This window comes from Eleutherodactylus coqui, chromosome 6 (assembly GCF_035609145.1).
Source record: "Eleutherodactylus coqui strain aEleCoq1 chromosome 6, aEleCoq1.hap1, whole genome shotgun sequence".
Classification (NCBI taxonomy): Eukaryota; Metazoa; Chordata; class Amphibia; order Anura; family Eleutherodactylidae; genus Eleutherodactylus; species Eleutherodactylus coqui.
This window is the reverse complement of record NC_089842.1, coordinates 176,532,529-176,651,978: the sequence shown is the minus strand read 5'-3', so window position 1 is coordinate 176,651,978 and position 119,450 is coordinate 176,532,529. Positions and strand designations below refer to the sequence as shown.

Here is a 119,450-nt window from a genome sequence, read left to right as displayed (position 1 = left end):
TATGTTAATTCTCGGGGCTGCACAAAAAGGCTTATGTGATGTGATCAACAACTTGCTGGATGGTCGGCCTGAATGTCCCTTTCTCTGATCAGATGCATCCTTTCTTAATGAAATTGTTATGCCACTTCAAAATGGTCTTGCTAGTAAGTGGATGAATATTTATAATGAAAGCACTCTGCACAGTCACAACACTGTTTAGCAAATTGCAATGTGCACCATCTTGGATTTCACTATCCTCCCGTTGAATCTCTGTGCACTCCCGCACAGAGATTCGACGGGAGAGAAAAAAGTTTTGCTAATGTATCTGCGGTTACCACATTTCTAAATATATATTCCAATCTGTTTTGATTTAAAACTACCTGAAATCAAGGACTGTTTATGTACGCCCCCTGTACAGTGGATATAAAAAGTCTACACCCCTCTATTCTAATGTCAGATAAATGATTTATCTTTGTCAGATTTTTTTTTAAAGATTTATATCAACCTTTAATAGGACCGCTTATCTGTACAATTCCATTAAAAAGCATACTGACATTTTTTTTTTTAATGAAAAATGTTAAATAATGTGGTTGCATAAATATGCACACCCTAAAACTAATACTACCCTTAGACACCTAACCAAAAATACTGAATAAAGTCAATCAGCATGGCACATCTTGACTTGGCAATGTTTGCCTGTGCACAAAATCTGTCAGACTGTGAGGGCATCTCGTGTGTAGCGCCCTCTGAAGGGCAACCAAAACAGATTTTCAATGGGATTCAGGTCTGTGCTCTGGCTGGGTTATTCCAAGGTTTTCATATTTTGGCAAAGCCATTCTTTTAGTGATTTGGAGGTATGCTTTGGGTCGTTGTGCTGAAAGGTGAAATTCCTCTTCATTTTCAGCTTTTTAGCAGAGGCCTGAAGGTTTTGTGCCAAAATGGTGTGATATTTAAAACTGTTCATAATTCCTTCCACCTTGACTAAAGCCCCAGTTCCAGCAGCAGAAAGACTGCCCCAAAGCATAATGCTGCCTCCGTCACCTTCACTGCAGTATGGGGGTCCAATTTTGGATTCAAGGTTTCCTAGGGGATTTTCTCTTTCTGCCATTATACAACGGTGCCATCTGCTGGCTAGAGCCAGTACTGTGGTATGTGACATACTGGAGAGGCCCCCGGTAACAGAGCGCCCAGTAATATACTCTGCCAGACGTCTTCCGACATCGGAGCTATACAGGTTTCAATCAGAATGTCTGAAGATGTCAGACAGTGGATTGTGGAAAGGGTTAAAGTGGAAGTATAACTTCCGCTATGCGACCCGGAGATCACGTGACTGTAAGTTGCAGGGTTCAAGCAGACCCTGATCAGCTCTGGGCAGTGACTATAGTTATTAGCTATTGTCACTACAGGGGGATGTTTTCCCCTGTAGCAGACAGCCATAGGAGCCCCAGTTACAGGGGAAAAGTGGCAAATAAATAATTTAAAAAAAAACCAAAAAACAATGTGACTCCCAGAGGTCCTATATGATGTCACGGGGTTCATAGATGGTTTTAAAAAAAAAAAATTGTTCTGAAAATATGTAAAAAAAAAAAATTACAAAATAAAATAAAGATATACCTAAAAAAGAAAATAACCTTAAAGGGGTTGTCTCGCGAAAGCAAGTGGGGTTAAGTACTTCTGTATGGCCATATTAATGCACTTTGTAATATACATCGTGCATTAATTATGAGCCATACAGAAGTTATTCACTTACCTGCTCCGTTGCTGGCGTCCCCGTCTCCATGGCTCCGTCTAATTTCGGTGTCGTCTTGTTTTTTTTAGACGCGCTTGCGCAGATGGGTCTTCTCCCTTCGGCTCGGCACCATCGGCGTTTTGGCTCTGCCCCCTTGTACGCGGCATCGCGTAGCTCCGCCCCGTCACATGTGCCAATTCCAGCTTCCTGATTGGCTGGAATCGGCACATGTGATGGGGGCGGAGCTACGCGATGACGCGTACAAGGGGGCGGAGCCAAAACGCCGATGGTGCCGAGCCGAAGGGAGAAGACCCATCTGAGCAAGCGCGTCTAAAAAAGCAAGAAGACACCGAAATTAGACGGAGCCGTGGAGACGGGGACGCCAGCAACGGAGCAGGTAAGTGAATAACTTCTGTATGGCTCATAATTAATGCACGATGTATATTACAAAGTGCATTAATATGGCCATACAGAAGTACTTAACCCCACTTGCTTTCGCGAGACAACCAAAACTGTTGCTGTGTGTGTGTGTGTGTGTGTGTGTGTGTGTGTGTGTGTGTGTGTGTGTGTGTGTGTGTGTGTGTGTGTGTGTGTGTGTGTGTGTGTGTGTGTGTGTGTGTGTGTGTGTGTGTGTGTGTGTGTGTGTGTGTATATATATATGTGTATATGTATATATGTATATGTATATATACACACACACGTCCAAAACAAAATGAGGAACCCATTCCCATACTTTATTTTAGTGTAAATTTACAAATACAAAAAAAAATCATTTTTACTTTTTTACCCTCTAACTGTAAAGAACGGAAATTAGGTCAGTAAAGAAAGATGTAAAAAACATAGTCCTATGTTATAGCCCTAGCAAAAATAAGTTTTTTGGTCACTGAAGGAAAAAATAATACGATAGTAAAACCACCACATGGGTAAAATCCCTAAAAAGTGTCTGGTCCTTAAAGGGGTTGTCTCGCGAAATCAAGTGGGGTTATACACTTCTGTATGGCCATATTAATGCACTTTGTAATATACATTGTGCATTAATTATGAGCCATACAGAAGTTATTCACTTACCTGCTCCGTTGCTAGCGTCCTCGTCTCCATGGTTCTGTCTAAATTCGCTGGCAGCTTGCTTTTTTAGACGCGCTTGCGCAGTCCGGTCTTCTCCTTTCAGCACGAGCCGCTTCAGGGTGTTCCCCGCTACAGCTCTTCTGCGCATGCGCAGACGAGCTGTCACTGCTCGGGAGCGCGCTGGAGCGGCCATTCTGTACCATCCTCTGTTAGAGGAAGGTGCAGAAACTGGAGCCGCCCAGCTGTCCCGAGAAGCCGCCCAGGTAAGTGATGGGTCGGGGGTGATGTGTCACTAACAGGTGAAGGTCCTGGGCCACAGCGCTAGGTTCCGGAGCCCAGCGCTAGGTTCCGGAGCCCAGCGCTAGGTTCCGGAGCCCAGCGCTGGGCCCCGGAGCCCAGCACTGGGCCGAGGGGCCTTCGTCTGTTGTCAGGGTCTAGCGCGGGGGGGCCGGGGCGTAGCGCCGGTTACCTGCTGCCTGGCGGTGGGTGACTGGTCGGCGGCGTTCAATCCCGGGGTCCGGTCGGCGGCTGCGGGGCGTCTGGTTGTCAGGGAGACACAGCTGGTAGCGTCTCGGGAGCGCGCACGTCGGGCTGCAGCAAGCGAAGGGAAAAGAGCCGGCGGCCATCTTGGGGAAACTTTTATAAGTTGCTGAAACGCGGGAACAGTAAGTAGAAACCAGCTAGAAAAGTCATTTACAGGGGGGCTTAGTAATGTATGGTTAATTAGGGGGGACTGGGCAAAAAAAAATTCACTGCTTCCTCGAGACAACCCCTTTAAGGTACAAAACAGTCTGGTCCTTAAGGGGTTAAATGGAATTGTACAGATAAAGGGCCACATTGAAGGCGGAAATAGATCTGAATGATACATCTTAACCGGATTTTAACATGGCATCTTCACAGGGGGTGCATAGACTTTTTTCATTCACTGTATTTCTATAACGTTCTTATTTTTTAATCTCTGGCAACCCTTCTTAAAGGGGTTGTCCCGCGCCGAAACGTTTTTTTTTTTTTTTCAACAGCCCCCCCGTTCGGCGCGAGACAACCCCGATGCAAGGGTTAAACAAGAATACCGGACAGCGCTTACCTGAATCCCCGCGCTCCGGTGACTTCTTACTTACCTGCTGAAGATGGCCACCGGGATCTTCTCCCTCGGTGGACCGCAGGGCTTCTGTGCGGTCCATTGCCGATTCCAGCCTCCTGATTGGCTGGAATCGGCACGTGACGGGGCGGAGCTACAACGGAGCCCCATTGAGAAAAGAAGAAGACCCGGACTGCGCAAGCGCGTCTAATTTGGCGATTAGACGCTGAAAATTAGACGGCTCCATGGAAACGAGGACGCTAGCAACGGAACAGGTAAGTGAAAAATTTCTGATAACTTCTGTATGGCTCATAATTAATGCACAATGTATATTACAAAGTGCATTAATATGGCCATACAGAAGTGTATAGACCCACTTTGTTTCGCGGGACAACCCCTAATGGGGTCCTAATCCATAGCACTTCCAGGTGCCTAGCGGAGGTACAGCCTCTGCTCTTCATGAAATACAACCTCCATGAGCTTGGCTGCATCCGCATAGGATTAATCTAGTAGAAGTCTGGTGTGTTACGTCAGCTCTGTCTGTAAAAGCAGGAATTGTTCTCAACATATATTACACATTGTTTCCTCGTTGGAAAAAAAAAAATCTAATATTGAACAAGAGCCGCGCTCTACAGGTGTATTATTAATCTCCATAAGCTGCAGGCGCTTACACCCTGAACTAATGAAGAACTTTGTATAATAAAAATGAGGTTAAGATGTCAGCATAACTACCTTTATATGCTATAGGCGTGGGGCGTGGTGTTGGAAAGTGACTGGAAAATGTAATTTGCTCATGTAATCTTTAAAGGGACCACTACAGTGACTTTATTTTTTTTTTTTATATAGATTTGTTCATCATGTAGCTATCCCCCCCCTCTCCCGTGTATACTGGTGTTGGATGTTGGTTAGTTATTTCTTTCTGAACCCCTTGCCTGGTTTTCATCAAGTGGTCATGTGATCTCCGTTCTGACCAACTCAGATCTGCTTGGGGTTATGTAATCATTTTTCTAGTCTGTGCTATGTTATTACATGATCTACCTCCTACAGAGGAAGATAGTCACTCCTATCACAGTTACTGATGAGGATCACAGTCATATTAGAGGAGATCACAGCTCATCCTCCTGACTAACTTATTTAGGTGAATATAGAAGGTAATGATAATTTAAACTGTTCAGTAGAATGGTATAACCCTAGCTAATGCTGGGCTCATTGCATCCTGGGCTAGATATGAAACTGAATGTAAAAAATCAAATGCTCAGCATGGTGTCTGACATGAGGCTGCACTGCATGGAAGTGACTAATACAAAAAAATGTGTTTTTGTTGTTTTTTTTTACCAGAGTTACATGCAGATTTTCTGTGTGTGGATGTAGTCTCTCATACACCTGCGTCCATACATGGGTGTCATATGTAATGGCCTTTCCTTTTTCTTTTTTAAGTAAGGCTTCTTTCATACGAGCGCATATCGGTCGGACAATTGCACAGCCAGCCGATATACGCTACGTTAAAAGTGAAAAATCTGGTTGCTATGGAAAGAGCAGCCCCCTGTCCACGAGCAGAGAATCATAGCAATTCTCCGCTCGCGGGACTCAAATCATGGCATGCTGGGATCTGTCAGATAGGCTCACTGCAGAGAACTGTCAGTTCTCTCCCCTGCGGCAGAATACCACTATCGATATTCCGCCTCAGCTGTAGACGGGGCCTTAGGCTGGGTACACACTTGCGTTTTTTGTTTTAACACTGCGATATCGCTGTGTTTTTTTTTAATGTGATAGTCAATGGGACTTTTTAATGTTAAAAACGCATTGCACAAAAAAATCGCAAAGCACAAACTTGCGATGCGTATTTAAAGGGGTTGTCCCGCGATGACAAGTTAAGTTAAACACTTCTGTATGACCATATTAATGCACTTTGTAATATACATCGTGCATGAAATATGTGCCATACAGAAGTTATATACTCACCTTCCCTGTGCTAGCGTCCCCCTCTCCATGGTGCCGTCTAATTTCAGCGTCTAATCGCCCGATTAGACGTGCTTGCGCAGAAGGGTCTTCTCCCTTCTGGTCGGTCCGGGCACGAGCGGCGTTCTGGCTCCGCCCCCTTCTACACGTCATCGCGTGGCTCCGCCCCGTGTGCCGATTCCAGCCAATCAGGAGGCTGGAATCGGCAATGGACCGCACAGAGCCCGCGGTGCATCGTGGGTGAAGATCCCGGCGGCCATCTTGGAGGAAAAGAAGGAAGAAGTTGCAGAGCGGGGATTCGGGTAAGTACAATTTTTTTTTTTGTAATTTCAACACATCCCTTGGGTTTGTCCTGTGCTGAACGGGGGGCCTATGCAAAAAAAAAAAAAAAAAAAACGTTTCGGCGCGGGACAACCCCTTTAACATTAGAAAGTCCCATTGACAGCTGCGTTCAAAAAATGCAACGATATTGCAGCGTTAAAAAAGCGCAAGTGGGTAAGAGCCCTTAGGCTGGGTTCTTTCACACCGGATCTCACGGTTTGGCCGCAGCGAAAATCAGTGAGATTTCCGCCCGGCATCCACTGCTTCAAGAAGCAGCCTGGCCTGGCTCCCGTACAGGAGAGCGTGGCCGCAGCAGAAGAAAAAAGAAGTGAAGATGCTGTGGCCGGCAAATGCGCACCACAGCTCTTGCTTCTGCCGGTTTTGCCGCGGCGGTTTCGCTGTTCCGTGTGGACGAGATTTGTGAGAAATCTCGTCCACATGACTGGCTAATCCAAGGATTAGCGGCCACAGGCGGATTAGCCGCAGCGAAATTCCGGACAGAATTTCCACGGCAAATCTGCCCAGTGTGAACCCAGCCTTAAGGCTAGGTACACACTAGCAGAAATGTGAGTTGCACCTGAGAGACCTGAATGCAATTAGCATAAGACACCCTTGCCTGTGCTATACACGGAACATTGACATGCATTGCTATGTACTATTTCTCATCCAGGAATTGAACAGGACATGCCGAGTGATTTTTTTTTTTTTTCTCTCTTCTATGTGGACAATGGGGTAGTTTGAAAAACAAAAAAAATTGCATAGCTTAAAATAAATATCCTCCGGATGTGTCATCAATAATTGATTGGCAGAGATCCTGAGCAGCAAACCCCTACCATCAGTTGACTGAAGTGACAGCGGTGATCAGGTGAGCACTGCAGTCTATACCAGGCACAATGCTGTACATTGTATACCAGCTCAATCCCATTCACTTGAACGGAACCAAGCGGCTTTGAAGCCATGTGACTGATGAACATGATGTCACTGGCCTCTTCAATCAGCTAACTGACAGCCTATCACCTATCGATGACCTACCGTAAGGATGTTATCAATAGTTTACCCCCAGAAAATCCCTTTAAACATCTCCCATGGAGTTCAATACCGATAAATCCATAAGCAGAAATCTTCCCTGGAGGCTGCATGCAATGAGAATTATACAAGTCAGGGTGCATTCACACGAACGTATATTGGCTCGGTTTTCACGCCGAGCCGATATACGTCCTCCTCGTGTGCAGGGGGGGGGGGGGAGGATGGAAGAGCCCAGGAGTAGGAACTGAGCTCCCGCCCCCTCTCCACTATTTGCAATGGGGAGAGGCGGGACGGGGGTGGGGCTAATTCGTGGCCCTTAGCCCCGCCTCCTCTCATTGCAAATAGTGCAGAGGGGGCGGGAGCCTCAGTTCCTGCCCCTGGCTCTTCCATCCTCCCCCCACCTGCACACGAGGAGGACGTATATCGGCTCAGCGTGAAAACCAAGCCAATATACATTCGTGTGAACGCACCCTCAAACCTGTGTTCCTCCGCACCTTTTAGATGAATATCTGTCCATAAAGTCTAATGCTCAACAAACTATATTTGACATGATAAGAAAGTAAATGTGCATTTAGTAAAATTGCTGTGACAAAAGTTACATAACTGTCAGAGGTTGATGAGTACAGTTTGGTAGAATGCAAAAAAATCCCTGAAATAAAAATTGTACATGGTAAGTTGTAGTATAATAGCATTTCTATCCACAGGGTGGTCTGGATCCACATTAGTCACTTGAGTCTCAGGACGACCGGCTTTATGCAGTCACAATATAAGACTCAACAATTCTGCTCATACCGCAAAGAGTGTCTCTGCTAGTGGTTACAGTCCACACACCTTCATCAATGGCTCCCACCTGCCCATGCTGTTACTGGGTGGGAGTACGCTAGCTGATTTAAAGCTGGGAGGCCTGGATACAGCCCCTATATTCAGAGCTCACCCTGACAATGGGGGTTAGGAAGCTTCTGTAGATAACTATTCATAGATGCTGCTCCATCACACAAACTTCTTCCGTGTTGCTGTGAACCGTTCCATGTACTAGAAAAACAAGAAAGGAAAAAAAAAAACGTACATTCAGGTAACGTGTTGTTCCCAAATCTGCAAATCAGTACTGAGTGCACTATTTGTTATTAATAGACATTTTAATAGGTATTGCACCAGTTTGCAGTTTTATGGGTGCGAAGGGTAATATTTTTAGTAATAGAATACAGTAATAATATTAATGACGTATTCCATCTGTAGAAAAATGCTAGATTAGTGGGGGCCCTACTGATGGAACTCCTTCAAGTGGTAGAATAGGCCACATGTCGATGGCTGTGGTGACATAGCATGTGCACTACTGCTCCATATAACTATGGGAACTACAAAAACAGCCAAGTGATCGTTGGGCATCCCGTTGGTTGGGCTACTCCACTTATCACCTATCCTTGTGGATGTATATCCAATATATAGTAGGTATCATTATGAAGGCAAAGGTGAAGTATGACCCATGAAGTGTTTAGATGCATACAAGGCTGTTCTATCCATACCCTGAAGGTAGAACAAAATGTGACTTCCCAAGTCTAATCATGGTACTTCCTTTCCTGATGGTGGCAGTTTTAAAAGGAGATTGTCCATGCTGGCCTTAATAGAGCCTCCTGTATTAAAATAATAAACAGAGCTATACTTACCCCTTTGCCACCACCGGGATCCAGCGCTGCAACCCTGGTCTTGTTCTGGCGTTTGTTGTGACAAATTATGGCACGGTAATCACGCGACTGTTGCAGCATCACCGCTTGTTCTCCTGGCATCGGTGCTCACATCCTGAAAGCCATGATGCCAGGAGTTCAAAAATGTGATCACCTGATTTCCTGTGACATCATCATCAACAACAACAAAAGCCACGCCCAGAGTGGGGCTGCAGCGCTAGATCCCGGTGGCGGCAGAGGAGTAAGTATAGCTCTGTTTATTATTTTAATACAGAGAGCTCTATTGAAGTGGGGTTATCCAGTAATTGGACAACCCCTTTAAGCACTACACAGTGCCCATTCAAATCAATGTGCTATCTGTGTAATGACCCCCAGTTGCGAGACACATTCTTTGCAGCTGCTCTCCACTCTGGCCAAAAAATGTGGATTGTGAAGAAGGGATCCTACCTCCTCCACTCCTCTGTTAACCCAGAATTCCCTAAAAGGGTCTATGTTTTAAAAAACTAGACAACCCCTTAAAAAGGTCATTTTGACAATCATGCAAAATTGCAAAGAAAAATAGCCTTCAACAATGGTGGTCCTCTTAGGAGGGCAATATGGGAACTGAAACGCTGCCACAGATAAGGGTTGCTCTTTAGGAGAAGCTTCACGGTATAAATATTCCCCAGTCATATTAGCCATACAACACACTTTCCCTAGTTCCACTGACCTTATCATAACCATCCAAGTCCCGGAGCTTTTTTATTTCAAAGAGGTTTCCTTCTACAGCCAACATGGAGATCTGCGAGTCACTCAGGATGCTCTGCGGCAACATACCGAGATCCAGACAGTTCTCTTCTAGCCGAAGGACCTTGAGACGTGGGCATCGAGAGACCTGCACCGAGATCTGTGATATCTTCAAGGGGGGAAAAAATTCAAATTATAACAGGGATCAAAAATAAAAATTAGTTGTGTAAAGATAAGTACAAAGCTTCAAGGAAGCAACACAAGAGACTAAAGCAGAGCTGGATAGATGCCAAGTGCACAGCTGGCCATTCACTGAACCCCGTATTATAATAGGAGGGCTACAAATCCCAGAGACACTACTACTGTATGATATATACTGTACTATATGTATGAGCATCATATTCATATAGGTACTTCTAGAAAGCTCAACTTCATAGCATCTGTGTATGAGTGTTACCAAGGGCCACAACAGTATGAGCACAACACTTCGAGTTACCAGTTTGGACACAAATGTACCATGACTGCAGACGTTACAGCAACCCTCCAGGCCTGGAGAAATAAAGATGGCCACACCAGCTTCTCTAAGTCTAAGGCCAGATTCATATAAGTGTATTTGCGTATGCAATATGCATAAAATAGAACCCGCTGATTTCAATGGGTTGGTTCACATGCGAGTATTTTGCGTGTACATTTTGGTCACGCCAAAAAATATGCAGCATGCTTTATTTTACTATGTATTTGTGCAGGGAAAGAGCACATATTGAACTAATTACAATAATTGCCCATTTCAAGGAATGGGAGCATGGTTGAGTTTTTTCTTTTGCTAGCGTGTGAGCACATTTGCTTTGATTGGCCAGTGCTGTCCACATGACCAGTGCTGGCCAGTAAGATCACCATGTACTGTCTTAGACTACCAATGTATACTAATACACAGTGTGCATCAAGTAGTCAGAGAAGCGGTTCGACCATCTTTGTTTTTCCAGGTCCAGAGGGTCGCTTTAACTTGATATACTATACCATTTCTGGGGGACACATATATAAAAGGTAATGCAATGTACTACTAAGGTAACCCTTTTTAGCCGAGCTCTCTAAGTGCAGCCCTGTCTCATTAGGTGCGGTGGGATTACTTACCTGGTTCTGGTTAAAGTTTATCTCTATGGCCTGCACCCCAGAAACTTCATCCGGAATTGCCTGGATTTTATTTTTTGACAGATCCACCACATCCAGGTGCCGTAAGTTGCAAAGCTGGGTCGGCATCGCACGCAACTGGTTACCAGAAAGATTTAGAGTCTTCAAGGTGGAGAGCTGACCAAACTCTGCAGGAAGGCGGGAAATCTGGTTGGCAGCGAGGTGCAGGGTCTCTAGCTTTTTTAGTTTGCACAACTCATCAGGAAGTCTGTCTGGAGAAAAAAAATAAAGATATACAAATTAAAAATTAAAGAGTGCGCCATCTAGTGCTCATATTTATGTGAAAGTATTATGCGAACTTCCATATAGAAAAAGGCACTTGTATAAAAATTATTTCCAGTTAACGGTTGAAGAACATGGTAGGTTCTTTTAAATCGGCTCTCTATTAAGGGTCCTTTTACATGGAACGATTAACCATTCAAAAAAATCGTTAGCTCGTGCGAAACTGAATGACAATTGTTGTGTAAACACGGCCAATAACTCAACAATGAATTAATTCACTTATCATTTGTCGTTTGTTTAGTTGTTCTCATTCTCTAGTACAGTCCAACGATCAGGTGAACGATCGAATGACGAAAACATTTAAACCATTTTCTGCGAGGGTAAACTGACTGCATTTTAAAGCCAACTCCTCTGTCATCGCTCGCTTGTTTCAACGATTTCTCGCTCTGTACAAAAGGACCCCAAGGCTGATGAAAATGCTTCAGAAATGTTGCACACAAAAGAAAATATCAATGTGTTGAGGTTAGAGATGAGCGAGCGTACTCGGAAAAGCACTACTCGCTCGAGTAATTTGCTTTATCCGAGTATCGCTGTGCTCGTCCCTGAAGATTCGGGTGCCGGCACGGAGCGGGGAGCTGCAGGGGAGAGCTGGGAGGAACGGAGGTAAGATCTTTCTCTCCCTCTCTCCCGCCCGCTCTCCGCTGCTCCCCGCTGCGACTCACCTGTCAGCCGCAGCGGCACCCGAATCTTCAGGGACGAGCACAGCGATACTCGGATAAAGCAAATTACTCGAGCGAGTAGTGCTTTTCCGAGTACGCTCGCTCATCTCTAGTTGAGGTACATTTAAACTGAAAGATAATCGCTCAAAAGACAGTTTTGGGAGATCATTTTTGCATAAATCTTAAGTAGCTAATTAGCTACTTAAAGAGTTAAATGCAGGTGGAGCGGGATACGGCTGACAACTCCAAGAACAGCAGCTGCTTTATATGCACACAGCTGCTTTGTTCTCAGAGCTTTCAGCTGGTATCCTGCTGAGAAGTCCCAGCGGGATACCAGCTGAAAGAATGCTGTCAGCGCTGCCTGCTGATAAAATCAGCATGCAGCGCTGATAACAGTCATCAGTGATTTCTAGCTTGCTAGAAATCAGCGATCGACGAATAGTGCAACGAATATCGCTGAAAAGATGGCTTTTGAGCAATAATCGTATCTAAATGGGCCTTTACACATATGTGGCTTCTGGCTTTGTTTTCAAAATGGGCAACTACTCTACAGCCCCCGGGCCAAGGGCTCTAAATGCTGCCTCTACAGTCCTTTTAAAAATAGATTCGGGGTACGAGTCTTTTCAAGCAGCTGCTATCACCAGTGTTGCCAAGTCCTTTTTCAAAAGTGTGCTCAAGTAAAATAAAAAAATCTAAAAAAATAAATAAAACATGGCAAAAACGCCATTCAGCACCCTCAAGCTCTAGTTTGGGAGGGCTGTACGGCCAATGATTCAACTCTTTAAATCATGGCATCCATTTGACAGCTATTCTCTCAATGCATTAGGAGGGAGCAAGAACCGGCTGAACTGTAACTGAACAACCAACGACCCCTCTCCATTTTCCTGGATATTTGGACACTCATGTAAACATTTAAGGGGAACAGTAACTGAACAAACCTGAAGAAGAGGGCAGACTTTTCAGTACATTGGAAAGTCAGTCACTTTATTTGTACTAAACTGGATATTTCTTGAGAAAAACAAAACCCACGTTAATCTCGAACTTGCCCATTATGGATGAAACATACTCACGGTTCTATCAACATTTGTCAAAAAGGGCTAAATCTGTGTTATGGGTTTCTGTCTCTCTGTTCCGTTTTTGTGGAAAAAAAAAGTTAAGAAATTAGAAGTTTCCGATATAATCAGTTGTGTGAGATTCAGGAGGCCCAGGTTTGGCCAACATTTCTTATGTGTAGGTGAGCTTTAATAATTGATTGCCATCATCAATTAGGTAAAAAGAAAAAAAGTTTGGTTTTGTCTTAGCCAGTAGAGCAAGGCTGCCTGTCCACGAGCGATGATCTGCTGGCGATAAATCGCCCGCAGATCACGCTCTGTAAAGCTGTCCATAGGATTACTATGGAAAGGGCTGGTGTCCATGAGCGGAGAATCATAACAATTCTCCGCTCGCAGGGTTTAAATCGTGGCATGCTGCGATTGCTGCGATAGGCTCATCTTGGAGACGTGTCAGTGCTCCCCACTCCTCCCCTGCGGTAGAATATCGCTAGCGATATTCTGCCTCGGCCGTGGACAGGGGGCCTAAGAGAAACCACGTAATCTTGTAAATATGATATCTTGTAATGGATAACAAAAATACATGATGTTATAGCGAGCTTTTTACTTCATCAGGCACAATAGGATAAATCTGAATTATATATTATACACACATACATAAAAAGGCACAGACATGGTGTGATTAACTTGCACTTAAAAATAATACCAGAACAGGATGAGCAGAAGAGTAAATATTTAATTAGTTCGTTAATAAGGAAGTGAAAGTTTTATGGTCTCTAAATTGGCGCTATTGGAGGGAAGGGGGGTGAATCATCAGGCCTGGTATTATCTCTGATCCAGATTACTCAGTCAGTTCTGCCAGGAAGCCTTTTGGAATGTTTAGGCCTTTATTAAGAGTGTCAAAGATGGGTATGAATTTGCACTCCCAAATTCCTCTATGATGTTGAGATTTTAGGTTGCCTTTTACTCGTAATACAGTACTCTTCATATGTTCTACGTTGTGTCCTTGGCTAGCAACATGTTCAGCCGCAGGTAATTCTGTCTCTTTAATTGTGGCAATGAGATCTCATCCTCACTTTAAGTTTTTGTCCTGTTTTTCCAACATAGAGCACCCCCCCCCCTTCCCCATTATCATATTTACTGCACCAGATCAGGTACACATCATCAGATGTGGAACATGTGAATGTCCTCGGGATCTTATAGTCTGCTGTGTATTGGGGATTTGTATTTTTTTCCATATTTTAAGAGCAAGTTAATCACACCATGCCTGTTCCCTATTATTATTTATATATAATCTGTGTGTATAATTAGATATTAGTAGAGATGAGCGAACGTACTCGTCCGAGCTTGATATTCGTGCGAATATTAGGGTGTTCGGGATGCTCGTTACTCGTAACGAGTACCACGCGGTGTTCCGGTTACTTTCAGTTTCCTCTCTGAGACGTTAGCGCGCTTTTCTGGCCAATTGAAAGACAGGGAAGGCATTACAACTTCCCCCTGTGACGTTCAAGCCCTATACCACCCCCCTGCTGTGAGTGGCTGGGGAGATCAGATGTCACCCGAGTATAAAAATCAGCCCCTCCCGCGGCTCGCCTCAGATGCCTTGTGAGTTAGCTGAGGGACAGTGGTATCGTGCTGGATCTGCTGTAGGGAGAGCGTTAGGAGTTAGTGTAGGCTTCAAGAACCCCAACGGTCCTTCTCAGGGCCACATCTAATAGTGTGCAGTACTGTGTTAGCACTGCATTTTTAATTTTTTTTTCCAAAATTGGATCTGCAGAGCATTGCGCCCTGCAATAGGGACAGAAGTGGTGGTTAGGCAGGGAGAGTGTTAGCAGTGAGTGTAGGCTTCAAGAACCCCAACGGTCCTTTCTAGGGCCACATCTATCCGTGTGCAGTACTGTCCAGGCTGCTGTTAGCAGTGTTGCATATTTTTTTTTCTCAAAACCGGCTGTGCAGACCATTGCACCCGGCATTAATACTACAGGGATAGAATTGTGTAGGCAGGGCCAGAAGACATACATTATTCATTGAATAGACGCAGTGTGGCTTGTCCTTTGAAAAACAAGGGAAAAAATTCTATTTCGCCTGCCTCTGACAGTCCTCAGGGCTCTGGGTACGTGTGTGCTGCGTGCAGAACGTTAAAAAAAATCAGACGCAGCCAGCTACGTTTTACTGCAGGCTTGCGCCAATTTTTTTCCTGCATGAGAAATCCCTGATCTGCTGGAGCGAATAACTTTGCATCACTGCAGTTCTCTGACACATTTGCAGGGCCACAACACAGTTATTAAACTTAGTAGTATTCATTGAATACACGCAGTGTGGCTTGTCCTTTGAAAAACAAGGGAAAAAATTCTATTTTGGCTGCAGGAAATCAAATCACTGAGAAATCAAATCACTGGGAAATCAAATCACTGGTAATACACCATGCTGAGGGGTAGGGGTAGGCCTATAGGACGTGGACGCGGGCGAGGACGCGGAGGCCCAAGTCAGGGTGTGGGCACAGGCCGAGCCAGTGCGGTGGCCAGGGGTAGAGGCAGGGCCAGACCGAATAATCCACCAACTGTTTCCCAAAGCGCCCCCTCGCGCCATGCCACCCTGCACAGGTCAAGGTGCTCTACGGTGTGGCAGTTTTTCACAGAGACGCCTGACGACCGACGAACAGTGGTGTGCAACCTTTGTCGCGCCAAGATCAGCCGGGGAGGCACCACCAACAGCATGCGCAGGCATATGATGGCCAAGCACCCCACAAGGTGGGACGATGCCCGTTCACCGCCTCCGGTTTGCACCACTGCCTCTCCCCCTGTGCCCCAACCTGCCACTGAGATCCAACCCCCCTCTGAGGACACAGGCACTACCGTCTCCTGGCCTGCACCCACACCCTCACCTCCGCTGTCCTCGGCCCCATCCAGCAATGTCTCTCAGCGTAGTGTCCAGACGTCGCTAGCGCCACAGTTTGAGCGCAAGCGCAAGTACGACGCCACGCACCCGCACGCTCAAGCGTTAAACGTGCACATTGCAAAATTGATCAGCCTAGAGATGCTGCCGTATAGGGTTGTGGAAACGGAGGCTTTCAAAAGCATGATGGCGGCGGCTGCCTCGCGCTACTTGGTTCCCAGTCGCCACTACTTTTCCCGATGTGCCGTCCCAGGCCTGCACGACCACATCTCCCGCAACATTGTACGCGCCCTCACCAACGCGGTTACTGCCAAGGTCCACTTAACAACAGACACGTGGACAAGCACAGGCGGGCAGGGCCACTATATCTCCCTGACGGCACATTGGGTGAATTTAGTGGAGGCTGGGACAGAGTCACAGCCTGGGACCGCTCACGTCCTATCCACCCCCAGAATTGCGGGCCACAGCTCGGTGGTGGTATCTGCGGCGGTGTATGCTTCCTCCACTAAACCACCTTCCTCCTCCTCCTCCTCCAACGCAACCTCTGTCTCGCAATCAAGATGTGTCAGCAGCACGTCGCCAGCAGTCGGTGTCACGCGGCGTGGCAGCACAGCGGTGGGCAAGCGTCAGCAGGCCGTGCTGAAACTACTCAGCTTAGGAGACAAGAGGCACACGGCCCACGAACTGCTGCAGGGTCTGACAGAGCAGACCGACCGCTGGCTTGCGCCGCTGAGCCTCCAACCGGGCATGGTCGTGTGTGACAACGGCCGTAAGCTGGTGGCGGCTCTGCAGCTCGGCAGCCTCACGCACGTGCCATGCCTGGCCCATGTCTTTAATTTGGTGGTTCAGCGCTTTCTGAAAAGCTACCCCCACTTGTCATACCTGCTCGGAAAGGTGCGCCAGCTCTGCGCACATTTCCGCAAATCCCACACGCACGCTGCCACCCTGCGGACACTGCAACATCGGTTTAATCTGCCAGTGCACCGACTGCTGTGCGACGTGCCCACACAGTGGAACTCTACGCTCCACATGTTGGCCAGACTCTATGAGCAGCGTAGAGCTATAGTGGAATACCAACTCCAACCTGCGTGGCGCAGTGTGAGTCAGCCTCCTCAATTATTTACAGAAGAGTGGCCCTGGTTGGCAGCCATCTGCCAGGTCCTTGGAAAATTTGAGGAGTCTACCCAGGTGGTGAGCGGCGATGCTGCAATCATTAGCGTCACCATTCCTCTGCTATGCATCTTGAGAAGTTCCCTGCAAAGCATAAAGGCAGACGCTTTGCGCTCGGAAACAGAGCCGGGGAAGACAGTATGTCGCTGGATAGTCAGAGCACCCTCCTGTCTATATCTCAGCGCGTTCAGGAGGAGGAGGAGGAGCATGAGGAGGATGAGGAGGGGGAAGAGACAGCTTGGCCCACTGCTGACGGTACCCATGCTGCTTGCCTGTCATCCTTTCAGCGTGTATGGCCTGAGGAGGAGGAAGAGGAGGAGGAGGAGGATCCTGAAAGTGATCTTCCTAGTGAAGACAGCCATGTGTTGCGTACAGGTACCCTGGCACACATGGCTGACTTCATGTTAGGATGCCTTTCTCGTGACCCTCGCGTTACACGCATTCTGGCCACTACGGATTACTGGGTGTACACACTGCTCGACCCACGGTATAAGGAGAGCCTTTGCACTCTCATTCCCGAAGAGGAAAGGGGTTCGAGAATGATGCTATACCACAGGGCGCTGGTGGACAAACTGATGGTAAACTTCCCATCCGACAGCGCTAGTGGCAGAAGGCGCAGTTCCGAGGGCCAGGTAGCAGGGGAGGCGCAGAGATCATGCAGCATGTACAGCGCAGGCAGGGGAACATTCTCCAAGGCCTTTGCCAGCTTTATGGCTCCCCAGCAAGACTGTCACCGCTCCCCAGTCAAGGCTGAGTCTGCGGGAGCACTGTAAAAGGATGGTGAGGGAGTACGTAGCCGATCGCACAACCGTCCTCCGTGACGCCTCTGCCACCTACAACTACTGGGTGTCGAAGCTGGACACGTGGCCTGAACTCGCGCTGTATGCTCTGGAGGTGCTTGCTTGTCCTGCGGCTAGCGTCTTGTCAGAGAGTGTGTTTAGTGTGGCTGGGGGAATCATCACGGATAAGCGTACCCACCTGTCAACCGACAGTGCCGACAGGCTTACACTCATCAAGATGAACAAAGCCTGGATTTCCCCAGACTTCTCTTCTGCACCAGCGGACAGCAGCGATACCTAAGCAATACGTATTATGCACCCGCGGATGGAAGCTACGTTCTCTCTCACCATCCAAAACGGGGACATTTCTGCTTCATCAATCTGTGTCTAATATTCCTCCTCCTGAAACCTCACGTAATCACGCTGAACGGGCAATTTTTCTTAGGGCCACAAGGCTCACTCATCTAATTTTTCTAAACAATTTTTATATGTTTCAATGCTCTTAAAAGCGTTGAAACTTTAACTTGAACCAATTTTTAGTTAAACTGGGCTGCCTCCAGGCCTAGTTACCACTTAAGCCACATTAACCAAAGCGATTAATGGGTTTCACCTGCCATCTTGGTTGGGCATGGCCAATTTTTACTGAGGTACATTAGTACTGTTGGTACACCAATGTTTTGGGGCCCTCACCTACAGTGTAATCATAGCAATTTGTATGTTCTTCGCCTGCACTCATGGTACAGAAGTGTGTGTGGGGTTGGCCTACACTTTAGCTACATAAATGTAACTTGGGCCTTGGCTATACTGCAGCTACTGAAATGGAACTAAGACTGCGCTCCCACTATACTGCTGCTTCGGAATTGTTCCTGGGGCCTGTGTAGGCTGCTACAATGACTTAAATGGAACTAAGACTATGCTCCTCCTATACTGCTGCTTCGGAATTGTTCCTGGGGCCTGTGTAGGCTGCTACTATTACTGAAATGGAACGAAGACTGCGCTCCCACTATACTGCTGCTTCGGAATTGTTACTGGGGCCTGTGTAGGCTGCTACTATTACTGAAATGGAACTAAGACTGTGCTCCCCCTATAATGCTGCTAGTGATATGTTAGTGGGGCCTGTCGCTAATGCTACGGCTGAAATGTTACTAATTCTGGGCTCTGCCTATACCGCTGCTAATGGTATGTCTCTGGGGTGTGGAAACAGAGGCTTCCCAAAGACATGATGGCGGCGAGGCCATTTCCCACCAACGCTGTTACTGTTAAGGTGCATATAACCACGGACACGTGGAGAGGACACGTAGTGCCTCCAAAACATCCCCCGCCACGGCCCACTTAATCCTGGCCACATTCCGAAAACCAACAAAATAAAACCGTGCTACTAGGTCCGCAGTCACCACCACATTACCACCAACGCGGTTACTGTTAAGGTACATATTACCAGTCTGACTGGGGCATGCAGTGTTGGCCGGAGCCCACCTGCATTAAGCATGACATTACTACCTCAGCTGTGTTGGCCAATGCAATGGGATATTTCTATGTACCGCCGGTGGCTTCCTGGCACCCACCCATGCTGTGGATCCACAGGCAATTATAAATGCATCTGTTTCCACTTGTAAAGAACCCCAGTCTGACTGGGGCATGCAGTGTGGGCCGAAGCCCACCTGCATTAAGCACGACATTACTACCTCAGCTGTGTTGGGCAATGCAATGGGATATTTTTGTGTATCGCCGGTGGGTTCCAGGGAGCCACCCATGCTGTAGGTGCACACAGAGTTTAACCTACATGTGTCCACTTGTAAAGAACCCCAGTCTGACTGGGGCATGCAGTGTGGGCCGAAGCCCACCTGCATTAAGCACGACATTATTACCTCAGCTGTGTTGGGCAATGCAATGGGATATTTTTGTGTATCGCCGGTGGGTTCCAGGGAGCCACCCATGCTGTCGGTCGACAGGGACTTCACAATAGGGAGTTGTACCTGCCTGTGTCTATGAATTAAAAAGCCCGGTCAGACTGGGGCATGCAGAGACACCTTGACAGAATGAATAGTGTGTGGCACATAGGTTCCCCATTGCTATGCCCACGTGTGCAGCTCCTGATGGCGGTGGCACAGGATTCTATTTCTCATTGCTTCTGTACAGCATTGTGGGCTATCGCCCCGCCCCTTTTAAAGAGGGTCGCTGCCTAGCCGTGCCAACCCTCTGCAGTGTGTGCCTGCGGTTCCTCCTCATGGCAGACGCACTTCTAAATAGACATGAGGGTGGTGTGGCATGAGGGCAGCTGAAGGCTGCGCAGGGACACTTTGGTGTGCGCTGTGGGGGGGAGGGGGGGGGCGGTTGGGCAGCATGTAACCCAGGAGAAGTGGCAGCGGAGTGTCATGTAGGCAGTGATTGTGCTTTGTTGGAGGTAGTGTGGTGCTTAGCAAAGGTATGCATTGCTAATGAGGGCTTTTCAGAAGTAAAAGTTTTTGGGAGGGGGGGGGCCCCACTCTTGCCGCTATTGTGGCTTAATAGTGGGACCTGTGAACTTGAGATGCAGCCCAACATGTAGCCCCTCGCCTGCCCTATCCGTTGCTGTGTCGTTCCCATCACTTTCTTGAATTGCCCAGATTTTCACACAAGGAAACCTTAGCGAGCATCGGCGAAATACAAAAATGCTCGGGTCGCCCATTGACTTCAATGGGGTTCGTTACTCGAAACGAACCCTCGAGCATCGCGAAAAGTTCGTCCCGAGTAACGAGCACCCGAGCATTTTGGTGCTCGCTCATCTCTAGATATTAGCTATGAGATTATACACACACACACGCACATATATATATAATACATATATAAAAAAATAAATACACACATACAAACACAGTGCTACCTGGCAGCAAACATGGGTGTAATTTCACCACACAGGGAAAGCCTATCAGGCCATCAGCCTAGTCCTCCATCTTGGATTTCAGCTACTACTAAAAGTTCAACTAGTTTGAGCCGTCAAAATTGTGGGATTATATTGAAACTAGATTTGAACCAAGATCTCAAACTAAAGTGTTGATGAAACATTTTTCAACTTGATCTTAGATCAACTGTTGTTAATCTCAGATTAAAACTTTGGTGCAACCGGCCCTAAATTGGCTATCCAAAATCCCTAATTCTTGATCAACATTTCTATTTCGCCTTCCATTGCAAAGACAGCAACGATTGGGGAGAAAGTCTGCAGCAGCCCATCTTTCCCAGGCAAATAGAGTACTGTGAGAAATAGGAGGGGAAACAGTCACCCAATAGCAGAGTTTCTCATGCCTTTCTTAGTTACGATTACAGTATAAGTAAGGCCCCCTGCACACGGGTGGAAATTCCGTGGCGGGATTTCCAGCAGAATTTCCGCCCGTGCCCGCCTACATAGGATTGCATTACAAAACGCTGCGACAAATCGTGGTATGTTCTATTTCTGTGCGGGTCTTGCAGAGGCCCACACAGAAATGTCTCTCCAGATGCGCTGGCTCCACTCTGCGCATGCGCCAACAGGGCAGCAGCCGGCACATCACCGAGAGTAGAAGACGCAGAAGCAGGTGAGCCGCACTGGTCACTGCAGGGGTGCGGGTCAGATCCCGCAGGTGGCCAAATAGATTGCTCTTAACTTTTTTGAGATGTGATGCTGCCATCAAAATTTCTAAATGAATTTATATTTTTAAATAAAATGGAAAATGTCTGATTTTCACCTTCTGCTATGTGTTCTACTGTGAATAAAATATGGAAATATACACTTTTCAAATGATCACATTTTTTTTCCCTTTACATCCATTTACTTTTTACACAGTGTTTCAACTTTTTTGAAGTTGGGGTTGTATTCCCAGTCATTGTTACAAGGCCTATTAAAAGATCAGACATTGACTTGCAGGAATGGTGGTGCTGTAGAGGCATTGTTTCCTCTTCCCATTTACTAGTTTGCAAAAAAAAAAAAAAAAAACACATATGGAACAACAGAGACATTTCTTAGGCTATCAGTTTTTGGCCTCTATTTGATGCATACATCAAGAAAAGCTCCTGACATCAATGTTAAAGGGAGGCTGTAATGGATGCCTAACATTAAGTTCCCCATGGCATCCGTTAAACCACGGGTCCAAGGGCCATATTGTCAGACTGAAATAAAAATCCCAAAGGCTGCAATTAAACATGAAGGAGTATTACCATCTAATCCATTTATGGCAAAATTGTCTGATAGGTACTGATTCCATTTCCTGGACCTTTACATGGAATATGGCTCTTCTCCACTGTTCGCAGTACAGAAAGGAGGAGACCCAGCATGCAGCTCCCTCCGAAGTAGCTTACATGAGATGCTGAAAGGACCGAGTATTTCACTACCCCAATACACTACATCGAAGATCTCTGGGGAGCTTTTCAACTCATCTATCCTTTCTGATGTGCCATTCAGTGGTCAGGGGACCCCTTTCCTCCAATACATGTACTTACTCCTACCTGCTCTGTCACTAAGAGTCAGGCCGGTCTCACACAGACGGGTTGGAGCCCACAGTAGAATCCGGGCCTGTCCCCAGCTGACAACCCTGCATGCCTTTGAATTTCTGTATTGCAGATAGCCACAGTGGCTCGGTCATGCGCAGTACAGATTTTATTTTTTTTATTAATTTTCTTATTCCCGCGCCGTCACTAGGTGATAAGGGGGCACCTGCGGCCTATCTGCAATGTCAATTGCAGAAGGGCCGCGAGTCACACGGCTTCCATTGACTTCAATGGAAGCCGTCCATGCGGAATCCGCACGAAAATAGAACATGCTGCAAGTTTATTTTCACAAGCGGAAATAGTGGATATGCGAATGTTCTATTTTTTAAATGAATGTGGAATTCCACGGATCGTCCGCGCAGGTGTCGATGGCGCATTCCGCAATTCAAATCCGGTTGTGTGAGACCAGCCTAACCCTTTTTCTCTCAGACAGGAAAAATACATGTGAGCAGCTACCAGACTCAAACATGTCTGTGACTAGTTGGTTGGGGCCACTCAAAACAGCCCCATTTCTCCAAAAGTATGTAAAATCAATATGCTCCCCGTGGCTTTGGACTAGAACTCCAGCACTGTGGTATTTGACGGGTGACGTCCCATAAACCCATCATGTGGGCTTCTAATATAGCAGCCCCTGGCAGGCGTACGGGATGTCACTGATGACGACCCTGTCAGGCCTTTTATTGGCTGCAGTGGTCATGTGTGGAAACAACCCACATAACAGCTACTCCTAAAGCATAGCGCCGCGGCAGCGTGAGGCCATTACTGTGGGTTTTTTAATATATTTATTTATTATGTGCCCCTCCCCCCACTGCCACCAATGAATCAGAACTAAGAAATGCCCTTTAACAAAAATTAGACATTTAAAGGGCCACTCCACTAAAAACACATTTGTCCATCTCTGCCCCCACAGCAGATTGCCTGTCACACGCTGGACGTCTCCTTTTATTGTAGTCACATGCAATACAGCCTCCTGACGGATACTTATCAGACACCATTTGGATTTTTAGATTTCTCCCTACTTTCTCTTCCTTTATGCTGTGCTAGCAATATTATGATGTATCAACATAGCATCAAACGACCATGCTAGAGCCAGTGCCATCTCTGCCTGCTTGGAGGACAATGCTATTACCACTACCCTGTATATTAACCTACATAAGCTAAAGACCCTAAGTATACAGTCATGTAAGATGAACCATCATTGCCTCTGTTATATCTGCATAACAGGAGCCTCTAATCATCATCAGTATCTGTAGTAAGAGTTTCTGTTCCCCCTGTAAAGAGCCTGTGTAGTACAGTCATTGCAGTTTCATCACACAGGAATTCTGGGGATTGAAAAACTGAATTCTTGAAAGAAGGCAAAGCTAAGTAATTCCCAGGTAGTCACAATGAGATCATATGACCACCTGAGAAGGACTCAGGACTAGTACTTTAGCAAGGTGCTGTATAATATATACAAATAACAATCCCCACATGTCTGAAATTCTCACAGCCAATATTCTTACTCAGCCTGTTATGATTCAGCGATAAGCTCTTCAAAACTCCAAATTTGCCCACTGACGGAGGGAGAACTTCTATCTTGTTGCTGGACAGATCTATTGTTCGCAGGTTAGAGGATAATCTTTGCAGCTCCTCGGGGAACTTTGGGAGGTAAAAGAAACAGAATAGTCTGTAACTCAGCAAAAATCACAGGAAAAAAATATCAGTATATGTCCATAGCCGATCCTTCCATCTCTCACCTCCACCAATCCTTTGTCAGTCAGCTGGAACACCCCAGTCTTCTGAGCCGTTTCTATGTGGGCCTTTAATGCACTGTTCCCCATGTTGTTAGTAGCGCTCACCCTCCGTAGTCGTAGTCAGCCAAGCTTCCCCTGTAGTCCTGATGATTACATGAACAGTGACGGATTAGTTATGGAGTTACAGTGTACAGGATCGAACAGGTTGGAAACGTAAAGAGAATGTGTCATTGGGCAATGATCTATTTTACAAATAAAAAAGGTTTTATCTAAAAAAATTGTTTCACATTTTTTGTGACTTTTTTTTTAATGCTCCACATTCCCATGCAAATTATAAAAATCCTAATATCCTGTGTATTAAACATTGTACATAGAGAAAATGTTTCAGCAGTCATCTTGCTATTATCACAGACAGCATTACAATGAAAGGTAACACCTATATATAAACTAGTAATTATTAGGAAATTATAGTACCAGTGTTTCTGGTGACGCAATGCGCCACACAGCTCTGCTGCCTGCACGTCACACCCACACAGCTCTGCTACATACATTCTTCATCCCATACAACAGGGATCACATGCAAGATTAACAGACTGCAGGTGGAGCTGGAAGCTCAAAGTGTAGAGTCCCAGAAGCTGCTGCAAAAGGAGACGCATCAGAGGCTTGGTCTTAGTGCACACCTGAAGAGAATGGAAAGTGAGAGAAATGTGTTCCTCAAGCAGTCAGAGGAAGATACAGAAACTAACAGGACTCTATCAGAGCAGATTGCAACACTTCAGGCTCAGGTGTCAGATATGGAAGAGAAAATGGAGAAGAATACTGCGTGCTTGGATTCTGTTGAAAAGCAGAAAAATACACAGAGAATTAGAAGCTACTAGCAATTATTAGGAACTATAGTACCAGTGTTTTTGGGGGCACGCTGTGCCACACAGCTCTGCTACATGCACATCACACACAGCTCTGCTACATACATTCTTCATCCCATACAACACGGATTAGAAGCAACACAGCACTGCATGTGACGCTCCACTCAAATAAATGACTTACATGCTCTGCCCTTATCACATGACGGTGATGTCATCACAGGTCCTTGATGCTTGTGCAGATTACAAATCCCTACAGTCTCAGTTGCTATGGAATACTGGAATACTAACAAACACCTAGCCAGACAGCAGCAGTGTCCTTACAGGACCTGTGATGTCACTGGCATGTGATTATAGGTGGAATATGTAACTCACTCCCTCGGGATGAATGAAGGACCTTTGATGACGTCACTGCCATGTGATCAGGGGTGGAGCATGCAACTCACTCCCTCGGGATGAATGAAGTACCTTTGATGACGTCACTGCCATGTGATCAGGGGCTGGGCATGTAAGTCACTCACAAACTCACTCACAATGCACGCACGCACGGATAGACAGGTTGTGCGACAACCCCTTTAAAAAAAACAAAAAAAACCTGTCAGATTCCCTGCCCTTAACGGCACCGTAACTTAGATTATAGTGCAGTAGGGAGGTGACTGGTTTCCTTTAACCCCTTAGTGACGGAGCTTTTTTGTTTTTTTGCTTTTTTGTTTTTTTCCATTTTTGTTTTTTCCTATTCCCTTTTAAAAAATCGTAGCTCCTTTATTTATCCATCGACGTCGCTGTATGTGGGCTTGTTTTTTGTGGGACGAGTTGTATTTTTCAATGGCACTATTTATTGTACCATATAATGTACTGAAAAACTTTTTAAAAATTCTTAGCGGAGAGAAATGGAAAAAAAAACGACATTCCACCATCTTTCGGTGCGTCCTGTTTCTACGGCGCACAAAATGCAACGAAAACGACCTGATATTTTTATTCTATGGGTCGGTACGATTGCTACGATACCAAACTTATATAGTTTTTTTTTTGCTGTAGTACTTGTATTTTTTTTTTAAGATATTTAATTTTTTAAAATTATTTTCTGCGGTCATTTTGTGCGCTCAATAACCTTTTTATTTTTCTGTCGACGTAGTTGAGCAAGGGCTCAATTTTTGCGGGATGTCCTGTAGTTTCCGATAGTATCAATTTGGAATACATATAACTTTTTGATCGCTTTTTATTGCATTTTTTCTGGAAGACAGGGTAACTAAAAAAGTGTATTTCTGGCATTCTTTCTTTTTTTTTTTTCGGACGACGTTCACCGTGCAGGAAAAATAATGCACTACTTTGATAGATCGGACTTTTACGGACGCGGCGATACCAAATACATATTTTTATTTTATGATTTAGATTTTCTAGTAATTGATATGGCAAAAGGGGGGTGATTTAAACTTTTTTTACAATTTAAAAAACTTTATTGATCTTTTTTCTTACTTTACTTTGAAGTCCCCCTGGGGGACTTTAACATGCAATGCTTTGATCGCTCCTGCAGTATGACGTAATGCTATAGCATTACGTCATACTGCTTTTTTACAGGCAGTCTATCAAGCCACCCTGTGTGGATGGCTTGATAGGCAGTCTGCTAAGGCAGCCCTGGGGTGATTCATTAGGCCCCCGGCTGCCATGACACCTGCACGACTCCCCCGATCTCACCGCGGGGGGGCCGTGCGGGACCCCCAAACAGCGTTCGGGGGATTTAAATGCCGCGGGCTATTGCCCGCGGGTGTCAGCTGTAAGAAACAGCTGACGCCCGCGCTGTATGGAGGGAGATAGCGGCGCTACCTCCCTCCATACACGTCCTGCAACAGCAGGACGTAGTTTTACGATAGCGCCGTCACTAAGGGGTTAATGCAGGCTTTACACATGCATAAATTTCCATTGATTTCAATGAGTGCTGTACCTGCAGTTACAAGCGCCGCCCACTACACGGAGGTCGGCGCGGAGACTTCCACTCCGACCTCTGTGTATTTGCGGTGCTGACAGCATGCCCCCGCTCAGCTGATCCGTCGGGGTCCTGAGCTGCAGACCCCAGACGATCAACTATTTGTGACCTATCCTATGCTCATGTGACCAAACCAATTGAAATCAATGGGTTACATTCACTACATATAACGCGTCCAAATTTCGTGTGCGCACTGCTCTGCGCAAATGCGTTTGTGTGAATAAGCCTGCATGTCTTACAGGGGTCTAAAGTCAGATTTAGACCGCTGCACCTAAGAGTTTCTTCTGAACCTGACTTAAATCACCATTGACCGCTATACGTCTTAGATTCTGGGGGTTGGAGGGGAAGATGGCGGTAAGAATGTAAGATAGTTGTGAACATGTAGCCATATAAAGCTGAGCTGATACTACTGCTGGGTGTGTGGAGCGAGGGCAGATTACAATCACACTACTAAGAAGATTTGTATCTGACAGCATCACGTGTCCTCGGATAGCCGCAGCGTTATGCGCTGATTACATTGTAGAGAGACTTGTATAGGGGGTCCTCCGGCTTCATGTCACTTCCCCTAGTAGGAGCGCTGTAGTCTATTCTATATAACACCGCCATCACACATCCTGGACAGCCGTGTTAGTGCATGGAATCCAGGCGATACAGGAACTACAACTCCCATCATCACGTACCGTTCCCAGCATGGAAGGGTTGGCACTGACTACTCTGCCAACACGCGGGGACTACTACACTGCCCATTTACAACACGCCACTCCTGTGCCGCCTACCAGGAGAGGGGTCTCAGAACTGCCGGACATGTGATTTCCAAGTCAAGAGCCAACTTAGGGCGCCGTTCATACAGTGTCATTTCACCACAAATTTGGGCCCAGATTCTGCGCCAAAGATCTGCCCTATTTCAGCATTTTCTTGAGCACTGTGCTGCATGAATTAGGCTACGGATTACCATAACGCTAAAAGGGTGCGGTTTCGGTTTGGAATGCATGTTGCCGAAAAAACAAACAAAAAAAAACTGTTCCTGACACAGAATCCGTGTTGGGCAGCGACACACAGATTTCCTGGGGCTAAATTGGCGCACAGATCTGCATGACAGTCTGCAGACCTCTGAGGGCTCATACACACGGCATATTTAGTTTTGCGTATTCACTGTGTTTTGAGCCTTCTTGCTGTTTTTTGGCGCAGGTTTTTTACGTGCGTAAAAAAAAACACAAGAAGGGTTACGTGATCTCACACGTAAATATGTACGCATCACGCATATTCACTGCGCACAATCCCATTGACTTTCAACTAGCTATTTCGGTCCGTAATACAGACTAAAATAGGTCACGCTGCGATCTTTTCTTACGTGAGTAAAAACGCAAGTCTGAATACGCCAATGTGAAACAACAGGGATTCGATTCTTCGTATAAACACTGGGGTAAATAAGCCCCGAGGTTCAGCTTACTGTCAGATACACTGGAAAATACAACGCTTCCAAGGGCCGCGCGAATGAGGCTTAAGGGCGCTTCACATGGGTGTGTTTTCTGTCCGTATTTTTTACTGACAGTGCATTAAAGTAAACTGGTGCGTTCAGACTTGCGTTTTTCACGTGGATCAATGTTGCGTATACAAATCGCAGCGTGTCCTATTTTGGTTCGTATTCTCGGCGCAAAATCGACCATGAAAATCTATAAGAGCGTTTAGAGAGACGCAGCGAACACGGACGTCACGTGTAAGTACACTGATCAATCAGCAACTATTTTTTGGTAGGTTGAAACAAAAACAACTAGTGACTTACCGCTTGTCACCATGTTGGCCGCCACATTTATACCGAACGACTAGCGTTTGAATTCGCCCTTTCGAGTGATTATTCAGCCAATGGCGATAAAGCTGCCATTACGCGGCCGATGTCTGTGTCTAGGGAGGAGCTTGTTTTCCGCTAAACTCTTCCACCCGCTGACAGCAAGCAGTGATATTGAGACTGGTGGTAATCGATACAAAGTATGTTAGAAAATGGCTGTTTTATCGTACAAGGAATAATGTTCTTCAACGGCAAACGTCCCGCTACAGATCCTGAAAGAAACACGATGAGCGTAGCTGAGGACGCGGATCGCAGGTACCTTCGCATGTAGCGCAGTAGTTATCTACCACTAGTGCCTGTGCAGCCATACTAGTACTAGTCGCTATGGTAACGGCCCTGCCCCATAGAAGTGTATGGGCCTATGGACAACTACTCCCATCACTGGGCAGCACAGGACCAACCAGCTCCTCACCTAAAAGTTGCACACATACAAAGCAGACAAGTGCAGGACTTCATACACATTACAGCTCTTACCCTCCGCACAGGCACAGCTCCTGGCACACAGGCGGCAAGAAACATGAACGGATTACGGTGCCCGGTGCCAGCTACTCCCCGCAATCCCAGACTAGGTTTTTCCGGAAACCGCGACTCCTCCCTCAACATCCCAGGAGTCTGCCAACCACAAGATGGCGCGAGAGAACACGGGATCCGCAACCAGAACTGATGTGCCAACCACAAGATGACGCGAGAGCGCACGCGATCACTAATCCGAACCAATGTGCCAACCAAAAGGTGGCGCCGCGACGGGTCGCTGGATGGGTCAGACTGAAGCGCGGATTGTAATTGGCTGTCCTCAAGTTTAGCGCTCTCTTTCAGTTTGCAGAGAAGCGGTTTGTTGTCATTTAGGTTATTGACAAGTAATGGCGGCTAATCCGTGGGATCCGGTAAAGCCGACAGCAGCCGCGTCCCTGCTAGAGAGGTGTGTGCAGGCCGGAGTCTTGTCACAGGTACGGCAGTAGGAGTGCAGCTGGCTGCACAGTATAGATGATAAATGTCAGATCCTGGCCTCAGTCATCGGATTGGGAGGCCTGGTATGGTTGCTGATTGGCTGGTAACTAAGGACCCCCCAAAAAATCACTTAGATTCCCATGTAATCACTTTGATTCTTTTGCGTCTTTGTCATTCAGTTTTTGCATGTATAAAACAGAATGGTGGATGGGCCCCTGTGAACAGGCAGATGTTGACTTATGAATTACGACCTGTTTATTGTAAACAGAGGCAGCCGGCCGTTACGATTCCTGTCCCGCTCCACCACCAGTCACAGAACGACTATCACTGGGACGACCGGCATCTGCACCCGACCGATCGTCCTGTGAATAAGGGCCCTTACTCTAGAGGCCGGTGCCAGTATCTGTTTTGTATCGGCCATATTAACAGCACTGTTACTATTGGGGGACATGATCACTACTGGGGCACTTACAGAAGTTGGGGGTGATATAACGTTGAAGTGTTTGCATCTACCACTACAGCCGATGGAGTGCCTCCTTAAAAACACAATAAAGCTCCATTTAGACGGGATGAATATCGGGCAAGCGATGCCTGGCACTTGTCCCTGTGTGCCCGCTCCTGTGCTGTCACAGGGGAGTTACTGGTGCAGGGGAGCGAGGAGTGAAATCTGCTGCAGCCGCCCCGTCCCCTGCTGTCCGCTCTGTGAGGGAGCTGGCATGGGAGCACAGAGACACAGGACGAGTGACGGGCATCGTTTGCCTAACATTCATCAATTGTAAATGGGCCTTAAGGCCAGTTTCACATCTGCATGGCTCCCTTACAGGCCTGGCTTAAAATAGAAAAAAAATGCGTTTCCCAAACGGAGCAGCAAAACGGAACCCCGAGCACAGATGGTAGACCACCCTAAGGCCTCATGTCCACGGGGAAAATCAGGCCCGCTACGGATTCTCCATGGAGAATCCGTAGCGGGTACCTCCTGCCCCGTGGACATTAGCGCTGAAAAGAAGAATAAACTTACCCGTGGCGGACTGGGCAGGTCTTCCCTTCTTCACGGCCGGATCTTCTTTCTTCAGCCGGCAGATGTACTCGGCACGCCGGTAGTGTGCCGCGCGCATGCGCCGGGCACATCCGCCGGGTTGAAGAAAGAAGATCCGGCCGTGAAGAAGAGAAGACCTGCCCAGTCTGCTACGGGTAAGTTATTCTTATTTTAGGTCTCCCGCGGATCCGGACGGCTTCCATAGGCTTCAATAGAAGCCTGCGGGAGCCGTCCCCGCGGGAGACCCGCACGAAAATGGAGCATGTCACGTTTTTTTTCATGCTCCATTTTTTTTAAAATTCATTTTTATTGACCACCCACAAGTATTTATCTACCCGCGGGTGGTCAATGCATCCCTATGGGGTGCGGATCCGCATGCGGGTGATCCGCTGCGGATTTAAAATCATATTTTGTCCGTGGACATGAGGCCTAAAAGTGATCAAAAAGAGTCCTACCGTATGTTTATACCTCAAAATGGTACCAATAAAAACTACATCTCATGAAAAAACAAGCCCATAATCTGCTCCGGCCACAGAAAACTAAGGGGAACTCTTTAGGCCGGGTGGTCGGGGTTTCATTGTAATGACAAAACCCCTTTAAGTTCCAAAATAGGTTGTGTCCTCAAGGGGTTAACAAGCTCTTGATGAAAATCTGTGGGACATATCAAGAAGATGCTCTTCTGCCCCACGGGAACCAACAGGGGCATCACAGGATGCATGGTGGCAGAGGACTGGTTCTCTTTTCTCCACATATAGAGCAGCCTATAATGATGTGTATAAGTAAACCAGCAGTGCAATCCCATGCCCTACAACCCATTCCACCTTTGGCATGATATGTTATAACCAACCTGCCTTGTTTTACCCAGAATGCCCTTGACCAGGCGAGTAAAGAAGCCCCGTGTTTTAGTCGTGTAGAAGAGTTGGAGAAGATCTCTACACTCAAGGATGAAGTCAACCAGGTGAGGATCTCGCTCTGTCATCTTAGTGCCTATTCCCATAAGGGGTGATGATGACTTGGGTTGCTTGAAAAGCCACATGGGTAAATGTGGTATCCAGAGAAGCTGAAAATTGGTCATGCACAGTGCAGATACTTTACCTAGAGCCACAATTTACACTGGACTCCTAATTATAAAGGGGTATTCCCCTAAAATGTAGCATCGTGTTAACGCTGCTATGCGTTATTTTAGGCCTGTTTCACACGGGCTACAAAATTGCACAATTTTGTAGTGCTGTGACATCGCCACAAACCACATGTATGTGAAGCTCATGGTTTCCAATGGGTTCTTTCACATGAGAGATGTTTTGTAGTCTTAAAGAACCCATTAGAAACCATGAGCTTCAGGCCGCATCCACACGGGCGACCTTCTCGCGAGATCTTGTCACAATGCGACAAATCGCATGTATGTGTAGCCCATGCTTTCCTATGGGTTCTTCCACACAAGTGCTGTTTTGTAGCCTGCGACAGTGCAAGACTACAAAATCTCTTCATGCTCTATAGAGCCATGATTTGCATTTTTTTTTGGGGGGGGGGGGGGGTTGTAGCCCATGTTTCCCTATGGAGCCTTCCTATGTGTTGCATCGCATTGCACGAAAACACTTGTTTTTATGCAGCTAGGGCCTTTATTTTTTTATCAAAGTCCTATTGTTTTTTATTAATAGGACTTTCTAAATGTTAAAATCGCATCACACAAAAATTGCAAGTTTGTGTGATGCGATAAAGAGAAGGCTCCATAGGAAACTTGGACGGAAAGCATTGCAAATCGTGGCTGTATAAAGCATGCCGCAATATTGTAGTCTCGCAATGTAGCAGCTGTGAGACGGTGACCGGCAAGGTGCTGGAGGGCAGGTATGTGTCGCCTAGGATGCTCTCCTATGAGGCCTTGGGGAGCGCTTGGGCAGATACGTGCCACCGAGCAGCCTGGGCTCGGTGGAGGAAGCCGGCAGTATGGTGTCAGTAACATTAAGTTACTGACACGGTGTAGTAAGTGGCTCCAAGCCGCATAATCCGGGCCGGCTTTTCCTGGAGTGACCAAAGCGAAGGGTGGGATGGTCACTCCCACGTACCAGGTGGGGCTGGTACCAGGCCATATAAAGCCTGGACCTACAGGGCCTGAGAGGGAGCTGAGACCTCTGCAGGTCTGAGAGGCCTGGCTGGCTGTGTGCAGGAGCCATTTGTGTTACCAGAGTGTAAACAGGGACGCTACCTGTTTAGTAAGTGCTCGGACGAGCAGGATTTCCTTTATGTTTGCCTGATGTTAAGGCCTGTATTTTCCTTTCTTTGCTTGGAAATAAACCCAGGCAAAGCCTGGACTAAAGACTTTATCGCAAGTGTCACTGTCTCTGACTGCTTATGCCCAGGTTGCTACCGATCCTAAACGCTAATCCCTCACACAGCCTACAAAACATCGCTCATGTGAAAGAACCTATTGGAAAGCACGGGCTTCACATACATGCGTTTTGTAGCAATGTCGCGGGCCGTGTGAAACGGGCCTAATGGGGATTTCCTAATTAATGAAGGGCTGGTTCCATTTTCAGGATCCTCCTTCGGCCTCTTTTGAGTGCAAAGCTGTTACAAAGAGCAACTCTGGCTTTGAAGGACCTGTCCTGCGTTTCACATACAGCTCATTGATTTCAATGCATGCAGTGTAATGCTTAACTTCCCCTGTGGTGGCGCTGCAGAGAAACTGAACCCTTACTGTAACGTTTCCTCAGCAGGAGGACACAGAATCTTATTGTCAAAGGATCTTTCTACCAAGTAGTTATTGTCCAAAGCAGAGAATCCCTTTAAAAGCTCCATAATCCCACATATGGTTTTGTTTTGCAGAAGAGCTTGGAGTTAGAAATGCTGCAGCTTGAGAAGGAATCAGCAGATATCGCGCATTCATTTTTCCTCAGTAAGTTTTTCGCACTCATCATGCCAATTAATTCTATCTCTGACATTTTTGGTTCTGCTGTCGGTGTAATAAATCTGACTTTACAAAGGATGGGGACAAGCACATTAGTGCACTTTGCTGTACTCGCACCTGCTGTGTGATTTTATATAGTACTGGAACTTGAGGTGCTTTTAGATGGGAACCTTCATCGTTCAAAAAATCGTGAAAGTGAATGATAATCCTTCAGTCTATATGCGACTGAACGACGAACGAGAAACGCTTGTTCAGTTGCGGCAGACATAAAAATCACTGTTGACTCATTTACTTGTCATTCCATTTAAACACTGATCGTTCCGTCTTTCACATAGCAAACATGAAACACTTAGGCCAAGTGTCCACGGGCGATTTGTCATGCCGTGATTCGCAGCGATAAATAGAACGAATGACACGCTTTCCATAGGATAACTATGGAAAGCGCAGCCCAATATACACGAGCGGAAAACCGTTTGAGATTTTTTGCTCACGTCTAGAAATCGCGGCATGCTACGATTCTCCACGATGAACCCATCATTAAAGGGGTTGTACCGTGAGCAGAAGTCAATGCATATACTTCTATATGGCCATATTCATGCACTTTGTAATATGCATTGTGCATAAAATATGTACCATACGGAAGTTATTCACTTACCTCTCGGGGTGCCCCCCCCCCCCCCTGTGTTGACGACTCCGTCGCCCTGGCGCCGACCAACGATCCACTTCTTGCTTCTTCTCCAGTCGCACCTGCGCAGAAGGAATCTTCTCGCTCGTGGACGAGCCTCTGAATCGATGTTCTCGTGTGCGGGGGGGGGGGGGGGGGGGAGGATGGAAGAGCCAGGAGCAGGAACTGAGCTCCCGCCCCCTCTCTGCCTCCTCTCCGCCCCCCTGCACTATTTGCAATGAGGAGAGGCGGGACGGGGGTGGGGCTAAGTGCCACGAATTAGCCCCGTTTCACCTCTCCTCATTGAAAAAAGTGCAGGGGGGTGGAGAAGAGGCAGAGAGGAGGCGGGAGCTCAGTTCCTGTTCCTGGCTCTTCCATCCTCCCTCCCCCTGCACACGAGGACAGTCCACTCACTCTGATGAGGGTCTTCAGCGCCGGACGGAGCGGTGCACCATGGGAGAAGACCCGCGGTGCACCATGGGAGAAGACCCGAGGCGCCATCTTTGAAAAGAAATTTATCAAAGTACAGAAAACGCTGCTGCAGGTAAGTGGCAAGAACTTTTGATAAAACTTTTAAAGTATATTCTATGCACTTTGATCGGCAGGGGGGACTGTGCGCAAAAAAATATATACTTTTCCGGCGGTACAACCCTTTTAAGATGGGTTCATCGTGGAAAATCGCGGTGACATTAGTGCTCCCCTGTGGCAGAATATCACTCACGATATTCCGTCCCGCCCGTGGACACTCTGCCTTAACAAGAAGTGAATGATTTGCATTGAACGAGTCAACGATAAATCGGCCTGTCTGGCCAGGCAGCATCCTACAGGCTTTACACTGACCCAGCCAGTAGCTCATCCGCTGCTGAGCCTGAGATCGCTGACCACTCAACCTGGGGCAGAGGCTGGCGGGTAGAGGTCACCGGTTACAGATTTGCAGCGGCTGCTGCCGGACCAGCGCTGTAGGCTGGGTGAGTAGAATTCCTGTTATTTTGATGCGGGCCATATAAAATCCGGCAGTGAGCCGAGTTTGGCTTGTGGGCCTTGTGTTTGACGTGTGTGGTGTGGGGGCTTGCTTTTTATGTGATGAGTTGTAGTTTTTATTGGCACCATTTTGCGATACATATGGCTAAGCAGGCATCACGGGAGCGAACAAGCTGGTGATGGCGTCACCGGCTGGTGCAAATGACAACTGTGCTCTGTAAAAGGAGCCTTGTTTAAATACGTTTTCTGGGATATTATAAAAGTTTCCAGGGGGCTGATAAGGAACAAGCTAAAGGAAAAAAAATGCATCTTTTTTTTAAATGCCTGTTCCAGAACCGCCTGTCTGGTCTTGGAAGCTCCTTCGACACTTAAGAGCTGTTCATGCAGAGGGCAGTGATTAGCCTCAGCAGTCACATGAACAACAAATGGCATATGGCCACTGCAGGGGCTTCCAGGATCAGACTGGACTAGCAGATGGACATTTCAAAAAGTGAAAAAAAAACAGTACTAATTTATCAGCCCCCTGTGAAAACCTCTTTAACTTCACCATTCTGAAACTGGGTTCCACTTGTAATTATCAGTTCTATTATACGTTATTTGTATTTATTTATGCATGTATAAATTATATATACACCATCCGCTATTAATGGCTTTGCAGTATATAACACCCGAGCATTGGAGAAATTTGAAACACTTTTCAGCTGTAGATCACATTACGTATCTTTTAAAAATTCCAGATCAGAAATATGACATCCTGCAAGCAATAAACAGCCACTTGGAGGCGGTACTGAGAGAGAAACGCAGTCTAAGGCAGAGGTTGGCTAAACCGTTGTGCCAAGAGAATTTACCTATTGAGGCATCCTACCACAGGTATGGCTGAAATGTTTTAAGTTGTACATTTGTGTTACTGCAATTTTGGCACTACTTCCAACATATGTATATCAATAGACCTTTACATTAGGCCTCGTGTCCAGAGGCGGGTCGGATTCCATATGTGGGAACCCACAGCGGAATCCGACCATGTCTACCTGTGTCTGCAGGCGGTGGCATCTGCGCGGATCTCTATTCTTCTGGGACATCTGTACTGCGGATGGTCCACACAGCTTGCCGTCGGACATGTGCAGTACAGATTTTTATTTTTTTAAATCTCCTGCTCTTCCTGCAGAATCCGCGGCACGTCCGCATTGTCAACTGTAGATGGACTGTGGATCGGACGGCTTCCATTGACTTAAATGAAAGCTATGCATGTGAAAACCGCAGTAAAAAGGAGCATGCTGCGATCTGTTTTCCACATCAAAAGATCCGCAAAACAAATCTGCATGCTCCAATTTAGGTGCGGACGCCGATGCTTCTCTATGCGGATCTTCCGCAAATCAAATCCGCCTGTGGACACTGGGCCTTAATCAGACTCTTGTAATACAATGTTCTTCATATATATCATAGCGCAATGAGCATATTCACAATGATATATAATATATGCACATTTTCCATATTGTAAATCCAAATTTTTATAAAATCCACAGAATCTGTGTAACTCAACCTAAAATTCTTGCATCCTTTTTTGTATGGACCTCCTATATACAGCCTCAGTTTTAATACATGCGGCTTCCTTCTGCTCAGGTTTGTCGCTGAACTTTTACCACTTGCTGTTAAATTTATCGAGAAGCTGGATTTCTACATCCAAACCATCCACACCATTCCCCAGATACCAGAATGTGCGAAAAATATGGTAAGAACAAGTTAACTTCGTCCATTGCAAGGAAGTGACGTCGAAAATTTTCAAATACTGTATTAATCTGCCATCTTTGTTTTCAGGATAACGCCTTGATCAGAATGGAGGCTCTTGAGGCGGATCTGGAGGAGGTGACGGAACAGATCTTAACATGGAGAGAGACACAAAATAAATTGCTGCAGAAAAGCTTACAGGTCAGCGCAGAAGAAAGTTCCAGCAGTATCAAAGCATCAACGTCTTACTTGTCCATTGAGAACCTACACCGCTAGTAATCAAGCAGTTAGGCCGCCTGCAGACAGGCGGAAATTCCGCGGCGGGATTCCTTGCAGAATTTCCGCCCCTGGACGCCTGCATAGGATTGTATTACAGCACGCAATCCTATGCAGACAGCCGCGGTTTGTCTACGCAAAATCACGCGCAGCAAACAAACCACGGCATGCTCTAATTCTGTGCGGGCCCCGCACAGAAACGTCACTCACCAGCCGCCGGCTCCGCTCTGCGCATGCGACTGCAGCCGGCACATGAAAGAGCCGGAGCTGCGGGAGCAGGTGAGTCCGCGGTGCTCTCTGCAGGCACTCGAGTCGGGTCCCGCTGCGAGAATTCTCGCAGCCGGATCCGACCCGGCCGTCTGCAGGCGGCCTTAGTCAGTGATACCACATTTCTGGACAGTAGATAAAGATTTCACTGGTTGCTCTGAGAGCTGCAGAGATTATTACACAACTCTTGCAGGGGTGGGAAACAGTCCATGCTCCAGTCAAAAACTTTTTTTCATTTCACTTAAAGTCCTTTTGCATGTAGAACTATTAGTAACAATGATGAAGCTTGCCTGTATAAATCAGCAATTTTGTTTTTGTTCCCAACTTGTATTCAAAGATATTAAAGAACCACATTTATATATAACATGTCATGTTTTGTATACTTGGCATTAAACATCTATATTTTTGCATATAAATTGATGGGTTGAAAAGCATATTGGTATTTCCTCACCGGGGTGCATAGCTCATTACACTGCAATTATCAGAGTTGGGTCCTGTAACGACCCGTGCATCTATATGTCCATCACATGACCGGGACAGATTTTTGTCCTCTAGAAATCAGCAATGAAGGTTTCCATTTAATGTCTACGAGCAGAAATCTTGAAAACTGCTAAGAATCTATATACTAGAAAAGTGTTAACTTTTCATCATACAATGAACTGATATTTCTGTTTTTTAGGTTAAAAATTCTGTATTTAATCATTTATAATATACAGTAGTCAGAATCTGTTTGTCACAATACCCTATTTGACCTCAAAGTTGAAGGAGTTGGCCACTGACTATATCATAGGTGTAACTTGTAGCTCCTGGGCCCCAATGCAAAACCTGTAACACGGCCCACAACTATAATGCTTTATTCATAGTACTAGGCTCACTATATGGAGAAGAGAGGCCTTATGGGCTCCCTAAGGCTCCTGGGCCCAGGTGCAACCGCATCCCCTATAGTTACGCCCCTGGACTACATTCTTTTTTTCTTAAAACAAAGTGACGGAAAAAGTAAACTAAACCAGCCTATACTAACTTGTCCCTTCAGTCCCCCCCATTCCTGCTCACTTTCAGGTAGTACAGGGTTATGCCATCTGGCTGGAGCAGTCATGCGCCTAATCACTGGCTTCAGTGTTGGTACATGCCAGAGACTGTCCGCAGTGGTCACACATATAACATGGCACATAATCACTGGGACCTGAAGGGCGGACGAAATGGGGAGTATAGGCTATTTTCTTTTGTCTAAAAATGTAGCCACCGGACAACCAATTTTATGTGATTAAATTCCACCTGACTCACTGAAACGTTCACTAAAGTTAAATTCACTATTGAGCTCAGTGGCTGCTGTATAACCCTATTTGCAGTGACTCCACCTGGTGGTGACTACTGGCAGGCAGAATTCTATCATTTAACTCTATGGCTGTTTTGAAGGGAAGCATGTAGATGGAAGTTCTGTAACAGAAAAATTAAGCTCCTGCAGCATGTGGATAGTATGTCCTTTTTTTGTCAAACCAAACTTCACTGAAATACAGTTAGCTTTTCTCTCCTTTTGGAGGGTATGTAATACTTGAATGTGGTATAAACCTCGTATGAAATACCCAATTCTATTTGGATACATCCCCAATTCCCGTGCCTCAATGCACACAGTTTATGGAACCACACTACTATCTGCACTCTGCGGAATCCCAAAGAACGCTATTGTCCGTCAGTCCCAGGTTCAATCCCGATAAATTCCCAGCACAGTTCGCTGTTAGCAATTGAGCCATGTCACAACCACACTGTCCACAAAGTGCTTGCCTCAGCAGGCCCACTAATTCCTGAAAGTCACTGTTAGCTGCTTGATTCGGCTTTTATTCAGGCCAACTTCACTGTTACGAAGCTGCAGTAATGTCCTCTGGTGGCCCAATTGGCCATCTATGCAGCATAGCTCCGATCCCTCTCTCATGTATGCCTGCCCTTTGACCCCTAGTAATCGGGGCCTTTTTGTCTCTGCTCCGTCTGCCCTTCAACTATGATTATCAGGTCCTTTCAATGGTCTTCGACCTCCAGGTCATCAGGGCACTTTTTAGCATCTATCTCCTCTCTTGCGCTGTTCCCCAGTGGGAGGACAGAGCTGCTTGCCTTGCTCTCCCTCACTAGGGGCTGCCACCATGTCGCCCACAGGCCTCCAGTGCCTACTAGCCTGCTCCACACAATGTTGCTGCGTTTGCTGTACTTCTGTAGCAGCTTCAGAAGCTGTGATGCAGCTCCTAAACTCTAGAATACAGTACTTTTGAGCCTCCTGGCTCATTCTTGAAGGATAGTCGGGGCCTAGCACTGTACTTTGTACTGTCTCTTCTATGGCGGCATTCTTCTGGGCGGTGATACACTAGTTGCATCACCTGCCACATTATCATGGGGGGGGCATGACCCCATTCACAGCGCTTCCGAGCACTAGATTCAATGACTGCTATGATCTTCAGAGCTCTGAGTGCTTTAACTCTTCTCTCCATGCTGCTCTTTAGCAAGGGAACATGGACTTTCTCTGGTGCCTCAGAGCCTATTGCAGTTCTCCATATCTGCCCGTTTCAAGCTCAAGTCGGAAAGGGGTGGAGCCTCCCACAGTCGCCAGCCACTGCTGTAAGCGGTGTAAAGGGATGTGTGGCAGTGCTATCCCCTTACACTTTCACCTCCTATAAACAAACATATTTTATGAAATTTAACTAGTACCGAAATATGGACCTTAAAGGGATAGTCTGGGGTGAAAACATTTTTAAAAACTTGTTCATAGATGTATAAAGACATTTGAAAAAAACAAAACAAAGCTCCCATTCTAACGGTGCTCAGTCCTCCGCTGCATTCTTCTCCAGTGATATCCTCCCATCCTAGGAACATGTGACCACTACAGCCAATAAGGAGCCAGTAGTTGGCTGTAGTGGTCACAGTCCCTACGACCACAGCTGCAGTTACAGTTCCCTGTGATGGAGTTGGAAAAAGAGTACAGTGGGGGCTAGTGCACTATTGGAACCGGAGCTGCAGAAGTTCAGGAGCATGTGACTTTGTTTTTCTACAGCCCTGAATAGATTTCAATGTTTTGTTTTTTTTCTCCCCAGACTACCCTCTAGGCCTGTTTCACACGGTTGACAGTGATATCACCGCGTTTTCTTGCAGCGATGGCATGATTTTTGCGGTACTACAAAGTCTGACAACTGCGTAGCACTCTTTTGCTTGGATTTTCAGGGGGGTGGGTAGGAGGGTGCTTGAAATATAAGCCATGCCGCAAAAATAAGCCCCAGCTACGTAAAAAATACCAATACATTTACCTAACAGGAGCTGTCCGCTCCGCCGCACTTCTCCTTCAGCAGTTCCGCGGCACTTTTTTTGGAGTCTTCAGCCACTGGCATCTGGTCAGGGGGTTCAAAAATTTCGCCTGCAGGAAGCGCTGACTCTGATTGGCTGAGCCGCGGTGCTAGAGAACCAATCAGAGCCAGCGCTTCCTGAAAGAGGGATTCTTGAACCCCCTGACCAGGAATCGGTGGCTGAAGACTACAAACAAGCGCCATGGAAATGCTGGAGGAAAAGTGCGGCGGAGCGGACACCACTTGTTAGGTAATGTTTTATTTTTTTTATGCAGCTAGGGCTTATTTTAGGGACAAACAGTAGGACTTCCTACTATAAAAGTTGCATCCCACCGTACGAAAACTGTGATTTCGTGCGATGTGATGCAACACAAAGGAAGGTACTATAGGGGAACATGGGCTACAACACATTGCAAATCGCAGTAATATTCAGCATCCCGTAATTTTTTTTCTCGCAATGTAGCAACCTACAAAAGATCGCTAATGTGAGGGAACCCATTGGAAAGCATGGGCTTCACATACATGCGATCTGTAGCATCGCAAGGAAATCGTGTGATTTTGTTGCCTATTTGAAAGCAGCCTTAAAATAATACTTCAACTTCCCCAATGTTTTTTGCTTTTTAGGGCTGACTTTAATTTTATAGAGTTTGATTTCAGAAAATGATTTCACTCTTGGAGCTAATTTTGTGTTGGAACAAAAACAGAGTTTTGTCTTGTCTGATTCCTGCAGAAATAATGGATAGCCCAAATGGGATAGCTGCAGTTTGTACTTCTTGATAAGATGCTGGTCTTCATTCATTCAGTATTAGAACCTGGAAGACATATTCACAGAATTTCTTACATTCATATATACTCTTATAATTAATTAGTACTGTATAAAGAACTTGCCATCAGACGTTAAACTCCTATCTAATTGAAACTACTAACGACCACTTGTCTGTGAGTATGTGTGTAAGTGCTTCTCATTTCCACTCCTGATCACATAACTGTGATGTCATCACAGTTTCTACAGCATATATAAAACACAGAGCCTGACTGGCAGAAGAACAACAACGTTAGGGCACCAACCCAAAGAGCTGGACAGCAGCAGCCAGGGCCTGGGATGAGGTCACCGTCATGTGATCACCTGTGTGGGTGGAGTCAGCGATCACATGACGAGGGGCTGATCACTGTATCCAGGAGTCTGCTGGTTGTCATCCCTGCTGGACAAGCGGAAGGGATCAGGATGTAGGAGAACTGTGTGTGTGATGCCTGGGATGTAGATGCAGCACAGCTATATGTGGGAATCAGGATGGATGTAGTAGAGCTGTGTGTGTGTGATGTGTGGGAATCAGGATGGATGTAGTAGAGCTGTGTGTGTGATGTGTGGGTATCAGCATGGATGTAGTAGAGCTGTGTGTGTGATGTTTGGGAATCAGGATGGATGCAGTAGAGCTGTGTGTGTGATGTGTGGGTATCAGCATGGATGTAGTAGAGCTGTGTGTGTAATGTGTGGGCATCAGGATGGATGTAGTGCCGCTGTGTGTATGATGTCTGGAAATCAGGGTGGATGTAGCAGAGCTGTGTGTGTGATGTCTGGAATCCAGAGCTGTGTGGTGATTGCGCCACCAGAAACACTGGTACTGTAATTTCCTAATAATTACTAGTTTTCCTATATCAGGCACTCATATATATACAATTGGAGTATAGGAAAAAAAATAATATAGTAATTTCTCTTCCCAATTAGGAGACATCTGCTTATTTAACTCAGTTCTGTATCACCTGCATATTTTGCAGTATTGTACATAGATCATCATCACTCATATTGGTACTTGTTCCCACAGGAGCTCACAATCTAAACTCCAAACTGACCTATCGGTATGTCTGTGTTTTAGGGCTATGGAAGGAAACGCAGGGCAGACATACAATCTTGAAACAATTGTTGTCCTTGGTCAGATTCAAACCCATGCCCTCAGCGCTGCAAGGCAACAGTGCTAACTACAGCTGTAGTTACTCACCAGATGCCAGCTCTCATCTCCCAGCCCAAAGACACACTACTTCACGGAATCAGGAAATGCTGCTTACACTTAATATGTGATTTTGACATGGATTTGAAGTGGCAAATTAACATTACAATCCAGATCCGCACAAAGTATTAGTCTATGTGAAAGCACTCTGCCTGGATTACATAGTAGACCTGGATCCAAAGTTTACGTCACTAATCCCAAAGTGAATGGCTGTATATGTACCTGGCAATGCCCTGCCCACAGTATCTCTGAAAGACCCTTGTTCTTGTGTCTTGTGTTTCGAGTCAGGGTTGTCATACAGTATTTGTTCCACCTCTGTTTGTCCTGAAGCTAGAACTTCATCCATCTTCAGTACTTTGGGAAATAATAGTTTCTTCTGGCACAGCTTTGATAACTGAGAGACCATTAAAACATAATGGATATTTTTACATATAAGACTGACAGCAGAAAATACTAAGTGGTCCATCCAGACTTACATTAGATTACTTCCTTTTATCTCTCACTAAGGATAGATCTATGCTTATCCCAGGCATGCAGGAATTCATTTATTATTGATTTTCCAACCACGACTGCTTGAAGTTTGTTGCAAGTATCTAGTACTCTTTCATTTTCTGACATTGCTAATCTCCCCCTCCAACTAACCTCAGATTGTGCCCACTTGTTCTTGTGTTTTGTTTCTTATTAAAAACTCTTACCTCCTGAACCTTCTTTAAAGTGCCCCACTGGTCCTGAGCTCAAAATCTGCCTCCGGAGGGGGAGAGTGTCGTTACCTGGCAATTTCCTTTCTTGCTGATCTGCTGGGGATCCACCAATTTCCAGGCCCCTCTTTGGTCTTCCGAGGTGTCCACAGCATTCCTCTGACTACACAATACACATTGTGCAATGGTAGTCTAAGGCACTACTCGCTGCTTTTGGATTGGCCAGTGCTGCGTGTAGTGTCTTAGACTTTAGATGTACTACCAATGCAAAGTGCATTGAGTAGTCTAAGAACCGCTGCGACTATCTTGGAACCCCAAAAAGTGGCCAGAAAGAGGCAGATTAACAAGAAAGGAGTAATATTACTCGCCTTTATAGGATTGCTTTAAACCTTTCCGATATATAAGGCCTCGTTCACACGAGCGCACAACGCATGCAAAAAAACACGTGTAGCTGCGCAAAACTAGCGTGAATGGATGTTTTTCTGTGAAGTTGCTTTGCGTAAAATTCATCCATTCACATGAGGGAATTTGCATGGCTAAAAGCATAGCAGCGCACAATGCAGGAAAACAGGCGCTGCTGCTCCAAGGGGGTGGGGGATAGAGAGAGATAAAGGAAAGCCCCACAAAAAAGGGGGTTCCCCCGTTGCTTTCCCTCATCTCTCTCCCCGCTGCAGAGAGAGAAAGGTTTCCCTGCAGAGGAATTCCTTCTCTCCCGGACAGCAGAACAGCACATTTTAAATGTCCTGCTGTAAACTCCTGTTAGTCCTCTCATCCCTGCAGGGACTAATAGGAGCTTACAGCAGGACATTAAAAATGTGTCTCTGTGTTTAGCGGCGCAGCAGCACTCCTTCCCCCCTTATCTCCCTATAGGCGCCTGCACACGAGCGGAAATTCCGCGGTGGGATTTCCCGTAGAATTTCCGCCGCTGGAAGCCTGCATAGGATTGCGTTAACAAATGCAATCCTATGCAGATGGCCGCAATTTGGCTGCGCGAAAACTTGCGCGGCAAACAAATCGCGACATGCTCTGAAATGTCACTTACCCGCCGCCGGCTCCGGTCTGCGCATGCGCCGGCTGCCCGGCAAGCCGGCACATCAAACAGCCGGAGCCGCGGGCGCGGGTGAGTACGTGCTGGTCCCTGCAGGCGCTCGGGTCGGGTCCGACCCACCCGTCTGCAGGCGGCCTTTATCTCCCATTCTGATTATTTAGCAGTTTACACTAATAATCGGAATATTTACCTAATCAACCTTCCCCTTGTTATCCAGCTCCCACAGAAGTCTATAGACACTCCTGCGCCTCATGCACCAAAGATAGGTCAGGTCCTTTCTTTTCACTCAGCAGGGAATTTCAGTTGTGCATGTCCTATCTTTTTAGGTGCGCTTCTTTTATGCGCTTTAAATTCTTTCATCTGAAAGTTTCCATTAGAAACCATTGGTTCTAAGAGCAGCGCTCTTTGTGCTCGGCTAACTTCGGCATGCATTGTGCGCTCGTGTGAACGAGGCCTAAAGATTTCCATCATACCCCCTCCTTTCTTTCTTCCAAGCTATACAAATTAAGTTTTCTGATAAGTTTTAGTTTTTTGCCTTTTTTTAAATTATTTTTGCAGCCTGTCTTTGGACTCATTCTATTTTATCAAGGTTTTTCTGTGGGTGGGGCCTCCAGAAGTGAGCCCAGTATTCCAGATGAGGTCTTAACGGAGCTCTATACAGTGGAATCACAATCTCTCTCTTTCTACTGGTTTGTTATAAAAGTAATACTCGGCATCAACAATACCAGACATTTACAATGTTCTCAGCAATACTACATTATATATATTATGCAAGAAAAATGTTTTAATTGCCCTAATTTACTACTCCATCCTTTCCTCCCATGCCTTGTCCCTTCCTTGATACTTTAGATTTTCCTATGATTCATACTGTTTTGTATTCTTTTATTTTACCCGTGGGTCTGCCTGAAATAACTGAAAATTGCTACTCAGACGGAACGTTGGACAGAAATATAGACATTAATTAGACAAACAGAGACCAAAGGTATCTCCATTTGACATGGTTTCTGTTCCTTCCCATTTATTTTGGAGCACAGAATAGCATAGTTAACCAGAAACTAGCACAGGCACAGTGTATTATAATGGAGGATGCAGAGTGACGTGTCTGGTCGCATGCTTCTCCATCTCTGGCCACACATTGGACGATGGTGGCATGCGATCAGAAGATACTGCTATCATTAAAAGGGGGCATGGCTACTCAACAGATAGCGCAGAACTAATGATAAAGCTATATTAGTAAATTTATTAACCCTTTCCAATCCACTGTCTGACATCTTAAGACATTATGATTTAAAGGGGTTGTCTCGCGAAAGCAAGTGGGGTTGTACACTTCTGTATGGCCATATTAATGCACTTTGTAATATACATCGTGCATTAAATATGAGTCATACAGAAGTTATTCACTTACCTGCTCCGTTGCTGGCGTCCCCGTCTCCATGGCTCCGTCTAATTTCGGTGTCTTCTTGCTTTTTTAGACGCGCTTGCGCAGATGGGTCTTCTCCCTTCGGCTCCGCTCGGCAGCAGCGGCGTTTTGGCTACGCCCCTTGTAGCGTCATCGCGTAGCTCCGCCCCCATCCCATGTGCCGATTCCAGCCCCCTGATTGGCTGGAATCGGCACATGGGATGGGGGCGGAGCTACGCGATGATGCGTACAAGGGGGCGGAGCCAAAACGCCGCTGCTGCCGAGCGGAGCCGAAGGGAGAAGACCCATCTGCACAAGCGCGTCTAAAAAAGCAAGAAGACACCGAAATTAGACGGAGCCATGGAGACGGGGACGCCAGCAACGGAGCAGATAAGTGAATAACTTCTGTATGGCTCATATTTAATGCACGATGTATATGACAAAGTGCATTAATATGGCCATACAGAAGTACTTAACCCCACTTGCTTTCGCGAGACAACCCCTTTAAGGCTGTACAACTCCGATGTTGGAAGACGTCCGTCTGGGTTCTCTTACTGTATACTGCCAGCCTCTCTTCTGTCGGAGCCTATCCAACGTGTCACCTCATGCAGTACTGGCTTTAGCCAGCAGATAGCGCTGTTGTATAATGGCAGAAAAGGAGTAAGCCCCCTAGGAAAACCAGGATACAAATTGGATTGGAAAGGGTTAAAATGTTTATTATGCATTTCTTAACATTTTACTACGGTGGCCAACACCTTTAACAGACATGGATTTTCCAGCATGCTATATATAATAGATTTAGACACACTGTAGTTTTCAGGGTATTACTTTGTCCAAATGCTCTGGGATTACATGAGATTATGAGTGTTACAATAGCAAATATGAGGAGAGAGATCTAATCTTCCTCTTTATAGAGATGGACACTGCTCTAGACAAGCTGAATAGTGACATTGAATGTTTGGCCGTTATTGGCATCTACACATCCTGTACAGTGAATACAGATTGTATAGCACGTACCTGATGCTTGACTTGTGACATCAGCTCCTGATTCCCATTATGTGTCATGTTTAATGCAGTCAATGTTTGTTTCAACTCCCTAAAAGTCAAAAAATTAGGAAAATAATATATTTTTACTAACTAGTAAAAGTATGGTAAGTTAGTAGGCATAGTTACTTCATTGTTTTTAAGAAAGCCATATTTCTCACCTACTGGCAAGCTCATGGGACTCCAGTATCAATCTATCTTGAAGTGCGTGTTGAACTTCGTAGTCAGACAAATTCAATGCTGCAATGCAGCGATAAGCTTCTATTCGCACTCCTGGTTCTTTGAACTGTACAGTCCACAACAAAAGTTCTTTCACACGCGATGTTATAAGTCCGATTTTACCTAAAGCTAGGAATAAAATAGCACACTGGATGACATTTACAGTACCTTATTTCATAAAAATGTGAAAGCTGTTTAATGCCTCAAAGGGGTTGTCCAGTTGTAAACTATTGATAGGTCATCATCAGTAGTACATCGGCGGGAATCAGTGCCCCAGGATCCCTGCTGATCAGCTGTTTTCTTGGCCAATGTGCTCATGCTTTCTGTAGAAAGCAGACAGGTCCATCCCCACTGCAGTGGCCAGCCTTGGTATTACAGACAGAGCACCCATTGAAGTGAATAAGAAATTTGCTTATAATACCCAGCCTAGCCACTACAGAGAGTTCAGCGCTATCTGCTTCCTGTAGAAATCAGCTCAGTGCACACACACACCAGGACAACGAATAACTGACCAGTGGGGGAAAGGTTGTGTTTTTAATACCAGCGAGGACTACTGGGAGATTTTCAGTTCTGGAAACCTACAGGTTGTGGACACAGTTCAGTTGTATAATGCAAAGTTACTCAAACTAGCTACTTCTACATTGAAAATGTCGATAGGCAAACATGCTTTAGGCATAGACAAAGTCCAGGAGGCTACAGTACATGTTGCCTTTAATACCATTCTGCGTGCCATGTGGTATAATGGACATACACAAAGCACACATGCATGTCTGGCATATTAATAGGATTGGTAAGATGAAGAAGGTTCGCAGAAACAGTGCGCAATAGTTATTCAGAGGGCCATACTGCAGCTGGCTTTGATCATGATCGAAGTGGTAATCTAAGTTCACTCCATTTAAACAGTAGAGGTGCGGGTCTTACTGCGTAATACAGACATTAAAAGCATCTGCAGTATAGCCTCCTGAATGGGGCCTAACACATGAAAGAGGTTAGTGCAATACAATACGGCACCATAAATATAATGGTGCTTTATAAAGTCATGGTTGTTTTGCAAAACTTTTGGCATGTCATAGTAGCTTATAAGAAGTTTTGATCAGTAGGGGCCCGGGCAATAAGATCCCCGTGAAAGGGCTGAAGTGGCTCCTCAGGTCAGACTGGCTTTTTTTGGGCTATCCTGGGAGAAATGTAGTTAACAGTGTAAGGGTGCATTCACACGAACGTATATCAGCTCGGGTTTTACGCCGAGCCGATATACGTTGTCCTCGTGTGCAGGGGAGGGAGGATGGAAGAGCCAGGGCCAGGAACTGTGCTCCCGCCCCCTCTCTGCCTCCTCTCCGCCCCTCTGCACTATTTGCAATGGGGAGAGGCGGGACGGGGGCAGGGCTAATTCCCGGCCTTTAGCCCCGCCCCCGTCCCGCCTCCTCTCATTGCAAATAGTGCAGAGGGGCGGAGAGGAGGCAGAGAGTGGGGCGGGAGCTCAGTTCCTGCACTTGGCTCTTCCATCCTCCCCCCCCCCCCCCGCACCCGAGGACAACGTATATTGGCTCGGCGTGAAAACCGAGCCGATATACGTTCGTGTAAATGCACCCTAAGGGCCATAGACTTCCAATGAGGCTATCGACCACTTAGCTTTGTTCTCCCTTTTTTTAAGTTTAGCGAAATGACAGGTAAACTTTAATGATGAGAGAAAATAATAGCATTACAATACTAATTAGAATATTTTATACATCAATAAGTACTAACAAACATTTAATGGCCCCAACAATAGCTATTTGCAACTGCAGCTTTAAGGCCCTTTTACACACAAAGATGATCTTTTGAGCGATTATTTTGCATATAATACTAATTGGTACTAATGCCAATTAGTAACTTATTAATGCGTGCGAGCCGCCTGGAGCTATATTCAGAGAACAGTGGGTGGTCTGTTCTCTTAATACATTCTCTTTGTTCTACCACAGGGCTGACAGCTGAGACAATGTTATCAGCGCTCCCCATGGAGAACACAGCGTGAAATCCCTGCTATCGGCTCTTCTGACAAACCATGGATTTTATGCCAAACATAAAATCATTGTTTGGCAGAAAAGTGAAAGATGGACACATTTACATGCAACGATTATCGCTCAAAAGATGGCTTTTGAGCGAATTTTGAGCGATAACTTATGTAAAAGGGCTCTTAGCTTTTGCTGTATCTGTTGCCAAAGCAAATTCATAGATAAGAAACATATAAATAGAACGCCATGTATGCTTCAGTGTCCACGGACGCTGCAGTCTCTAACATCTGCTCTCGGGGGCCAGATTGCTATATGCAGGCATGCCAAACTGTGAACAGCTTGTACTGCTAACCTTTGATTGCATGTGCTTTGATTTTCCATACTGGATCATTCTGAACTAGGTTATACAGGCAATTCATGACCTAGTGAAATACAGTGAAACATGTTAATAATGCAAACGTTTCTTAAAAAGTAACATTTTACTGCTTAGAAACCTATACATTCTATAACGTAGACCAATCATTATATATATAAGCAGTAATTATGTATGTCATTTTTGGTTCCCTATACTATAGCCATGCGTTCCGTAGTATAGTGGCCACTGTTTATGTGCTGAACTACTTCTTCATTTCCTTATATACTCACCATCTCATCTTTAATCCGAAGTAATCCAGCAGTCTGACAGGCCTGTCTACGAACAGCTAAAAAGTCATTATCAAAGCACTGCAAGAATCCCGGGAGCAGCTGAACAGTCATAATCTGTAGAAACCCAATAAGAGATAAAGCCTCGACCTTTGTTTTCCAGCTATCGCTCTCCAAGTGCTTTCTGGAAATAATATTCAGATTACAATTAGATATAATTTTATATATCTATGTTTCTATGTTTCAACTGCAACAATTGTATTAATTACAGTAATTAGTAATCTCACCAATAAGAATTGTTGTCTGTGGGGAAAAGGCAGCTGATACCCTGTTTCCCCGAAAATAAGACAGGGTCTAAAATTAATTTTTGCTCCAAAAGATTTTACTTTTTTACATGTATAGCTGCTTGGACACTATTTACATTGGCGTTTTTAACTAACTATAATTACGGCTTATTTTTGGAGTAGAGTTTATAGTTCAAGCATCCTCAAAAATCCTGAAAAATCATTCTGCATACTTAAAAATCCTAAAAAATCATGCTAGGGCTTATTTTTTGGGTAGGTCTTATTTTCAGGGATACAGTATACTTCCCAGTACTGTGTATATAGTCAGGTAACTGGCTATTTCACACACAGGGAGCCATTAAGCTGAAATATATGGAGCTTGAATTGAATCCTCATACTCACAAAGTATTATTGAAAATTATTAATTATTACTACCTGCAGCATCTCATCATGTCTGCCAGTGTCTGTAGAAAAGCAGCTCTTAAATTCTTCTTCCTGTCTCCTCTGTGAGCTTGTTTTTCCAGAGGCGCACCTAAAAGTTCAAGGGTCCCAGTGGGAATGTTTAGCTTGGGACCTCGACCCCGCAACTACTCTTAATGGCTGCCAGCCATGGTCCTTCCAAAACTTTCCACCGTCTCTTTGATGCAGCACGAGCAGCCAGAGGTGTTGTGAAGGTCTGAAAAGGTTAGAGGCACAGCCCCCATAATATGTTATATTCCTTCAGCACCCCACCCCCCATCCAAAAAAGGAAAAAATATATGTATATATAAGACAGCATATCTAGATGACAACTTTTATAACATGGCAGGCCCTTGTACAGCAGTTTAGCTGTAGTTTAAGTCTAAACAATGCAGTGACTTATAATGGTCAGATACCAGTTCTACACAGTAATAGTGATTACAGTGCAGTTACTGTCAGTGATAACAGCTGATGTCTCCTCTGATTGGTATCGTTCTCTTTACTCTTTCTGCTCTATCTGGACCCAGACTGCCATGAAAAATTCTTCCATCCATGAATCATCTCTGCATACTCTCCTCTTCCTGTCGCTATCCCAATAGCCATCTCAATGCTTCCAATAGTAGTAGTGTCATCTTTTGTGCCCCACAAAGTAATAATTCCCCACGCAATATGAGGCTGGGTTCACACGGGGCGTATTCCCATCGGAAATCTCGCACTTTGGCCACAGCAAAAACCGCGAGATTTCCGCCGGGAGAACCGCCGCGGTTTAAGCCGCGGCGGCTTTGAAGCGGCCCGGCCGCTCGCTTTTCCGTTGCGGCCGGCGCTCCATAGAGGAGAGCGCTGCCGCGATGAAAATAAACAAAAAAGAAAGGTAAATAGACATGCTGCATCTTCTGAAACCGCGGTGGTTTCAGCCGGACTTACCGCAGCGGATTGGCCGTCCCGTGTGGACGAGATTTCTGAGAAATCTCGTCCACATGGCTGGCTATTCCCGAGATTAGCGGCCGCGGGCGGATTTGCCACGGCGAAATTCCACACGGCAAATCCGCCCTGTGTGAACCCAGCCTTAATTCCTCTCTAGTGATCCTACAAATAATGCCTCCTTTGTGCCCCCCCCACCCTAAAATAATAATGCCCACTTTGTGCCCATTAGAGATGAGCGAGCACCGAAATGCTCAGGTGCTCGGTACTCGAGTCGAACTTTTCGTAATGCTCGAGAGCTCGTTTCGAGTTACGAACCCCATTGCAGTCAATGGGGGACTCGAGCATTTTTGTATGGGACCAATGCTCCGCATAGGTGATGACTTTGCGAAACACCACAAAACATCAGAAATTCATGGAAACACCACAGAAATGGATAGGGAAGGTCAGAGGCAACATGCATGGCTGCATCTGAGGCTCCCAGGTCCCACTATTAAGCCAAAATGGGGGAAAGAGCCTGGCGGTCACCCCCCTAACAATTTACTTGGGACAAACCCTCATTAGCAAGGCACACGCACTGGCACACCTTAGCTAAGCCCTACACTACCTGCAACCAAGGACAATCACTGCCTGCGGTTGACACTGCTGCCTCTTTTTCTTGGTTACATGCTGGCATTGCTGTCCAACCCTCCGCACGACCCTGTGTCCACAGCGCACACAAATTTTCCCTGCGCAGCGTTCAGCTGGCCTCATGCCAAACGCTCGCTTCATAGCCACACCACCCTCATGTCGATTTATAAGTGCGTACTGGATGAGGAGGAACCGGAGGCACGCACTGCAGAGGGTTGGCAGGGCCAGGCAGCGACCCTCTTTGAAAGTTTGGGCGATAGCTCACAATGCTGTTGAGAATTGATGATAAATTGACGTACGATCATCATTCCAATCCCGTGCCACCTCCGTCACAAAATTGTCAGGAGCCGCAAACGTGGGCATAAAGGGGACTCAGGTACCAGCACTTCTACACATCTCCACAATGCAGCAATACTCTGTGTGGGAAGCACGTGAGCGGGCCCAGGGTCAGGCTTGGTCCCAGCCTCCACCTTGTGTGACCCAAGGTGCCGCGAGTTACATAGCAATGGAAAATCCATGTGTCCCTACACAATTCATTCTGTGTAGGTGTCAGATAGCTCAACACCGCAATGGGAAGCCTTTGAGTTCCTTGGGCCCGCCTCTGCTGTCAGTGCACAAAGAGGGTATTACACAGGCAGAAATCAGAGTGCTCAAACATGACAAGGACTTCGGCCTCGGCCCACATTTCTGCCCCAGTCAGTGAGTGTATTTGTGCCAGACAGGTAAAACACTGCGATGGGAAGTTTTTGTGCACTCACAGCATAGGCAAGGCCAAGGAACTGAAAGATGGTATTAGACATGAGGAAAACAGAGTGGCCAAACATGGCAGAGTTTTACACCGCCAAGGGCCTCGGCCTCGGCCCACATTTCTGCCCTAGTCAGTCATTATATTTGTGCCAGACAGGTAAAACAACGCAATGGGAAGTCTTTGTTCACACACAGCATAGGTGAGCCCCTGGAACCCAAGGAAAGTATTACACATGAAGAAATCAGAGTGCCCCAAACATGGCAGAGTTTCACCCCACCAAGGACCTCTGCCTCAGCCCACATTTCTGCCCAATTCATTCTTTGTATGTGTCAGATAGCTGAACAATGCAATGGGGAGCCTTTGTGCACCCACAGTATAGACGAGCCCCTGGAACCCAGGGACAAAATTAAACAGGAAGAAAAGAGAGTGCCCAAACATGGCAGAGTTTCACCTCGCCCAGGAACTCAGCCCACACTTCTGCCCTAGTCATTCAGTGTATTTGTGCCAGATAGGTAAGACACTGCAATGGGAAAGCCGTCTGCACCCTAGCTAAGTCAGTCAATGTATTTCAGCCAGACAGGTAAAACACAATGGGATGTCTTTGTGCACCCATAGCATAGGCGAGTCCATGAAACTCAAAGACGGTATTCCACATAAAGAGATCAGAGGGCCCAAACAAGGCAGTTTCACCCCGCCAGCGACCTTGGCCTCGGCTCACACCCTCAGTAATCGTGGGCATAAAGCAGACTCGGATGCTAGTAAAGCTGTGAACGTCTCTTTAAAGCAGTTATGGTTGCTTTCATCGCTCCAAAGACTAGATGCAAAGATGGATGTAAAAGGCAGCATTCAGGTCCAGTGATTATAGTAAAAATGTACTCTTTATTGGACCCATGGTCCTAAGCGTCAGCGATGTGACGTATAATCCCTCAGCACGTTTTTTTTCAAGCTTAGGACCATGGGTCCAATAAAGAGTACATTTTTACTATAATCGCTGGACCTGAGTGCTGCGTTTTACATCCATCTTTGCATCTTGACTTTCTGGGATTTGGGATCCAGTCCCTTTAAAGGCGTGCACCATTCCTTTCCTGTTTGGAGTAGAAGCGTGGTGAGTGCTGCTGACCAACACCATTACTTCCTATTGCTCCAAAGACTGGATGAACCACAAAGAAGTTCCACAGGCCATACCTGGTGCAGTTGATTCTTCCCCCCCCAGGACCTTGGCCTCTGCCCACACCCTCAGTAATCGTGGGCCTCAAGCAGACTCGGATGCTAGTGCAGCTGTGAACATCTGATTAATGCAGTAATGCTACTTTTGTTTGGCCCAAACCACTGTGCCAGATAACTGTGGTAACACGAGAGAAAATACATGTTGCCCACCGCTGATCCCCAGACCCCAAGCAGGAGGAGGAGCTGGCATAATAAGGCCGCGAAACCATGACCAAGGTAGGACCTGCAATACTCTGTGGGGAAAGTACATGAGCGGGCCCTGGGTCAGGCTCGGTCCCAGCCTCCACCTTGTGTGACCCAAGGTGCCGTGAGTTAAATAGCTATGGGAAATCCATGTGTTCCCACACACTTCATTCTGTGTTTGTGTCAGGCAGCTGAACACTGTAATGGGAAGCCTTTGTGCACCCACAGTATAGGCGGACCCCAGTAACATTTCTGGAGCAAGAGTATAGGTGAACCCCTCAAACCTTTCAGTACCAAGTATATAGGTGGACCCCAGTAACATTTATGTAGCAAGAGTATAGGCAGACCCCTGTAACATGTCTGTAGCAAGATTATAGGCAGACCCCAGTAACATTTCTGTAACAAGAGTATAGGCGAACCCCTGTAACATTTCTGTAGTAAGAGTATAGGCGGACCCCAGTAACATTTCTGTAGCTAGAGTATAGGCGAACCCCTGTAACATTTCTGTAGAAAGAGTATAGACAGACCCCTGTAACATTTCTGTAGCAAGATTATAGGCGGACCCCAGTAACATTTATGTAGCAAGAGTATAGGCAGACCCAGTAACATTTCTGTAGCAAGAGTATAGGCGAACCCCTGTAACATTTCTGTAGCAAGCGTATAGGCCGACCCCTGTAACGTGTGTAGCAAGAGTATAGGTGGACCCCAGTAACATTTATGTAGCAAGAGTATAGGCGGACCCCAGTAACATTTCAGTAGCAGAAGTATAGGCAGACCCCTGTAACATTTGTGTAGCAGCAGTATAGGCAGACCCCTGTAACATTTCTGTAGCAACAGTATAGGTGAACCCCTCAAACCTTTCAGTACCAAGTGTATAGGCGGACCCCAGTAACATTTATGTAGCAAGAGTATAGGCAGACCCCTGTAACATTTATGTAGCAAGAGTATAGGCGGACCCCAATAACATGCATCGAGTATAGGCAGACCCTTGCAACATTTCTGTAGCAAGAGTATACACGGACCCCTGTAACATTTCTGTAGCAAGAGTATAGGCGGACCCCAGTAAAATTTATGTAGCAAGAGTATAGGTGGACCCCAGTAACATTTCTTTAGCAAGAGTATAGGCGAACCCCAATAACATTTCTGTAGCAAGAGTATAGGCAGACCCCTGTAACATTTCTGTAGCAAGAGTATAGGCAGACCCCAGTAACATTTATGTAGTAAGAGTATAGGCGGACCCCTGTAACATTTCTGTAGCAAGAGTATAGGCGGACCCCTGTAACATTTCTGTAGCAAGAGTATAGGCAGACCCCTGTAACATTTCTGTAGCAAGAGTATAGGCAGACCCCTGTAACATTTCTGTAGCAAGAGTATAGGCGGACCCCTTTAACATTTCTGTAGCAAGAGTATAGGCGGACCCCAGTAACATTTTTGTAGCGAAAGTATAGGCGGACCCCAGTAACATTTCTGTAGCAAGAGTATAGGCGAACCCTTGTAACAGTTCCTGGGAGTCTGCCTGCTCAGAATATGTCATTTTCATGGAGTGAGGAGGCTGGGAGGAAGGAGGAGCAGCCAGATGATTCAAAGTTGAAGTCCCTAGGCCGGGAGTAGTGGACTGCGTAGACGACTGGGTGGGCGATACATTGCTGGATGCGTTTTCTGACATCCATGACAGGACCTGCTCGCACTGCTCTGTTTGTAATAAAGGTCTACCACGCGGACCCGCAAATTGTGATATGAAGCTGGGGAGCCCAGAAACTTGCCTCTCTCCTAATCCCGCAGCAGCCGGCTGTGATTCACCACGCCCAGGAACTCGGCCTATGCCCACACCCTCACTTGGACGCCCGCGTCCGCATCCACATCCTCGACCCTTACCCCTACTCCTCATCATGGCGGATTAAAAATAGAATAGGGCCCAAATAAATTACCCCACTGCACAGCGCTGACAACTGGGCCTTAATTCACCGCACACAGAGACTTGTAGATAGCGGAGGCTCTATGCTGTGACTTGAAAAAATTAACCCGCTGTCTTGCGCTGATACCTAGGGATAATTTACCGCTCACAGAGACTTGTAGATAAGAGAGGCTGTATGAAGTGGGAGAAGACTCTAAAGCCAGTGGATAGTGCTGGTAACTGCGGCTATCTCAACCCCACCAAGAAAATGGTATTGTGAGATGCTCTGCACAGCGGCAGAGCTGAAATACTTTGCAGTGGCCTAGAAAATATTAGAGTACTGTTTCACGGTGAGAGCTGGTTGTACGGCACTGCAGGCTGAGAACGCTATAACTTCAAGGCTGGGAACAGGCCTAGATGCATAATACAAAAGTTGGTGCACTTCTGCTCCCAGCCAGCCACAACTATAATGCACACGGTGAGATGTAGCCCTAAGAAGGATCATTGGGGTTCTTGCACAGAGGATCAGGAGTCCTGTAAAACTTTCCCCATATAGGCAGCTCTGTCCCTAAACTCTGCCTAATGCACTGCAGACTGAGAACGCTATAGCTGAAATGTCCTGCACAGGCCGAGATGCTTAAAAAAAATTAGTGCACTACTGCTCTAAGCCAGCCACAACTATAATGCACATGATAAGGAGTAGCCCTAAGAAGGACCATTGGAGTTCTTGAAGACAGGATCCTACGCTAACACTATCCCTGTATAAGCAGCAGCATTTTCCCTAACCTCTGCCAGCATGCGTCTGAAGCGAGCCGTGGGCAGGACCACTTTAAGTACTCGGCAGTCACCTGATCTTGCCAGCCACTCACTACTGGGGGGGGGGGGGGCTGGCACGTCACAGCAGGAAGTGGTAATGCCTTCTCCGCATGTTTATTGGCTAGAAAATGGTGCTAAACATGCGGGGAAGGAAATGCAATTGACTCGAGTACCGCGTGGTGTTTGTCTCGAGTAACGAGCATCAAGCTCGGACGAGTGTGCTAGCTCATCTCTAGTGCCCATGAATAATAATACATCCTTTATACTCACAAAGTGACAGTGGTCCATTTATGACAGCACAAAAGTAATTTGCACCCATGTGTCCTCACAAAGTTAAAGTGCCTCATCAAAGCTATAGAGCCCCCTCTGTGACCTCTCAACGTATTGTAGCCCCCTCTGTGCCCCTCCAAATATTGAAGCCCTATCCATGCCTCCTAAGACGTAATGGAGCCCCCTCTATGCCGACTGTACTGGAGCTTTCTCTGTGTTCCTGAAAGTATTGAAGCCCCATCTAAGTAATAGAGCACCTCTGTACCTCCATCTGACTAAATAGTCAGATCAGAGACTTAATCAACACTCATCTTGTTTGTCAGTGCCAGGTTATGCAGCCCCAAGCATATCCTGACGTAAGAACATAAGGAGCAAGAGAAGGTGTGAGAAATCGGATTATGCTGGAGGCCGCTTAACCCAATACTGACAGGCAGAGTGAATGATGATTAATTAAACTTGTTAGCCCTTTAAGTCTTTGATCTTGCTGTTCGGCCGGATGGAGGTACGAGGACACAAAGGGACATGAGGCAGGGTGGTCCGGTGACCACTGTTGTTAATAAAATGAACTTGAAAAATAACAGCCCACAGAGGAGACAGGAAAAGAATATAAGAGCTGCTTCTCCACAGACACGAGGCATGAGGAGATGCTGCAGGTAGTTACACTGTGTGAATTCTGCTCCTCAATCAATGACTGTTCACCTATTAGATACTTAATCAGTTTTAGTTGAATACGAGGAGTCATACAACTTGTTAGGTTGGTCACATTGCTGACGTCCATTACTATGGACAGATCAGCCCATAGCATTGCAGTACCATTATACTGTGCATATAAAGGCCACTACACTGATATAAAAAGGCATATGAGCAGAATTGTAAAAACATGTATATTAGAAAATTGTATGATTTTCTATTCTATAACTAAAAAAACAGTAAAAAATGGATCGTCCCTTTAATGATTTTAGATAAGTCATCTTAATATGTAAATATTACTTATTGTTTACTATTCCACCTAATATTATCTACTCTTGTTATGCAGAGCATAGGCAAAGAGCGCATTTGAACACTTATGACCGAGAGTGGTTGGGGCAATTATGGGCAAAGGCAGTGACTCAGCAGTCACTACCGTAAATGCCACGGAGCAGCATGGCAGACCTGCATGTAATTTTGTTAGAAATGCTTAGGTGGGTCAGGCTATGGCAGGGAGAAACCTTCTCGAGACTCATAGTGGAACTGAAGTATGTGCAAAAATTAGCAGCCACTTTGGGCACAATGAGACTCTTATTAGACCAGTAGAATAAAGGCCCATTTAGACACAATGATTATCGCTCAAAAGCCGTCTTTTGAGCGAAACGCGCTGACATCGTTCACTGTTCGTGCACTATTCGTTCATCGTGGTAGAAATCACCGATGACTCTTATTAGCGCCGCATGCTGATTTCCCCAGTGGGCGACGCTGATACCATTCTTTCAGCTAGTATCCCGCTGGCAGTTCTCAGCAGGATACCAGCTGAAAGCTCCAAGAACAATGCAGCTGTTTGCATATACAAAACAGCTGCTTTGTTCTCATAGCTATCGTGGTGGTATCCCGCTTCGCCTGCATTAAATCTTAAGTAGCTAATTAACTACTTAGTTATGCAAAGATGATCACTCAAAACTGTTACTCAAACTGCCATTTGAGCTGATTTTGAACGATCCATGTAACTGGGCCTTAACACATAATCCCCTTGCACAGATAAAAGACCACTCAAAGGAAGGACCATTGAGAAGAATTAAAGGGCCCCTCCCATGATTTTTTTAAAATTAATTCATAGTGCAGCTAGCTATTCCCCCAATATATATATATATATATATATATATATATATATATATATGGGATAGTGTTAGAGAAATGGAACTTCATCTACATACAATGTATTATGCAATACATTTTTGAACATTTTTCAGATTTTTGTACAAAACAAAAAGGAAATGATAATAATTGGGTTTTTTTCTGGACATTTCCAGGACATTTTTTCTATTAATGACCTATCCTCAGTATCGGTGATTAAAGGACCACCAGTTTGTATGGTGCTATTGCATGATCCCTACTACAGAAACTGCCTAGAGGGGGACACAGGAATCCTATCACAGTTACTGATGATGATCACACATATTCTGTCACAAAGAGAACATCACCGGTCAACCTCCTGACTGTATGCAATACTTATAGTCTGTAGCTTGTATAGAAGAATGTAGAAGGTAGGGATAATTAAGATGTCCCCCCTCTGGCAGGCAAAGATGTTATAGCTTTTATCTAATACTGTGCTGATGCAGGATGGGATTGATTGAAAGTGAAAGTAAGAAATCTCACCTGATAAGCATCAGACAAGGGCTGCACTGTAGGGAAGTGGCTGCAATATACAAAGGATACCTCTAGAGTGCGGCAGGCAATCAGGTGAGGAGGGGGTGGGGATGGAAAATGTATTTTCACTCGAATGGCCCCTTTAGGTTCTGAGTATTCAAGTATTTAAAACTGTCAAGTATGTTCTACAATCAGCTGTGTCACTTTGTGTGTTTGCAACTATCAAGAGTGTGTGCCTTCTTGTGAATAAAATAAAGACATTTGCAACTGCTACATGCTGCAAGCATTCTTAAAGGAGAACCCAGTAACCACCCCTTACATACTACCTTATCTGATCATGCACTTCCTTCCCCTGATCCAGTTTTCCCAGTGCCTTAGCAGCTGCCCCTCGAACTGCAGGGCTCCAGTCATTCCACATGAGATGGCTTAACGTATTTTTCACTCCCTACAAGACGAAAAAAGCATTTCCACGCATTGTGAATCAGTAAAAGATGGTTGTGACAGCATTGTAAGTAATCTTTAACCATGTGCAGCACACACAAACTGCATGGATTTTCTGAGATAGCCTTAGATGGCACCATGTGCAGAAGTTTTTGTTTGGCACTGCCCCTTCCTCGTCATAAAAAAAAAATTATATATATATTGCACTGATGAGCTGCCTGCCTGCATATTGCTTGTGCAGAAAGCAGCAAGACAGTAACATATCTACACCAAGGCAACTCAGTGAATGTATACATGACCAGAACCATGCTCATAACATAAATACAGTACCAGAACCAAGCCTGCAACATAAAATCAGTAGATGTGTTGCGGGGGCGCTGATGGCCTGACAGTAGGAGCTCTCCTCTACCTAACCATTCTTTATCTGTAGGAGATTCTTTCTATTGTGTAGTTAATTCTACTATGCTATTCCATGCATTAAAAGGTACACCAAACTATATCAAAGTGCTAAACTAAGGCTAGGACTCCATATTTGATTGCAGTGTTATATGTAAATCTGGTGGCACATGGCATGAGATGTGGATCCTTGGCCTAAGAAGAATGTGTTTATCATCATTTCAGACCACAAGAAGGGTGCAGCCTATGGTAGGTCTAAGACATCCTAGAATACATCCTAGCAGGAATCAGCTAAGGAGACTTACTTGGTTTATAGTCCCATGTAGGACAGACAACGCATTGCAGGACGTAACTCTTTCTTCCCAATTAGCACTGTTCAGTACTTCCCCAAGCAGGGCATGGATCAGGTTCTAATGGAAAAGAGCCACACATAGATATATGACTATGTCCTAACATTTCAAGACATGAAGTTTCTAAACATTGTGAAAGTCTATGGCACTGACAAAAATAGCTGAGCACAATGAGGTCTCCCATTCTAGTCATTGATGAGGCGTCCAACAATCAGATCCCCAGTGATCTGGCATTTATGATCTAAATGCTTCAGACTAGATTACCCCTTTAATATGTGGTTCATAAGCTGTTCTCATTTACATCTTGCATTAATTAGTCAGACTAGAGTGTAATTTACAAAGAGCATCTTTTACTCTGAAGGATGTGAAACATCATTACATATTGACTTCAATAAGCAAAATGTAATACTTTATTTCTCTTTTGATTGCACTGCAGAGAAATTGACCCCCCCCCCCGTTATGGAAGTATGATATTCCTGTATTCATACATCCTGCGTGTTATGGCAGTGTGATATTATTGCATTCTCATATCTGGTCCCAGGCAGGTTCGGTACTATTCATTGGTTTCACGAGCATGTTCTGGATAGGATCCAAGTATCTCTTCTTTGCTCAGGAGGTACTATTAGCATTTGTATACTATTTGTTTACTTTTCCAGTCCTTACCCAGACTTTGTCTCCGTATTACCCCAAGGGCTCCCACACACTTGTGTTCTTTTAACGCGAATGTCAATTTGTGCTTTGTAATTTTTATGCAATGGGTTTTTAACATTAGAAAGTCCCATTGACATTTGAGTTAAAAAAAACCTCAAGTGTGTGGGAGCCCTTATTAGAATAATGGGGAGATTAATAAGTAAATTAGTACCTTTACACAGAGCTATGGTTGCCTGAATTATTGCTGGAAACAGCAAATTTGGCTGACAATTGTCCCGTGTACACGCGGTCACCAACAGGGCACTGAGTGAGAAATCGCCCACTTGTCTGAATCGCTTGGTTTTTAGCTCACCTAAAAACCAAATGACAATAGACCCATGTGAAGAAGCAGTCGTTCATCTATGAACAAATGCCTATTTACAGTGAATGGAGGCGGGCGGCCAGAAGAGATCTCTGGCTGCTACGCTTCTATTCCCTGAACGACTATCGCTCCTGTGTAAATGCACAGAAGTGACAGCCTATGGGATGGCTGTTGGGCACTTGAGCACCCAGCAGTCGTCCCATGTAAAGGTACCTTCAGATTATGGTTCATCTGCAAAGTAAAGACGGAAGATAGCCATATCTCCAGAATCGAAAGATGATGCCAAGTTAAAATCTGCTGCCATGTTTGTGCAGCCTCGGGAACAGGCAGGTGTTGAGATCAACTGAACCAATCTCTCCTATACCGAGTTTAGTGTTTGTAAATAGATAAAATCATGTTATGAAATATGGGGGTCATAGTGTCCCTCTAGAAGTCACTTTAGGGGAGATATGACCAAAATAGTGAACAGTATATTCTTCTTGAATGTTTTTGCATCCAATCCGCCTACCTCCCTTCGATGTCATTAGTGGGAGGTAAAAGATGTGGCTGGGAGCCCTGAAGAACCCAGCGAGGTAGAACTCCTTTGTCAGAATTTCAGGAGATTGTACCAAATACAGGATTTGTTCATTCCCCTCATCTCCTAGCACCCAGATTTCTAAACTGATCTAATTAGTAAGAACTGGTATCTTATTTTTGGTCTTGTATATACACTATGTTACTTTTCCTTTCCATGTTATCTTTTTGTAATAAAGTCTTTAACTACATTAAGTGCAGTCCTTGTTGCTCAATATAAAAACCTATAAAACACGATAAAATGTAACTTTGACTGATAGAGTAGAGTGCATGCCATGCGCAGAATTTAGGTGGCTGACCTGTCATTCAATAAGCAGTCAGTGATGGCACCTGTATTTTTTAGACGCATAAGCTCTATCTTGCAACAAGTGTAGAATTGAGGGAGTGGAATTAGGTCAACTCTTTGCGGTCGCGTCCTTGTCACGTTCCATGAGGTCTCGTTCTTGACACCCACAGATTATAGGCAATTGCCATGGACCCCAGAAGTGGTACAAACTATTTTTGCAAGCTTCTGACACCAGAAAAAGATTGCAGACACAAGACGTTTTTTTTTTTAAATATCTGAAAAATGTAATATTTTGTTCCCACCTTAGAAATCTATTACTTACAGTGTGCTTACTAAGTTCACGCAGTATATAAAGTGCCTGCTCCTCTGTTGTCTTGTTGGTTGCTGCAAACATCTGATCAAGGATCCGCTTTAGTACAAGGTAACTATGATTGCCTTCCAGAGCAAGACACTGAGCGGCAGCCCAGCTATCGACATCTGTCCCTGGACATGAAAATATTAATACTAACTTCAGTAATGGAGAGTAGAATATCAAGTATGCCCAGATGATTAAAGGGGTTGTCCCGCAAAATAAAGTAAAGTTAAACACTTCTGTATGGCCATATACATGCACTTTGTAATATACATCGTGCATTAAATATTGGCCATACAGAAGTTATTTACCTACCTACAGGCCCCTCCCACCGTGCTGGCATCCCTGTCTCCCTGACGCCGACCAAATCCTTCTCCTGGCTTGAATAGACGCGCTTGCGCAGTCTTCCTCTTCTGTCCCGTGGACGCGCCGCTCCAGCGTGCTCACGCCGCACAGAGTAATGTATAAAAATGCATAGTATTTATGAAGTGATCAGATAGACAAGAATCCATCCTGTCAGATCTTTGTTTCCTCTAATGATGGGCCTCATGTTGCGCAGAATGTTAAGGCAGCAGAAACGCAGTCCTAAGCTCTCACTCACGACCTGAAGATTGTGAGTTCAATCCCCGCATGGTTCAGATAGCCGGCTCAAGGTTGACTCAGCCTTCCATCCTTCCGAGGTTGGTAAAATGAGTACAAAGCTTGCTGGGGGTTAAAAAGATGACTGGGGAAGGCAATGGCAAACCACCCCACAAAAACAGTCTGCCTAGAAAATGTCACGATGCGACGTCACCCAAGGAGTCAGTCATGACTTGGTGTTTGCACCAGGGGACTTTACCTTACCTAATCAAGAAAGGTAATATTACCAATGGCACTATAGGAGGGGTAATGTAAGGGGCAAAAATGTTCTGCCTTAAAATTTTTTACCTATCAGTGTTTTCCTATATAACTAAGAACAATAGGGATTGGAGGGAAAGCAGCAACAGGGAACAGTTATAGTTATCATTGCTTATCCGACAATGATCATGCTGGACTTCAGTAAGTTTGAAGTGGGGGATCTAAAAGCATAGCCTTGGCACCAACAAGCCATGTGTTTGACCTGAGTACATCTGTATGTGTGGTACATTCATAAAGGGATAATACTGGATATATATTCCACTATAAATAGGCTCAAGAGAAGGACAAATGATCATACCTCTTTCCAGGGCCTTGAAAATGATCCTCCTTGCTTCTTCACTTACTTTCTGGATAAGACACTGACACAGGGCAGCTGCCATCCTTACAAGATCGTCCTCTTCTCGCAGTGCATTAGAGACTAGATTTAGCATCTCTTCAGGAAATTCTGACAAAGCCAAAAACTTTTTAGATCTTATCTTGTGTTCTTCTACACAGGCAGATAAACTGCCAGTAAAGAGTGCCGATCGACAATATAGGAAGTTGATTGGCGCTCGTTTACTTTCATCTTCATGTAGCAATGCATGTGAGGGGGTTAATAAGAACAATAGTTGCGCGATTGCGTGTGTCCCCCCCAAGTAATAAACATAAGGTGTTATTGAATGACTGTATACATGGGTTGTTTTTTTGCATTGAATTGCGCCCTGTATTTTCCAAATGTTATAAACTCTTGTATAATGTACAACATTTAGTCGTAAGTGGTACCCAGGGAAAAGATCTAAAGCAGGGGTGTCACACTCATTTTAACCAAGGGCTACATCAGCTACCTACTGGTTGCCTTCAAAAGGTCAATTGTAATTGTAAAGGTTCGTTCACATGAGCGTATTTGCGCACGTGATAGAACCCATAGATTTCACTGGGTTTGATCACACAAGCATACTTCTTCACGTGATGTGCAATCGTGTGGAAAAAATATGTGGCACAACCTATTTTGGTATTATGCACCGCAATAGGCCATGGAAGTGAATGGGCGGGCGCAAATACACAGGAAACGTACGTATTCACTGCGTATTTTTGCGCCATTTCAATCTGCATTCTTTTTTGTGTGCACAAATATGCAGTGTATTTGCACACACAAAAAAAAGGGAAGACAAAAAATGCGGGCATAAGTGATTTTTGGTCACATAAATACGCAGTGTATTTTTATGACTAAAATGCACTTCTGCCCGTGTGAACGAGCATTAATAGTGACGACCACAGTGGCCGTTGAAATAACAATGACCCTAGTAGTAAAAATGATCCCCATAGCAGCTGCGGAAGTAACAGTGCCCTCAGAGTGGTAACAGTAGTAATAGCGTCTCCTATAGTGGCCCCAGTAGTAACAGTGTCCCATATACACTGTTTACCTGAAAATAAGCCCTAGCTTAATTTTTGAGGGTTTTTGAGCTCCAAAATTAAGCCCTAATTACAGTTAATAAAAAAAGTCAATGTGAATAGTGTTCAGGCAGTTATACATGTAAAAAAAAGTTAAATCTTTTTGAGCAAAAATTTCGGGGAAACAGGGTATTGGCCTCTTTAGTAATAATGACCTCCATAGTAGTACCAGGGATGCTGCCCGGCAAGAGGCCAATAGAACCCCTCCTACTAGCCTCAGGCTGGGCAGCATCCCTACAGGCTTTACACTCACCCCTCCTGCAGCTCTGGTGGGGAAGTACTGAGTCTGTGACCGCTGACCTCTCACCTGCCGCCAGATCAGAGCTGCAGGCACGGTGAGTAGAATTCCTTTAATTGGTTATCCAGGTAGCACACGCCGGGATACACCATGGCTGGAGCAGAAATGCTGCTCCGACCCCTGAGTAGTGGCCAGTGCTTGTAATTGCAGGTGCAGCTCTCATTGAAATCAATGGGAGCTGCACTTGTAATTGCAGGCTGGGATCCTTTTGTTTTGAATGAGAGGTGCGATTGCAATTATGAGCGCAGACCACTATACAGTACTACTGAAATTATTTCTAAAATTGTCCAAAAATTAACTTCATAATATCACTGAAACTCAGAAACAGATTACAGTACAATTATACAGAGCATTCACATGGAATAGAAAGTCAGTGAGGATTTTTACTATCAGAACTGAACTCATCCTAAAGGAGCAGAATATTCAGTGCTTCGTATGAGAGAAGTGGATCTTCAACTACATACAATATATTATGACATATATTTTTTCAAATTTTTCGGATTTTTGTACCAAAAAATTGAAAATGATAAGAATTGGGAGTTTCCCAGGGCATTTTTTCTATTGATGACCCATCCTCAGGATTAGAGATGAGCGAACGTACTCGGTAAGGGCGATTTCGCAATCGAGCACCGCGATTTTCGAGTACTTCACTACTCGGGTGAAAAGTACTCGGGTGCGCTGTGGGTGAGCGGGGGGTTGCAGCGGGGAGTGGGGGGGAGAGGGAGAGAGAGAGGGCTCCCCCCTGTTCCCCACTGCTACCCCCCACTCCCCTCTGCAACCCCCGCCCCACAGCGCACCCGAGTACTTTTCACCCGAGTAGTGAAATACTCGAAAATCGCGGTGCTCGATTGCGAAATCGCCCTTACCGAGTACGTTCGCTCATCTCTACTCAGGATAGATGATTTAATGGCCACTCTAGCCTTTTATTAATTCATTATGCAGCTATCCCCCCAGTATATATAAGTGTTACCTTGTTTGGTTGTTTCTTTTTTGTCTAAAACTCCCAGCCTCTATGTTCTCAGATGGTCATGGGATCTCAATTCTAACCGGGTCAAATCTACTTGGGGTTATGTGTTCAGTTTCTAGTCATTTTCGCAGTTTGTGTGATGCTGTTACATGGATCTACCACAGAAGCTACCTAAAGGAGAATACAGACACTCCTATCACAGTTACTGATGATGGTCACACAGCTCTTGTCACACAGTTATAACAGAGGAGATCACAGCTCAACCTCCTGACTCTATACTTATGTTCTGTAGCTTATTTAATAGACTGTAGAAGGTAATGATAATTAAACTCCCTCCCAGCAAGCAAAAATGGTGTGCCTTCAGCTAATGCGGTGTTGATGTATCATTGGATTGGTGTGAAACTGAAAGTAAAAAAAATCTTACTCTGAAGATGGTGTCTGACAAGCATCAGACAGGAGCTACACTGCAGGGAAATGGCTGAAATACACAGAAGAGACCTCCAGACTATGATAGGAATCCGGTGAGGGGGCAGGGATAGAAAAAAGGGGCCCTTTAATAGATGATTAGCAGGGGTCTTCCAGTTGGGATCCCTGTCAATCAGCTAATCCCTGGCACTGCTATCAATGAGAACATTGCAGGAAGCAGATTGCGTCATCAGAATTGGAGCGCCCTAGGTTGATACTACAAGCACAGCTCTGGCAGGCGGCACTGTTTTCACTGAAAGCAATGCTGGCAATCAACTAATCAGCAGGGATCCCGAGCAGTGGACCTCGCCAATCATCTATTAATGACCTATCCTGAGGATCAGTTATCAATAGAAAAAATACCTTAAAGTTTTTATAATAGCCTATAATAAATACCCTAATAAAAGGGTCCTGTTGTGGCATTCTGAGATCGCTTCCTTTCTAAGTAATCTGGTACAGGTTTTGTATGTGTTTCTCTTTCTTCTGGCTCTGGTGGGAGTGGTGTTAGGTGAGACATGCTTGGTCTCACCTCTGGGTATTTGTCAGGTCTATTTAGCCTGGCCCAGTGCTTAGCTCAAAGCTATTTAGTTTTCAGTCTTACTCTGACTGTGATAGGAGTCAGAACTTGGTGCTAGATCTATTACTTGCCTAAAGTCTTCTCAGTACTGCTAAGTACTGTGCTTGTTAGCATTTTGATCTTGTTTCCTAAGTTTTCCCCTATCTCATGTTGGGTCTACTAGTGGCCAAGGTATGTGGTCAGGTTTATCCTTGTCAGGGCGGGTTACCTTCGTATAGGCAGGTCCCTTCCCTGGGTAAGGTTCATTAGGGACAGTGTTGCCCTTGTTTGCGGTTGTCTTTATCATTTAGCAATGTTTGGTGTGCAGTTGCGCGTTTCAGGTTACGAATCCAGCGCGTCCTGCTAGCATGTGACAGGTCCTAACTACCCTTTAGAGCAAGTTTTCTCTTATGGTAGATATTGATATATTCACATAGCTAGCTTATTTGTTGGACACAATGGGCCTATCCCTTTAGGCAGTAGGGAAAAATGCCTGTAGCTACAACTTTATTAAACTGGCAAAAATAAAATAAATTCATTCTGTGTTTAACAAACCAGACTGACCTGACATTCACTACATGAACATAAAATGTCTGGAAAATGGTTGTAAGGCTGGTTTCACACAGGGCGGATTTGCCGCGGTTTTGCCGCAGCAAATCCGCCCGCGGCCGCTAAACTCGGGATTAGCCAGCCATGTGGATGAGATTTCTCAGAAATCTCGTCCACACGGGACGGCCAATCCGCTGCGGTAAATCCGGCTGAAACCGCGGCTGCGGCCGCCGCAGCCGCGGTTTCAAGAGAAGCAGCATGTCTATTTACCTTTTCTTTTTTGTTCATTTTCGTCACGGCCACACTCTCCTCTTTGCGAGCGCCGGCCGCAACGGAAAAGCATGCGGCCGGGCCGCTTCAAAGCCGCCGCGGCTTAAACCGCGGCAGTTCTCCCGGCAGAAATCTCGCGGTTTTTGCTGCGGCCAAACCGCGAGATCTCTGACGGGAATCCGCCCTGTGTGAACCCAGCCTAAATGTTTTAAGAACTGATTATTTTAAATGGCAAGGACTTCAGGATAAACTACATTTTGAGCGTAAACAACTTCCATCTGAGCATACCTCTTGAAGTGAATCGAGGTATATATTGACTTTAAGGTTCTGTTTCTTTGTGGCTCTCGAAAATGCTATAAAGGATAGTGCTTACCAGTTTGACTGTTCGCCGTCTACGGCTTGGTCTTCTACGTTTATCAACTTAATATGAACGTAGCTCAGCAACGCTTGACTTTCCCTAGTAGGGGTGTTGACTGAAGCACAACAGCGCCGCTAGACTTAACATAGGAACTTTGACCTGGCCTGGCAGCTCACTGAATGTATCAAACTCAAATTATATGATTTTACAATGGTGGTGAGGATGCAACAAATCAAATGACACCAAAATCATCCACCAAAGGTCACGCAAAGGGGTCAAAGTGTGGTGCAAGAAAAAGCCTGTAGGCTTTGTTATGTTAGATGTGGACTAATGTATGGCAGCAGTCTGGTTTGTTAATCTAGCAGACAGATGAAACAGCCTGCCTGCTCAGTAGAACAAGGAAGTGTTCTCTACTACTCACCAATCTCCTGGGATGCCTCGACAGCAGAAGAAGCGATGGTTATGAGAGCCGAGATCTTATGGCTATTGTGTACATTACTAAGATCTCTTGTAAGCTGCTCCAGGGTGACATCTTTCCAACGTGCACCTTAAATCATCAAAAACAGAAGTCTGTCTAAATTTTCCTAAAATCTCAATACACCCACATCTAATTTACGATAACAATATAGATTATTTATTATGTATTATTTCTCATCTTTTAATACACTTTGTTAAGCAAAGGTGTGATGACACCACTGCATCTTTGCACTCCTTTCTGTTTGTTTTCTGTTGTTTGTCTTTCTCTTCTGTGTCCTGTCAGGGATAGTCAGGCCTGAGAGGAAGACCGCGGGCCGTTCTTATCAGGACACCTACCCTGCTTCTAGGCAGGATTACCTCAATCTCTCCTACTAGTGAAGGGCTAGTTTGCCCATCTGTCCACCAGGAGTCAACTGACCACTCAGCTCAGAATGAGCAGAAGTTTAAATAAATAAAATACAAGTTATACTAGATCTTTCCCCATTAAAGTTTATATTAAACTGCTCAGCTCCTCCTGTTCTAGAACATGATGCCTGCAGTTTGGTCAGCATGTTTGAATTGACAGATTTCCTTTAAATTTGTTGTCTTACGAAGTCAACCTCTTTTAATAGAGAGACCAATCGCCACATGTCCAGATTCTCTCACTCCCAGTGATCAGATGTTGTCGCCAGGGGAAGCAGTATCTTGACTTATATGCAGAGGCGGTATTAGTGTATCTTGACGCCACCGGAAGGTAGGGGTGTGACAGGGCTTACATAGAGGGACAGCCCTGTCACACCCCTACCTCCGCATTGGCTGTTAGTGAGCATGTTGTGCTGTGCCCCCGCAGAAGTGTTACTCATCAGCCAGTGGCTCGTTGGTCTGTGTTACCGCGCGGCTCTGTTGAGTGCTGCTTGTTGTGCGGTGGAGCCCTTCTCTGAGGCCTCCCATTGCAGGGCCGGAAGAGTTGGGAGCCACAGCGGCGCGGACATAGCAACGCCGTAGCCTGCAGCGGAGCACAGGGGAGACTGCAGCCGGCCCCACCTCAGACTCTGGAATTCAGCGGCAGAGCGGCGAGAGTGGAGCGAAGCGGGTGAGAGAGAGTGCCACACTGCACAGGAGTGGGGACCGAAAGCGCTGAGCCACCGCAAGAGACCGGCGCAGCACGAAGAACAGGAAACAGAGGGGAGCTGAGTAACGCCATGACATGCTGCAAAGCAGCTGCTAGGGAGGTGAGCACTGCGAGCGTCCGAGCACGGAGCAGAGACAGGGGGACATAAGCCTTTAAGTCCAGCGCTGTACGCCGCAGCGCAGCCAGGGGGATGAGCATCGCAACTGCCTGAACGGGGAGAAGAGACAGGGGGGTGGGGGGAACTGAACCTAGGCTATTTCGCTGAGCGCCGGCGGCTTCTGGCTCAAATCCAGAGTAGTAGGACCTTCTGCTCTTGAGACAATCGGAAGCTAGGGGTGTGAGAGGGGCGTTCCTCCTGTCAAGCCCCTAGCTTCCGGTGCCGTCAAGATACACTAATACCTGTAGTAGCTGCTGTGGTGAAAATGTAGCAATACATGCCAGTAATTCTTTCAAAGCAAGTATAAAGCTGGCAAGTGACCTCTATGAAGTCCTTATGCTTTATTAGGGCTTCACATCATGAGACAACAACTTTATGGACACATTTGTGCATGAAAAATCAATCCTCATGCATTTAGGAAGCCTCATACTTGGTCTGGAGGTTTTCCTACATTCAAGTTTCTTGCTCAGGGGAATTCTCAGTATTGATATCTATTCTCTCTCATGAACATACACAAGCTCAGCTCACGCTCCTCTTTCATCTTTAAGAGGCTGTGTAGCATAACCCATGCCCAATCAATGACTAGCTGCTGGTCTTTTCCTCCTCACTGCTGATGAGTGAATGACAGCCCTCTGTAATAGTTGCTTTCTGTGCTTACTGTCCTCCTGCTTTCCTCCATCATCCCCCAGCACTGTCATATAGCCCTCTGTAATAGCTCAGTAAAAAGGCAGTAAATGCATATTCACAACAGGGAAGCAGGCTAGGGGAGGAGCTGAGAAGCAACCCTGGGGTTTACTCACTGACAGAATTTGCAAAGATTTTAGGACTCATGCCCACGGCCATGACGGACTCTGCCAGTGGAATATCGCAGCGGAGTCCGCCACGGTGCCCTCCCAAAACCCCCATACTTACCACTCCGGATCCTCCGTACACGTCCCGCACGGAGGGCCAGCGCGCATGCGCAGTACAGCATATGACGCGCTGGCAGGGTCAGGTGACATGCCGGCAGTGACAGATGACACGCCGGCATTGGGCGGGGCCGCGTATTCACGCTACACTTCGGTTGTGCTACAGCGGAAGTATAGCGTGACAGCCGGCTTCCATTGACTACAATGGGAGCCGCGCTGCACGTATTCCTGCGGCATTTAGAACATGCCGCGGTTTATTTCACTCTGCGGAATTCCACTATGGAATTCCGCAGCATGAACATTGAGCTATTAGGTTCAATAGAACCTAATAGCTGCGGGGCAACGCCCTGGATTTTTGCCGCATACAACACGGCAGAAATCCAGCCGTGGGCATTAGCCCTTACTCTTGAATACTAAGGAGAACTTTAAAGCTAGAACCCAAACCTCATCCCAATTGGCTGAGTTAGGGTGGGTTTACACGGGACAAATGTCGAGCACACGATGCCCGACACTCGTCCCTGTGTATCCTCGCTCTCGTGCTCCTGCACGGGAGCTAGTAGTGCTGGCTCACTCACAGAGCGGCCAGCAGGGAGGGCTTGGAGGCTGCAGGAGATTTCTCTCCTCGCACCCCCCACCCCTCCATTGACATAACAATCAGCGATCAGCTCATCGCCCATCGTTTATGCAGAGAAATCTCCTGTGGCCTCCCCGCTGTGAGCGAGCCAGCACTACTAGCTCCCGTGCAGGAGCACGGGAGCTAGTTTGTGCAGGGACGAGTGTCGGGCATCGTTTGCCCAACAGTCGTCCCGTCTAAAAGGGCCTTTAGTGTACATTTCCATTAGCATGTACCCCTACTTCAATTTACACATACAATGAGGATTCAAGATTCAAGGTTAGATTATATAAATTCTGATAGGTTAACTGCATGATATGTGATACCGTATTACTACAGCAACATATACTGTACTCACTCAACAACCAGGCACTTCTCCATTGAGTCACAATGTTCTGTAGAACCTGCTTCTTATTTAATGGACCAGACTCAATTTCCTTAGGCACTTTGTCTCTGTCGCTTGGCACATTTGTTGATGTCTCTTTCTGAGGGCTTCTCTCAGTTTTCTCCATAACCACCGTTGGAAGGGCTACCCAACGATATGCTCCTTTCTCAGGTCTTAAAGGCCGGTCAATATCTAATAAGCAGATATAGTTTAATGCAATAGACATAGTTACAATAAATAAAAATAAGTATCATAAAATTAACATCATCACAATATGTTCATTAACATACGAACCAATGGTTTTATTTGATGATCAAAAATAGCAATCCTCAATTAACAGTAGACATTTGTAGTTGCAAATCTTTTTTACAGAACTCTTTTATTGTAAAATGTTTTTACATTACAAGTATAAGTCCTAATTGTGGATCATGAAGAACAGGAGGTATGCCATACTTATTAGGTAGAGAGATCAGGGTGGGGAACTATGAGCTAAGAACTGTCAGTACAAGGTAAAGCATACTAATAGGGAACCAAGAGTGGACCATAAAGATGACAATTGCATTTTAGCATCAGCAGAAAATTTAAGATCTACAGTTGTAATCAAAATTATTCAACATCCATTGCAAATTAGGTTTATTTGCCAAATGTACAAACTTTCAGCTATCTGCAAAAAAACAAGCTAAAAAAAACTATTTAAATAGCTAAACATAATTAATATAGCAAGTGGTTTCTCCAAATTCAGGACACAATGACGCTTTTAATGACTATTGCAGTCTCAGAAGTCAAAAAGTCCTTAGTAAAGTAATCTTCTGCTGTTATGACCTGCTGTAAATGTAAATCTTAGCCCATTCCTCATGGGCAATAGCCTACAGTTTACCAATATTCTTCTGCAGGTATTTAATGTGTTTTACCTCAAGCACACCTAATGCAATTAATTCAAGCCCTTAAGTAGTTGCATCAGGTGTTCTTGAGAAAACACCTGACTTGCAAATGTATGTTCTTATAAGAGATTCTATTCAGAGGGTTGAATAATTCTGAGACTACAATAGTCATTAAAATTTTGTGGATTTTGTGTTGAATTTGGAGAAATCACTTGTTAGTTTAGTACCTGCTTACCTGTCTGTCCTTCAGAAGAGATCCATTCTTTGTAAGATCTAGGCACTGATTCCTGTACGTGTTTTTCATATCTACTGTTGCTTTGCATGACGATGTAGTTCCTTTGTTTTGTGTCATTCTGGTGTACAATTTTACTTACCCCTATGATACATAAAAAAATATTTTTGATTTCATTTTTAAAAGTTTTCAGAATTTGAAAAGGTATATATCTTACTAATAGAATAAACATTGGAAATATGTAAGATTTATCATCATTGAGACCTTGTCGGATACAGTCAAGTACAATAATAGCCATCACTTACCCAGCAAATATGTTTCTCTATGACAACACTGTAGCTGACAAAAATCAGAAGACATATTGTCATCAGAATGAGGGTTTCTAAAGGGGAACTCATTCTGTTAACTCATAATGGTCCAACAGGGTGTTTGTAAATGGGTTTTCTAAAGCACTCCATATCGTTAAGATTTTCTCCTAGTTATGTGCTCCTGTATGACCTAACTGGGCAAGATTACCTGAGTAGAGTTCTCTCTCAAAATCATTTTCTGTGGCATAAACATGTTTCCCAGCCTTTGGATTCATCAAATCTTGAAGTCTTAAAGGTGGTGGCCAATCAAAATGCTTGACGACTAAAGATTCTGCAGTCTTGTTTTTGCCACCAACTTCCTGCACTTGTTTATGAGGAGACAAATAACCTGGAATCCTAAAGACAAAATAATCATTAGAGTTTATCGATCTGGATTACTGAGTATTACTATGTCTACCAGCTTACTTGTAAAAGACTGGAAGAGGTGTCTCAGGTTTACGCTTTTCTGTATCATCCTTACGATCTTCTGGTTTATACTTTTTTAGGTCTTTAAAGACTTTGAAATCTTCTTCAGTCATGTGCTCACCATTAATCTCAGTGGAGTTACTCAATCCATGGTCTTTGGAAAGTCTTTCCTTTTCATCCTTGCTCTCTATATGATGACCTACAATCCACTGAGCTCTAGGGATTGTCAGGCTCTTTGGCAAAACTTTAGTGGAGTTGTCGGACATGCCATGTGACAAGAATTGGGAACTGCCTTTATATGGCACTTTTATTCTATGAGTTATTAATGTGGTTTCATCTGCTAAGAATGTTTTCGGTTTCAGTCTCTCCATAGTGAGACTTGCAGAGTTACAATGTATCCGTTCATCTTCTTCGGGTTTTTCAAATCCAATGCAACTTTTGGCTTTTAGTTTTCTAGAAGGAACAGATGTTTCTACATGACCTACATAGTGATGTTTTGGCTCTACCTTGTGTCGCTTTGGTTGTATCTTGATTGTTCTAGTTCTTTTTTGTGGAATAACATTTGAGACCCTGTAAACATCTTTCGAATCCCACTCTTGGTAAGACAGACTGGCGAGTCCTCTATCCTTTATCACATCTTTAGAAAAATGAAGGTCGCCCACTATGTTCTTTATGTATATTTCCTGAAATTTTAAAGAATGTTGAAATAATGATTGGGTTTCAATAACAGGAGATGAGAGAGTTTTGTGGGATGGTACTCCATTTATCGCTATTTTGAATTTGCCAGTCTTTTGCAATGGTTCTAAACAGAATACATTTTCTTTATAATACAGTGTAGGGTGCTCCATCACAAGTATTATATGTCCTTTGAAGAGTAACTGAAAGGAACAAAAAAAAAGAAAATTATATGCAATATACAATAATATTCTAGAGGGTTTAGAACATTTATTAGCATAGGATTTGTGCAGGATACTCACTTGGTGTTGGATGTTTGCCTCGGCAATCTAACAGTCAAGTATGCATTTGCGTCTTTCCATGCCCAATATCAGTTCAGGTGGTAGAGTATGTCTGGACAACTCCTTTAACATGAATTTAAATATACTTTACAATCAACATTTGTATTGTGTCTGCAGCTAACCCCATATTTAACGCTATGCAATAAACATTCTTTGAAAAAAATATTGTACATTAAAGATTAAGTATATTTACCAAAATATAAAATAGGACTTAGCTCCAAAGGTGAAGTTGCAATCAGGTTTTCTCACTTAGCTTCTGAGATGTGACAGCCAGATCAGTGTTTACTGCAGTGCTAGGCAACGTGTCCAAGAATGTCTGTCGTGTCTGCATTGTCCTTCTAATCCTGCACTTTATACTTCGTGTTCTTTTATTTTTGCCGTAGTGAAATATTTACTATAACTATAATGCAAAAGCAACTTTATGACTGTCTTTTTCAGCAGAGAAGGTTGCTTCATATATACAGTACTGTGCAAATGTTTTAAATAGGTGTGGGGGGCTTTAAATGAGAACCCTTAAGAGAATTGACCTATGCACGAGCCCCTGCCCCCCCCCTACGTGTCTTCCTATTGTGTCTAATCCCAGTTACAACGCTCCACACGAATAAGACGAGTCTGGTGGGTCCACTATGTGTTCATATATCTACTAGTTCTGAGCCTGGCCCTAAAGCCAGAACAGATGGAAAAGAATAGGAACATGTGAAGAAAACATGGGAAGAAATGCTCTAAGATATCAGAGAGAAATGGGGTAATAGAAAGCAGACAACAAAGGGTTAACTAGACTCATAGGTTGGGACCAACCGACCCAATACAAGGAGCCTTCTCAATAGCACCCAGCGAGAAAAGGTAATAACAAGGTCCCCACACAGACAGTGACTTCTACGGGCTTAAGGGTTGAGCCTGGCTCAGGACAGTGAACTGGTCGACCTGCGGAACAAATGGAACAAATGAAACGGACTCAAAGGATAATCCCATCGCCCCACCCACTCACTTCTACTGGACAATATAAGTCACGACTATCCCTCCCCTCCTTACAATGTAACCAGTTAGGGTGGATTTAGACACAAGGACGATCGCTCAATAGATGGCTTTTGACCGATCATTTTACATAAAACTACTACTTGGTACTAATGCCTATTAGTACCAATTAGTAATGTGTGAGCCGCCGGGAACTGTATTCAGGGAACAGATCACCTGCTGTTCGTTGAATACATTCCCTTTGTTTTGCCGGCGAAGCTGACAGCTGAGACAATGTGATCAGCTGTTATCAGTGCTCCTCGGGCAGAACACAGCGTGCGGTCCTGCTTATCGGCTGTTCTGCTGAATGACGGATTTCATGCTGAACTAAAATCCATCGTTTGTCAGAAAACTGAAACATGGGCACATTTACACGCAATGATTATTGCTCAAAAGATGGATTTTGAGCGATAATCGTTGTCTAAATATGCCATTAGATTCGCAGACTGTTTTTCCCTTTCATCATGCTCCCAGATCATGTGAAACAGCGTCAATTTGCATAACTTGTTTGTCTAAACATACCTTGAAAATTGCATAATGCTGCGATAAAATTGTTATGGTGTGGTATTTTCTCTATGATCGGTGTATGTATATGTTCACTACATACAGTCCTATGAGGCGCTGTTTTTTACCACCTCACTGATTTCAGGTAGATCACCACCTTATGGGCTCATTTACAAAAGGTCTGTGAATAGAATAAATTAGGCTATAGGCCCATTTAGACACAATGATTATCGCTCAAAATTTAAGCCATCTTTTGAGCGATAATTGTGTGTCTAAAAGCGCGGCCATCATGGATTGTTCATGCACTATTCGTTCATCGCTGATTTCTTGCAAGCTAGAAATCAAGGATGACTCTTTTCAGCGCTGCATGCTGATTTTCTCATCAGCAGGCACTGATAGCATACTTTCAGCTGATTTCCCAGCGGGATACAAGCTGAAAGCTTTGAGAACAAAGGAGCTGTCATGTCAGTGTTCCTGCTGTTTCTCAGAGCTAGCAGCTCAGCTGGACACCGCTGATAACTGCCAGAACAAAGCAGCTGTTTTGTATATGCAAACAGCTGCTTTGTTCTTACAATCAGTGGTGTTCTGCTCTGCCTGCATTTATAACTCAAGTAGCTAATTAGCTACTTAAAGATTGATGCAAAGATGATCACTCAAAACTGTCACTCAAACTGCCCTTTGAATGATTTGTGAGCGATCATCTTTCAGTCTAAATGCACCTTATGTCTTTGCTCTTGTATTAATGTAAATAAGCAGTACAGCCTATATTGGTCCTGTTGGGGCCAAATGCTCTCTAAGGTTTTATTCCCACGATTGCATATATGCCGTCTTTTTACACCCAGGCACATATACGGTACCCATGTGAAGCATTGATTTTTAATGCAGCCGTTCACACGGACAAATATGTGGCACGTAAGTACGCCAGCAGCACGAAAAATAGAACATATACGCGGCCGGCGCATATGCTCTCATCCAAAAGATAGTTCTGGAACTATGTTTTGGCCAATATACACCGGCGGGTCCTATAGACTCCTATGGGAACAGGAAAAGAGGAGGGAGGGTGAGGCATTTTTGCAGTGTCCAATGCTGCGAAAACCTTACAGGTGCCTCTATATAGGCATTGGAAGGCATCCTGAGGTTTTTGGCAGCGCAAGGGTTTTCTGGGGTGCGGCGTATATTTTCGCTAAAAATGACGCTCGCAGTCGTGTGAATGGATGAGAAAACGCTGTCCGTAATCGTGGAAAAACTCAAATAGGCGCTTATACAGAGTGGGCGTGAAAACGTAAAAACGCTGTCACCATGTATCCGCTCATGGGAAAGAGCCCTAAAGGTCTATATCTGGGGTCATTCTGTCAGTGCTGTAAGGTTGTCAGAAGATGAATTAGTCTTCAAAGTCTGATTCTGGTTATTCTGACAGTTGTTAAGTGCTTCTTAATAGTCAGCCATCGAATTAAGTAATTGAGGTCTACGAACAACTTGATGCGGTTAGGTAAATTTGTGGAAGTAAAGAAAAGGCCTCTAGAGCAGGGGTCCCCAACTCCAGTCCTCAGGGACCACCAACAGGTCATGTTTTCAGGATATCCTATGGTAAGAACACCTGTGGCAATGTCTGAGGCACCAACAATAATTACATCACCTGTGCAACACTGAGGAAATCCTGAAAACATGACCTGTTGGCGGTCCCTGAGAACTGGAGTTGGGGACCCCTGCTCTAGAGAGTCCCTTAACCTCCACAGGGTTATATTTATAGCCTGAGAGGTTCAAGATGCCCCTAGAGGTCATCTGATCATTACAGATTCAAGTTGATTCTACAATAGGTTATTTCCTTTTTGTTGTCTCATCCAAAATATCTTTCCTTCCTTGTTGTGGTGGTCCTTGCAGCAGCCTTGAGACTAAGGCCCCCTGCACGCGGGTGAAAATTCCGCGGCGGGAATTCCTGCAGAATCTCCGCCCGTGCCCGCTGCCATAGGATGGCATTACAAAACGCAACCCTATGCAGACGACAGCGATTTGTCTGCATGATAACACAGGCGGAAAACAAATCGCGGCATGTTCTATTTCTGGGCGGCAGCCGTCACATCACAGACCTGGAGCCGCGGGAGCAGGTGAGAGCCGCACTGGTCCCTGCAGGGACGTGGGTCGGATCCCGCCGCGAGAATTCTCGCAGGGGATCCGACCTGGCCGTCTGCAGGCAGCCTAAGGCTGCATTCAGACGAACGTATATTGGCTCGGTTTTCACGCCGAGCCGATATACGTTGTCCTTGTGTGCAAGGGGGGGGGGGGGGGGATGGAAGAGCCAGGAGCAGGAACTGAGCTCTCGCCCCCTCTCTGCCTCCTCTCCGCCCCTCTGCACTATTTGCAATGGGGAGAGGCGGGCCGGGGCGAAATTTCACGAATTAGCCCAGCCCTGGCCCGCCTCTCCCCATTGCAAATAGTGCAGAGGGGCGGAGAGGAGGCAGAGAGGGAGCGGGAGCTCAGTTCCTGCTCCTGGCTCTTCCATCCTCCCCCCCTGCACACGAGGACAACGTATATCGGCTCGGCGTGAAAACCGAGCCGATATACGTTCGTGGGAATGCACCCTAAGGGACATATTTGTAATACCATGTTTAGATGCCTGGCTGCTGAAGGCCAAAGGTAACCCATCGGACGGTGCTCCCTTTGTCAGTATATACCATGCCACGTTCGCACTGACCGCGGCGTGTAAAGGGTTCAACACCAGGGATCTGTGAAGTTTTCGGTCCCTGGTATTGGAGCAAGTGTCATCTGACCACCTGCTCTCCCTGGCATGGGAGACCAGAGCTAGGCTTCTAATGCAGTGCTGTGAAAAGGCCGTGCTGTAGAATAAAACTCCTTAACATCAGCCATTAGAAGACATATGGGTGGTCGTTAAAGGGTTAATCAGATAAGTAAAAAGTGGCTTTTTGCCCTTGATGCCAGCTTTTATGCACAAAACTACTTTGGGCCAGGCTGATCTGTATTTTATTTGATGTGGGACATTGCTCTCTGTATACTGATAGTGTTAGATTGGTGGCCCAAATTTATTTAACCCTTTAAAAGAAGCCTGCCATCAACTCTAAGGGCTTATTCTGACGTGCGTATATCGGCTGGGTTTTCACGCCCGGCCGATATACGCTGTCCTTCTCTGCAGGTGGACGGGCTGGGAGCAGTGCACTGAGCTCATGCCCCCTCGCCACTATTTGCAATGGGAGGGGTGGGGCAGTGGCGGAGCTAAGTTCCGCCCCCACCCTGCCTCTTCCCATTGCAAATAGTGGCGAGGGGGCATGAGCTCAGTGCACTGCTCCCAGCCCGTCCACCTGCAGAGAAGGACAGCGTATATTGGCCGGGCGTGAAAACCCGCTCGATATACGCACGTCAGAATAAGCCCTCAATACTATAAACTAAATCACGGTGCTTATAGCTTAGGTGACGGGAGTGTGGGGAACTGTCTCATATTCACCTGTACCCTTGTTCCTGCGGCGTCCCCTGTCAAAGTCAGTGCGCGTAGAGAAAACTTGACTCTTTTTAGAAGCCTGTGCACACTCACTACAATTCATCCCTATGGGACTGCGCATACTGCCTGCTGAAGAGAGGCATCGTTGTGGTGCTTATGGGTGATGACCGCTTCCCTTTAGGCTGTTTTCATGTGGCAGAGAAAATCGTGTGAGATTTGTGCGTTTTGAATGGGTTCATATACATGAGCGATTTTTGTCCCGCATCACATCACAGTGCGGAAAAAAAAAAATAGCAGCATGCCCTATCTTTGGGCGTTCCCTCTGAATGCCTTGCCCATTGTTTTCAATGGGGCCTGGAAAACACATCGCACAGCGTGCACACGAGGTTTACCATTGAAAACAATAAGCAACATCTTCCGCAGGATCACTTTACTAAAAGGATGGGAAGCGTTTGATACAAAAACACCTGGCATCCGCAGGTAACTCACACGTTGGCGAGCGCGGTATCAGGCTGAGTTTTATGGCCTGACATCATGCTCGTCTGTGTGCCATTAGCCTAAATCACACTCCTGGGTGCCCACTTTAGTATTAGTACTATTTTTGTACCAAATGTTTCTTTTTTCATGCCGTTTCCACCCGTGTCCCCACTGCGCCGTCCCACTGTAATATAATCTATTATTAAAATAAGTTCTCTTTAATGCATGAAAACAAACAAAAAATAAAACTTATCATAAATTGGAGAATAAGGACGGGTTCACACAAGGGTATTAGTGTATCTTGACGCCACCAGGAATTAGGGGTTCGACAGGGAGAACGCCCCTGTCACACCCCCAGCTCCCGATTGGGTCAAGCGTACAAGGTCCTAGCAGCAGTGTGTGCATAGTTGCGGCAACACAGCTATGCACGCGATGAAGCACGGACGGTCACCGCTGCCTTCCGTGGAAATTCAGAGGGATGACTCCCTGGCGAACCCTCAGTCCCAGGCCGAGCATGCCCGTTTGTTCCACGCCTCCACCTGTCACACAGCATACCTTTCCGCCGCCTCAGTCCTCCGTCCCTTACAGCAGCTGACAATTTCCTCCTTCCTGGCTGCACAGGGGACACCGGCGCCTTTGCCAACGCTGTTGCCCCGCAGCTTTGTCCCATTTACTGCGTTGCTGCTCCACACAGCGCCAGCCGCCTCTCAGACTGTTCCTTACCACCCCACACCCCCGCTGTGGACTCAGTGCTGCCGCCTAAGATTTCACTATGACATTGCAAGGAGAAGGTTGCCTGTCTTGTGTGTCCACGCTGGGGATAAGAGTTACACCAGGGGCTGCCAGGCTGCTACCCCAGGCCAATGTATGACAATCTGACTAAGCCCTTGCATTTTCCTTGTTCCCTTTACTGGCCTTTCAGCACTTGCTGCCCACGCCGCTGTGAAGCCAATCAGCAACAGGGAAGGGGGGGGGGGGGGGTGACCCCTCCTGTCAATCTTGACTCCATCAGGAGTTCCTGGTGGCATCAAGATACACTAATACCTCACACGAGCATAAGCACATTTGCGCACGCCTGAGTGCTGCATTTTTGTGGAAAGCACTATGCTTTTTGCCCCGTAGGGGTAGTATATAGCGCACATTTTCGCTCCCCCACTGACTCCTATCGGGATCTTTGGGGGAAAATATGCAGAAAGACAGAACACGTTCTATTTTTTATTTTTTCTGCGGCCCAAAATGCAAAAACACGCAAAATATAGAAATGCCAAGAAGCCCACTGAAATGAAGGCGTTGTGTCCTCTGCGCAGTGAGCGGTGACGGGCCGAGGAACCAACTTCAGGACGAAGAAAGTGGGAAGAAGAAACAGAACAAAAAACCGGCACGTCTTGTCTGCTGGCAGGGGTGCGGGAGGCGGCCGTGCAGACAACTGCAGATATTCCTGTATGGCCCGCAGGCTGTACAGCACCGTCCTCCCCCGCCCCCCAGGCGCCTCCTCCATACCGGCGGTCACACCATGCTCTCCCTGCTGTGTTCACCTCTATGCCCGCTGCCCCGTGCCAGCCGCGCCATGTCCGCCGTGTCTCTGCTCGTGTCCCCGGGCCGCTGCCTCTTTGACGACCCCCTGCGGCTGCGGGTCCGCGGTCTGCCGGCCGGGCAGGACGTGAGTCTCCTCACCGCTCTGACCGACGAGGCCGGCGAGCTCTTCACCTCCGTGGGGCGCTACCGAGCGGACGGCGGCGGGGAGCTGGATGTGAGCCGCAGCCCGGCGCTGGAGGGCGGCAGCTACACCGGAGTGGAGCCGGAGGGGCCGCTGTGGTCCCTGGAGCCCCGGACTCCCCTCCGGCGGCTGCTGAAGAAGGACGTGCGGAGTCCGCTGCAGCTGCGCTTCTCCCTGCACCGCGGGCCGCCGACCGGGGCTCTGCTGGCGGAGGCCGCCCAGGAGAGGAGCTTCCTGGGGGAGGCGGTGAGCCGGGAGCTGCTGCGGGCCGGCCGGGTGAGGGGGAGCCTCTTCCTGCCGCCCGGTGAGTGCAAGGCTGGGTGAGAGGGGAGTAGGGCCGGCCGGGTGAGGGGGAGCCTCTTCCTGCTGCCCGGTGAGTGCAAAGCCGGGTGAGAGGGAAGGAGGGCCGGCCGGGTGAGAGGGGAGCCTCTTCCTGCTGCCCGATGAGTGCAGGGTTGTAGCTGCTACTGTTTAATCCGTTTAATCTCTTAACCCTTTAAATACATGGCCTTTTTTTCCCATTTTTGTCCCCCCTTTTAAAAAATCATTTATTTATCCATCGACGTCGCTGTATGAGGACTTGATTTTTGCGGGACGAGTTGTATTTTTCAATGGTGCTATTTAAAGTACCATATAATGTACTGAAAAACTTTTGCAAAATTAAGTGGCGTAAAATGAAAAGAACGACATTCCGCCATCTTCCGGTCCATCCTATTTCTACGGCGCATAAACTGCAACAAAAATGACATGATTACTTTATTCTATGGGTCGGTACGATTACTACCAATATGTTTTTTTTCTGTACTATTATTTTTTTTCAAAGATGTTTACTTGTTTTAAATTATGCCGCCATCTTCTGCACGCAATAACTTTTAATTTTTCTATCCACATGGTTGTGCAGGGGCTCATTTTGTGCGGGACGTCCTGCAGTTTTCGTTGGTACCTTTTTGGAATACATACAACTTTTTGATTGCTTTTTATTGCATTTTTTTCCCTTAGAGACAGGGTGGCCGAAAAAAATTGTTTTTGACGACGTTCACAGTGTGGGGTAAATAATGCATTGTTTTGATAGATCAGACTTTTACAGATGCAGCAATGCCAAATATGTATTTTTGATATTATTTAGATTCTTTTATTATAAATATGGCAAAATGGGGGTGATTTTAAACTTTTATTACTTTTTTTTATTTCTACAATTAGTTAAAGTTTATGGATCTTGTTTTTACTTTCTTTTTCAGTCCCCAGAGGGGACAACAACTTGCGATGCTTTGATCGCTCCTGCAGTGTGATGTAATGCCATCATGCTGCTATCGGACAGGCAGTCTATTAAGCCACCCCACGGGGACGGGGCGTAGGGACCTCTGAACATCGGTGGATTTAAATGCCGCTGTCAGAATTGACAGCAGTGTTTAAAGAGTTATTAGCCGCGTTGCTTATCGGAGCTGTTGCTGCCAGATGTCGGCTGTAAGAAACAGCCGGTGCCCGCGATGTATGAAGAGAGCTCACCCCGCGATCTCCCATGATACGTATCCTGCAGCGGGAAGGGGTTTAAAGAATGTCCCTTTTTTTCCATTTTTTTCCTCCCCCGTTTTAAAAACACATAACTCCTTTATTTACCCATCAATGTCGCTGTATGAGGGATTGTTTTTTGTGGGACGAGTTGTATTTTTCAATGGAGCTATATAATGTACTGAAAAACGTTAAAAAAATCTAAGTGCAGTAAAATGGAAAATAACAAACTTGCACCATCTTTCGGTGCGTCTTGTTTCTACAGCCCACAAACTGCAACACAAATGACCTGATAACTTTATTCTGTGGGTCAGTACGATTACTACAATACCAAATGTATATAGTGTGTTTTTTGCTGTACTACTTTTATTTTTTTTTCCAAAGATATTTAACTTTTTAACTTTTATAGATCAGAATTTTTTACAAGAGCAGCAATACCAAATATGTTTTTATTATTCAGATTATTTTATTATAAATATGACAACTTTTATTACCTTTTCTTTTTAATAATTAATAAAACTTTTTAAAACTTTTTTTTTTTTTAGTCCCCAGAGAAACTTGCGATGGTTTGATCGCTCCTGCAGTTTGATGTAATACTATAGCATTACATTATACCGAGATCTGACAGGCAATCTGCATTGGCGGCCCTTTCAGAAGGCCCCCAGCTGCCATGACCCCTGCACGGCTCCCCGCAATCTCAGCACGGGGGGCCAGTACATTCCCACTGAACATTGATCGGGGCATTTAAATGGTAAACCGCTCAGATAAGCGGCGCGGATTCTCGGACCTGTTTGCAAGCAGCTTTCGGCTGTAAGAAACAGCCGGCGCTTGTGTTGTATTGCCCGAGATCGGCCAGCGACCTCCCTTCATACGTACCTCAAACCTGCAGGACGTAAATTTACATCCTGTAGAGTTAAGTGGTTAAGGACCAGACACTTTTTAGGGATTTTACACATGTGGTGGTTTTACTGTCCTATTTTTTTTTTTTTTTTTCTTCAGCTATTAAAATTATAATTTTTTTTTTTTCGATGTATAGGGCTATTTTGTTCCACTTTTCAGATTTTTTTTTCATTTTATTGGAGGTAAAAAAAAGTATTAGTATTTAAAGTTAATGTATGTACGGTAAAATAAAATACAGGAACGGGTTCCTCATTTTGTTTTGGACATTTTAATATATAATTTGCATAGTTTAGGATTACAGGCCGCAACAGCGGCAGTTTTGGGAGGCGGTGGGTCAGTTTCTTTTTTTTCATGTATATATTTTTATTTTATTCTGCTTTTTTTTTTAAACTTTTTTGTTTTTCTTTTATCTTTGTCACTTTGTTTTTTAACCATCTATCTCCCCCATGACGTCATACAAGACCTCTAGGGGTCATTCACTCTGTCGTCTTTTAATTTCACACTTTCCCACTATAACTGGGGCATCCATAGGAGCCTCAGTTACAGGGAAAACATCCCCTGTAGTGACATTAGTCACTGGCAGAGCTGGTCAGGGTTTGTTGGGATTCTGCAGCTCTGCTGTGGCAGGGGCACCTGGCGGTCATGTGATCTGCCGGGTCACATAGTGGAACTAACTAACACTTCCGCTTTCCCTCTTTAGTACAAAGCGCTCATTGAGCATTACATAGTCTAGAAAGGAAAACTGCTGAAACGGAGACCAGTAGGTGTTCGTTTCAGGTTTCACTTCATTTGCACAGTTCTGTGCCGGAAAGAAAAGGATAGTCTACCAGGCTTTTTTCCTGGCACTGACTAGTGCAAATGAACAGAATCCTGATGTAACTGCGATCTGTTTAAGCAGTTTTCTATAAAGCTCGAAATAGGCTCTGGCCAGTCTCTCTCCAGAGGCCATATTTTCAGGATTATAACCGTACACCGTGATGGAACCCCTGGATGGAGATAAAAATGTGATGTGAATAGAGCCTTAGGCTGGGTCCGCATGGGGCTGATTTGCTGCAGAATGCAGATCAGCGGGCAGCCTTGCCTCTAAACCCGCATCATTTGGTGCAGATTTTGAAGCGGGTTTTATCGCATATTGCTGTGCAGAATTCACCCCCCATTGAGTTCCGTAGTGGAACCATCTATAAAATTGACATGTAGGGGTATTGAATCCCACACCGCACGTCAATTTCCGTAAAGGGTTTAGTGCGGATTATTTCTGCAGCTTGTGGACGAGATTTTCAAAATCTCATCCGCCCTGCTGCTACTGTAAATGTAGTGGAATTTCAATGCGGAGGGTCAAATCTGCCCCATCTGGTCCCCCTTCTTAAAGGTCCTTTTAATTTGCTACTATTGTCCAAATTATGGAATGTGTAGACGCGGCTCCCGATGGGGCACTGAGCAAGAAATCAATCACTTGTTGGAATTGCTTGGTTTTTAACACAGCTAAAAACTAAGCGACTTTCGGCTCGTGTGAACAGGCAGTTCATCTTTGATCGACTGCCTGTTTGCAGAGAATGGAGGCGGCGGGCCACATTGCCTACGTTCTCCTTAATATTTGTCGCTCCTGTGTGGAATTTCTTTTGGGTATTCACGCGATGTGCACACGATGCAAAGTTTCCCATTGAAAACAATGGGAAACACTTGCCGATCCTCGCCATGCCAGAGGATCGCTATTTCCTTGAAGTGATGCATCGACAGGGAAATCACACGTGCATAAGCGTAATATTGGGCGGAGTTTCACAGCCCGATATTCCACTCGGCCGTGTGAAATTAGCCTAAGCCAAAATACACATTTTGTATGTAGATTTGCCATGTATTTCACCCTTCACTTTTTCTGCGAATTTCCACTATTTGCAGTGTGAACAGTCTGTGGATGTCTAATCTGTACTACATGTTAATTTGCATGCAAACATTTCTGCTACGTAGTCCTAAGGCAGGTCAACACAACAGATTTTCCACATGGATGGCTCTATATTTGAAAGGTCTTCATGGGGAGACCCGCCCCCTTCCCCCCAACTCACATCGTAGGCCTCTCACCAGCCAAGCCAGAAACCTACTGCACACTGATGAGGAGGGGCAAAACCCCCGAAACAACTGTCTGTGTATGGATTCTGGCTCGGTTTCCTATTCCCAATCGTTGTTTTACAGACTTATTAAAAAGCCGTACATTGATTTGTAGGAATGCTGCCATCCAATTGGTGGCGCTGCAGAGGTATTGTTCCATCTTCTTTTTGCATATAGGTCTTCATATAATACTACATGCCACATGCCCCCTGCAGTGCTCACTCTATTTCCCCATGCCATAACAGAGACGCTGGACCTGTGAACTTGTTTAATAAGTAACAACCTCTTTATTACCCCCATTCAGCATTACAGAGAAAGTTTGTGTTACATAGACTGGTAGAGTTGGAAGGAATCTCCAGGGTCATCGGGTCCAACCCCCTGCTCAGTACAGGATTCACTAAATCATCCCTGACAGATATTTGTCTAGCCTTTGTTTTGAAGAGTTTCATTAAAGGAGAACTCACTACCTCCCGTGGCAACCTGTTCCACCAGTTTTTTTTCTAATATCTAATCTGTGTCTCCTCCCTTTCAGTTTCATCCCACTGCTTCTGGTCTTTCCTTGTGCAAATGAGAATAGGGCTGATCCCTCTGCACTGTGACAGCCCTTCGGATATTTGTAAACGGCTATTAACCCTTTCCAATCCATTTATTTTTTCTCATCCATTCTCCCCAGCTCCAAATAAATTGGAGCTGGGGAGAATGGATGAGAAAAAATAAATTTTCCCTTCACCCTCCTGATCTGACAGAGTTCAGGAGGGTGCAGGTGGTCGCTACACCGTGGGGGGAATGCGGAAGTACTTGGCGTTCATGTGACAGCTGGGGTCAGGTGACAACTGGCAGTCACATGATCGCCGTCCGGAATCTCCGTGCATTACATAGCACTAATTGAGCGCTATGAAATGTGTAAAGGAGAAGGCAAGAGGCAACCCTTTCTTCCTTCTCCTCGGGGGTCCTTTGATGAGAATCAGTGCAGGAGTGTATCTGCACCCGATGTGTCTGATGATCGGGTGCAGATGCACTTCTGCACTGCAGTGTCGGGCCTGTCCGGACATCGGAGCTGGGGAGGAAAATGATGATGTCGGGGCAGGCCCGACATTGGATTGGAAAGGGTTAACTCTCCTCCCAGCCTTCTTTTTTGCAAGCTTAAAGGAGATGTCTCGAGGAAGCAGTGATTTTTTTTTTTGCCCAGTCCCCCTAATTATACATACATTACTAATTACCCCTGTAAATGACTTTCCTAGCTGGTTTGTACTTACCGTTCCAGCAACTTATAAAAGTTTCCCCAAGATGGCCGCCGGCTCTTTCCCCGTCGCTCGCTGCAGCCCGACGTGCGCGCTCCCGAGACGCTGCCAGCTGTGTCTCCATGGCAACCGGACGCCGCCGACCAGACGCCGCGCAGCCGCCGACCAGACGCCGCGCAGCCGCCGACCAGACGCCCACCGCCAGGCAGCAGGTAACCGGCGCTAGCCCCCGGCTCCCCGCGCTACGCTCCCGGCTCCCCAGCGCTAGACCCTCAGCCCAGGTGAAGGCCCCGGAGCCCAGCGCTAGGTTCCGGAGCCCAGCGCTGGGCTCCGGGGCCTTCACCTGTCAGTGAACATCACCCCCGACCCATCACTTACCCCCCTGGCCCAGCGCTAGTTCCCCCGGCCTAGCGACAGCCCCCCCCGGCCTAGCGACAGCCCCCCCATCGCAGCGACAGCCCCCCCCGGCCTAGCGACAGCCCCCCCATCGCAGCGACAGCCCCCCCCAGCCTAGCGACAGCCCCCCCCGGCCTAGCGACAGCCCCCCCCCCCCCCCCCCCCGGCGCAGCGGCAGCCCCCCCCCCGGCCCATCACTTACCTGGACGGCAGGACAGCTGGGCGGCTTCTCCGGACAGCTGGGCGGCTTCTCCGGACAGCTGGGCGGCTTCTCCGGACAGCTGGGCGGCTCTGCACCTTCCTCTAACAGAGGAAGGTACAGAATGGCCGCTCCAGCGCGCTCCCGAGCAGTGACAGCTCATCTGCGCATGCGCAGAAGAGCTGTAGCTGGGAGCACACTGAAGCAGCTCGTGCTGAAAGGAGAAGACCGGACTGCGCAAGCGCGTCTAAAAAAGCAAGCTGCCAGCGAATTTAGACGGAACCATGGAGACGAGGACGCTAGCAACGGAGCAGGTAAGTGGAATAACTTCTGTATGGCTCATATTTAATGCACGATGTATATTACAAAGTGCATTAATATGGCCATACGGAAGTGTATACCCCCACTTGGTTTCGCGAGACCACCCCTTTAACATTCCTAGATCCTTTAACCGTTCCTCATAGGGCATGATTAGCAGGCCACTCACCATCTTATCTTAGTAACTCTTCTCTGAACTTGCTCCAGTTTGCCGCTTTTAAATTGGGGTGCACCCATTATAATAAATAATTGGTCCTTCAGAGGGTGTGTGCATCCTCTTTATTATCAATCCTCAGGACTCCCTTATACGAGCATATTATGCATGTGTTTTTCACATGCGTAAAATATTTGCAGCATATATTAAATCTCCATAGCCTGTATTGGTGTGTATTCTGTGCAAAATACGCACCAACATAGGACATTCTGCGCTTTTTTTCATGCACGTAATAAAAAATGCAGGTGGCCCAAAAGAAATCAGTGGGCCTTTAGTACCGTGTAATAGGCGGGGCACATACGCCTGTTTGAGTGGGCCCTTGTGTTGTCGTGTGGACCTGTGTCAGATCCAGGTAGTTACAAATCTTCTTTATATTTACAGGTCCCGGTCCGTTTCCAGGAGTCATTGAAGTTCAAGGTACTGGTGGAGGCCTCCTCGATTACAAGGCGAGCTTGCTGGCTAATAGAGGCTTTGCCACACTGGCGTTAGCTTACTACAAGTATGAAGATCTACCTAAAGAGATGAAGGAGTTTCATCTGGAATACTTTGAAGAAGCAGTAAACTATATGCTGCAGCATCCACAGGTAGGCAGTGTTATCCCAATAGGATACGTCCCATGAAACAGACTGGGTCCACATGTTGATACCAATGCGGCAGTGACATGTAGACCGGTGCAGTCTTCAAATCCAGTGCAGCTAAAAGCAGTTTGATTGTTGTTGGCTTTGGGTGAACTAGCTTCTAGATGCAGGACTGTGAGACCACTGCCAGTCACACTGCTATTAGCTGCATTCAGTTGGAAGATTACACCAACTGGCGGTGTGGTTTTTGCCGCACTGTGGCAATACAGCAGCGTCAACATATGGACAAGGTTTGAATAGTCCTGTTTAACCCCTTAATGACGCGGCCATTTTTCTTTTTCCATTTTCGTTTTTTCCTCCCCCCTTTAAAAAAATCATAACTCCTTTATTTATCCATCCACGTCACTGTATGAGGGCTTATTTTTTGCGGGATGAGTTGTATTTTTCAATGGTGCTATTTAAAGTACCATATAATGTACTGAAAAACTTTTAAAAAATTCTAAGTGGAGTAAAATGAAAAAAAAACATTTTGCCATCTTTTAGTGCGTCTTGCTTCTACGGCGCACAAATGGCAACAAAAACGACATGATAACTTTATTCTATAGGTCGGTACGATTACTACGATGCCAAACTTGTTTAGGTTTTTTTTTTACTATACTCCTTTTTTTTTTTTTAAAAAAAGACATAAAATTTTTTTCAATTATTTTCTGTCGTCATTTTGTGCGCGCAATAACTTTTTTATTTTTCCGTCGACGTAGTTGAGCAAGGTCTCATTTTTTGCGGGATGTCCTGTAGTTTCTGATAGTACCATTTTGGAATACATATGACTTTTTGATCGCTTTTTATTGCGTTTTTTCTGGGAGACAGGGTAACTAAAAAAGTGCATTTCTGGCGTTCTTCATTTTTTTTTTTCGGACAACGTTCACTGTGCGGGAAAAATTATGTGCTACTTTGATAGATCGGACTTTTATGGACGCGGCAATATCAAATACATATTTTTAATTTATTATTTAGATTTTTTAATAATAGATATGGCAAAAGGGGGGTGATTTAAACTTTTACAACTTTTTTTTTTTTTTTTCAATTAAAAAAAAACGTTATTGATTCTTTTTTTTACTTTACTTTGAAGTCCCCCTGGGGGACTTTAAGATGCGATGCTTTGATCGCTCCTACAGTATGACGTAATGCTATAGAATTACGTCATACTGCTTTTTGACAGGCAGCCTATGAAGCCACCCCACGGGGACGGCTTGATAGGCAGTCTGCTAAGGCAGCCCTGGGGCTTTTCATTAGGCCCCCGGCTGCCATGATACGTGCATGGCTCCCCCGATCTCACCGCGGGGGGGCCGCGCGGGACCCCCGAACATCGTTCGGGGGATTTAAATGCCGCTGTCAGAATTGACAGCGGCATTTAAATGGTTAATAGCCGCGATCGGCCGCGCGCCCGCTCGCGGCTATTGCCCGCGGGTGTCAGCTGTTATAAACAGCTGATGCCCGCACTGTATGAAGAGAGGTTGCCACGCAACCTCTCTTCATAATACCCCGACGCTCCATGACGTACCGGTACGTCATTTGTCGTTAAGGGGTTAATTTAGCAGATCTCCAAATGAGAAACCGATCACTGGGAACCAGTCTAACCTGTTAACGCCACAGGACATAAGTTCACGTCCTGGGCGCATGGTACTTAGCGCAAAAGGACGTAAACTCACGTCCTGTACTTAAAGGGTCGCCACAGTGGCAATCAAGGCGACAGTGTAATGATGACTGCTAACATCCTTCACTAATGGCATCCATTTACTACTTGCCGTTTTGGGAGCAATCCCAAAGGTCCTGCCGCAGCGGTCTCTGTGATTGGTCATTTAGTGCTGACTGACCTATCGCAGCGCAGCAGCTCAAGTTTGCGCGGTTTACAGTGCAAGCTCTCTGTCCAATCACCATGATGTGCTTCCAGAGGTTGAAGAGAGAAAAATATGTGCAAAGAAGAAAAAATGATAGCAATCGTCGTTAGAGTAGGTATAGTGTGATCAGTATATTAGTGTAGCGAGTAAAGTGCCTATTTACACGCAATAATTATCACTCAAAAGCCATTGTTTAAGCAATAATCGTTGAGTGTAAATGCTCCCATCTTTCACTTTTTTGGCTGAACGATGATTTTTAGGTGAGCATAAAATCCATCGTTCAGCTGGAGAGAAGATAACACAGACCGCATGCATTGTATTTAGTAAAAAGCCCACGGCAGAGCAAAGGAGCTTTATGTAGAGAACGTGCCACCTACTGTTCTCTGCATACAGCTCCTGGAGGCTCATTTACATGCAAATTAAGGTAATAAACTGCTAATGGACATTAGTGTTCAGTAGCTGTTTATGCAAGACAATCGCTCAAGACCTATCTTTTGAACGATTATCTTTGTGTGTAAATGGGCCTTTAGTTTAGTCAGTATATTTAGTGTAGTGTTTAATCCTGTCAGTGTAAAAGAAAAAAAAACAAATTCCTTCTGTGTTCCCGGCCTCCTCCCATGATCACCCCACCCCAGTAATGGCCCATTGCCCTGTGGTCATCCGCCCAATCTTGTTGTTTTTTTTTTTTATGCTTTTTTGAGTGTCTAATAAATTTATATACTTATAGTATGGCCTGCAAGAGGTTTACCGTGGAGGAGGCTTACACAGTTACTGCGTCTGCAACAGACTCAGCTAGTGAGAATGATCCCACTTTTCTGGCATTGTCCTCTTCATCATCAGGCGAGTTTGAACTCCCTGTCTCCGAGAAGGCATCCAAGAACTGCCCCTCCAGAAGACCCGATTCATCTGATGCTCTGTGTATTAACCCAGAAAATTTCAGACCCCAGATTCCTGACCTTACTGGGAACTCAGAGGTTCACTTTAATACAGCAGGGCTCAGGGGGGTGGACGACTTTTAAGTTTGTTGTTTTTTTTTTTTTTTCCGGATTTTATAGCCCACATTTTTAGCCAAACTAATTTATATGCTCAGCATTTCATCCAAGAAAACCCCAACTCCATTGTTGCAAAACCTCACAAATGCACTCCCGTGGATGTATCAGAAATCACAAAATTTGGGGGCATTGTATTACGTATGGCGCTAGTCAAGAAGCCGAGCATTAGGGCCTACTGGAGCAGGGATATTTTATACCACACCCCAAAATTCCACATGGCGATGTCAAGGATGCGTTTTGAAGTAATTATAAAATTCCTGCATCAATGACAATACGCAGCGTCCACCCAGTGATGACCCCAATTATGGTCGCTTATATAAAATCCAACCTGTAATAGAGTGTTTTAATGCTACGTTTGCCCAGGTGTACAACCATGAGAAAAATATTTATGTAGAGGAGTTTCTGGTACATTTCAAACAGAGGCTTTGGTTCTGCCAATACCTGCCAGGTAAGAGGGCATGGTATGGTGTACTCTCACACAGCTTGTATATTTTGACGTCAAGGTATGCAAGTAAGTACAGGATTTATGAAGGAAAGGGCACCAGAGTTGAGCCCCCAGAATGCCCCCTTCCTGGGAATTACAGAAAAAAATTGTGTGGGAATTGGTGCCCCCACTGCTGGAGCAGGGTTGCCACCTCTACTTGGATAAGTTTACACCAGTGCCCCCCCCCCCCCCACCCTATTCCAGAGTCTCGCTTCCAAGAAAACTGCAGCATGTGGAGTTGTTAGGAGACTTTTCTGGATTTTTTTTCTAAGTCACTTCTTGGGCAAATTCTCAGAAGAGGTCAGAGCTGGGCAGCATGCAGCGACAACGTATTGTGTGTCAGATATAAGGACTAGAGCGACATCCCTATATTGAGCACAGTACATGCCCACAGCAGTACCACCTGCCCAGTACGAGGTACCAGTACAGAGACCCCCAAGCCAGACTGAACCCTCGACAACCATGGGTACATGGGAGGGGTTGAACTGTCCGGTCAAATACTCGGGGCCTTACAATAACATGCAGAAAACAAGGGTGTGGTATAAAAACCAGGTTGTGCACATCATACAGGTGGCACTGCATAATGCCTATGTACTCTAATGTGAAAAATTACCACTAAACTTATACACATCTTGGAGTCCTAAAAAAATATATATATGGCACTTAAAAAAATGATTGCAATATAAAGTAAGTAGTATAGTAAGTGTTTAACTGTTTGGTGGTGTTTGACTACATGTCTTACAAGGAGAAATACTCAGTTTGAAAATTGCAAATGTTTCAAAATTTTCAGTACATTTTTTATTAAAAATGGCAAAATTTATTGATGAAAATTTACCATTAACACAAACTACAATACATCACAAAAAACAGTTTCAGAATCGTGCAAATGCATTCAACGTCACTACAACATAAAGTGACAGGTGCCGGATTTGAAAAAATAAGGTTTGTTCCTTAAAGGGGTTGTCCCGCGCCGAAACGGGGTTTTTTTTTTCAACTGCCCCCCCGTTCGGCGCGAGACAAACCCGATGCAGGGGTTAAAAAAGAAAACCGGACAGTGCTTACCTGAATCCCCGCGCTCCGGTGACTTCTTACTTACCTGGTGAAGATGGCCGCCGGGATCTTCTCCCTCGGTGGACCGCAGGGCTTCTGTGCGGTCCATTGCCGATTCCAGCCTCCTGATTGGCTGGAATCGGCACGGGGCGGAGCTACCAGGAGCCGCTCTTCGGCACGAGCGGCCCCATTCAGAAAAGAAGACAGGACTGCGCAAGCGCGTCTAATCCGGCGATTAGACGCTGAAAATTAGACGGCACCATGGAAACGAGGACGCTAGCAACGGAGCAGGTAAGTGAAAAACTTCTGATAACTTCTGTATGGCTCATAATTAATGCACAATGTACATTACAAAGTGCATTAATATGGCCATACAGAAGTGTATAGACCCACTTGCTGCCGCGGGACAACCCCTTTAAGGTGAAATAGGCCGTGTCTTTAGGGGGTTAAGCCCCCCCCCCCCCCTTTTTTTTTTTTTTTTTTTAACAGCGGTTATCTCCTTAGGAGCTATGTTAATGTTAGAGCTACTCAACATCAACAGATTAATGGGACTCCACCTCTCTGGACCCCTGTCAATCAGCTGATAAGTAGCGATCATAAAAGGCAGGAATGCTCAGAATGCCATTTGAGCCCTATTTGGTATTACAGCTCTCTTTGATTTGAAGAGAATAGAAGAGAGCTGCAATACCAAACTAGTCCACTGTGCTACATATGACATTCTAGCAGTCTGTAACCACTTCTCATCAGCTGATTGGTAGGCATCCCAAATTGCAGACTCTCACTAATCTGTTACTGATAACTTATCCTGAGGTAGGTCATCAATAGTTTTCTCCCCAGAAAGCCCCCTTAAACTATATACGTTCCAATTTACTGAAAGTTATAGAATTTGTACCAATAAATGGAAGATAGGTTATTAATAGTCCTGTCTGTCCCTTCCCCCACACCCAAGAAAGCTTTGAATTGGGATCCTTAGTGGGTATGGAGAATTCTTGTTCCGGTATTTGATATATGAGGTGGTCCTATCTACGATATACACATAAGTCATCTACTGTTTTCCCTCTGTCTTTTAGGTGAAGGGTCCAGGGATCGGTCTTCTTGGCCATTCTAAAGGTGGCGACTTGGTGATTTCCATGGCCTCCTTCCTTAAAGGCATAACTGCCACAGCTGTCGTAAATGGCTCAGTGGCTAATGTTGGAGCAGCCCTTCACTATAAGGACCATACTCTGCCTCCTATTGGCATTGACCCTAAAAGGCTAAAACACCCAGAGCCAGGGGTGGGCGATATCCGGGACGTAATACATAATCCACTAGAAGAACCTCACCGGAAGAGCCTTATTCCTATTGGAAAAGCTGACTGCAAGTTTCTGTTTATTGTGGGAGGAGATGACAGGAACTGGAAGAGTGACATCTATGCCCAAATTGCAAGCCAACTTCTGGTAGAAGAAGGGAAAGAAAAGCCAGAAATTGTGTTCTATCCCAAAGCTGGCCATTACATTGAGCCCCCATATTTCCCCTTGTGTAAAGCATCTTTTCACAAGCTTGTCAATCTTCCTGTGGTTTGGGGAGGAGAACCTAAGGCTCATGCACTGGCACAAGTGGACTCATGGCAGAGAATTCAGAACTTCTTCCACAAGCATCTCAATGGGAAAAACGTCCTGAAGAACAAACTATGAACATGTTGTGCTATGATTACACAAACCGTAGGGATCTGTTCACACACTGCAGATTTGTTGCAGAACTTTCTGCAGCTGAATATCAGGCCCATACATGTGAATGGGGCTCTTTCATCAACCACGTGCCTGGGTTTCTACAGACTCCATTCAGATTGATTAAACAGGATCTGACATTTCTGCAACAAATCTGCAGCTAAATAAGTATTAAATGATCATAATGCACTATATTTAAATAGAGAACACAGTGAGCAATTTTACTAAAATGTAACATCTGTTCATGTATTGATTTATTTTTCTATCGATTGAATTGCTTTAAGATTAAGAGATATAGATTATATATACATATATATAATTTATTAAAAACTTACAGATTTTCTAATGATTCTTTGTAATTCATTCTAGGATTAGGCATGACTGAAAACTGGCTTCCTCTCCTGTACAACATTCTGGTTTTGCATACTGCTGGGAATCCGTGTTTTGTACTGTCCTTCAGGCTCATTTACATTCAACGATTATCGCTCAAAAGCCATCGCTGAAGCAATAATCGTTGTGTGTAAATGCTCCCATCTTTCACTCTTCCGCAATCACAGGGGCAGTACACTGATCTATAGAAGAAACTCAATTTTTCACAGTATAGACAGTTAAAACTTCATTTTTATTAGGTCTTAAAACCTCGGACTCAGAGTCCATCTGTATCAACCTAAAATATTATGAAGACAATGGTGTATAAGATTAAAACCTTCAAAACAATCAAATTCTGTTTGTCCCACCTTGGCTGGGTATGTATTTTGCTTCTTGGCAGCACAAAGGAACTGAATACAGAGAACAGACCACCTGCTGTTCTCTGCATACAGGTCTCGGAGGTTAGTCTTATCTTATCGTCCTGAGGGACAAGGCTTTGATGCGGACCAGAAGTCAGCGATGGGCGAAAAGTGCATGATGGTCACACATTTGCACACAACGATTATCGCTCAAAACAAAGCTTTTGAGCGCATTTTGAACGATATTCGTGTGTAAAATGGCCTTAATTGTAGCCTTTTTGTCACCTTAAGTATACTTTATCCCATTTGCTGGTATTTGTTAGTATGCTGAAAAGAAAGATAGAAGCCGAACATAGGGAAAAAAAAATATATTTATTAAAAACACTCAGTTATGATTGCCAGACAGCCTAAAAAATAGAGACACCAGACCCCCAAACTACCCCTTTACAATCCTTACACTGGACGTTCGTATACTTGCCTTTCTAGGTATTTGTGCTTTCCTCCATTCCCAGAGTCCACTGCAATTAACATTCTGATACCAAGTGCCATCATGATACTGTTTATGGTGGCATCTGGGAGTGAAGGAAAGCACAGGAATTCGGAGAATACATGGAATTTGTAGACCACCCTTTTTTTCCCAAATGTCTCCAAGATATTCCAGAATTGGCAAGCGTGCCTAGAACTACACAACTTCTTGAAGAGGATTTTACATGTCTAGTGCTCCGATTTGTAAGCACTAAAATGTCTATCTCCATTAACCCCTTGAGTGGCACGGCCGGAAATTTTCCGGGACGAGCTCCACTGCCGATAGTGATATATCACTATGGGAGCTGCAGAGCACAATGCCACAAGCTGTGGCATTGTGCTCTGCCTGCACTGTCCCACAGAGAACAAAGCAAGGGCTTTGAAAAACCAGCAGAAGATATTGCCGATCTGCCGGAAATCTCCTGCTTCTAAGTCTCCTGCTTTGTTTACAGGTTACCATAGAGACCATCGGCTTGTCAGAAGCAAGCCGATGGTCTCTGTTGCAGGGAGAGCATGTGCTTGGCTGTCAGAGAACAGCTAGGTACCAGCTCTTACAGCAGAGATCAGAGAAAACCTCCGATCTCTGCTGTGTTAACCCTTTACATGCTGCAATCTATGTGACTGCAGCATGTAAAGGGCTGTCACCATCGGACCCCCGGAATGTGATCAGGGGGTCCTGATGGGTCCCTGTGGAAGTCCCCTAAAGGGACAAAAACCAAAAGTAAAATAATTATAAAAAAAATAATAAAAACATTTGTCTCCCTTTACTTTGTAAAAAATCAAAAATAAAATCACACATGTGGTATCCGTGTGCGTTGTAATGACCCAGAGAAAGAAGTTAATACATTATTTAACCCCTTAATGACATTGCCCCTTTTTTTCTTTTTTCCCCATTTCTTTTTTTCCTCCCCCATGTTTAAAAAAATCACAACTTGTCCCGCAAAAAAACAAGCTCTTATATGGCCATGTCAATGGAAAAATGAAAAAGTTATGGCTCTTGAGACGCAACTGCAAAATTAGTTGAAATTCAATGATTAGACCATTTAAAAAAAGCTGCCCTGGTGGATCTGACAGGGTGGTAGGAAACCCACCACTCAAGGGGTTAATCGACAAAACACAGCAGGTGCATTTATCAGATTTACTGGTGGTGCAAATAAATAGTTTGTTCACACAAGGGGTAGCATATGTAGCGTTCTATAGCTAGCACTGGGTAATGTACGCGCTACAGCCCTTCTACGCTTCTATTTGTAACTTCATCACCAGTGATAGGGTTGAATTTGATTGCTTTATTAATTACGACTGGTGGACACACGAGTGGCATGCATCTTTCTTACAAGTAGCAATATAGAGTGGCCATTACTGCCACTATTACTCTTCGAGGATCATGTGTACCAGCCTCAGTACCCTGTCCAGATATCCACATACCTATCCCTGCGCATCCCCCATAATCCCAAGCACCACTGCAGATAACACTCTGATTCTGTCAGTGACAGCATCCGGGAGCAGGAAGAAGCGCAGGACTAAGAAATTAGATGGGTACGCTATAGGGGCAAGTATTGCTACATGAACGCCACTATTGCTACATAAGGGCAGAAGTATGAGCGCCACTATTGCTACATAAGGGCAGAAGTGTGAGCGCCACTATTGCTACATAAGGACAGCACTGTGGGGGCCACTATTGCTACATAAGGGCAGCACTGTGGGGGCCACTATTAATATAGTATGTCAGGCTGAAAGAAGACAATGTTTATCCAGTTCAGCCTGTTTTCACCCCCTCTCCCTTCCTGTTGATCCAGAGGAAGGCAAAAAAAACCTCAACTAGGCAGAAGCCAATTTAGCCTTCTTGGGAGAAAAACTCCTTCCCGACTCCATAATGGCAGTCAGAATAATCCCTGGATCAACGTTTTGAAAGTTCCTACCTGACTGCAAGACCCAGATCAACAACCTTGCTGGCTATTTAATGTCTCTATCCTGCAATATCATAGCGCTCTAGAAAGACGTCTAATCCCCTCTTAAACTTCTCTATTAGAGATGAGCGAGCACCAAAATGCTCGGGTGCTCGTTACTCGGGACGAAATTTTCGCAATGCTCGAGGGTTCGTTTCGAGTAACGAACCCCATTGAAGTCAATTGGCGACCCGAGCATTTTTGTATATCGCCGATGCTCGCTAAGGTTTTCATTTGTGAAAATCTGGGCAATTCAAGAAAGTGATGGGAACGACACAGCAACGGATAGGGCAGGCGAGGGGCTACATGTTGGGCTGCATCTCAAGTTCACAGGTCCCACTATTAAGCCACAATAGCGGCAAGAGTGCCCTCCCCCCCCCCCCCCCCCCGCACTGTCAGCATAAAGATCGTTCTTCTCTGCCGCAGCAGTAACAGCTGTGGCAGAGAAGAACGATGTTAGCCCATTGAATTCAATGGGCAAACATCGTTCTTCTCTGTCACAGCTGTTACAGCTGTGGCAGAGAAGAATGATTTCTCTTCTATATGTTCTCAATGGGGTCGGCGCTGCTGCCGCCGGCCCCATTGAGCGCATATAGAGAAGAGAACAGGAATCGCAGATAGGTGCGATCTGCGATTTCTGTTCTATAATTTATCGGACGAGCGCATAAAAAGCGCTCATGTGTCCGATAAAAATTCGCCGGACGCATGCGCAAATCGCGCGAAAAACGCCTGTCTGACTAAGGCCTTAGTCAGACGGGCGGTTTTTCGCGCGATTTGCGGATCGCATGACGGATGCGCATCCGCAAATCGCGTGACCGGTGCCCGAAAATCGCCCGAAAATCGGGCGGAGCTGTCCAGCGCATTGCATTCAATGGAGCCGGCAATACAGCCCGCTCCATTGAAAGCAATGCGCTGCGGGCAAGTGTGGGATGAATTGTCGGGAAGGGCTTAAATATATAAGCCCTTCCCTGCAATTCATCCAGAAAAGTGTTAAACTAAAAAATTTATATATACTGACCTGCTCCCGGCAGCCGGAGTTCCGCGCGGCCGTCCTGCAGTGGGTGTGAAGGGGGTGTGAGTCAGACCTGCCCCCTGATTGGCTCAGCGCTGAGCCAATCAGGGGGCAGGTCTGACTCACACCCCCTTCACACCCACTGAATGGGTGTGAGTGAGACCTGCCTCTGATTGGCTCAGCGCTGAGCCAATCAGGGGGCAGGTCTGACTCACACCCCCTTCACACCCACTGCAGGACGGCCGCGCGGAACTCCGGCTGCCGGTAGCAGGTCAGTATATATATATTTTTTAGTTTAACACTTTTCTGGATGAATTGCAGGGAAGGGCTTATATATTTAACCCCTTCCCGACAATTCATCCCGCGATCGTCGGCAGCCCATTGATTTCAATGGAGTCGGCTGTATTGCCGGCTCCATTGAATTCAATGGGCAAACATCGTTCTTCTCTGCCACAGCTGTTACAGCTGTGGCAGAGAAGAATGATTTGTCTTTTATATGTTCTCAATGGGGTCGGCGCTGCTGCCGCCGGCCCCATTGAGCGCATATAGAGAAGGAGGACCGTTGGGGTTCTTGAAGCCTACACTAACTCCTGAGCTCACCATCAGAGCTCCAGGCTCTACCACTTTTGTTATTTTATCTGAATGTGTGTGTGTTGGATGCAGGTCTCATATCTAGGCAGCAAAGACACCGCTCTGCTTATGCTACTATGCGCTGCCTAGAGACCTTGATAGAATGAAAGGGATCTGAAAAAAGCTCTATGTAGCCTGGAACTCTATCTCTTTTTTGATAGACTAGTCCCAGGGTACTATATATCTATAGAGCTTATTATATGAACAAGTTGCAGACCGCTATTATTTCGCTATTTAGCGACCTTGTTCAAAGATTATTGGATGATGAACTAAGTATGGGTCCTGATTAATCCCCTACTTTCTAGTTCTGATCCCATTTCAATTCTTTGAGGTTAGTTGATGTGCAGTATATTTCTCTATAAATCAGTATATCTGCTGCACATCTCCTAACTAGCCTGCATGACCACACCAACAAAAATCTGACAGAGATTATATAACCCTCTATGTCCCAAAACACGATTGTGGTACTTTCTCAAAATCTGACAAAGTATTTAACCCTTCGTGTCTCAAAACACGATTGTGGCACTTTCTCTTAACTCTTTGTGTCCCAAAACAAGATTGTGGCACTTTCTCAAAATTTGACAAAGTATTTAACCCTTCGTGTCTCAAAACACGATTGTGGTACTTTTTCTCTCTTTCTCTTGAGTTTTCAACTCAATGAACCTGTCATATCGTATGGCATAACTCATACAATTGCTCCTGATGAACTACCAACAATCCTAGTAGGGAAACGCGTTGAGCAGTAATTATTCCTGAGCAAGTAATCATATTTCTACGAGCAGTAATTATTCTTGAGCAGTAATCACCCTTTCACATAAAGAGAGGTCATCCATTCTTCTCTCTTGAGTTATATGAGTTGTATATTGAGCTATACTTATACTAAAGAGAGCTTACCGTTCTTTCCAAATGATATGGACTGCTACTACTCTGAGCCAAATACTTGAGGTACTTTTTTGGTTTCCTCAAATCATATTATTGGCTAAGTAACTATCAAATCCTGTGATCATCAACCTATCCGAATGTGACCACTTTGTTACAGACGGTCGCTACACTGATGCGTGACACTTTTCTTATAGTTTATAGGTACTGGGGCCCCACTTTAGTGACCATTGGATTGATTAATCGCAAGTGACGACTAAACCAGTGCGATCTCCATAGGTTTTTTGAGCAATTTTGCTCTAGTACCAAAGTGTTCCTAGACTTATATCTGATACCCGTAATTCTACTCATTAAATTACGGACTATCTGATGCATCACTAGCGACTCTTCAGTCTCGTCTATATCATAGTCTAGGTGGGGTGATTCTAATAACTCCATTTACCCACCTATCTGTAATATTCTCTGTCTTTATGTTTGTCTTGTTCTTAGCCCAAGTCATTATTTTATGTTAGTCTTGAATAAAAGTAAAATTTTAGTCTGTCTGTCACTGTGAAGGGCTCCAATTTGATTTAGTCAGACAAAGCTCTGCCCCTGTGATTCTCTACACTAACTCCTAACACTCTCTCTATAGCAGCCCCGGCATCAACAGCACTTTCCCTCAGCTAAGTGAGAACGCATCTGTGGCGAGCCGCGGGCCGGCAGATTTTAATACTTGGGTGACACCTAATCTCGCCAGCCACTCACTGCAGGGGGGTGGTATAGGGCTTGAACGTTGCAGGGGGAAGTTGTAATGCCTTCCCTGTCTTTGTATTGGCCAGAAAAGCGCGCAAATTTCTCAGGGAAGAAAATGAAAGTAACCCGAACATCGCGTGGTACTCGTTACGAGTAACGAGCATCTCGAACACCCTAATACTCGAACGAGTATCAAGCTCGGACGAGTATGCTCACTCATCTCTATTCTCTATCCATTTTTGCCATCACCATTTCCTCAGAGAGTTCCACAGTCTCACTGCTCTTACAGTAAAGAACCCCTTTTTGTGTTGGTGATGAAACCTTTCCTCTAACCGTAGAGGATGCCCTCTTGATACAGTCGCAGTCCTGGGTATAAACAGATCATGGAAGAGATTCTTGTATTGTCCCCTAATGTATTTATGTAGGTCAAACAGACAACCCGTTGGATCACATACATCCAGTAGAACAAGAAATGGGCATTCTGGAGGAAAAAGTCACATAGGCTCTGAAACAACTACCAAACAGGAAAGCTCCGGGCGTTGATCACATACCAGCCGAACTGCTCAAACCAGTGTCAGTCAAAATTCTAACCGACCTATGGCAAAAGATCTGGAGCCCCAAATCATGGTCCGAGGACCAAGATATGTCTTCGTAACACTTCCAAAAAAAGGTGATGCTCATACAAAAACGCATTGCGACAATTGTTGAACGGGAACTACCGGACGTTCAAGCTGGCTTCCACAAAGTACGTGGCACCAAAGACCAAATCGCGAACCTGCACTGGATCATGGAGAAGGCCCGAGAGTATCAAAAGGACGTGTACATGTGTTTCATCGACTACAGCAAGGCATTTGACTGTGTTAAACATGACAAGCTTTGGAAGTGCCTGAAGCACATGGGTGTCCCAGAACATATTGAACAGCTTATAAGGTCGCTTTAAAACAACCAAGAGGCAACAGTCAGGACAGTTTATGGAAACACGGATTGGTTCTGAATCAAGAAAGGCGTAGGGCAAGGCTGCATTCTATTACCAGTCCTTTTCAATCTGTATGCAGAAACAATCATAACGTGATGCAATCTGAACGAATCAGAAATTGGAATCAAAATCGGTGGCAGAAATGTCAACAACCTCTGATATGCAGATGTCACCACCCTGCTTGCTGAAAGTGAAAGGGACCTGGAATACCGTATCCAACGAGAGCAAAAGGAAAGCGAACGCATGGGACTGTACCTCAACAGCAAGAAAACTAAAGTCATGACCATGGTAGGCAACGGTACAGTAAACATAAAAACTAACAACGAAGGAGTCGGGTTGGTCCAAGATTTCATCTTGGATCCAAAATCGATTACAATGGGCAATCTGGACCTGAGATCAAGAGACGGATTACACTTGGAAGGAATGCAATGCAAGGAATGGAAAAGCAAGGATATTAGCATTGCAACAAAATCCAGACTGGTCAATGCAATCGTCTTTCCCATAACGACGTATGGTTGCAAAGGTTGTACGCTCAGAAAAACAGACTTAGGCCTCATGTCCACGGCAAAAATAAAATTAAAAATCCGCAGCGTTTTTCCGGCAGCGGATCCGCGCCCCATAGGGATGCATTGGACACCCGCAGGTAGTTAAATACCTGCGGATGTCATTTTCCCCTGAGGCGCGGATTGAGTCTGCGGGAAAACACCCACGGCATGCTCCATTTTAGTGCGGATCTCCCGTGGGGACGGCTCCAGCAGGCTTCTATTGAAGCCTATGGAAGCCTTACAGATACGCAGAGCACCCGAACCCGAATTTCTGCTCTCCGTCGCGGGAGCGCAGGAGTTTAAAAAAAAAATGGAGTGCCCAGCGCATGCGCGCGGCACGCTGCCGGTGTGGCGAGCACATCTGCCGGGCCGAAGAAAGAAGATCTGGCCGCTACGGAGGGAAGATCTGCAGCGTCCGGACAGGTAAGTTTAATCTTTTTTTAGCCTTATGTCCGCAGGAAAGGAGGGGCCCGCTGCGGGATTCTGCATGGAGAATCCGCGGCAGGCCTGACTTTCTCCGTGGACATGAGGCCTTAGGCCTCATGTCCATGGGGAAAATAACATTTAAAATCCGCAGCGGACTACCTGCGTGCGTAATCTGCACCTAAAATTTCCCATTGGAATGCATTGACCACCCGCGGGTAGATAAATAGTGGCGGATGGTATTTTAAAGTGATTTAAAAATTTCATGCGCGTGAAAAAAAATGCGACATGCTCCATTTAAGTGCGGATCTCCTGCATGAAAAAAAAAAAGGAATTTAAGCTCATCCGCACTGCATCCGCAGCAGAAATCCGTGTTACATATCCGCAGCGGACCTGATTTTCCCTGTGGACATGAGGCCAGAAGGTATATTGATGCGTTTGACCTATGGTGCCGGAGGAGAATGCTACGGATACCTTGGACCGCCATGACAATGAACAAGGTAGTGTTAGATCACGTCAAACTGAAAATATCACTAGAGGGCAAAATCATCAAACAGCGACTCTCTGTTTTTGTACACGTGATGCGCGCTAACTCACTGGAAACAGTACTGATGCTCGGCAAGGTCAGTGGAAAGAGAAGATCAGGAAGACAAAGAACAAGATGGCTGAATACAATCAAGGCCACCACAAACATGTCAATCGCCGAACTGAAAGAAGTGGTGAAAGACAGAAACGTGTGGAGAACATTGATCCATGAAGTGACCGAGACTCGGATGCGACTGAGCGGATAATCATCATCATTTGGTCGGCCCTTAACCGCCTTTTTTCCATGGTGAATAATCACAATTTTGATAGCCTCGCTGGGTATTCCAGTCCTCCCATTCCGTTTATTAATTTAGTTGCCCTATATAAGGGCAGCACTATGGAGGTCACTATTGCTACATAAGGGAAACACTATGGGCGCCACTATTGCTTCATGAGGGCAGCACTATGTGGGCAATTATTGCTACATAAGGGCAGCACTATGGGGGCAACTATTTCTATATAAAGGCAGCACTATGGGGGCTACTATCGCTATGTAAGGACAGCACCATGGGGGCCACTATTGCTACTTAAGGGCAGTACTATGGGTGCTTCTATTGCGATATAAAGGCAGCACTATGGGGGCAAGTATTGCTATATAAGAGCAGCACTATGGGTGCACTATTGCTACATAAGGGAAACACTTTGGGTTCCACTATTGCTGTATAAGGGCAGCACTATAGGGGCAACTATTGCTACATAAGGGCAGCACTATGGGGGCAACTATTGCTATATAAGGGCAGCACTATAGGGGGCAAGTATTGCTATATAAGGGCAGCACTATGGGGGCAAGTATTGTTACATAAGGGCAGCACTATGGGGGGGGGCACTATTGCTATGCAAGGGCAGCACTATGGGGGCCACTATTGCTATGTAAGGGCAGCACTATGGGGGTCACTATTGCTATGTAAGGGCAGCACTATGGGGGCCACTATTCCTATATGGTGGGGCACAGTGGGAGTAATATTATGGTATGGCGGCACTTTTGCTGTAGGGGAGAACAGAGGGGACAGTATTACTATATGGGGTTACTATTATAGTATGGTGGCACTATTGCGGTAGAGGGCACTATCATTTCGTGGAGCACCAAGGGGACCTCTACTACTGTCTGGTGTACTAAAGATAGAGTGCTTGTAGAGAGGTGGGAATGGCTGAAAAAACAAGGAGCCAAAGATATCTGTGTTAATTTCTTCTGTGATGAGTTGTGGCTGAAAGAAGTCATGGCGATCTGGGCCCAATGAAGAAGAAAAGTAAAAAGGACTCAAATGCATCACCAATCATATTCTGTACTCACATAGGACAGCACACAGAAACCAGTCCATGTGTTATCTGTGATTATCATAGACAAGACTAGGACATCCAACGTGCACTGTCCACACAGACCAGATAACACATGGACTGGTGGCCGTGTGCTGGCCAAAGCAAATTACTCCCTAGATTCGCGGAAGCAACTGGCACATATTCGTCTAAATAAGGCCTAATAGCTATACTATGGATGGTATATATGGGTATTGCAACTGGCAGAGGTGTAATCCCCCAAAAATGTGCCAGAACTCCAGTGTCTGATGCAGCGTAGGTGGGAACGTGGCGCTACCAGCATAGGTGTAGCTATTTGGTTAGCACAACTCCCCCCCCCCCCCCCCCCCGTAATGTTTTGTTAGAGATTTTTTGGATCACATGACCCTATAGATCAAGACCAAAACAATAGCCTTATGATGCCGTCTGCCAGACGAGCGCACCAACAAAACATTTCAAAATATTTTCTAAGGGCTTCTTTTTTAGAACACCCTAACTGCCAAAGAAAAACCCATGGCACCACCATAGTTCCAGGACACCACTTGTAACTGCTACCAGGCTTGGACTAGCAATCTCTCAGACCGGGAAGATTCCCTGTGGGCCGCACTACGCAAATAGTCAGTAGGCCAGCCTATGTGCGGTCACCCACCGCTAGTGATACTGGAGTCTAGCTACTGCCGCGGTCTCCAGCAGTCAAATCCATACTTTCATTTCTGCCCGACTCTTAGTATGACAAGGTTTCACTAGTGATGAGTGATTAGTAGGAGGAGGAAATACGGTGGAAGCAGGAGAAGGAGAGCAGCAGCAGCTTCCCCACCAGCACCTTGAGGGCACAGTGTGGTCTTTGATATAAATCTATGCTCAGTCATGTGTGATTAAGGCCGCTTTCACACAGGCGACAAAATTGCGTGATTTTCTCACATTCCGACAGTGCTATAAATCGCACGTATGTGAAGCCCATGCTTTCCAATGGGTTCCTTCATATCAGCGATATTTTGTAGGTTGCTACATTGCAGGGAAATAAAATCGTGGGATGATGAATATTGCCGCGATTTGTGATGTTTTGTAGCCCATGTTTCCCTATGGAGCCGTCCTATGTGTTGCATCGCATTGTGCAGTGCGATGCAACTTTTACAGTAGGAAGTTCTACTGTAAAAGCCCTAAAATAAGGCCTATCTTCATTCAATGTGAAGGCTTTGTTTGGTTCACCGAGCACTGCAGTGATTGGCTGAGCCGCTGCGCTCGAAAACCAATCAGAGCCAGCGCTTTTTGGAGGCGGGGATTTTGAACCTCCAATTCAGGAAGCGCTCGCTGAAAACTACAAGCAAGTCTCCCGAAGCAGCAGAGGAGATGTGCGGCAGGCTGCCAGTGCCTGTTAGGTGATGTATTTTTTATTTTATTTTTTTAATGCAGATAGGACTTGTTTTCGCGGTAGGGCTTATATTTTAAACCACCCAAAAAATCCCGGCAAAATAGTGCTACAAAATTGTGATACTGCCCCGAGAAAACGCAGCGATATCGTACAGAACACAGGATGTGATATCGCTGCGATTTTCTCACGGTGATATTATTGTCAGCCGTGTGAAAGAGGCCTAAAAATTCACTAGTAGTATTCACAGCCCTGCAGGAAGTGAACTGCAGCTAATGGACGCTTCTATATAGGAAGAAGAGGATCCGGCGTGCTGGAGGTGACGTGACCCGGGGACTAAGAGGCCAGGAGAAGATTGGCGAGGAGAAGATGCGATAAGAAGACTGACTGGGGAGGAATAGGTAGGTATTGATTTTTTTTTTCTAATGACAAAACCGCTTACTTACAAAGTGAGCCTCTAAAAAACCTACCTGCAGCCCCAAGAGGTTTGCCAATTTTAATGTTGGGCCCCCTACCTGTTGCCTAGTTGTACAGGCATGGTGTATTAGGGGGCAAGATCACTTTTTCCACCGCTGGATACAATTTTACACCATCCCGCTGTGGATTGTAAAGGGGTATCTAATAATCTATCAGACACACGTAGAAGAAATACTAGTAAATAATACGATAACATCGCATTGTACAGGTCCTGCACACTTGGGTTACCGTTGTAACGGAATTTGGTGCTTCTAAAATGAAAGAAGAGCGCCTTCTGCACCAAAACAGCTTAGCTCCACCAATTTTCCATCCAAGAGCCTATTAAAACCCGGACATTCAATGGCTTGGTTGTCGCTAGAAGTAGACAGTTCAGTAGGAAGCGCGGCCAGCTTTTGTTTTTTACTTGTCCCTCAATTGCCTGACAATAATGATAGGATGATGGGCATCTTCAAGAGCCAATAACAATGCTAGGTTGCGAGTGGGCATGCCTGTCTGGCATACCTGAATGAAACTGAGACCGTTATGATGCGGAGGGTATAACAGACAGTTGTGGACAGTTGGCAATGTAAGGACATGTGTGGAAATGCTGACTCAGGAGGCCAGTAAGACAGCATGAATGAAATGCAGGACTCTACCAGTGGTGTGTCATGGGAAACGAATGACCTACTGTCTTGTTTTAATGGAAGAAGCACAAAGATGAACTCAGCTGTAAAGGGGTTCTTGGCAGTCCATTCCCAGACTGCAGTTGAAACTGACTCAGAGAACTGGTTACCTACAATCTACAAGAATTCTGTGAAAACCAAAAGTAGAGAGAAATGGTGTAAAAAAACGGACCTAGAAGAGGAGGATGAGCTGGAACAGAGCGAAAACCGTCCCTTCTCTACTATAAAAACAGTAGACAAGGAACTGGACCAGGCCGAAGACATTGTCCAAAAAGCGATGGACATTTGCAACATAAAGGAGGAGAACCTTCAAACTGAAGACCTCGATCTTACTATCACCCTTCCGGAACAATTGAAACTTCCCAAGACCTTCTACATGTATCCTGCTGAGTCACAAAGTCACTTTCAAGTATTTCCATCTTTCTGGGGGATTTCTGGTCCTCTGCAGGCAGAACCATCAGTAAAACTGGAGACCCAAAATATATGCTTCACGCTACCACCAGCAGAGTCAGGTGAGAAGTGCAATCTTGAGGAATGAAGTATTTATGGTGTTCACAGTTCAGTAAAAATAACATGGTAACTTTTTATTCTGAGGGTCAGTACTACTTAAGACTGGCGCTTAAAAAGCCCACAATGCGCCTAATACATGAAGAGGTGCATGGCTAAGCAGAAATGTACATCAGATCTGATCTGATCTTCATTTCTGGTATAATTTACGTCTGTTTCTGGTGTAAATTATACATAAATGTGTTGGTTTGGGGCAACCACTCCCCCTCAAGATAAACTATTTCCCTTTAAAAAAAACTAAATTTTTGCGCAAATCCCCACTTGTGAAAAGATTTTGGACTTGTTTTACGCTAGAAACTGGTGTAGAATCTTTTATGAATGTACCAAATGGAGCTTTAAAAAAAATTATCTTTTTGTTGCTGCATTCTGACCCCCATAACTTTTTTAGGGGAGGAGTTCTTAAAGCATTCACAGTGCTGTATAAATGCCACGTTGTCTTTATTCTGTCGGCCAACACAATTTTTTTTATGTAGTACTATTTAAAAAAATAAAAGACCTTTTTTTAAAAAAAAAATATTGTCACACAACTTTTTGATATTTTGGTTTACATATGACTGTTTATTCTTCTTTTCTTGGAGATGAGGAGACCAAAAAAGTGTAATTCTCTCATTATGGATTTTTTTTACAGCGTTTACCATACAGGATTAATAATGTGATATTTTAATAACTTGGACCTTTACAGATGCAACAATACCAATTTTCACATTTTTATTTTATGTTTTTAATTTTTTTTAGGGCGCATTCAGACGACCGTATATCGGCCGAGTATTCACTCCGGCCGATATACGGCGTCTCTCTCTGCAGGGGGAGGAGGCTGGAAGAGTCGGAAGCAGTGCTCTGCCTCCTCTCCTCCCCTCTGCACTAAATTTACAACGCTTTGTCCTGGGCTTTAATACCGGCCAATAGCAAAAATATAGCATGGGATTAAAGCCTCTGCTCCTGCAATCAAACAGGAGCAGGTTGGGTTCTCATCTGTTAGTCACAGCTGAGAACCCGAAGGAGGAGGGAGGAGCGGTTATTAACCACTTTTGCTTTCTCCTCTCCCGTGTACATAGCACTCAATGAGCGCTATGTACTAAGAAGAGAAAGTGGAAGTGTTTCTTCCACTACACGAGCCGGCGAACACATGACCGCCAGGAGCCCCTTGTTACAGCAGAACAGCAGGGTCCTAAAAGACCCTGATCAGCTCTGTTAGTGACTATTGTCACTACAGGGGATGTTTTCTCTGTAACTGGGGCAGCGTTTTACCTCAATAAAATTAAAAAATGGGGGAAAAAAAGTCAGTGAAAAAGATATTAAAAAAATAGCCCTATATGTCAAGGAAAAAAAAAAGGCAAAAATAATTTTCGGAGCTGAAGGGAAAAAAAAATAGGACAGTAAAACCACCACAGAAGTAAAATCCCTAAAAAGTGTCTGGTCCTTAGGGTACAAGACTGCCTGGTCCTTAAGGGGTTAAATTAAAAAGAAGTTTAATTAAAAAGCTATCTCCACAGTCCCTCTGTCAGCTCCCGGCATGGAAACACTACAGCAATCTCCACCACCATATTATAGACCTCTCTGTGCTGCTACCTCCTCTCACACACTGTGAATTCTGAACTGCACCACAGATCTAAGAAGACTGCTGGCCCTTACTTACTTTGTCACATGGAGTTGCACAACCAATCACAACCTGGTATTGAGGCTTCTAGGAACCTCAATTCAGTTCTACTAGTAATGGCCTTTGGTTTTGTTGGAGCTTCCTCTTGTGGCTAAAGCTGATATTGCAGTCTGCATTATTGTAGTTTAGTGCTAGATGACACAGAGTGACTGACAGAGGCAGTGAATGGAACTTCATTCCGGAGCTCAATACCTGGTGGCAGAGCCGCTGTAATCCCTAAGAATTGAGCAGGGCACTTCTCACTCCTCTTACACTGCCATGACACCTTGACCAACGATCTTATCGCTGCAGGGACTTTCAGGACACTTAGATGCTGTTGTTAGAATTGACAACAGCATTTAAAAGGTTAACAGACTCGATCTGCATTATCTCCAGTAGTGGCTGTTTCGGGTGAGTGCCGGCTGTCAAAGACATTTGATACCTGCCGTGTATGGGGTGGGCTCTTCCGAGGTGGTAGCATACACAGCATATGCTCGTGGCATTTATATAAGTCTTAACTATACGGGGCATACGTAGTTAGTAGCTATATAGCCGTATGGCTGTTGGGAAGGGGTTAAGCTTCTGTTATCTCAATGGATTCGTATTTTTTTTTTAGACTTTGCAACTTTATTTCTCAACTTTAGTAGCAACTAATCCTGACATAATTAAATGTGACTGTGAATTCAGGAGGCTATACAATTATCATTAGGGTACGTTCATACGCTGTGGAAATGCTGCAGATTTTTGGCAGCAAAATTGGCTATTCGCAATGTGGGTGAGAGTTCATGAATTCTCATCCACATGTTGCAGAAAAAATGGAAATGTAAATTGACCTGTAGTGCGGACTTTAAATTTGCAACATGCCAATTTATGCTGCAGATTTTCATAGTGCATAGTATCAGAGCCCCACTTCTAGGGCCCTTTCACACAGGCAGAATTTTTCAGCATTTCACTCCTCAATCCGCTGATACAAAGTCTGCATGCCTGCATGCGGACTTTGATGTAGAATTGCTAGCAGAACTAAGCCATTTTCATTCCGCATCAAAATCCGCATGGCACAGTGCAGATTTTACTGCGGAAATTCAGTGGTACGGAATGTGAAAAAATTCCACCCATGTGAAAGGGCCCTTAGGCCTCATGTCCATGGGGAAAATCAGATCCGCTGCGAATTTGTAACGCGGATTTGGGCTGCGGATGCAGTGCGGATGCACTATAATTGTCTTTTATTTTCATGCGGGAGATCAATTGAGCTATGTGCTCTATGAGCTCCCGCATGTGTGATCCGCACTAAAATGGAGCATGTCCATTTTTTTTCATGCTCCAGAAATTTATCTACCCGCAGGTGGTCAATGCATTCCTATGGGGCGCGGATCCGCGTGCGGGAAAAACGCTGCAAATTTTAATTCTTATTTTCCCCGTGGACATGAGGCCTTAGAGGTCTCCATGAAAGGGTAAGTGGTCTTATACAGTATGACCGAAATGTGAACTGAGAACATCATGTACATTATTATATATTTTTAATAGCACATGCAGACGATGTCTTTCTTTATTTTTGGAGGTTTGACAGGAAACCCTCTTGTGTGATGGAGGCTCAATTTAGCTCCTCAATAGGCGTAAGTGGAAGGCTTTGCGGTTAGTAGAGAAGTCAACCTGGGAGAACTAACCTACAACAAGAAAGGGAGGGAGAGAGGGAGGGAGGGAGAGAGGGAGGGAGGGGGGGGGAGGGAGATACACAGACTGTGCCCCAGAAATAAATAGTAATCATGTGATCAGCACTGGTCAATCAGAGAACAGCACACAGTGTTCGTTAGGTAGTTAGAAGATTGCAGCATGCATTTTGGAAGAGTGAAAACGGGACCTGGAATTGGCAGATCGGAGGGACCACAAGACAGAAGACAAATGGTAGGTAATATCCTCCACTATCCCTGCACCCCCCCCTCTAATTACTTTGCAGAATGTTATCCTAAGATTGGAGGTTCACTTTAATTTCTGGTCTTATAGTCACTTACTGGAAATGACTTGTAAAAGCTAAACATTTGCTATTTCATTTGCAGGAATACCTGACAAACCATTTGGTTATGATAAAGATGGCAACATAAGACGACCGATGAATGCTTTCTTTGTGTGGGCAAGAATTCACCGTCCAGCACTGTCTAAAGCCAACCCTCAAGCCCTAAGTATGGACATCAACATCCAATTAGGTATAGAATGGAACAAACTGACTGAAGAACAGAAGAAACCATATTACGACAAGGCCCAGAAACTGAAATTGAAGCACATGGAAACGTTCCCAGGTACCTGATTAACGGAATTGTTACACAAAAAATAATTGCTACCTTAAACTTTTACATGGCATTTTTTTTTAAAACAAAAAAGGTAAAATTTAGGCTACTAAAAAGAATTGAAAAGTAATGATCCCATTTGGGAACATTGATATGTAAAAGTTAAGCGGGTTTTCAGAGTAGAACATTTTTTTAAGTGGCTGGGTATGGCCTTAAATCACCAAAAAGTAGACACGTACATCTCTTCTCCACCCTGGGAGCAGCGGAGTGGCACTGCAGAATCTCCTGCTATCAGCGCTGGCTGGATGCCAGGTGATCACTGCAACCAATCAGAGGCCGCAGTGTCATCTCCGATCCTCTTGGCATCAGCACTCACATCCTGGGTGCAATAATCTCAGGAATTGGGCCGCCTGCAGACGGGCGGAAATTCCATGGCGGGATCTCCTGCGGAATTTCCGCCCTTGGAAGCTGCCATAGGATTGGCAGAAGGACGCGGTTTGTCCGCGCGAAATCTCGCGCGGCAAACAAACCGTAGCATGCGCCAATTCTGTGCGGGGCTCGCAGAGCCCCGCACAGAAATGTCACTCACCGGCCGCCGGCTCCGCTCTGCGCATGCGCCGGCTGCCCGGCAGCCGGCACATGAAAAGAGCCAGAGCTGTGGGGCGCGGGTGAGTACACGCTGCTCTCTGCAGGGGCTCGGGTCAGGTCCCGCGGCGAGAATTCTCGCCGCCGGATCCGACCTGGCCGTCTGCAGGCAGCCTTAGGGACAGGACATGGCAGCCTTTGATTGACCGCAGCAGTCACCTAACTTCCACCCAAAGCTGACAACGGGAGATTCACTAAAGCTGCTCCAGTTATTTTGCTATTTTAGAGCACGTCCAGCCATTAAAGAAAATGTTAGGAGTGAGGAGTGAGGCTATGATAAGATTTCCCACCACTGCCTTAATATCAGTATATTGGTGTCATGCAGTAAGTGATTGATGACTAGTGCTGCCCTACTGGGAAGATGCCAGTCATACACCTTATCTCCCAACTCCCAAATTAACATAGAGTATGTTAATAAATTGGACTTTAACGGATACGGTGGCACCAATATTAGCATTTAAAAAAAGGTTTTTTTTTTAACTTTTAATATTTTAATTTTTTTGTAATAATTAAAAAAATCTTTATTTTACATGGTTTTACTTTTTTTAGCCCCTATCGAGCTTCAAAGCCCACTTCATATAGTGACAGCCGACGTGCTACGTACATGTATGGTGTATGATGGAAAGGAGTTAAGTGATCACTCTAGTTTGAATGGAGAAATGGTCAAGCATGCTTCCTGCAGCTCCAAGCAAAGGCTATGAGCTGTTTCCAGCTAGAACATTCGACCACCGCTGGACTCCCAGCGATCATAAATTTATGACCTATCTTGTGGCAGATTCATGATCAACATAATGATTAGATATGTTCAGCCAGCAACACCACACATATACTATCGCCAATGATGAATGGACAAAAATAAAAAACATGACCGGGGACTTGTTCAGTAGAGATATTGAGTGTAGGCTGCCATGAGTGGCCTTCCACAAATTCACTGGCTGACCTGGTTGAAGTTTAGAAGAGTTCAAGTATTAAATGTTATTGTTTTGGTGTGGTAGGTGTTATAATAATCCTGACGTAAAGTCAGTACTGTACTCTGGCTTGTGTCCGTTAACTTTTTATCTTATTTTATTCTCTAGGTTGGGTATATCAGCCACGGAGAGGGAAATATACAAAGCTTCTGCCTGATGCCACTAACTATTCTGTGGAGACTTATAAACCTACAGGTAAGGATGGGTTCACACCAGCGTTGAACATTCTGCGTCCTTGAGGGGAAACTAATCAAGTTTGTAGATGGCAAAACTAGGAGGCATAGCTAACACTAGAGAAGAGAGAGAAATGATTCAAAAAGATCTAGACACGCTTGAGGAGTGGGCGGCGAATAACAGTATAGTATTTAACAAGGAGAAATGCAAAGTCCTACATTTGGGCAAGAGAAATGAAAAAAGCACATACAGAATGGGATGAATTGGGCTAAGCAGCACGTATAAAAAGAATTGGGTATACTAATAGATCACAGACTGAACATGAGTCAAAAGTGTGATGCAGCAGCCAGAAAGGCAAACACAATTCTGGGATGTAGTAAGAGAAGCATAGAGTCTAGATCACGTGAGGTAATTATCCCCCTCTACTCTTCCTTAGTCAGACATCATATGGAATACTGTGTCCAGTTCTGGGCACCCCAATTTTAAAAAGACATAGACAAACTGGGGCAAGTTCAGAAAAGAGTTACCAAGATGGTGAGCGGTCTGCAATCATGTCTTATGAGGAACGGTTAAAGGATCGCTTGCAAAAAACAAGGCTGAGAGGAGACTTTATAGCTGTCTACAAATATCTGAAGGGCTGTCAGAGTGCAGAGGGATCAGCCCTATTCACATTTGCACAAGGAAAGCCGAGAAGCAATGGGATGAAACTGAAAGGGAGGAGACACTGATTAGATATTAGAAAAAACTTTCTGAAAGTAAGGGTGATCAATGAATGGAACAGGTTACCACAGGAGGTGGCGAGTCTTCCTTCAATGGAAGTGTTCAAACAAAGTTTCTAGCTGGCTGGGATTTTATAGTGTTGTATGCAGCCCTATATCATCCTGTATTTTAGCAAAATTCAGTTGCACTGATGTGAACAGGCCCTTACCGTTTTTTAGTACATTAGTAGTATTATTGCTATTTTTTTCTTTTTGTCTTTGAAGGTGAAGAAGGTGTTATATTGCCTGCTACTACCAACTACTTTCTATACATTCCACCAGAGAAGCCCACCACCACAACATCTTTTCCTCAATTCCACCTGCAGACAGCACACCAGGAGCAATTCGTAGAGATAGATCAGAGTCTGTTAATGTCCAGTTCAGAAGTAGTCCCATCTTCACAGCCAGCGTCACCTGAGCCCACCTATTCACCACCACCCTGTGGTCTTCTGTCGTGCCCTCCGGTGCGCTCGGGTTCCTTTGGATTTCCTCTAAAGTGTTCTTTACACAAACCTTTGTTCCTGCCTGCATCACATTTTTACCCATCTAGGTAAGCACCGTGCTTGTCATATTGAGACGCTCAGCAGTCACTTCAGTCATTTAAAGGGAATCAGTCACCATGTCTTTGCAGTCCTCGCCGAGAGCACATACATCTGTGTGTATCTGTGCAGTAGTTTTGGAGAAACCTGCATTTTATTAGCAGCACCCAGACCTAGTCCTTAATATCCATAAGCTGTAGGCTAGCCACACCCACCGCGCCCAATTTGAGCAGCAAATTTTTTTTGCAGCATCTAAGATTTCTTGAAGTCTCATCCACGCTGCTGGTACTGTAAAATGTTGTGGAAATTTTGCAACATTTCTGCTACACATAAACATACCCTTAGATTTATTGAGTGGATTCCATGCCGAAATCCGCTTTGGAATCAGTGTAATTTCTACATCCCATTGAATTCAATGGGAATCTATGCTGTCAAAAAAAATTGATAATTCAATTTTTGATTTGGTTTCAACACAGAATCTGTGTCAGGTGGCTGCATGGAGACTTGCCCCATTGAGTGGAGCTAAATTCGCTTGTGGATCCGTGTGCAAATCCTCTGCAATATTCCAGGGGTCAATTTTGAATTTCTGCCATGGATATGCATATGCCCATGACTCGTGAGGTTTTAGCCCATGTTTCCCTATGGAGCCTTCTTTTCTGTTGCCTAGCATTGCATGAAAACGCGATTTTCGTGCGGTGCGATGCAACTTTGACAGTAGGAAATCCTAAGCCCTGGTTACAGGAAAAAAAAAATTAAAATCTTCTACGCGGGTCCCTGGGACTATTCCCCTTCATCTCTTCTGGCCGGGGTTTGAAAAATCCCCACCTTCTGGAAGCGCTTCTGATTGTCTGACACTTAGCCAATCACAGCTAGCACTCAATGAACCAATCATAGCCATTCGTCAAGCGCTGGCTCTGATTGGCTAAGCATCAGCCACTTATGGGCAGCGCTTCCAGGAGGCAGGGATTTTAAGGTGATGTATACTTTTTTAAATCCCCAGCCAGAAGAGATGAAGAAGACCAGTGCCGGGGAACAGGAAGAAGCTGCAGCAGTGCCGGACAGTGCTTCTGGTTGAAATATACTTTAAAAAAACAAACAAACTGTGTTTTCGTGCGATGCGTTGCAGCAGAGAGGAGGGCTCCATAGGGAAACATGGGCTACAAAACCTCACGAATGGCGGGCATATTGCCGGACCCGCAAGGTTTTTGCATTGGGATGTTGCATGCATCAAAACATCACATGTGTGAAGGAACCCATAAGAAACCAGGGTCTTCTCATACATGCGATTTGTAGCATTGTAGCAACGCGACAAAATCGTGCGACATTGTCGCTCGTGTGAATGGGGCCTTAGGCCCAATGTCCACGGGCGGATATGATTTGTGGAATCCGCATAGGGCACCGGTGCGGAAGTTCCACAGTTCAAGCCGCCCATGGGGAAGCATGGGCATCCGCACTTCAATTTACAGATGTGGATTTGTTTTCCAGATTCCGCATGTGGAAAACAAATCGCAACATGCTCCATTTTAGTGCGGATTCGGTGCTGATGGCTTGCAATGAAGCGTCCGCAGTACAGAAAAAAGAAGACCTGGACAGGTGCGCTGGGTCACCAGCCACGAGCAGGGCCGGATTTCGCTGCAGGCTACCTTATGCAGAATGCGACCTGACCGTGGACAAGTCTTATTAGACAACCCTCACAAAATTTGGCCTCCTGAGCAATCAGCTGATCAACCCAGATTCTGTTCCTAGCATCCTCTGCAACAGCTGATTTTGCCTGGCATAATTGCTACCAGCCTGGCATTTCCCTGCTGCTATAGGGGAAATCTAGTATTACATGCCCACCATTCAGAAGAATGGTTGTGCATGCAATACAAACCCATCTCTATTCTACCAGAATGGGAACCACTCATACAAAGTTTTGGTTTTTAGAGGCATGTCCCACTCCATTCAAACAAACAAAGGACACTGGACCACCATTCTCATTTTCTTGATTGGTGGCGGTCCCCTGTGATCAGACACGTATTACCCATCCTCTAGATAGACAATAAGATATGATTGTGCGACAACCCCCTTTACGGCCCATGATGCCTTTGTTTTCAACATATTATAAAAGTCTATTATCTGAATGCCCCTTTAAATATAACCATAGATAATAACCACTATGATAGTGCATGCTCAGCTTTTGCAGACTAATAATTAACCACCTTCCATCTTATTCTTCACAGTATATATCCCTTCAACACATCTTTTGCCCAGGTGAACGTCAGCGCACCAGTACCGATCTGTTCCAAGGATGTGTACCACCAGCATGAGCCCATGACTTCAGCTATTAACAGGAACTACCCCTGCCATGATTGCAGTGATGAGCAAGTTGGAGGTGTAGACTTCTGGAGCTCTTACAGCATGCAAAGAAGCGTCCTCTCTACAGAACCTGATGCCAATTTATCAACTGTGGAACTAATGGACTTAATAGACGCGGCGTCAGCCGAATATGACACAGAAAAGGAAGATGGTGATGTGACGGACATCGAAGATTTTCTGGACCTCAACTTCTAAGACAACTTTACGAGATCGAAGAAACCTAGACTCAAACAATGAACATAACATGTATAGAATTGGGTTCTCATGACCCTTCTGTACATCTCACAGCTTACATAAAGTGAAAACTTGTAAAAACTTTTTCAAAAATTGCGATATGACCTGATAAACAAATATGATTTTAGTAATTATATGGCTCAGCGGTGCCCCCTGTCTGTGAACCAGCTACTCTCAATGTTAAAGTTGTCTGTTAATGATGTATGACCTCTCTGAAAGAATCCCTGGGCTTAGTGTTCAGCAGCTGTGACTTCACACAGTGGATGCCTCTTGTTCTTTTTCCCATGATCATCTGTAATTTATTTGGACACACGAACTCAGATCCAAGGTACATTATTACCGATTCTAAATTTAAAGGAGTACTGCAACACCAGCAATTAGTGGTAATCCGCATGTGATTACTGCGGTTTGGCCGCAGCATGTATGCATACCCTATAGTTCAATTGAAAATGACATATTCGTAAAATTTGCATTAACTTAATTAC

General features: G+C 45.4%; 4 protein-coding genes and 1 long non-coding RNA gene across 9 annotated transcripts; 3 read left to right on the top strand and 2 right to left on the bottom strand.

Annotated features, from left to right (window-relative positions):
• Positions 1–2,384: 2,384 nt before the first annotated feature.
• LOC136632966 (uncharacterized) lies at positions 2,385–6,920 on the top strand. Its single transcript, XR_010793209.1, has 2 exons — positions 2,385–3,098; positions 3,139–6,920. It is a non-coding gene; the product is annotated as an uncharacterized lncRNA (long non-coding RNA).
• A 786-nt stretch (positions 6,921–7,706) lies between these two features.
• On the bottom strand, positions 7,707–29,118 carry LRRC57 (leucine rich repeat containing 57). 4 transcript variants are annotated; one of them, XM_066608294.1, is made up of 7 exons: positions 28,988–29,118; positions 28,451–28,633; positions 23,824–23,963; positions 23,590–23,725; positions 10,697–10,965; positions 9,549–9,734; positions 7,707–8,189 (listed from the first exon to the last, which is right to left on the bottom strand). In XM_066608294.1, exons 3-7 carry the CDS (start codon positions 23,905–23,907, stop codon positions 8,148–8,150), a joined length of 717 nt encoding a protein of 238 aa, XP_066464391.1. In that variant the 5' UTR covers positions 23,908–23,963; positions 28,451–28,633; positions 28,988–29,118; the 3' UTR covers positions 7,707–8,147. The 4 variants fall into 4 exon arrangements, with proteins under 4 accessions (XP_066464391.1, XP_066464390.1, XP_066464393.1 ...); XM_066608293.1 differs by lacking the exon at positions 28,451–28,633; XM_066608296.1 differs by lacking the exons at positions 28,451–28,633; positions 28,988–29,118 and adding an exon at positions 24,501–24,642.
• Positions 29,119–29,250: 132 nt separating this feature from the next.
• HAUS2 (HAUS augmin like complex subunit 2) lies at positions 29,251–37,698 on the top strand. Its single transcript, XM_066608292.1, has 6 exons — positions 29,251–29,460; positions 31,363–31,455; positions 33,321–33,390; positions 35,785–35,917; positions 36,668–36,776; positions 36,863–37,698. The coding sequence occupies exons 1-6, from the start codon at positions 29,374–29,376 to the stop codon at positions 37,046–37,048; spliced, it is 678 nt and encodes a 225-aa protein (XP_066464389.1). The 5' UTR covers positions 29,251–29,373; the 3' UTR covers positions 37,049–37,698.
• Positions 37,699–41,065: 3,367 nt separating this feature from the next.
• HEATR4 (HEAT repeat containing 4) lies at positions 41,066–76,967 on the bottom strand. Of its 2 annotated transcripts, XM_066608290.1 has the most exons (17): positions 75,405–76,965; positions 75,173–75,274; positions 74,196–75,073; positions 73,939–74,126; positions 73,426–73,566; positions 72,283–72,501; positions 69,080–69,205; positions 64,063–64,209; positions 62,838–62,998; positions 60,600–60,704; positions 59,784–59,902; positions 49,689–49,869; positions 49,396–49,465; positions 46,995–47,181; positions 46,807–46,885; positions 42,867–43,038; positions 41,066–41,450 (listed from the first exon to the last, which is right to left on the bottom strand). In XM_066608290.1, exons 3-17 carry the CDS (start codon positions 75,041–75,043, stop codon positions 41,434–41,436), a joined length of 2,760 nt encoding a protein of 919 aa, XP_066464387.1. In that variant the 5' UTR covers positions 75,044–75,073; positions 75,173–75,274; positions 75,405–76,965; the 3' UTR covers positions 41,066–41,433. The 2 variants fall into 2 exon arrangements, with proteins under 2 accessions (XP_066464387.1, XP_066464388.1); XM_066608291.1 differs by lacking the exons at positions 41,066–41,450; positions 42,867–43,038 and adding an exon at positions 46,342–46,458 and having other exon boundaries at positions 75,405–76,967.
• A 5,080-nt stretch (positions 76,968–82,047) lies between these two features.
• LOC136632962 (acyl-coenzyme A thioesterase 1-like) lies at positions 82,048–96,371 on the top strand. The gene is made up of 3 exons (XM_066608289.1): positions 82,048–82,678; positions 89,636–89,838; positions 95,387–96,371. The coding sequence occupies exons 1-3, from the start codon at positions 82,171–82,173 to the stop codon at positions 95,987–95,989; spliced, it is 1,314 nt and encodes a 437-aa protein (XP_066464386.1). The 5' UTR covers positions 82,048–82,170; the 3' UTR covers positions 95,990–96,371.
• The last annotated feature ends 23,079 nt before the right edge of the window (positions 96,372–119,450 follow it).

Coding starts and splice junctions, on each gene's coding strand:
- LRRC57 (XM_066608294.1), bottom strand. CDS start 23,907: ATGGGGAACAGTGCATTAAAGGCCCACATAGAAACGGCTCAGAAGACT. Junction 9,735..10,696: donor TAAACTTTAACCAGAACCAG/GTAAGTAATCCC, acceptor CCCCCCTTGAAG/ATATCACAGATCTCGGTGCA. Junction 8,190..9,548: donor ACTTGGATGGTTATGATAAG/GTCAGTGGAACT, acceptor TTGTTTTTCTAG/TACATGGAACGGTTCACAGC.
- HAUS2 (XM_066608292.1), top strand. CDS start 29,374: ATGGCGGCTAATCCGTGGGATCCGGTAAAGCCGACAGCAGCCGCGTCC. Junction 31,456..33,320: donor TCAAGGATGAAGTCAACCAG/GTGAGGATCTCG, acceptor TTTGTTTTGCAG/AAGAGCTTGGAGTTAGAAAT. Junction 35,918..36,667: donor ATTGAGGCATCCTACCACAG/GTATGGCTGAAA, acceptor CCTTCTGCTCAG/GTTTGTCGCTGAACTTTTAC.
- HEATR4 (XM_066608290.1), bottom strand. CDS start 75,043: ATGGAGCACCCTACACTGTATTATAAAGAAAATGTATTCTGTTTAGAA. Junction 64,210..69,079: donor CGAGGCATCCCAGGAGATTG/GTGAGTAGTAGA, acceptor TGGCTTTGTCAG/AATTTCCTGAAGAGATGCTA. Junction 43,039..46,806: donor TGTCACAAGTCAAGCATCAG/GTACGTGCTATA, acceptor ATGGTCTCTCAG/TTATCAAAGCTGTGCCAGAA.
- LOC136632962 (XM_066608289.1), top strand. CDS start 82,171: ATGCTCTCCCTGCTGTGTTCACCTCTATGCCCGCTGCCCCGTGCCAGC. Junction 82,679..89,635: donor GAGCCTCTTCCTGCCGCCCG/GTGAGTGCAAGG, acceptor TTATATTTACAG/GTCCCGGTCCGTTTCCAGGA. Junction 89,839..95,386: donor ATATGCTGCAGCATCCACAG/GTAGGCAGTGTT, acceptor TCTGTCTTTTAG/GTGAAGGGTCCAGGGATCGG.